The sequence below is a fragment of the Pelodiscus sinensis genome, chromosome 3 (genome assembly GCF_049634645.1).
Source record: "Pelodiscus sinensis isolate JC-2024 chromosome 3, ASM4963464v1, whole genome shotgun sequence".
Classification (NCBI taxonomy): Eukaryota; Metazoa; Chordata; order Testudines; family Trionychidae; genus Pelodiscus; species Pelodiscus sinensis.
In genome coordinates, this window is record NC_134713.1 from 199,700,721 (window position 1) to 199,821,821 (window position 121,101).

A 121,101-nucleotide genomic window follows, 5' to 3' on the forward strand; every position below is an offset into this window, starting at 1 on the left:
GTGCACCTGACAGCATGGTACCTAGCTGGCTAAATGCGTCCAAAACCTTATGTTCTGTTCACGTCAAAAATGTGTTGATTACACAGTAGAAGACAGACTACAAGGACTATCTATCTCGCAAAGTGGAGAAGATTCAACTCCCAACACCGCATCAACCCTCAGACTGCTCCTCTCCACACTATACTGGACTACATACTAGAGCTGAAACAAACAGGATTAGCCTTAGCATCTCGTGGCGATGGCAGCTTTTTGGCAACCAATTGAGGGATTTTCTATATTCGCTCATCCCCTCACAAAGAGGTTTCTCAGAGGACTATTTGAACCCCCACCCCTTCGGGTACTTCCCCCACTATGGAGTTTGGACTTAGTCCTACGAACTCTCACGGCCCCACCGTTTGAGCTGCTAGCCACAATACTTCTCCAGGTTTTAACAAGGGAAATTAGTATTTCTTCTCGTCATTGCTTCAGCCCGTAAAGCTAGCGAGATATCGGCGCTGATGGTGGTACCCCCATGCACCGTTTTCCAGAAGGACTGTGTCATCCTTAGACTCCACCCAGCCTTCATTCCCAAGGTCTGTTCCTTATTCCATGTTAATGAGCCTATTATATTGCCCTCCTACTACCCCAAGCCACACACTTCCCCCCCAGGAAGTGACTCTTCACACTCTAGATGTTCGCATTGCTCTAGCATTCTATATAGACCGCACTAAACCTTTTAGGAAGACCGACCGACTCCTCCTTTCCCTGGCAGAGTGGTCAAGGGGGGAGCCTCTTTCCTCCTGAAGAATAGCGAATATCATTGTCTCCTGCATAACTCAGTGCTATGCCATATGCAAAATACCACTTCCAGAACGCCCTAGAGCCTGCTCCACTAGGGCCATGTCAGCTTCTACTGCCTTTCTCAGAGGTGTTCCCCTTGCAGATATTTGTAGGGCAGCCACTTGGGCCTCCTATCATACCTTTGTTAGGCACTACGCCATCCGGTGTAGCTGGTTGCCCGATAATTCTGTAGCAGTTGCAGTTCTTTCATCTGCCAATAGATAAGGGGCTCCGAATCCCACCTTCCTACATACAGGGGGATGCTGCTTTGCAGACACCTACAGTGGAGCACCCACGGGGACATCGCTCGAAGGAGAAAGTGAAGTTACTTTGGTGCAGTAACTGTCATTCTTTGAGAGATGTGTCCCCCTATGAGTGCTCCACTACCCGCCCACCTCCCCGCTTTGGAGTCTGTGTCCTTCTATTTTCCAGATCCTGAGGCGGGTTTGAGAAACTGGCTAGAACTAGATCAAGCGACGTGAAAAAGTGCAAACGCCATGAGATGTCCTCCACGCATGCGCAGTCCGGCCATCTGCTGCAAAAATCTCCATACCGCAGCGCCGGGGCAAGCCCAGCGCCGACAGTGGAGCACCCACACGGACACACATCTTGAAGAACGACAGTTACTGCACCAAGGTGAGTAACTTTGCTTTATTGGTAATTTTTTCTTTCAAAATTATCTTGAAAACTTAAGTACTTTTTTGTCAGCTTTTCACATGCACAAAAGTTTGTTTTGACATGAGTACAAAAATCTTGCACTGGCATGCCTTGCCTACCCCTTTACAACACCACATCCACCGCAGATAAGTTGCTAAGGGACACTTGATTAAAATAACACAGTTGTTGCTTTTGATACTGGGGATGCTACTTTGCCAAGAATGGTCAGCCTCATTCCCCAGACTACATTTGCTAACGTCACTTATTTGTGAATGTCTCTCTTGCTCCTGGGCAGCATGGTTTGCTTCTGAGGAGGTAAGTGGCGTTATTATCCAGCAGTGTTGTTTCCTGCAAGAGCTAGGGATCAGTGACAGAGGCCCCTTCCAACTCCCGGGAATCACCAGCCATAATGCTTTGTTGTTTGTGTGGAACTTGGGGCTGCGGGGGAGAGTTTTTAATTCTTAGATGGCTCTTGAACTAGAGCTGTAAGGGTGGGTTCAAGCCCTGCACGTGTTCTGCGAAGTCCGAATTCATCTCTGTCAGGGTTTAAAGCTTCTTTGACTCTGTGCCACAATAATTGTTTCTTCCATTTAATACAAAAGGCAGCTGCCTCTTCTTCTTCTGAGCCCGGGTCTGGCTTTCGCAAACCCTGTGTGAAGGAAGCAAAATAATTGCACACGTTACTATACTTGGATAGCCAAGGGGATTTAAAATCACCATGTTGCCCCTCTGCCATGTATATTGGCCAAACTGGACAGTCTCTATGACAAAGGACTAATGGACACAAATCAGATTTGAAATGGTAACACACAGAAACCTGTTGGGGAACATTTTAACTTGCCCAGACACTCACTAATGGAGCTCAAGGTGACTGTAGAGCAATTTCAAAAACCAGCTGGAGAGAGAAGCTGCAGAACTTGCCCTTATTTGCATATTTGACACCTTTAATCAAGGTTTGAACAAAGACATGAACTGGATGGGTTGCTACTTTCAACACCCTAATGACATGGAAAGCTAAGCACTGGGCACTTACAGCCCTCTCTCTTAGTCTCATTTAGCATGGACACTCTAATTGGCAAGATTGTATTTTCTTCTCTTTCCTGATCCCCTCTTTTTCTGCTATTTATTTATATCTCCTGATCCCTTGCTCCGTTCATCTGAAGCAGTGGGCTGTGCCCACAAAAGCTCATGATACCATCTACATTTTTTGTTAGTCTCTAAGGTGCTGCAGGACCTTTATTTATTTTGCTTCTTCCTGCATTTGGAGAAACAGGACAATGTACTTCCTGGTCAATACACAATATTGCATCAAAGAACATATACCAGTTTCCATCACAGATTTCTGCTGTCAGCTGGAACATCACCAGGGCCAAAATTTTGATTAACCACTTAAGTTGAAAAGGTGTGTGATGGGAAAATGGAAGACAATTCAGGGAGGAGCTGCAAAAATGGATTTATAGTCTGGAAAAAAGCACCTTACACCAAGAGACTAAAGGAACACAATCTATTTAACAAAGAGAGAATTTATAAGTACCTAAATGGGGTTGATTTCTGACAGTAAAGGCCCCCTTAATCTTGTAGGACAAGGACTGGAAACTGAAATTAGCAAATACATACTGGAAACGATGCGTTTTTTAAGAGTGCTGATGATAACTGGTGTCATTGAAACATTTTCCCTGGGGATGTGGTGGATTTTCCATATCCTGGAGTCCGATATAAAGACTGGATCTCCCTAGAAGATGCACTGTTGCTAAACGAGAAGTTACAAATTTCTTGTGTCATACAGGAGCTTAGGTTAGCTATTCACAATGATCCCTTCTGACTTTAGTATTTACGGGTATGTCTACACTACAGCACTAATTCGAACTAACTTAATTCGAATTAGTTAATTTGAAATAAGCTAATTCAAATTAGTGCATCTAGACCTAAAAACTAATTGGAATTAGCGTTTTGCTAATTTGAAATAGCATGTCCACATTGAGTGGACCCTGAACCGAAGTTAAGGCTGGCCAGAACCAGTGCCGGCAGGGCATCAGGTTAGGACTTAGTGTGTGGAGCTGCTGCCTCAGGCTAGCTGAGGGCTGTGCTTAAAGGGACCTGACCCTCAGCCCGGACAGACAGACAAGCAAGCGGGGAACCCGGGGAACTAACTCGATGAGGGACAGCAAAGCAGTCCTGTCTTGGAGTGCCCTGAGTGCCCTCACTCGGCACATCACAGCACTCGGCCATCAGCCCGGCTGCACTTGCCACAGGCTGCCATCCGGGGGAGGTCAGTCGGGGGGCTGTCAGAATCCAGGAGGCCCTGCAGGAGAGCTTCCACCCCGAGGAGCCCGCAGAGCCACCCAGTCCTCCCCATCGGGGGCTCGTGCCCCATCCCTCCCTCACCTCCTCCCACTTACCGCTTCCTAGCCCCCCTTCCAGATGTAAAAAATAAAGGACACATGTTCAAAAATAGAAACTCTCTTTATTTAACAAAATGGGGGGCGGGGATTAACCTCTGGGGAGACTGGGAAAAGGAGGTGGGAGAGGGAAAGAGAGAGGGTGGAAGAGGGGAGGAGGGAGCTGGAAGGGGGAAGCCAGGGGAAGAAGGAGGAGGGGAAGCATAAAACTATGGTACGCCATATCTTCAGTACTGTGTACAGATGTGGTCTCCTCACCTCAAAAAAGATATTTTGGCCTTGGAAAGGGTTCAGAAAAGGGCAACTAAAATGATTAGGGGTCTGGAACAGGTCCTATATGAAGAGAGGCTAAAGAGACTGGGACTTTTCAGCTTAGAAAAGAGGAGACTGAGGGGGGATATGATAGAGGTCTATAAAATCATGAGTGGTGTGGAGAGGGTAAATAAAGAAAAGTTCTTCATTAGTTCCCATAATATAAGGACTAGAGGACACCAAATGAAATTAATGGGTAGCAGGCTTAAAATTAATAAAAGAAAGTTCTTCACACCGTGCATCGTCAACCTGTGGAACTCCTTGCCACAGGAGGCTGTGAAGGGTAGAACTAGAACAGAGTTTAAAGAAAAGTTAGATAAATTCATGGAGGTTGGGTCCATGGAGTGCTATTAGCCAGGGGGTAGGAATGGTGTCCCTGGCCTCTGTTTGTGGAAGGCTGGAGATGGATGGCAGGAGACAAATCGCTTGATCATTGTCTTCGGTCCATCCCCTCTGGGGCACCTGGTGTTGGCCGCTGTTGGCAGACAGGCTACTGGGCTAGATGGACCTTTGGTCTGACCCAGTACAGCCGTTCTTATGTTCTAAGCTCAGGGTCGGGGGAGGTCTCACTGGACCAACTTGATTTTCATGCAAACCTGCTCCTGGGTTTGCATGTGGCCTTTGGTAGCCAGGCTGGAAGCTATCCTGCCCTAGACGGCCACTTTCCTGTGCCTAGTGCGGAGATTGTGGACGTTGGAGGCCTCCCCCCAAACCTTGATGAGGTCCACGATCTCCGCACTAGACCAGGCGGGTGCCCGCCTCTTGTGGCCCCGGGCAGGCTCCTGTGAGCCGCCAGCCTGGTCCTGGGAAGAGTCAGAGGGCTGGGTGGCAGCGGGTGGCTGGCTCATGGTGTGCCAGGTGCAAGGTCTGCTGGCTGGGTGCTGGCAGGCTTGCAACTGGCACGAACACTGTAGCCAGACTGTGCCCCTTTAAGGACTCCGGGGCTGGGGGGAGGGAGGGACAGAAGAGTTTCCCTGGTTTGGCCCAGAGTGGCCACCAGGTCAACCATTGAAGGGCTAGCCTCCCACTAGTTCGAATTAAGTGGCTGAACAGCCCTTAATTCGAACTACTTAATTCGAACTAAGCGTTTCTCTTCGTAGAATGAGATTTACCTAGTTCGAATTAAGCGCTCCACTAGTTCGATTTAAATCTGAACTAGCGGTTTGTATGTGTAGCCCCTATTAAAGTTAATTTGAACTAATGGCTGTTAGTTCAAATTAATTTTGTAGTGTAGACATACCGTACGATCTGTAATTTTTGAAAAGTTGTATCAGCAGAGCCTGGTTGAATGAATGCCCGTTTTCTGAGCGCTCTCTTTTAAAGGTTGCACTATTAAATCATTTATGATATTTAGTTATTTCTTGCTGTCCTCATTAGGAAACCTTTGGGAGTTTTAATGGAAACTTAGCTGAGCCAAGACCAACCCTAAGAGACACTTCACCTGTTTCTAAAGCCCCCACCTGAGACTCTTATCTCCATAGCAGGATGTTTCTTTTGGCCGCCTGCCTTTCTGTCCAAAACCAAAGCTGAAAGCACTGTGGTGAACTCATGAGGTTTTGCCTGTAGATGTGACCAGTACTCACTGGGCAGTCTTCAACTCAGAGGGCACATTGGAAATTGTGACAGTGAAGGTCTGTTATTTGGAGGACCATTCAATACAGTGAATACAGGGCAGGAGCAAAGGCTGCAGCTCCAGGAAGCAGCTGCCTCCATTAGGAAACTGAGCCACAAAAGTGCAAGAGACTGAAATCGCTGGTTTGCAGAACACAACGAATCCAGGCTAAGGAACATTTACGGTAGAGAGAACCCCAGCCTGCCAGGGAATGTTAGTGCTAAAGTGATGCCTAGTCACCTTTGAGAGGCAAACACAGATTCCAGGTGGGATTTTCATAGGCTCTTCAGGAAGTGAGTTAAGTGCCCAACTCCCAGTGAGATTTGGGTGCCTAATGCCCTTAAAATTCTCAGAAGGTGACAGCCTGAACCCAGAAGTGCTGGGGTAGAAACATGTAGATATTTGAACTTGCCTTCTGAAAGAATCTTGAGCTATCCCAGTGCACACTTACTTTGACACACGCGGCCTCTGCTGCCTTCAGGGACTGTAGGACCACTTGAAACAGATTCCGTGCGTTGTTCACCAGTAGTTCAGCAGAGCACTTACTTCCTGACGTTGCTGCTTTTACCCTTCACATATTTAAAAATGGAAAGAGAAAGCATTACACAATGTGCTTAGCGACTAGATACTCCATTCTAGAGCCACGGCTAGCTGAGGACTTACTGAACCTAGGAAGATCATACAACAAACTGTTCCAGATGGAGGGAAAGTGCTCCACTACGTCTGACCCTTGCTCAGGGAACAGTTTTGACTGCAAGAGAGATTTTTCAGCTTTTAAAAAAATGTTGTAGGCAGAGCAAAAGAATAAAGAGAAGAGCCGTAGTAGCCAGAATGGAGAAGTACCAAACCTAGTGTTGAAATCACACCTAAGTGCCCAATGTATCTGGTCTAGCACTGGTCCTTCCGGACAAATATTGCTGCTCTTGGGACTTAGCCGGGTGCTCAGAGTATGGAGATGGGAGAGACGTAAGCACTGATTATGGCAAGAAGAAAGTGGGGAGTCCCCCCTGAGCACAGTTTGATGATCCCAGAAAGCTATCCAGAGATACTCAGTCCCCCAGCATGGCACTGATTGGTCAGGAGGCCAAAGGACATAGGCGCGCCACTCAGACTGGGTTTAGGGACGTCAATGGAAAATTCACTGCAAAGAGCCAGAGAATCTCCCGGCAAACGCAGCATGGCTGGAACCCAGAAAGACTAATGCCTGTTAGTACCAGTAACATTAGCTCCAGAGAAAGCTCTTCAAACATGAGCTCAACGCTTATTCTAGGCTCAGCACTGGCTGCTGCCAGGGGATTGGGCTCTCAGACAGAGCTTACCAGTGCGCTATTTTAGAAGGGGAATGATAAGGGAGCGGAAATTTCCATTCTACACAGCAGTGAGTAACATTGCTTGGGGGGTTAAAATGTGCGGTACATGAGATGCTTCTCATTGTTAGCTGTAGAAGTCATTTCTGAAGACACACCCGCTCCGGCCTCATGCACATGCGCTGGTTTTAAAGGAGCACTATTGCAGTCAGGGAACCCACCATGCCACGTGCTGTAAGGTGGTAGTCTGTGAGGAATCCATGTCAATAGAATTGCGTAACTATTTTTTAAAAATATCCGTAGTTTAGAAACAAAGGATACAGAGAATAGTGATAGAGATGCAGCCGTGTTAGTCTGGTGTAGCTGAAACAAAAGACAGAACTATGTAGCACTTTAAAGACTAACAAGATGGTTTATTAGGTGATGAGCTTTCGTGCGCCAGACCCACTTCCTCAGATCAATATGTAGAAGAAAATCGGCACAACCATATATACCAAAGTGATACAATCAAAAAAAATAAACACATGTGAAATTGACAAATCAAATTTTAGAACAGAGTGGGGGTGAGGGGGAAAGGTAAGTTTCTGTGAGGTAATGACATAGGGGTGATAATAGGGGAAGTTTCTGTGAGGCCCCACAGTACGCTAATATCTTTATGGTTGACTTAAAACAACATTTCCTCAGATCCCGTCCCCTTTTACCCCTTCTCTACTTACGCTACATCGATGACATCTTTATGATCTGGACCCATGGCCAAGAAACACTGGATACATTCCACAGAGACTTTAACAACCTACACCCCACCATCAATCTCAGCCTGGACCATTCTACACGAGAGATCCAGTTCCTGGACACCACAGTACAAATCACCAATGGCAAATTAGACACCACTCTACAGAAAACCCACTGACTCCTACAGTTACCTATATGCCTCCAGCTCCCATCCAGGACATACCATACGATCCATCGTCTATAGCCAAGCCCTTCAATACAATCGTATCTGCTCTAATCCCACTGACAGAGACCAGAAACTTCAGGATCTCTACCAAGCATTTATAAACCTCAATTACCCACCCGGAGAAATAAAAAAACAAATTGAAAGAGCCAGACGAATACCCAGAAACCATCTACTTCAAGACAGACCCAAGAAAGCCAACAATAGAACACCACTTGTCATCGCCTATAGCCCCCAACTTAAACCCGTCCAACGCATTATCAATAAACTACAACCTATACTGGAACAGGATATTACACTCCGAGAAGCTCTGGGAGACAGACCCATAGTGTCCTATAGACAACCACCTAACCTCAGGATGATTCTTACCAACAGCCACAGGACATATCACACTAATACCAACCCTGGAACTTTCCCTTGCAACAAACCCCGGTGCCAGCTTTGTCCACGTATTTACTCTGCTGACACCATTATTGGACCTAACCATGCCAGTTACAAGATCAAGAACACATATTCCTGTTCATCCAGAAATATAATTTATGCTATCATGTGCCTAAAGTGTCCATCTGCTATGTACATTGGACAAACGTCTCAGACACTTCACCAAAGAATCAATGCACACAAAACAGACATAAGACTCTCTCACAGAGAGAAAGCTGTTGCCTGCCATTTTAGCCAGATTGATCATTCCCTTAACGACCTTAAAACATGCATATTGCTTCAAAGAGACTTTAACTCCAGACTTCAACTAGAAGCTTCAGAATGGTCATTCATGCTTAAATTTGACACTTTATGTATGGGTTTAAACAAAGACTTTAATTATCTCACCCATTACAAAGATAGCTTCCCCAATTATCACCCCAAATGTCATTACCTCACAGAAACTTCCCCTATTATCACTCCTATGTCATTACCTCACAGAAACTTACCTTTCCCCCTCACCCCCACTCTGTTCTAAAATTTGATTTGTCAATTTCACATGCGTTCATTTTTTTGATTGTATCACTTTGGTATATATGGTTGTGCCGATTTTCTTCCACATATTGATCTGAGGAAGTGGGTCTGGCCCATGAAAGCTCACCACCTAATAAACCATCTTGTTAGTCTTTAAAGGATACATAGGATAGCTATAGGACTTTGGTTAAAATGCTTTCACCCTGCTGACTCAGCAACAGCCGCCAGTAGCAGAGATCACACTAACCTAGGACATGGGAACAAAAACCAAGGGATATATTGTTTTTTAAGCTTGTCAGAGGGTAAAAAAGAGGAAAACTCTTCACAGCAGAGAAATCTTCAGCCATGTGACGCAACTACTGACAAGAAAGATCGTCAGCAGCGTCCTTTGCAATCCCTTCTTAAGATGGAGTGAATACACACATAGCTTTGAGAGAATAGCCTTGGAACCTGCGTCTTACCTGGAAATAATGCTGAGCTGGTTGCTGATGGTTTGGATTTGCTCGGTGACACACAGCAGTTCAGTTGCACATCTTTTGTCTAGGCAGCTCTTTGCAACCATGTGGCCAAACCTGACAAACACTTGCCCCTTGGAGGCCATTTGTCTTGCACAGGCAACGAGCTGGTCTTTGGTCTAAAATTAAATCGAAAGAAGTTGGGAAGGAGGTCGGGGCATTTGCTCTGAAAAGGATGTAAAATCTCCTTGCAGGCAGAATCTGGTTAGCAATACTGTCGCCTCATTGACTCTAGAGCATGTTCACACAACAGAGCCAACCTCACAGCCTGCATGGGGACACTCCTGGCCCAGCTGTGTTAATTTGTTGATGTCACATGCATGTATCAGCTCCCACCAGACCACGGCTGGACTCTCATAACAAACACTCACAAACTTCCCGGTGCTCCCTGTGCCCGGCATGGGATGAGGATATTGAAGGACAAACATAATAAAGACACCAAGTGTGGGTGGTGCAGAGGCTGATGGGAAAACAGGGCAGTTTTAAAGCATTTTCAACGTTGGAATTGCAGCTGCTGCAGCAGCAGGTCATGGCTCATTCCGCCACTTCTAGCCTGCTCTGTGGAAGCCACCCGGGGAGCTGTTCGATACGCCAAGCTCTGTCAAAGAACGGGAGTTGCAATAGACTCAACCCCTTGCTGCAGCAGCCAGCAGGCCTGTGGGTCATAGTTCCGAGAATCAATAAATAGGTTGAAATAGCAGGGGAAGGGGCAGAGTAACCTCTCTGCCTGCCTCATCTCCACCCTGGGGGAAAGGCTTTTCAGAGCATATCAGGCACACTCCCAGTGACGCTATTACACCTGCTTTAAATGAAACGGGCACTGATTGATTCTTCCTCAGGAGCGCGAGAGCGGACTCTTGGGCACAATCACGCCCCCTTGTGGCCTGTTGAGTCACTGTGCCGCTCTGAGGTTTATGATCGACACAAGCGGGTGCTCAGTGGATTGAGCTGGCTCTAGTTACCCAGCGAAACATTTCCTCCCATCCTATAACAGCACTGGAAATACCGTTATCGGTCCCTTCCTCTTTAGAAACTGCGCCATGTGAGACATCCCTGTGGCCATTTCCTGGGTGGCTTGGGACATTGTATTACTGTCGTCATGGCGAGCGGGTTGGGAGTCCCTTGGAGGGTCACGCAGGAGCTGTGAAGACAATGAAACAGATTCACCTCCAACAAGCACCCTTCTCTTGTGCCATATCTGCATGACTACCGCCCGTGGCAGAGTGGCTCATGGAGAGGGCTCAGCCGTCCCTTGTCAGCAGAAACACTTTTCAATATAGGGAATGGGTGTTTTGAATTTTCACCCCACATGCTCATGGTCTTGTTCCACAGGCTTCTTCCCTGAGCCATTTCCACTCATCAAAACAAACGGAATCATGGCCTAGATCCATCCCACCCAATACGCCAAGCCTCAGTCCTTGCCACTGGCCTGAGCCTGCCTACCCCAGGGGTACCATTACACCCATCGGCCCTTTTAAACTGGGGTGGGGAACCTCAGGCCCACGACTGGATGTGGCCCCCAGCTTGCCTGGATCTGGCCCACCCAGCATTGGGGAACCCGTGCTGGCACTTCAACCCCTCCTGCTGTCCCACTGCAGGGCTGGAGTGCACAAAATTTACAGGCTCTGGTGTGTGCGGGGAACATGGGGAGTGTCTTTCTCCTCAGTTGGAGCCACAGTGAGGGTTTTGGGGTTTGTTTTGCATTTCGCTTGTGTGCTGCCCCCGACTGATTTTTCTGTGGGTGAGTGGCCCCGACCCAAAAAAGGTTCCCCACCCGTTTTAAACAGTCCCCTGACCTGCACCCCAGCTGGCACCTAGTTGTAAGCTAAAACCATTCTAGGTTGTGCTTTTTGAAACATGTGAGTGCCTGCTGCAGTGGAAAGCACTCACGGTCAGAGGCCAGATACGGCCGTGGAACCTGCCACATGCAGCCTGACTATACATCATATTGGCTGCACCTAGTGTGGCTCAGCACCCAGGGGGAAGGAACCCTTCTACACAAGGGGGCAGATGGAGTCATGGGAATCCCACAGCTGTGCCAAGCCAGCAGACCCTCCTTTTGTATCCGCAAGGGCTGAAGTGTGGAAGATTTATGCCCAGGACTTGATGTGCAAATTTGCATGTTTTGCAGAAATGGCAGCAGGCACCCTGCTGACCTGAGCAAGGTTGTAGCTTGGAATGAGCTCCAGGCTGCAGGATTCTCTGGTGTGCTTGTCAGTGAAATTCAGTCAACTCTCAGAGGGGTAGCCGTGTTAGTCTGAATCTGCAAAAGCGGCGAGGAGTCCTGTGGCACCTTATAGACTAACTGAAGTGTAGGAGCATAAGCTTTCGTGGGCAAAGACCCACTTCGTCAGATGCATGCAGTGGGTCTTTGCCCACGAAAGCTTATGCTCCTACACTTCAGTTAGTCTATAAGGTGCCACAGGACTCCTCGTCGCTCAATCAACTCTGGCTCAAACCATGCCCAGCACCCAGCAGCCCTTTGTGAAAGCTAAAGGAGGTCCCGCTCAGTTCTGCACGGCCTTCCTTATGCTCCACTTTCAAACTTCAGCTGTAACTGGGCACCAGAGATGATTTGTTCCAGCACTCTGACGTTCCCCAGCCAAAGTCAGTGGAAGGCTATCCAGTGACCTGAAAGAGCACAGCCTCATCCCATAGTGCAGTGCTGATTATCTCCCTAGGGCTGCTCACATACACTGTGAATCACATGCAGAACTCCCTTGAGCCCCTTTGAAATCCCATGCCCCCCCCCCCCCCATAGTACAAGGAGGAAAACACAAGGGCAGCTTCTTTTCTGGTAAATTCCAGCCCTCTCTCTTCCCCACTTCCCACAAAGAGAAAAGTCTGATCTGTACCACTGAGGTAGCCTCCCAAATTCATCCTGCAAATCCGTATGTTGTCACTCCATGTTGTGTGCTCTGTCTCCAGTCACTAAGCATCTGCTGTGCAATCCAAAATATCTGGCTCTATCAACCGGAGATCATGTTAGACACTAATGACAGGTCAACACTACCACTTAAGTTGACCTAACTTACATTGCTCAGGCTATGTAAAAAACTCCCTGAGCAATGCAAATTACAGCAACTTAAGTAGAGCCCACACCAGTGTATGTCAGTGGGAGAACATCTTCACCAGACACACCACAGTGGCAGAGCTGCACCAATGTAGCACTTCTAGTGTAGACTTATCCTCAGTGCACTGGCCTTGGCACCTTGCAGTGAATGCTGAATTATGTGTTTTGCTAATTGCGGTGATCTCCGTTTCTCAAAAAAGATCTGCAAAATGTTTACATCATGACTAGCCTCTTGGAGCTAGCTGGCTATACTGATCTTTGACTAAGTGCCGATACCTTTTGCATTTGGTTTATTTTAAAGGTACTCGCCCACCAAAAGTGACCAATACAAAATTTGGTTTGCCATCAACACCAGCTTTCAACACAGTTTTAGGTCTGAGTGAAGTGAGGCATACGGCAATCAGCTGGCATTGTGGAGTTCTCCACCTCGGTAATATTGAGCCCTGGTACAGAGTACACTCATTGCCTGTAATTCCACTGCTTGTGGGATATGGAAGCAACACAGTGAGCAGGGGAAAGAAGATCAATCGGTGCAACCACAAATCTTAAGCCCTTCCACAATTGGATTTAAAACCACTTGCAGCAATCTGAAATAATCAAGACGTGGGCTTGTTGGAGAAACAGTGAAATGCACTTGGCACAGTTTAGAGATTATGCTCTAATTCATAAGAATATAGGAACGGCCATACTGGGTCAGACCAGAGGTCCATCTAGCCCAGCATCCTGTCTACGGACAGTGGCCAGCACCAGATGCCCCACAGGGAGGAAACACAACAGGTAATCCTCATGTGATCCCTCCCCTGTCACCCATTTCCAGACAAACGTAGGCTAAGGACACCATTCCTACCTGTCCTGGCTACTAAGTATTGATAGACCTAACCTCTATGAATCTATTTTTTTAAACCCTGTTAAAGTCCTAGTCTTCACCACATCCTCTGGCAAGGAGTTCCATAGGTTGACTCTGCGCTGAGTAAAGAAAAACTTCCTTTTATTTGTTTTAAACCTGCTGCCTATTAATTTCATTTGGTGACCCCTTGTTCTTATATTGTGGGAATAAATAAATAACTTTTCCTTATTCACTTTTTCCACACCAGTCATGGTTTTATAGACCTCTATCATATCCCCCCTTAGTCTCCTCTTTTCTAAGCTAAATCCTCACTGTCTTTTTAATTTCTCTTCATATGGGTCCTGTTCCAAACCCCTCACAATTTATGTTGCCCTTTTCTGAACCTTTTCCAAGGCCAAAATATCTTTTTTGAGATGAAGCGACCACATCTGTACACAGTATTCAAGATATGGGCGTCCCATGGTTTTATATAGAGGCAGTAAGATACTCTGTCTTATTCTCTATCCCTTTTTAATGACGCCTAACATTCTATTTGCTTTTTTGACTGCTGCTGCACACTGAGTGGATGTTTTCAGAGAACTATCCACAGTGACTCCAAGATCTTTATCTTGAGTAGCTGTAGCCAAATTAGTCCCTGTCATATTGTATTAATTCAATAACTGACTTCAGTAAATAGACTAAGATCTACTGTACCATGATTTCAGATGCATCCCTGGCAGCTGAGCCTGCCAATTCCCTCGCGGTAGGCTGGGGGTCTGCCAAATTGGCTTCACCTGTGCGATTCCGGTGTTTGGTTCTGGGTACTTTGGTGGGGGGCAGCTCTGCTGAGCCGTGACATTGGTTTGCAGCGGCATGTGACTTGCTGTTTTGTAAACACTGCTTAACGAGCTCCGGGACAGCTTTATCAATGCCTTGCACTGACTGGAGCTGTGTCACCACATAGTGAGCCTCAGCAGACCACTCCCATATGATGCAGTCTCGCTTGGCCAGCTCCTTGTCCTGCTGGCTTCCAAGCCACTCCCCATCTCTCCCTAGAGCCGCAGCCGTCAGGAGGAGAAGGTGGTCGGTCAGGGCGAGCAGGCGTTCCCGCATTTTTAAATGAGCTGTGTTCACCAAAGCGTCTTCGATGACAGTTTTGACCAGCTGGACGTTTGCTATTATCTGATCTGCCTGTTTAACCATCCCACCGTCATCACCCTGGGTAAGCACAGGAGGCCGGGCCAATCTGAGGATGTTTTGGATGACCCTCACGTACTCCTGATTGGCGCTGATGAGGAGGCGCCGGAGTGATTTTGCTCTCATTGCAAGCTCTCGCTGGAGCAGCTCAGCACGGATGGACAAGTGTGTACAAGGCACCGGGGAGACGGACAGAATATCCACCACATGTAACAGAGCTTCCGTTAGCACTTTTACCTCCTCCCGGAGCCCTAGGATGTCATGCTGCATGCTGTGTTCAGCACAGGCGAGAGAGGACAGCCGGGCTGCCTCTTGAATTCTTAAAGAGTTCTCGGATACAGCTGCCAGGACTTCCCGCAAGCGCAGCCTGTGCTTCACTGCATTCTTTAATTGACTTAAGGACAAAACATCTCTGCCGATGAGCTGATCCACAGAGCTCAGGAGCACCTGTATGCTGACAGACCAGAGAAGACAGACCCCCTCGAGGCTACACTGGGGGGGGTGGACGTGATCCGAAGACAGCGCCTTTTCAGATAAATCCTTTGCCTTGGTCTGAGCACTTGTGAATTTTGCTTGAACCCGTGCAAACCTTTCCTGAATCTTAGGAACTATCATAAGCTCCTCTTCACAGTCTGTACATGCAACATCACCCGCTAGCTGTACAACTGTTGCTAATGTCTTCATTATCTCATCCAAAGTTTGTTTGCTCTTCAGATGGTCAGATGCATCTATAGTGCAAAATAACTGCTGGACTAGACTGTGCCAAGAGCCTGCCACGGCCACCAGGCACTGGTTAGTTTCATAAATCCTCTCTGATAACATAACAGCTGTTGGAAAAAGTCTGTCTGCTCTGAAAACTGGGTTTGGGCCTATCTCCCTAGCTAAGCTAATAACACGTGGTGTTAATAGAACTATCTTTCCGTATTGGGTCAGCTTTTCCAGCAGTGGCGATTTGACAATTGATAAGGCTTCCTGGGCAGCGTCCACACAACAGTTGGAAAGTTCAAGTAAAGCAAAGCAAGCAGTGTTTACTGCTGTAATGTCACGTTTCTCTATTGCAGTGATGAGTTCATTGATCACAGGGTGTAAATCCACTCTTCCCAGGTATAAGTTACCTGCTCTTGGAAGCGTCTCAAGAGGAGAGGCGGCTGATGAAAGCCCTTTCCTTAAAAATTCTTCTGCTAATTTGGTATTGTCATTAGTGCTTCGTTTTATGACGACATCTGGTGCACTGAGCTCTACGTGGTCCTGGGCTGAAAGGCAACCCATCTCTTTCGGAATGCCAAGCCTCCGAATTTGTTCCCGAAGTGGACTAAGAATATCTGGATGGTTAGCCCCATCCAACCCCTCTCTAATGTTTTGAGTGGAGTCCATCAGATGCTTTACTTTTTTTGAAAATGCGTTTCTGGTTTGTAGACAAGATATGCCTTCTAAACCGTGGCTTGTAGCCGTTCTCACTTCCAGAATGGAGATTTCCAGCTGCTTAACTAAAACTAACAAACCATTCTTGAAAATGGGATCTCTGACTTGATCCACATACCTGTTAGTAACTTGGACCACTCGAGCAGCTTGACTGGTCATATGAGTGGCATGCCATGAGAACCCTCCAGGGTTCTGACTCTCTAATTCTTGTTCACAACACTCTCTGTCATCAGCCATTTCCTGGATAGACAGATCAAGGAATTTGGGCAAGTTGATTGTCTCATCAATACATGCCAACAAGCTTTCTGTTGTCCACGCCCATCTTTGAGAGAAGGTTTGTGCTTGTTGCAAGATGCTCATCTTATTAGGGTCTTTGGTCATTTCCACGAGGAGCAGAGGCACTGTGGCAAGGAGTCCATTTAAACAATCTAAATAATTTTCAGTTTCCTTAATGATTCTGGTGTTGGTGCACCTGGCCAGAACAAAATTTGCCACTTTGAGCATCTGATGAGCATGACTGAAGAAGGCAGTAATAAAAGGCTGCAGTTTTCTTAGAAATCCATCTTCTCCTGAGGGAGAATACTGCACAGTGGGAGGTTCCAGTGCAGCCTCCATTAACTTTTGCAGGGGCTCGTTAATGTCTGTGAAAGTGTCCAGAACCTGAGACACAACAGCAGTGAGCACGGCTTGATCAAGAGTCTCCACCTCAGCTCTCATACTCTGACATTTCTCTTCTAGGATGCACTCTTGCTGGCTTTGAGCTGGTAATACCACCGTTATGCTTCCGTGGTTGGAAATACTTTTCCTGAGCATCAGGAGACGATGGCAGTGCTTTATCAGCTGCCGCTTATTGCTTGGCCTTGATGAGTTAGCTAAAAGCATGCAGTGGAAGACCACAGCTTCCACAAGGAAGTTGAATTCACCTTCAACAAGGTGAGCAGGGTTTGGGTTGGACAGGAGGCCCAGGAGCTGGCTTAGGCGCTGGGAAAAAAGCCCATTTCTCTCCAGTAGTTCTTGACTTCTGGTGGTGTTCCTCAGCAAGGAGATCAGTTCCTTTACGGTGCTATCCATCAAGTTGAAAACATAGGTTTTGGAATCATTCACGTGTTGATCCTGGGGGTGTTTCAAGTGACTGGACTTTGCAGTATGCAACATCGGGACACACTTCCTAAGGATCTGCAGCGTCTGGGCCAAACGCTTCCGAGGAGAAGACTCTTTGAGCACTTGGAGGCGTTGCTCTGTCAGATTGCTCAGCAAGAGCAAGGACTCTGAAAAGCCACGGAAAGCAGCCAGCAGGCCTGGCATGTCTCCTGCAAACTCAAGTGCGGTCAGGCAGTCCCGAAGCCAATGAGCAGCCTGGATAATTCTCCTCACTGAGGCATCATCTTCAAGCAGGAGGATCTAGTTGATAAACCAGAACAAACAGGTCACAGTAAAGGAACCATTGAACATTTCCCTGAGACCCATGTTACTCTTTTTGCAAGGAATGTACCTGTCCTTTTCAGCTTGTTGACTTTGTTTTTAAAATGGCTGTGTGGATTGATAACAGTGGGTGAGTTCTAGCTGAGTTTGAGAATAAAAGTGCTGCTGGTGAGGGATACAGTATTGATAGTGCTGAAAGCCCATGGTACAGAACTCTTGTGCCTTTACAAAGTCTTTGTTCCCCTATGAAGTACACCAGAGAACATCTGAGCAGTGATAAGCACAGCTTCTCCATGCTCCTGGGAGCGAGGGAAGTGTTACTAACCACACTTTACGGATGAGGAAATTGGGGTACAGCGTGTTTAAGTGACTTGTCTATGGTCACGCCAGAGATCTCCCAGAGCCACAACCCCCAAACTCCGTCTCTTCCTTGGCTTTTATATCTCTTTCTAAGAGAGACGGAGCAAAGCTCTTATATTTCAATAGGTTTTGTGGGAAAAAAGTTTCAAAGCAAAGAGATGATTGAAAACTTATGACTTTTAGGAGGGTGACTCTAGACACCCAAGCAACTGGACACCATATTTTGCTCATAGTTCTAGCTGTGGGGGCAAGGAAGTACAGTGTAACTGAGCAGCTAGAGCATTGGAATAAGATCTATCCCTGACCTAGACCTTGGAAGCTTGAGCAAAACACTTCACCTCATTGCCTCAGCCATAGATGGGAGATATGGACACGGCCCCTCCTTGTAGCGTGCACTGAGATTTGCTGGTGAAAAAGGCCATGTAAGAACCGCAACATCCTCCACACACATCCCACCCCGGGAAATGCAGGCTAGGCCGCTAACCCTGGACAGAGCCCCTTGCCTGAGAAGGCGGAGCTGCTGGAAGGGGAGCAGTGTCTTAATAGCACAGAATGACACACCTGCATCGCACTCACCTTTACAGTGTCTACTAAGACTCTCTTTGCTGAATCAATCAGCTCCTCCTGATGGTTCTGAGCGTCTGGCTGAATGCGGAGTTTCTGGGCCACCAATAAGATGCTCTTTCCAGCCACGAGGAGAGTTTCTGAGGCTGGCAGCATCTCCCCAGCCAGCAGCTCATCGTTGGACTCCTCAGCCAGCCTGACGAAAGAACACTGACCTCAGGTAGGCAAGGTCACACGAATGCCATTAAGGAAAGGTATGGATGTGAGCCAGCACTGGCATGAGACTGGGATGCTGGCTCCAAGGAGAGCCACGCAACCTGAACAGGCAAGGATACAACTAGCTGCTCCTATGTGAACTGAACTCCCTGGAGAATAAGCAGGTGTAGGTCAGGGGAGGAGGGGGAAGGGTTGCACTTTCCCTTAATTAAATGCTCTGGTTATTAAACAGCAGCCACACGCAAGACAGCCTCATTAGTCTGGTTGGGGGTAGAATGGAGCCGCTGTCCAATCCCAGTAAGAGGAGAAGCCCCCACACACGTGCCTGTTCCCCATCCCATACTAATTCTTTTACCATGATCTCTACTGGGTGGTCAAACAACCATGAAGGTATCTCTACAGTTAGTAAAGCAGGGGCCAGGAATTACAGCAGGAGTTTAAAATCAGACGTTTTCCAGAAAAGCAATAGACTAAGCCACAATAGGGTTACAGACAAAAATTAAAAACAATACAGACTGTACCTAGAGGATGAGCCACTTTAAATCAAAACTCAGGGAACCAGCATGCCTGGAACAAACGGATACAAGTAGAGAAATGTATCCTGTAGGTGATCCTGCTACTCCACCCCCTGTGATACAGGTACGTGCATGAAGGGAAATTGGTTTTGCCCTCTTTGGAACTCAGTATTACCTTCTTGCAACATAAGCAAGTTCTTCAGTAGCTTTGGCTAATTCTTCAGCAGGTTTTTCTAAATCGGCCAGGCGTTCGCTGTTCACCCCTTCCCACTCCACTGCTATCATTAAATGACAAAGTTGAGCTGCCATGGGTGAGATGACTCGCTCAATGGTTTTGTTGGAGGTGATCGTGCTGATGTCATACAGATAAAACGGTTCCATTGCTGCTTGGCTACAAACGGAAGATACACAATTATTCATCCCCACAACACCATGATATTAACGAACGCCACCGTGCACTGACTTTGCACCGTCAGTCCAAAGAACCTTGGGACTATTCATGAATGTAGCCTACAGCACCTTTGCATTATTCCCAATTTTGCTGCAACCTGTTTCTTTAATCAGAAATGGGGTGTGCAAGAGGCACAGAGGCCAGAGAGTCCATTTAGCCATGGACTGCCTTGGTGGGGGCTAGGATGCAGTGAGCCTCACTCTGGTATGAAAGAGGGAAGACCAGAGGCTAGTCACAGGAGTTTGAGGAGAAACCCAGGAAAGGGGCAGTAAGGGCTAGGGGGGAGGAAAGACCAGAGGTGCTGGAGGAGGATCGCTGGTTTGGAAGCTAATGTAGAGGGCAGTTCTAGGTTCCCCTACGTGCCACTGCAGTCGTGGCCCACTGTGGTGGCCTATCTTGGAATTGCTGGGAGGTGCTTTGGAAGGAGACTGATACCACCCCAGGGTGGGGGGAACTTGATTGTGACCTAATGGGAAGGTTACGCCATGAAGAGGAAAGTGCAGTTGTTCCAGGAGTACAAGAGCAATTGATGGGATGACAGATTGATCAGCCACACCCAGGGGCGTCCGACCATGTGGAGAGGCAATTCCCAGATGGGCCACTAGGTGGTGCCAGAGGGACAAGAGCTCGCCCCCTGTTGCAGATTGAGTCTTGGGTATGTGGCATAATGAAGTATTTGGCGGGTCTGATGCACACCACTGACATAAGTACCCATTTACACAGAGAGGCTACGTCTACACTGGCCCCTTTTCCGGAAGGGGCATGTAAATTTCACTAGTCGTCGTAGGGAAATCCGCGGGGGATTTAAATATCCCCCGCGGCATTTAAATAAAAATGTCCGCCGCTTTTTTCCGGCTTTTAAAAAAGCCTCCGGAAAAGGGCGCTTTTTCCGGAGGATCGGGGCCAGTCTAGACGCTCTTTTCCGGCTTTTTTAAAAGCCGGAAAAAAGCGGCGGACATTTTTATTTAAATGCCGCGGGGGATATTTAAATCCCCCGCGGATTTCCCTACGACGACTAGTGAAATTTACATGCCCCTTCCGGAAAAGGGGCCAGTGTAGACGTAGCCAGAGTGAATTTGGCCCAGCATGTTAACATCACTCCTCATTAGTCAAAAGAACTCAGATGAAACAGGAATCAACTTAATCCACCATTCAAAATTCAAATGTAAGCCTAGCCAACCCTTGGAGGGTTGTACTGTTTCCCCTTGCTTAGCTTCCATTTTCCTGTGCTTCTGCATTTCCTACTGCCAGCCCAGTCTAGAGATGGAAAAGGTCAGATGCTTCCACATCCTCTGATCCTGCAGTCTTACCAGCTTAACCTGACACAGGTGCTCTAAAAAATCTTGTGTGAAACCCTAGCTATGCTCAGGGGGGGTTCCAGCTTATTTCTGCAGTCTCCGGCTTCCTCTCCTCCTAATTTCATCACAAGCCATCCAAACCAAGCTTCTGCATGGAGTCAAGTGCTCCAGTGACTGGCCAGAGTTAGAATTTGCACTGAGAACTTTGCAATTAGCTAAGATAATTGGGGAAAATATTCATCAGCTACCTGCCTTGTGGTTCCAGACCACCTCTCACTGACCCCCAAAAAACTATATTCATGAATTTTGCATATACTGGTTGCATATAGACAGGCATTTGCACAGGTGAATTGGATAGTTAGGTGTTCATTTACCTAATCTGTGTGTACAAAGATTAGTTTTGAATGTGGTTCTAAGTGATCATTTAAAAAAGCTCACTCTTGGAGTCTGTTTCAATAGAAATAAAATAATTGTCTATTTAAATAGAGGTTATTTGACCTTCCCCTTTCCCCAAAAATCTGCAAAAACACCACGTGCTTTAAATAACTGAATAGCAAACTGAAATTCACAGATAGATTAGAAATATAATTCTTAAAATAAACATGTTATGTGGTACAGATTGAACCTCTCTAGTCCGACACACTCTGGTCTGGCAACATCTGTGGTCCGGCAGGATTTGAGTGAGCCAGATGTCCACTTTTCATGGGTGCGGCCAAGTTTCTCACAATCCCATAAAGTTTGTTTTCAGACACCAGCCTGGCTCTTGGTGTTCTGTGCTGTTATTTAACTCTAATTTACCCCTCAGTGTCTTCTCAGAGCCCAATGAGCAGTGGAAGTGTTGGTGATGTTGCTAACCAAAATTGACCTCTCATGGTTTGGTAAATTCTCTGGTTCAGCACCAGACAGGTCCTGAGACAGGTGCCAGACAAGAGATTCAGCCTGTATGGAGAAAGTGCTTGTTGTATTGTGCACCACAGATCATCAACAACAGTGTCTGCACTGAGCCAGATACATTAAACCACATTGTGTGGCAATGAAGCTACCGTGGTAATGGCACTGTTTTTTGATAGTGCTCTCAATAATATGCCATATGCTATACAGTTAAAATGTTTTTAATGCAGCTTAATGCAATTTGCTTATCTCAGGTGATCTTACCATGTGAACACCTTTCCATTGTGAATTATAAAACCAAGAAAGCTATGACAAGGGCAAGAACCACATCAAACACAATACCCACCTGAATGCTCTCTCTCAAAAATTAAAGGTGATGAGACACCTGGGAGACCTTGCTGTTACCATCCAGCCCCACAATTCACTTCTGCACATATGATTGACAGAAAATCTTAAATGTCACTTTACCTTGGGTGAAATGTGCTTCCACCGGTTCTCCAATTGCAGTTTAATTAAGGTAGCAAGCAAAAATTCAATGCACGGTGTATACTTGTTTACAAGTAATGTGAAGCTACCACCGTGGTGTGGTCTCATAGCAACAGGCAGTCAGCTGAGGGAGATGCTGACATCAGAGGCAGTAGTGGGAACTAGCCCACCTACCTATTTTAAGACTGAGCAAGTAGAAGCTCCACAGCCCCCAGCAATGATCACAGATCAATAGCGGGAAAACAGCGACTTGTTCCTATTCAATTCCCCTCTTCTGTGTGCGAGAACCCTGCTTCTAAATGCACAGGGGACAATGTCCTAATTGATAAATGCAACCCAATTCCTATTGTGGCTGGTGTAACTACTCACTGCACTGCTCTGAGACCAGTGGTGCAGGGAGCTCTCATGAGCCCCCACCTGGGGGATGCCAGCCCATGTCAAGGGAGAGGGCCAGGAGCCCTGTGGAGTGATGGCTGCCTGTCTGCAGAGGTGTTCCTTGGCCAGTTAGATGGAAAGGTCCTGAGCTGTGCACAGCCCCACCTTGCAACAACCAGCGGAGGCTGAACTCAGATGAGACCAAGGTTTATTCTTTTCTTTTCCCCTTCTTTTCAGTTGACCCTTGACTACAGGCAGGTGAGAGGCCCACTTCCCTTGGCACTCCCCTGGTAAGTACTCAGCGCATTCACTGAGCAATGCAACATACTGGTGCCTTGAGCAATGCAACATACTGGTTTGACTGTGGCTTTGTACACCTATGTAGTAAGGAAACATTCAAATCTTTCAGCTGCTCAGTATATTTTGAAACCTGCTAACAAATTTTCAGGCTGTTCCTGAGAGAAATCTGTTTAGCTGGTGGTGAGGGTGTGTGCTAACATTAACATCTCTATCACTATTAACTGTTTAGTTCAGGATACAGGCACTGGCCTGGCTAGGGGTATGTTAATTGTTGGGAATCTGTCTGGGGAAAAGGGGGCGGAGAGCACTATCCCTGAGGGTATGTCTACACTACAGCGTTAATTCAAGTTAACTTAATTCAAAATAGTTAATTCAAATTAAGCTAATTCAAAATAATGCATCTATACACAAAAACTTTCGAAATAGCATTTTGCTGTTTTGAAATAGCGCATCCACACTGAATGGACCCTGAACTGAAGTTAAGGCTGTCCGGAACAAGTGCCGGCAGGGCATCAAGTTAGGACTTAGTGTGTGGGGCTGTTGCCTGAGGCTAACTGAACTCCGTGCTTAAAGGGACCCTATCCCAATCCGGACAGACAGTTCTCAGGGTTCCCCGCTTGCTTGTCTACCTTGTTGAGGGACAACAAAGCAGTCCTGTCTTAGAGTGCCCGCACTTGGGACACCACAGCACTCTGCCACATGGAACCAGAGCTGCCCCTGGACACGCTGGTGTGTCTTGTGGGGTCATTGCCATCAGCCCGGCTGCACTTGCTGCAGGCTGCCATCTGGGAGGTCTATCAGGGGGCTGTCAGGATCCAGGAGGCCCTGCAGGACAACATCCATGCCAGGAGCCCTCAGAGCCACCCTTGTCCTCCCCACCGGGGGCTCGTGCCCCATTCCTCCCTCACATCCTTCCACTTACCCCTCCCTAGCCCCCCTTCCTGATGTCAAACAAAAAACATGTACAGTAAACTTCCGATAATCCGGCACCTTTAGGACCCAGGGGGTGCCGGATTATCAAATATGCTGAACTATTGGAGGGGGGCGGGGCTATGAGGAGTCTGGGGTGGAGTGGGGGGAATGTGCCCCTCGGTGCTGTGGGAACCAACCGGGCAGCACCCTAGCTGTTCTGCCCCAGGCATCCCCAAGTCAGATGCTGCTGAAACTGATTAGCAGCTGACTCCAGGAAGCCCAGGGGCTTCCCGGAGTCAGCTGCTGGTCAGTTTCAGCAGCGGCTGAACTGGGGAAGCCAGGGGCAGAGCAGCTCCAATTGTCCAGCACTTCCGGGTTCCAGATGGTGCCGGACCATCAGGAGTGCCGGACCATTGGATGCTGGACCACTGAAGTTTTACTGTATGTTCAAAATTAGAAACTGGGTTTATTGAACAAAACTGGGGGTATGAACCTCTGGTGAGTCTGGGAAAAGGTAGGAGAGGAGAAGAGGGTGGGAGCGGGCGGGAGGGGGGCGGGGAACCTAGGAGGAGGGAGCTGGAAGGGAGAAGCAAGGGGAAGAAGGGGGAGGGGAAGCTCAGGGCTCTGGGTTGGGGGGTGTCGCCGGACCAATTTGATTTCATGCAAACCTGCTCCTGGGTTCGCATGTGGCCTTTGGTAGCCAGGCTGGCAGCTATCCTGCCATAGACGGTTGTATTCCTCCGTCTAGTGTGGAGATCATGGATGTTGGTGCCATCCTCCCCCCCCCCCACCTTAATAAGGTCCATTATCTCCACCCTGGACCAGGAAGGCACCTGCCTTCTCCAACCCGTCAGGCTCCTGGGAGCTAGCAGACTGCTCCTGAGGAGCAGTGGAGTGCTGGCTGCCAGTGGCTTGCTGGCTCATGTTTTGGGGCCACTGGATCAGGAGGCCCAGTGGCCACTGCTGGCTCTGGGCTGGCAGGCTTGGAGCTGGCACAGGCACTGTGGCCAGAGTCTACCCCTTTAATGGCTCCTCCTCTTTCCCCCCCTCCGGGGTTGGGGGAGAGGAGAGTAAATTTTACTGGCTGTGCCCAGAGTGGCCACCAGGGCTCCCTGGGAAGGGCTGGAGGCCCCCTATTTTGAATTCAGTGTGTACACAGCACTTAATTCGAAATAGCTATTTTGAATTTGGCATTACTCCTCGCAGAATGAGGTTTACCAAATTCGAATTAAGTGCTCCGCTATTTTGAATTAATTTTGAAATAGCTGTTTGCACGAATAGACACTATTAAAGTTAATTTGAAGTAACGGCTGTTATTTCAAATTAACTTTGCAGTGTAGACATACCCTGAGAGATTTGATTTGGGAAGAGGAGAAACTGGGGAAGAGGTACTGAGACAAGAGGACCTGATGATTTGGATGCTCCTTTACTGTAGTCTCCAAGTGAATCCTACCAGGTGTATTCTGGGTACCTGCAGTATCCCATGCTCTTCTTTCCCTCGTCCTCTGAAAAAGCACTGCTGGTAGAGTCCAGCACGAGTGTGGAAAACTCACCTATCAGGTATTTGCCCAGACCTTCCCGCTTCTCCCAGTACCTGTTGCTAATAGGAATATCAGCTGAGCCATTAGTCCTTAAGCCGAGCCTGTCGCAGTGCACTCCTAGACCCGCCCCGCAGCGGGGTTTTGTTTGCAGGTGGCGGAGCGGGAGCGCCTGATGCAGCTTTGCGAGAGCTTAGCGGGCGGCTCCGTGCACATCCCTCGCGGCGCCGGTCTCTGCCGCACCAGCTACCAGCCCTGCCTGCGGGGCAGGAGAGCAGACGCGGAACGCCCAGTGGGCGGGGTCCCAGCGCCCCGCCCCCCGCCGCTGCGTGCCCGATGGAGGCGCGTGCCCGAGGAATGCTCCGCGCAGGCGCAGAAACGGAGCAACGGCCCTAGGGCGCGAGCGGCCCCGGGGGGGGGTTAACCCGTCAGGGCCCAGCCCCCCCCGCATCGCGGATCAGTCACGGCTCGGGGCGCGGCCTTAGGCGAGGTGCCTGGGGGGGGGGGCAAGCCCGGCACAGCCCCCCCCCCCCGGCCAGACAGGGCCCGGGACGCCTCGGCCTGTAGCTAGAAGCGGAAGCTCCCGCTCCCCCCGGGGCGCGCGCCGCGCGTCCTCACTTCCGGCCGAGCGGCAGGCGGCCTTCCGGATCCGGGTGGCGCGGCTCGCGGCCGAGCGCGCGCGGGAGAGGGCTGGTCGGGTGGCGCCCCCCCCCCAGCGCGCGCTCCTAGCCGGCGCGCTGGCCCCGCCCCCTTCCCTGAGGGAGCGAGCGGGCCCCGCGGCATGAGGCGGCGCCGGGAGCGGGGGCAGCGCAGGGCCCGGGCGGGCCGCTTGTCCGCGCGCTGAGCCGCTGCCGCGCGCCGGCCCATGGCGCCATGTTCACCTTCGTGGTGCGCGACGAGAACAGCAGCGTCTACGCCGAGGTGTCCCGCCTGCTGCTGGCCACCGGCCACTGGCGCCGCCTGCGCCGCGACCACCCCCGCTTCAACCTCATGCTGGGCGAGAGGAACCGCCTGCCCTTCGGGAGGCTGGGTAAGGCGGCGCGGCCAGGCAGCCTGCGGGGCGACATGCAGGGCCAGGCCGCGTGCAATGCAACATGCAGGGCCAGGCCGCGTGCAATGCGACATGCAGGGCCAGGCAGCGTGCAATGCAACATGCAGGGCCAGGCCGCGTGCAATGCAACATGCAGGGCCAGGCAGCGTGCAGTGCGACATGCAGGGCCAGGCCGCGTGCAATGCAACATGCAGGGCCAGGCCGCGTGCAATGCGACATGCAGGGCCAGGCCGCGTGCAATGCAACATGCAGGGCCAGGCAGCGTGCAGTGCGACATGCAGGGCCAGGCAGCGTGCAGTGCAACATGCAGGGCCAGGCCGCGTGCAATGCGACATGCAGGGCCAGGCCGCGTGCAATGCGACATGCAGGGCCAGGCAGCGTGCAGTGCAACATGCAGGGCCAGGCAGCGTGCAGTGCGACATGCAGGGCCAGGCAGCGTGCAGTGCGACATGCAGGGCCAGGCAGCCTGCGGGGCGACATGCAGGGCCAGGCAGCGTGCAGTGCGACATGCAGGGCCAGGCAGCGTGCAATGCAACATGCAGGGCCAGGCAGCGTGCAATGCGACATGCAGGGCCAGGCAGCGTGCAATGCGACATGCAGGGCCAGGCAGCGTGCAATGCGACATGCAGGGCCAGGCAGCGTGCAATGCGACATGCAGGGCCAGGCAGCGTGCAATGCGACATGCAGGGCCAGGCAGCGTGCAATGCGACATGCAGGGCCAGGCAGCGTGCAATGCGACATGCAGGGCCAGGCAGCGTGCAATGCGACATGCAGGGCCAGGCAGCGTGCAATGCGACATGCAGGGCCAGGCAGCGTGCAATGCGACATGCAGGGCCAGGCAGCGTGCAATGCGACATGCAGGGCCAGGCAGCGTGCAATGCGACATGCAGGGCCAGGCAGCGTGCAATGCGACATGCAGGGCCAGGCAGCGTGCAATGCGACATGCAGGGCCAGGCAGCGTGCAATGCGACATGCAGGGCCAGGCAGCGTGCAATGCGACATGCAGGGCCAGGCAGCGTGCAATGCGACATGCAGGGCCAGGCAGCGTGCAATGCGACATGCAGGGCCAGGCAGCGTGCAATGCGACATGCAGGGCCAGGCAGCGTGCAGTGCGACATGCAGGGCCAGGCAGCGTGCAGTGCGACATGCAGGGCCAGGCAGCGTGCAGTGCGACATGCAGGGCCAGGCAGCGTGCAGTGCGACATGCAGGGCCAGGCCGCGTGCAGTGCGACATGCAGGGCCAGGCCGCGTGCAGTGCGACATGCAGGGCCAGGCCGCGTGCAGTGCGACATGCAGGGCCAGGCCGCGTGCAGTGCGACATGCAGGGCCAGGCAGCCTGCGGGGCGACATGCAGGGCCAGGCAGCCTGCGGGGCGACATGCAGGGCCAGGCAGCCTGCGGGGCGACATGCAGGGCCAGGCAGCCTGCGGGGCGACATGCAGGGCCAGGCAGCCTGCGGGGCGACATGCAGGGCCAGGCAGCCTGCGGGGCGACATGCAGGGCCAGGCAGCCTGCGGGGCGACATGCAGGGCCAGGCAGCCTGCGGGGCGACATGCAGGGCCAGGCAGCCTGCGGGGCGACATGCAGGGCCAGGCAGCCTGCGGGGCGACATGCAGGGCCAGGCAGCCTGCGGGGCGACATGCAGGGCCAGGCAGCCTGCGGGGCGACATGCAGGGCCAGGCAGCCTGCGGGGCGACATGCAGGGCCAGGCAGCCTGCGGGGCGACATGCAGGGCCAGGCAGCCTGCGGGGCGACATGCAGGGCCAGGCAGCCTGCGGGGCGACATGCAGGGCCAGGCAGCCTGCGGGGCGACATGCAGGGCCAGGCAGCCTGCGGGGCGACATGCAGGGCCAGGCAGCCTGCGGGGCGACATGCAGGGCCAGGCAGCCTGCGGGGCGACATGCAGGGCCAGGCAGCCTGCGGGGCGACATGCAGGGCCAGGCAGCCTGCGGGGCGACATGCAGGGCCAGGCAGCCTGCGGGGCGACATGCAGGGCCAGGCAGCCTGCGGGGCGACATGCAGGGCCAGGCAGCCTGCGGGGCGACATGCAGGGCCAGGCAGCCTGCGGGGCGACATGCAGGGCCAGGCAGCCTGCGGGGCGACATGCAGGGCCAGGCAGCCTGCGGGGCGACATGCAGGGCCAGGCAGCCTGCGGGGCGACATGCAGGGCCAGGCAGCGTGCAGTGCGACATGCAGGGCCAGGCAGCGTGCAGTGCGACATGCAGGGCCAGGCCGGGGCACAACAGGGCCAGGCAGCGTGCAATGCGACATGCAGGGCCTGGCCGGGGCACAACAGGGCCAGGCGGCGTGCAATGCGACATGCAGGGCGAGGCCGGGGCACAACACGGCCAGGCGGCGTGCAATGCGACATGCAGGGCGAGGACGGGACACAACACGGCCAGGCGGCGTGCAGTACAACACGCAGCGCTTGCAGGGCGAGGACGGGACACAACACGGCCAGGCAACGTGCAATGCAACATTCAGGGCGAGGCCGGGGCACAACACGGCCAGGCAACGTGCAATGCAACATGCAGGGCGAGGCCGGGGCACAACACGGCCAGGCAGCGTGCAATGCGACATGCAGGGCGAGGCCGGGGCACAACAGGACCAGGCAGCGTGCAATGCGACATGCAGGGCGAGGCCGGGGCACAACAGGACCAGGCAGCGTGCAATGCGACATGCAGGGCGAGGCCGGGACACAACAGGGCCAGGCAGCGTGCAATGCGACATGCAGGGCGAGGCCGGGACAAAACAGGGCCAGGCAGCGTGCAATGCGACATGCAGGGCGAGGCCGGGACACAGCACGGCCAGGCAGCGTGCAATGCAGGCAGGCAGGGCGAGGCCGGGGCACAACAGGACCAGGCAGCATGCAATGCGACATGCACGCCGAGGCCGGGGCACAACTGGGCCAGGCAGCGTGCAATGCGACATGCAGGGCGAGGCCGGGGCACAACACGGCCAGGCAGCGTGCAGTGCAACACGCAGCGCTTGCAGGGCGAGGACGGGACACAACAGGGCCAGGCAACGTGGAATGCGACATGCAGGGCAAGGCCGGGGCACAACACGGCCAGGCAGCATGCAATGCAACATGCAGCGCGAGGCCAGGACACAACAGGGCCAGGCAGCGTGCAATGCGACATGCAGGGCGAGGCCGGGACACAATACAGCCAGGCACCGTGCAATGCGACATGCAGGGCGAGGCCGGGACACAATACAGCCAGGCAGCGTGCAATGCGACATGCAGGGCGAGGCTGGGGCACAACACGGCCAGGCAGCGTGCAATGCAACATGCAGCGCGAGGCCAGGACACAACAGGGCCAGGCAGCGTGCAATGCGACATGCAGGGCGAGGCCGGGACACAATACAGCCAGGCAGCGTGCAATGCGACATGCAGGGCGAGGCCGGGGCACAACACGGCCAGGCAGCGTGCAATGCGACATGCAGGGCGAGGCCAGGACACAACACGGCCAGGCAGCATGCAATGCGACATGCAGGGCGAGGCCGGGGCACAACACGGCCAGGCAGCGTGCAATGCGACATGCAGGGCGAGGCCGGGACACAACACAGCCAGGCAGCGTGCAATGCGACATGCAGGACGAGGCCGGGACACAACACGGCCAGGCAGCGTGCAATGTGACATGCAGGGCGAGGCCGGGGCACAACACGGCCAGGCAGCGTGCAATGCGACATGCAGCGCTTGCAGGGCAATGACGGGACACAACACGGCCAGGCAACGTGCAATGCGACATGCAGCGCTTGCAGTGCAAGGCCGGGCCACAACACGGCCAGGCAGCGTGCAGTGCAACACGCAGCGCTTGCAGGGTAAGGCCGGGGCACAACACGGCCAGGCAGCGTGCAATGCAACGCACAGCGCTTGTGGGTGTGGATGGGCCAGACCCCGTGCATTTTATCTTAATCCATAGGATGAAGTGACTGTCTTCCACGACAGGATGTTTTCTGGTGTCTGTGGAGATGTAAATTTAGATGCTTTTGTGCACACTGGGAAATGTGACTAGTGTGTGCTGCATTGTGTAGATTTGGGTGTTGTCTGCTGCAACAAGGGGTGGCGGAGGCTTGGCAGCGGCAGTAGCAAAGGATTTGCCTTCGGGAAGTATAACAGCATATCTGGAATGTAGTAGAGTGGTGCTTATTTTTATTAAGCAGTGGCTTAAACTTAGCCTTTGTTAAAATACGGCATTTTTATTTAAAGATTAACATATCCAATTGTAGAAATTAGTCATTTGGGGCTGTGTTAACATTTCCAGTCACATCTGTATTGCATTAAGCATTTTTATGGTTCTGTTCCATTTTAATGTGGAGTCTTACAAGAATTTTAGAACTGCTCTCTACTTATAGCACAGTATCTTCTAATATTAGAAAACAGGAACAAAGGGATGCTTAGGATCCAAAACTTCACCAACATCATACTATATTATGAGCTGTCTGCAATTTTCAGCTGGAGAGAATGTTAATGAAATCAAATTACTATTGAAAATTTTGAGATAGCATATTGAAACGTTGCCTAGTTTGGTATGGAAAGCAAGGCCAGCTGGCTCCACAGAATGCACCCTCCCTTTCTTGAGTGATTTCCCCAAGCCGCAGAAGTGCTGAGGGGTGGAGATGCCCACTCTGCTTTTCCTTTCTCTAGGAAGCTCTCTGACCCTTAAAGAAATAATTAATACATTTCTTTATCGTGTAGTGTTTTTCACCTTTTTGGACTTCCACTGTTGGAATCATTTGTTGAAAAAAGTTCCTTGCCCTTTTTTGAAATCTTGAGAGTGAGTTTGGGATCAGTATTGATTAAAATTTAACATATAACTCTGCTTGTATGACAAATGCATGCCTGTGGTTTATCATTCATCTCTCCATATGGTCACAACTTTTCTCATAGGAGAAAATGAGTTCTGCTTTGTTGAGAGAAAAGTAATTTAGTAATTCAGTTGTGTAAAATGTGATTTGCAATGTATTTTCTTGCTACAGATTTTTTTTTTATGTATCTTAATGCAAAAAGATGAGTCATTTGTAAATGGGGACAGAGAAATTATCTCTAGCTGGTGTTAAGATGTGATTTGTTCAGTTTTTAGATCCTCTTATAAAACAGCTTTGCCCGGATTTTTTATGAAAGCGTGTCCCTTTTGTCGTTGTTGTTTGAGTTAATGTATCATTTTGAATTTGGCCCAATGAACAGAGAAATGACTCATAAAAGTTCTGAATAGAATTTGGCATGGTGGCCTGTTTCTCTTCAGGAGATGGTGGGTACTGGATTAAGCAGTCATGATGTATTCAGATGCAAGTATCTTGCTCTCAGAAGGTGTGGTTCATTCAGGGCTGTCCTTTGTGTTGTCTAACAGCACTGGAAGAATGCTGCTTTGCTACCGAAAACCCTGCCTGGGGTCACATAGAACTAAGGTTTTCTCTTCTGCTAGAAAGCAGGGATTGACACAGTGAATGGGCTGTGTAAGCACTGGGAGGTGGGAAGGAATCAGAGTTCTCACTTTGGTGTGAACCAAAGGAATAGAAGGCCTTAAAACACTCTTCTTATTCAGAACTGGCTGTGAAGAGTCTAGTGTGGAACTCAGCCGTACTGCAGTGAAAAACTTTCAGTGCTACTACTTGAGCAAAAGCCATATCTGTGCTTGCTTTGTGCAGTGCCCAGGCGCACGCCATCCATTACTCAGAGGGGTCGCTGTGTTAGTCTGTAACTTTAGAAATAAGTGGCCCTGTGGCACCTTAGACACTAACCAAAATATATAGAATCATGAACTTTCATGGGTAAAACCCACTTCCTCAGATGAATCCATTACTGAGAGAGGCAGGAAAATAAACATCATGGAAACTGGCTTGGGGACGTAGCTCTGTGACAGGCTTCCCTTAGCCCTCTAAGTCCATGTGGTTTGGCTCTGCAAGTCTAGCAATGGACATGCTAGAGGAGAGAAGTGGTGTGTCCTGTGGAAAGACTGATCCCACTCCCTGAACCTCACATCCCATTAGGCGGTTTTGTTTTTTTATTTATTGAAAGCAGATTGTTTGATTTTATTTAATCCCTCCTTAGCAGTGACGCAAACAGAAGTAAGCTGAACTGTCACTCTTTAAGCTGGTCCAGCACATCTACTGTAGGTGCAAATAGGTAAGCTTTGAGGCCATCTTACAAAATTGTCATAAGAAATTTACCAACCTGGGCACAAAACGTAGGTACCCACTCTTTACCCTGACAGCTTGTGGCAAGGTCACAGCTAGTTATAGTTACTGGCCTAGTGTAGTCTTAACTCCCCTTGAGCAGGGTGGCAATTAAACTTTTGCTGATCTGATCTGCAAGGTTATTGGTAACCCAAATTTAAAAAAATATTTTACTGAACTAGAAACTATAGCGGTGTCTCATTTTTAAAAAATGGTGACTAATTTATGGTGTTTGATAGTGGGAATTGTACACCTGGTAGGACATACTACCATGATTCACTAATATGTAGCCACCAACACAAGTCCCCAAAATGAAAATTTTAGATAAAAATTTGAAGAAAATGTTGAAATTGCCAGAATTGTTTGTCAACTTTGCATAGCAGTAGAATTATGAGCTAGGAACATGCAACAAAACTGAGGCAGTGTGTTAGGCTACTAACAAACTGGTAGATAATTTATTTTTAACTAGTTTCTTACTAGCTGTGTTTTTCCTCTGAAAGTTCAGTTGTTAAAGCAGTGCTCATAATAAGTCATTTTTGCCAGCCATGTTTCTATAGGAGATATTTGTTTTCCAATCATATAACCGGGCCTCTCCTTGTGCCACCACTCCCATCTCGCCCCTCCCGAAAACTTACGTGGAAGCACACTCTACAGGCCTCTCACAGATTTTCCATAGACGGGGTTCACTGTCAACACAAACACCCTGTTAGATCCCAGGGGGCCTGTTAAAAGTAACAGGAACATCATCATGCAAATCCTTTGCATCTGCACCACCCAAGGCATCCCTTCCCTTCTCTTACAGCCTTGTATTTCTGCCAGGGATTTGTGCTACTGCTCCTAGAACCTTTTTCCCCTCCAGAAGAGGGGCATTTCTTAGCACAGAGGGGTGTTTTACTGAAAAGTCATCATTACCTACATGGAGAGAAGATGGCTGATAGTAGATGGCTCTTCAATACAGCAGGCAAAGGCTGAAGCACACCTTAGTAAGTGGCAGTAATTAACCATGACACAATTTATCAAGGCAGCTGGTAGATTCTCAGTTATCTGGAGTCTTGAAATTAAGATTGGCCTGTCTACAAATGTGCTGTGGCTCAACTGCAAGTCATTGGGCTGGATGCAGGAATCAGTGGGTGGAATTCTAGTCTTGGTTAAGCAGGCAGCCAGACTAAATAATCTCAGAGGTCCTTTCTGGCCTTAAAACTTTCAGGGGAGAGAAATGAAGGCAAACCTAGGCTGCATTTGCTGTTGTGCAGGATTCCAGAGGGGAACAGAGTTTGAAGAATGATGAGAACAGATGCAGAGTCATTGCTGATCCTATGGGAGGCTGTGTTCAGACTCAGGGTTTTTTTCGAAAAAAGTAGCCTTTTTTCTAAAAAACTTCACCTGCGTCTAGACTGCAGCCGTGTTCTTTCAAGATTAAATCGAAAGAACGCAGCTTTTCTTTCGACGGCGGTAAACCTCATTTCACGAGGAAGAATGCCTTTTTTCGAAAGTGCTCTTATGAAAAAAGGCGTTCTTGAATGCCAACAGGGCTTTTTAGAAAGAGAGCATCCAGACTCACTCGCTGCTTTCTTTTGAAAAAGCGGCTTGCTTTTTCGAAAGCACTGCTTGCAGTCTAGACGCTCTTTTTCAAAAGAGGCTTTCGAAAGAGGCTTGCAGTCTAGACATAGCCGGAGTGCCTTCTTCCAGGGAGTGCAGTGTGTGGAAGTTGAGAGATCTGCATGTGTCTGGGGAGAAGAATCTGCCCCCTTGCAATGAAATATGTTTCATGGCTGCTGTCAGGATTGTTCTGAACAGCTCTCTCCTTTTTTCAGTAAATTGGGACAGTTGTCTAATCCCATAAAAAATATGTGGGACTATATTCCTGAAATAGCGCCTGCATTTGCTTCCTAACATTAGGAATGGTTCCCCTTGGCTTGACATTCCCTCCAGCATCTTGCTGTGCATCTTTTTTGCCTATAGCTGTTCTTTTAATGTAAAATCTTAAAGTGCCTATGTATAAATATAAAGGCAGAAAAGGACAGTAGAGCAACCTCTTCTAGCAGTAACACAATAAAATGTGCTTAATGGATTCCTCTTTATTTTAAAGACAATTCAGTACAGGTTGAACCCCTCTAGTCTAGAAGCTTCAGGGGGTAGCTGATTTAGTCTGTACAGGATAAACTTAAAAAACAACAAATGGTCTGGTAGCACTTTATAGACTAACAAAACATATAGCTTTTGTGGGCACAGCCCACTTCTTCAGATGACCGGAGTTTTGAGTTTAGGATGTGCACAGACCCAAAATAAATAGGGGAGAAGGGGGAAGGAAAAAAAAGGAAGGGGGCAGGAAACACGGAACAGAGAGTATGAAAATATCAAAGGGAAAAACAGGAAGGCAGAACTAGCAGTCAGTAAGCACCTGAAGATTGGATAGTTAAAATGAAGCAGATAAGGATCAAAGGCGATAGATAGGAAGGGTACTAAGGCAAGAATCTACACACAGGTTCTTCCTAGTCTCACCTAGCCCATCCATCTGGTTTAGCTGCCATTTCTGTTCAGAAGCTTCAGAGGTTTAGCTGAGTTAGTCTGTAACTGGAAAAACTAAAACCAGTAGCCTAGCAGCACCTTAAAGACTAACAATATCATTTACATGTTTTATGAGCTTGCATAGGCACAACCAAATGGCAGACTTTTTTTCTAGCTGGTGAACCTCAGGGAACTAAGGATATTTGAGGTGCTCTGAGCAAATGACACATGGCCACTATCTGTTGTAGGGGCAAGGTTGGGACATTTTGGAAGGAGGTTTGGTTCATTCCAGATATCTAGGAAATATACTTATTTGTGGAATACCAAGTAGGCACAAGTGACAACTAGCACCAGACTAAGGAAGCATATAAGGCGCATATAACTGACTACTGGAAATAGTTAAACCTAACTTAGAATTGTCTTCGCTAAGCTACACTTTATGGTGTAACCTGGTCCCAATGGCAGCATCACATGTTTATCTGGAATACTGTATAACAGAAAGGTATACTTTTTTCTCTTTTTCCTAGGGTTCCTCAACAATCAATGTCCCCCCCCCCCCTTTTTTTTTTTAACTGAAGAGTTTTTCTTAACTCTGTATTTCCTCTTATAGGTCATGAACCTGGACTTGTGCAGCTGGTAAATTACTACAGGGGAGCGGACAAGCTTTGTCGCAAAGCTTCCTTAGTAAAGTAAGTATTCCACTGAAACCTTTTAGTGTATTCTAATACAACTAAATATTAAATAAGTTCTGTATGATGATTGAGTAAAAGCACCAAATTTTTCGTTAAAAAGCCTACTGTTCAGAGGTTATTCAGCAATCTTCAGAAGCTGCATCTGGTTTTTTTTTTTCCCCCATGTAGTCATTTGTGGGCACAAACAGCATTTCAGTTTGCAGATACTGGACTTGATTTTCATGAGCAAGCAGGTCTTTTTTATGTAGATTTGATGTAAACAATCCCCAATACCAGAGAATAGACTAGTCCTTGAGATTCACAAAATTATTTCTATATGGCTTGTGTTTTGTGATCAGTGTCTCTTTTCTAAAGTGTAAGCTGGCTTCCCTCTTAATCCAAGGGGGAGCCAGTGCTTTTGGTTGCTTAAAAATCCCCAGTGACTGATCAAAAACATTTTGGCAAAGGATTTCAAAACAATTTACCATAGTCCAAAAACAAACACAAAACATATAGAAAATGCCATAAAGCAAATCGCTTGGTTCTAGCTTTAAGTAAAACCAATAGCATGTGTCCAAGGAGACACCAAAGCTGCTTCTTGTGTCAGCATGTAAAACTAGCTTTACTACTGAGGTCAATGGGAAATTTTCCACTGATAACAGAGTGTTTGGACTGGATCCATGGCTCCCATTTAGAGAAAATTGTTTTTCCAAATATCCTAGTTCAGTGGTTCCCAACCTATGGTCTGCAGACCTCTGGTTGTCCACGACGGTACTGCAGGGAGCCCGTGGAAAGTTTAAAAATAAGGATTGGGCTCACCACTGTGGGCCTGATCCTTACTTTTCTTTTTCTTTTTTTTATTTTTACTTTCCCTTTTCTTTTTTTTTCTCTGCCCCCAATGAGGGGGGTTTGTGAAACTTTAATAGATTGAAAAGGGGTCCATATGCTTGAAAAGGTTGAGAACCACTGTCCTAGTTCGCCATTCTGATTACCTCATCTTTCCCAATCAAGTTCCATCACACAGCAATTTTTGCAGGGGCTTGTGAGTTAGGACTCAAGATTTCCAGGGAAAAATCTTTGTTGGTTTCTCAAAAAGATTTGTCCAAATAACATAGCAGTATCTATCTGGAGTAACCATTTTATTATTATTTTTGCCTTTTATCAAAATGGTGTCAAATATTCTGAAATATTAAAAATAAAATAGAAAGCTCTAGATTAATAATTTATAACAACATTTATTTAGAAAAATGAGTGCTTAGAAACATCTTTAGAAGAGAGGAACTTACAACAAATCTACTGTATTACAATATTTACCGATTTCTAAAAAATATTTTGTTCTACTAATTTTTCCCTATTTTGTTCTTTACTAATTTTAAAGCAATGGTCCCCAACGCGGTGCACCCGCGGAGCAATCTGGGCTGGCCCCGCCCCCGGGCGTGCGGCAGGTGCCAGCCCCGGGCGCATGGGCAGCCTCTGCCCCGGGGTCGTGGTGCATGCCGGTGCCGGCCCCGTGCAGGCGGCGGCTGGGCGGCCCCTACCTGGGGTTGCAGCACATGCCGGTGCCGGCCCCAGGGCGCATAGTGCCTGGGCGGCCCCTGCCCGGGGTCGCAGCACATGCCGGTGCCGGGCGTGAGGCGCCTGGGCGTCCCCGCCCCTAGGCGCTCAGCAGCCCCAAAACGTTGGGGACCACTGCTTTAAAGAGAAGACTATTTCAGCAAGTTAATAGAAATATATATAGTACACTATTATTAGTATTGAATATGGATTAATCATTTTCACTAGCAGGAGAGAGGCCTGTGTTAACCTACATTTAACAAGTATAAATTATCATTATCTTGGCAGCAGGTATGTTCTAGGATTACCAAGACTAATGAGCTGATTATCTTTTCCAACTAGGCTAATCAAGACAAGCCCCGAGTTATCAGAATCCTGCACATGGTTCCCAGAATCATATATGATTTATCCAACTAATCTAAAGACTCCAGTGGCTCCAGCACAGAATGGAATTCACCATCTTATAAACAACTCCAGAACAGATGAAAGGGAAGTGTTCCTGGCTTCCTACAACAAGAGGAAGGAGAGTGGGGAGGGGAACGTCTGGATAGCCAAATCCTCTGCTGGTGCCAAAGGTTTGTTTCCCACTGAGATGCACCAGTTCTTTTCTGTTCTTGTTGTTTGATTTGTGGAATTTAAAAAAAACAGTGAAATGATTATTTTCCCCGGATCATATCTAGCCACAGTTGAAACATACCATTTTGATAGACGCATGGCTCTGCACTTTGGGCCTTTACATAAAGGCCGCATAGAACTATGTTCTCTGCTCCGAGGGAACTGATTAAAAGTACAAACTGTCATACTCTGTCTGATATTGGGGGGAGAGGATGAATACATGACCTCAAATGACCTACCCTACCTGATGCTGTAAACACGCAGTACTGCTCCCTAGCAGAGCTCTTTGTGTGGGGAATTCCACAATGAGAGACATGACATCTGTTACAAAGCCACGTGTTGGAAGATGTCATTGTGCTGTTTGTGTGCCATCTTTCAGCTGAGACACAAACCAAGAGGAAAGAGAATGTCTTTCTCAACATTCAGCTGGGACTAAGATCTGGGTTTCAGTTCCAGGATCTTCCATAGACTCTGCTTGGGCAAACCATTCCTTCCTTCATTCAGTTTCCTACCCATAAAAAAGAGATGATCATCTACTCACAGTGTTAGGAGGGTAAATTCATTAATGTTTTACCCAAGGCACCCAATGGTATAGTCAGGACTGCTAAAGGGGCGGGGGAGCTGCAAAGGGGGAAGTTGTCTTGGGGCCCAGCAGTGTAAAAGGGCTGGAGTCCTGGCCCCTTTAAATCACCACTGGAGTTCCACATGGTGCAGTCCAGGCAATGCTGAGGGCTTGCTAGGGGAAGCTAGCCCCTAGCCCTGCCTCTTCTGCCTGAGGGGCACCCCTCCCCCAAGCCCCACGTTGCCCAGGGCCCCACAAAGTCTATCGCCAGTCCTGAGTACAGTGTACGGTACCTTTATAAGTATAGTGCTAGACAGAGTCATGATATTTTACTGGAGGCAAATACTGAGCCAAAATAGAATATAGGAGAAAATCATGCAGCAGCAATGTGGAAAGAGATTTGACAGTGATACAGTAAACATAGGTTTATGGGCTGAATTGGGAGGAGATAAAGACAGAGTAGTAGGTAAGATCCACGGGGGCTGGGGTGGGGGGGTGATTCCTCTTAGTTCAGTGTTAGATCACGGTTTGCTCCAAGAATTGATGTAGATCAAGCAGCAGAGTACTATATGTAAAAGGAACTGCCAAAATTATTTAAAGTGTTAGAGGGCATGCTGTATAAGAGGAGACTGGATAAGACAAAAAGGAGGCCTATATAACTATTTAAAAAAAAACAAAACACCAGAGGATTTAATTTTAGGGTGATAGGGTTACATAAGATGAGAAGTAATTTTTTAGAGATGGGGGGACCCTGTTCTGCAAACATATACATGCAGGTAGCACCCCTGCACTCAGTATTACACCCAAGTAATGTCTTGGTGTGCAGAATAGAGCCTCCTGAAATAGGAAAAAATAGACATCTCTGGGTACCTAGAGCAGGAGTTGACAACCTTTCAGAAAGTATTGCGTCCAGTTCTGCGCCGCCCCCCCCCCCCCCCCACTATAGAAAGGATGTGGACGCATTGGAGAGGGTCCAGCGGAGGGCGACCAAAATGGTTAGGGGGCTTGAGCACATGACCTATGAGGAGAGACTGAGGGATTTGGATTTGCTGAAGGGAAGAGTGAGAAGATTTGCACAAGAGAAAAGTGAGGGGGGATTTGAGAGCAGCCTTCAACTTCCTGAAGGGAGGTTCCAAAAAGGATGGAGAGAGGCTGTTCACAGTAGTGATGGATGGCAGAACAAGGAGCAATGGGCTCAAATTACAGTGGGGGAGGTCTAGGTTGGATATTAGGAAAACTGTTTCACTAGGAAGGTGGTGAAGCACTGGAACGGGTTCCCTAGAGAGGTGTTGGAGTCTCCCTCCCAAGAGGGTTTTAAGTCTTGACTTGACAAAGCCCTGGCTGGATTGATTTAGTTGGGATTGGCCCTGCCTTGGGCAGGGGGCTGGACTTGATGACCTTCTGAGGTTGCTTCCAGCACTATGATTCTGTGAGAAGTAGTGTGCCAAGATTTAAATTCTTCACTTCTATTTATGGATCTGTGTGCTGGAGGGAGCGGGGGGGGGGGGGGCGGTGGAGGGGGGCAGGCTGGATACAGTGATCATATTTTCTGAACCAGCTGCAGCTAGGGAGAACGGTTTAACTTAAATTATTAAACAGATTGAGAGTTTTAACTTTCTCATGTTAGTTTATAAAGTAAAATATTAATTAATATCTAACACAAAAGGTTTCAATGTTTTCTTTATGGACGGGGTGAGGAACCTTTTTTGGGTCGTAGGCCACTGACTCAGAAAAAATCAGTTGGGGACCACACAAGTGAGAAGCAAAAAAACTCCAAAACCCACCAACGCTCACTGATGTGGCCCCCAACTGAGACACCTCGCTCCTCTTGTGCTCCAGCCTCACTGGGTGAAGGGAAGAGACTGGGAGGATTGAGGTTCAGGGTTCCCCATAGGTCATATTTACTTTTCTAGGGTTCCAGAATTAGTGGATTTTATGGGCCCCCTTAGGCTCTGGGGTAGGGACAAAAATGAGGGGTTCAGTGTGAGACAGGGCTGCCAGCAAGTGCGATAGTTGCAGGATCTGGGAGGAGAGGGTGGGGTGCAGAAGGGGAAGAGGTTGCGAGCGCTAGGTGAGAGGTAAGGTGCCAGAAGCTGGCTGGGGGTAGGGTGTCTGACCACAGGAAGGGAGCAGAAACAAAGGGAGGGTGTAGTGTGTAGCCAGGAGGGAGAGTGCAGGCTGGGGTAGGGTGTCTGGCCAGGAAGGAAGGTGCAGGAGTAAGGGAGGGTGTTGAAGCAAGCTGGGGGTGCGGGGACTTGGTGGGGGGAGGAGGGGGGGATTGGAGTGGGGGCGGTCTGAGCATGAGCGGGGATGCTTACCTGGCTTCACACCTCTTGTAGCAACTGCTGCGGCCATGCAGTCCTGGGCTGGCCCCAGAGGCACCGCTGAGGAGTATCAGCCACCTCAGCCCCAGTGTTGCCTCCTCCCACCATAGCCTCATCTGCTGCCAGGGAAGAGGGAAGGCTCCAGTGGAAGTACAGGCTCCCCACTGCATGGGAGAGGAGGGGCGGGGCTGAGCTCCTGCTGCACATGCCTCTGAAAATCGGCTCATGCGCCACTTTGGGCATGCATGCCATAGGCTGCTGACCCCTGACCCAGAGGAACAATCTTTATTAGCAAGATTGATTTTACCTCCGTGTTCTTAAACATGTTCATCATTCCAAATCTGCTGCAGAGAGACACACAGTAACATAGTCTCTATATATGTATGCACACGTCAGAATCCATTTGAAAAGTAATTATTTTCAATGATCATATCTAAGTGAAACTTCCTTTGCTTTACCTTTGTTTTTTGCATGTTAGGTGAAGGCATTCTTATTTCTTCAGAGGCTACTGAACTTCTGAACTTTATAGATGACCAAGGACAAGTGCATGTGATTCAGAAATATCTCGAAGAGCCTTTGCTGTTAGAGCCAGGCCATCGCAAGTTTGATATTAGGTAATGTTTTCTATTGATGCTTAGATTGCTTTTCAGTTCTTACTAAAAGAAGAGAAAATGCTTTTTCGCGAGTGAAAAGTGGCTGTTAAATCTAATTACATGCATTTGATCTCATATGCTGTCTTAAAAAAAGCCCCAAACTTTAATTAGTTTTCTTCTAATTTTCAGAAGCTGGGTTCTAGTGGATCACCAATATAATATCTACCTCTACAGAGAAGGCGTTCTGCGGACCTCTTCAGAACCATACAATAGTGCTAATTTCCAAGACAAAACCTGCCATTTGACCAATCACTGCATACAGAAGGAGTATTCTAAAAACTATGGGAAGTATGAAGAAGGAAACGAAATGTTCTTTGAGGAGTTCAATCAGTATCTGATGAGTTCTTTGAACGTTACACTGGAAAATAGCTTGTTATTGCAGATCAAACAAATAATAAGGTAACTTGATGATTGTTTTGTTAGAGTAACACCCAAAGGCACCCCACTGCAATGGGTCCCTGATCGTGTTTAGACTGTGTACAGAGTAAGAGGCAGACCTTGACTCAAAAAGCTCACAGTCTAAGTAGACAAAACACACATGCATGATATTCCTATTTTACAGACAAGGAACTGATGTGCAGAGCGGTTAAGTGACTTGCCCAAGGTCACGTAGGAAGAGGGAGGAAAAGCAGGAAAATGACACTCTAGGCTTGTCTAGTCTAGGATATTTCCACAGGATGAATGGAGCTCTTTTAGTTTCCTGTTCTATGTGTGTGTAAATTTACAGAGAGATGTAAGCAAAAACTGTCCAAAGTATCCACTAATTTCAAGCCTGCATGGGACAGTGGGGGCCTAATTTTCAGAGGTGCTGAGCATTGACAGCTCAAACAGATGTCATCGGGAGCTACTAGTGCTTAGCACCCCGTTAGAGTTGGGATGATATAATATTAGTGATGAGTTGCTTCATTCAATCAGTGTGCTATCCGGTGTCCTGAATGAAGTAGCATCCTGTGAGAAATAATGTGAGTATGTTAATTACAGACCGTATTGTAATGCATACACACAGGAGGGCTGAAAGAAGGTTGCATGGGTTGAGCCTGCATAGATACAAATTTATACTCTCTGCTGTGGATATCTGCAGGTATAAATCAGCTGCTGAACCTTGTGGCTCTTCCAAGAATCAGTGGCAAAAAGTGCAGAATGTGGGGCTACTGATCGCAGGAGTCAATGCCCACACCAGCAGCTGCTCCTGACATTGCTGTACTGCTCCAGTCCAGGCCCTGTCCCTTCCATGTATTTGCCTGCATCTCCTGTTTTGAGGCATTCATGCCACTGAACACAGGAGCGCTACCCAAGACAGCTGCCAGTGAGCCTGTTGCTCGCCCCAGTGGGCAGGGCTGGCAGCCACACTAAGGAAGCTGCCACTGGCCCCGGGAGCAGCAGCCTCCCATACTGCTTCTTTTGTCACTGCAGTTCTGAGGGAAGCCTTGCAGCTCCACGGATACAGATTTATATCCACAGATATCTGTTTCTGTGGGTATAGAACTGTATTTGCACAGGGCTCTAAGCATGGGTGACCTTAATGTTGGGGGTTCCCCACCTTTGAGGGTTTCACATTGTAAACTGAGGTTTCTTTAGACCAGTGTTTTAAATAGTTGAAACACTGCTGCCTCGGTGGATTTCCCTGGCTATATGTGGATTCACTGCTGCTCCCAGCTTATTCCATCACTTTCTCAATGCGTGGTTTCTTCCCCCTTTTTCTGGAGAAGCTGGTGCTGGGCTGGATGGACCTGCAATTCTGTAGCCTGTGTGTTCCCAGAGGAACAAAGATACAGCAGGCAGGTCAAGGTGTCGTCGTCGCTGGGAAGGAAATCCATTCCAACTGGAAGCAGAAGAGTGTACTATAATCTCAGGCTTTTATAGTAATTTTGTAATCTAAAATATTTCAGTTTGGAGCACTCCAGTAACTTGCCTGGCAATAATGATGCAGGCTCTGCATTCCACCCTGTTGAAACCCGCTCTCACAGAATGATAGGAGCCCCCTGCAAGACATTCCCAGTGTGGTTTTCTCTTACAGCAAGTTGTTCCTGTCCCATAGCTGCTGAACCATGGCTTGACATTCTGTCATGAGCTGACACTTCTGGACACCTGCTCAAGCATGTAATCAGTGAGGCTTGTCCAGACTGCTGCATTTCTGCGGGCTGGTTTGCCTTTCACTCTGTTTCCCTGCTCGCAGACTGATTTGTGCAACCATGTGTTACACAACTGGGTTGGATTCATTATTGCTTGGCACTGAGGGGCGAGTCTGTTGCCCCCCTCCCACAGCGGACAAGGTCTAGTCTGGCCTGTTGGAGCAGCCCCTGCCTGTGGCGGAGGGGCCAGGTCAGTCCCGCCACTGGATAAGGACTACTCTGGCTGCCTGGTTGGAGCAGTCCCTGCCTGTGGCATGCCTCCCTGGCCAGGCCTACCTTGGACAGGGGCTACTCCAGTCAGAGCAGACCCTGCATGCAGTGTACCCATACCAGGTAACTGGAACTGGTAAATCTCTCCCACTAAGGAGTGAGGCTTACCAGTTAACCATTCCTCCCGTGGGGAGAGAGGAGAAGCGCAGAGCTGGATCTCCCCACCTGTCTACACAGTGTCTTTGAACACTGCTGCACGTGGGAATCCTCGGGGGCAGAAATCTTGGTAGGAGCTGTGTATTCTTCCTGCACAGCCCCCTGTAAACACCCCCCTTTTCATACACCAGATCCACCCTGTGAGGGGCCCTCTCACCACCAGCTGTACTCTTCCAGGCACTGCCCTCCAGCAGTGCCCACACCACTGTCCGAGCCCCCTTCCGGGGAAGGTGGTTGTTCCCTCTGCTCACATCCCAAGGTCCTCTCTTTCTCAGAGCACCCTGATCGCCTTCTTAGGAGCTAAAGCCTGGGAGCTTGTCTGGCCAGAGCTCCCCTAGCCCTGCCTTGCGTCCTCAGCCCTGCTCTAGCTCCAGGGAGCCTCCTGCTTCCCTAGCAGTCAGGCCTTCACTGCTCTCTCCCTAGAGCAGCTGTCAGTTCTCCCTTTTATAGCTCCCAGCTGGGCTCTCATCTACTAGAACTGCCTCAGCTGGGGCTTTGCTCCTAGCCCCTGCTCTGGGCTGGGGGTTTTCCCTTAAAGGGCCAGTGCAGTGCACACACCCCAATCCATGTCTTGAGATTCTCCACTGATGCTAGGTACTAGCTGCCAAGAACTGGCTCTGCTACAGTGAGGTACAGTAGAGAGGAATGAGGTTAGATAACAGGCATCTTCCCTCTATCCTAACCCCTTCGTGCTGCTCAGCTGGCACACAGCTGTCATAGGCCTCTCCTGTGCCAAAACCCCTCCCTCCAGCATTGGGATGGGCAGAGTGTAGCTGTGTTGCCCTGGTTCTCAGTTGGCATGTGAATCCTTGTGGCTCTAGGTAGCTCTAACATCTGGGCTGGAGGACTTGTACATGAGGGAGCTAAAACTGGTTCCCTCAGCTTCTTTCTTTCTTCAACTGCGGGCATTGTTCTACAGGAGCACTTAAGTCAGCGTGTGACATTGCATCAAACATGATAAAACTTGCTTCTCTCTCAGCTGATGCAACTAGACCTGGTCCTACAAATCCTTACTCAAAGGAGCAGCCTTGGAGATCATTTGCTTTTCCCACTGTGCTGTGTCTGCTCCTCAAATCTAGAATTACTCATCTGAAGTGTTTATGGCTGCTTAATCAGATTCTGCTTTTTTTTTTCGCTTCGCAGAAGCTGCCTTACATGTATAGAGCCTGCAATCAGCACCAAACACCTTCACTACCAGAGTTTCCAGCTCTTCGGCTTTGACTTCATGGTAGATAAGGAACTGAAGGTCTGGCTAATCGAAGTCAATGGGGCCCCTGCCTGTGCCCAGTGAGCATCTTATTCCTGTAATAAAATGGTAGCTCCCAAGTGCGGACAGTATGGAACACCTGGTTTCTTGTTGCTGTAGTTCTGAAAAAGGTGTTGGTTTTCCTCTCTGGTAGAAAGCTATTGTTCCTGAAACCGAGACCATATATTATGCTTCAGCATGTGGCCTGATGCTCCCTAAGCTGGATGGTTTAGGTGAAACTGCCTCGAATACGCTGTGGAAGCGCACTGCTGTGTGGGGCTGGGAAAGTTTCTCCTGCCACAGTGCTGTAGCAGCTACAGTGACTCAGCACTCCTGAGTGCTGGCTCAGTGCCAGAAGGCACATTTCTTCTCCACTGAGTTTCTGTAACTTACAGAGTTTCTCTGCCAAAATTTTGTAATTATCTCTCCTCCAAGTCCAGCAGCACCCCTGTCAGAGGAGGGACTTACTGGGAGAGGCCTTGGTACCAGTGGCTTTTCCCTGGCCACAGTGTGGGCCAGTCCAAAGGCTACAATGCCCACTGCTTCACTTGAGCAACAGAACTTCTTGTCACGAGAGAAGCATCAGACTGTGAGTGAAAACTCTTATTTGTAAATGGAACTGAGAACAATTTGGTTCTTTTCATACTTATTGGAAACAGGCAGAAATCATGGAATTGACTAGTGGAGAAGGAATGGGCAGAGTCATTGGTGATTAAAAGGGCTGTGGACAGTGGGTGATACTGTCACTGGGTGAGGGAGTGTGTAGTGGAAGAGATGTAAACTGCTCAGGGACATAGTAAAGAATGGTGTCCCTAGCCTCTGTTTGTCAGAGGGTGGAGATGGATGGCAGGAGAGAGATCGCTTGATCATTACCTGTTCAATTCGCGCCGTTTGGGACACCTGGCATTGGCCGCTGTCGGCAGACAGGCTACTGGGTTGGATGGACCTTTGGTCTGACCCAGTATGGCCATTCTTATGTTCTTATAGTTCGTAAAAATTGGTCTTGACTTACAAGTTAGGTCAGCACAGCTACCTGATCACTGTAGTTGTGCATACCTAGCCCCAGGTGCAGAAGGAGCTAGGTCAATGGCAGAATTCCTCTGTCAACCCAGCTACCACTGCTTGTGGAGGTGAAATTCCTCCAGCAATGAAAAAACCTGTCATTGTAGGAACCACATGTACCATGGCACTACAGAAGCACAACTTTGACACTATAGTTGTGCCACTGTAGCACTCATAGTGTAGATGAGGCCTAAATCTAGGAACTTCTGGAAGGTTCACAGAGCATCTGATAGCCTCACTTTATGTAAAGCTGGATAGCTCATCTCATTTTTTGGCTTTCCCAGCCTTGTGTGCAATGTTCAGTAGGTAGTTGTTTCTCATTTCAGTTATTGCAGGGGTGAAAGCTGTTGGTCAGTACTACAAATACAGTGATAAGTATTTACTCATTTCATGCCCTGATATTTGGTATTTATCCGACTTAAGATGTATAATGTTGAAAGAGGTAGCAGGAAACAAGCAACTAAATAACCTGAAATAGTGAGAACAGATTACTCTTCCAAAGCAAAATATTTGCACTTTAAAGAAATGATCAACATCATTCACTCTAGTTATACACTTCCAAGCAGGTTGAAACTTGCAGGACACCTACTCCGTGCTGCAGATGAAGAAACAAAATTAAAATCAAATAGATAATTAGAAGAGTGAACAGTGACACCACAGCTGGTTGGAAGAACATGAGAAATGCCCAGAAGATAGCTACAATTAGAGGGAATGATTTCCTGTTTTAATGCTATTGACTGAGATTTTCAAGAGAGTTTGAGGGTGCTAATGTTCCACTCCTGTTAAAAATCCAGGGAGTGGGGCCCCTAATTCTTTCTTTCTTCGGGTAGTGTCCCTGAGGGTGCTCTATTTCAGGGGTGTTCATGTTCTATGCCTTTGAGCAGAGATACTGTGTTGGTGACATCTGGATCCCATACATCCAAATGCCTTGTGTCAAAGCCATATGGGGCTCCATGAGTGAACAGTTCTCATTTCCTCCTTAGCCATCTTTGGCTTGAGTATACTTCATTACTTTGCTCGGGAATACTGGGCTCCCTGGGATTCGAGAGGTACCTCTCCTGTCATGAGGCTATTCTGATCAGTGATGGAAATGCCCAGTGCCTACACTGTTTGGGTGATAATCATGTTCCCAATATGTGCAAGAGCTGCATATCCTTCAACAGTAGCTTCCAGAAGAAAAGGGAGATCAAATGTAAACTCTTAATGATGCCGCAAGCTTTATGCCTAGCTTCAAATCCACGGAGAACCCCCATAAACCTCCCAGTACTGCTAATGCATTGTCCACATCAAAATCTCGGGTGACCAGAGAGGTAGGCAGCATCATGGCACTCAGTACATCTGCCTCAAAACAGGAGATGAGGGTAAAACCAAGAAGATCTTGGTCACTGGCTCACAAGACATCAGATCCCAAAGGGAGTTCCATGCAGGCTCTGAGGCAGATTGGAATGGCAAAGGCAAAGAAGAAAAGTCAGTCCAAGACACTGTAGTAAGACCCAGATTTCTACCCCCACATCTGTGTGTGGGAAGTAAGATTTGCTCCATGTTTAATTGTTGCATCAAAATAGTGGGGAAAAAAATAGAAGCAAAATTGCAGATGACAGATCAACCATCTTTTAAATGACCTGATTCAAATCAGCACCAACTAAATGGTTGTGTAGTCTTCTTGAACTGGTTTGGTCACAACATGTAATAGGCTAAGTGCTACAAAAGTAAACAATTTGGGGGAAAATATATTAGCTTCTGCAGCGAGCTACAAAAGAGTTGTGGACTTACCCAGGTAGGAGACTAGGCACAAACTTAGTGATTCTTTGCTTTGCTTCATGGAGGGGTGGGGGGCTGTCTGTAGATAAGGACTACTGGCCTGTTTCCCAAGGTCTAAGAAGGAGAGATTGTTTTCCAGGATAGATTGTCAATGATCCCCTGGAGGGGTTTTAGCTGGGGGCTGTAGGTAATAGCCAGTGGTATTCCTTTTTTCCTATGTGGGTCTATCCTGAAGTAGATGATCTGAGGTAAATACTCACCATGAGCCACACAACATACCGCAGAAACACTTTCTCAGGAACCTATCCCTGTAACAAACCTGTTGTCAACTCTATTCACACATCTATACAAGCAACACCATCACAGGACCTAACCACATATGCCACACCAGCAGGGGCTCAACCACCTGCACATCCACTAGTGTGATATGCCATCAAGTGCCAGCAATGCCCCTCTGCCATGTATGTTGGCCAAACTGGACAGTCTCTACACCAAAGGATAAAATGGACACAAGTCAGACCTCAGGAATGGTAACACACAACCTGTAGGAGAAACATTTTAACCTTCCTGGATATTTAGTAATGGATTTGAAAGTAGCCATCCTTCTAAAAAGAATTCAAAACCAGATTACAAAGGGAGACAGCTGAACTGGAGTTTATTTGCAAACTCAGTACAATCAATTTAAGATTAAATAAGGATTTTAAACTGGCTAAAATACTACAAAGGCAATTTCTCCTCTTTTGATATTCACATCTCCATATCAGATGCTGTGAATGAGCCACTTACACCCTGACTGGATTAGTCTCAACACACTGTATATAGCCCTGCCTCTATAACTTCAATTCATCTGATGAAGTGGGTTTTTACCCATGAAAGCTTATGCCCTAATAAATCTGTTTAGTCTCTAAGGGTGGGTCTAGACTACAGGGTTTTGTTGACAAAAGTGGACTTTTGTTGACAAAACTATACCCGCATCTACAATACCACCGAGTTCTGTCGACATAACGTTGACAGAACTCGGCAGTTTTGTCAATGGCGGTAAATCTCATTGTATGAGGAATAACGCCTTTTGTCAACAGAGTTCTGTCGACAGAAGGCATTATTGCATCTACACTGTCCTTTGCGTCTACACTCTCATGTTGACTGGATGTAGTCTAGAAGCTCTTTGTCAACAAACTTTGACAGTATATGTCGACACAGCCTCTGTTGACAAAAGCCTGTAGTCTAGACATACCCTAAGGTACCAGTGGAATCCTCGTTTTTTTTAGGGAACCCAGTGTTTATATTTAAAAAAAAAAAAACCCTGCTTTGAGTGATTTGGGTAAAAGGCTCTTTTGGGTGTGTGACGGCGCGTTGGGGGTCCCCCGTCTCCTGCACCCCGAAATGGCACAAACAGACTGCACCAGCCGGTGGAATAGAGGAAGTTTATTGCCTCTCCAGGATACAGCACAGCACAGATGTAATCTGGTCACAGAGCTGGGCTAGGATGCCTCAGGCCCCCTTGAGATGGGGGAGACTGGGCCCCTAAACTCCAGCCCCTCTCCCTAGGCTGTCTCCTCCATGCTCCCAGACACCAACTAACTAACTCTCTTCCAGCTCTGCCCCCCAGCCAGGGCAGCATTCCACCTTCCTTTGTTCCTCTCCATGGGGGGTGTCTGGCCATACTGGTTTGCATAGTGACTCATCCTGTTTTGCTGGGTCGTACCACGACAGCCAGTGGGGGTTACCCCAGAGCCAGCAGCATAGAAACCAGCCAGGTACCCCCACTACGTCACAGGGTGACATTCTGTTTTCCAAGTAACATAACTACCCAAATATTAAGCAGTATGGTTTCATGGGCAAATCGATGGAGTAGTGGAGAGGACAGGCTTAATTTAACGTTGCACAGAGAACTACACCATCTCGCTCTGCTCCCACTGATAGCTCTATAGTACCTGCCTATTCCCTGTTGGTGCGCTGTATGCTTTTGAGCACTGGGAGCAAAAAAGTCCCAAAAGTGCTACATGCCAAGATGAGGAAAATCCAGTGATAATCCCTCAAAAGAAAGTGTTGCTGATGCAATAGGCCTGCAGACTTGAGCAGTTGCTCTGTAGCAATGTGATTTTGAAGAGCAGTCTAAAGAATATGTGCTCCTATTTGAAACAAGGCAGTTGTATTTCATCACTACCCTGCCATACTATGAAAGAGATATGAGGGCTTAAATCCATGTAAATGTGGGATTGGTTTCTCACTGGCTATAATATCTATCTCAAATAGACATGAAAGGAAGTCATTTGTGCAAAGCTGCATCTCAGATGATGTTGAAGGCAGATTCATGTTGCATCAGAATCTTTGCAAAGGGGTTGAAGAACCATTCACTGTAGGAAAAAGATGTCCCTGTAATGACACCAACTAGATCTGCTGGGCTAGGTCAACGTGCACATAGGAGTTTCTAGGAATAGGTGTAAATATTTTGCTTGAGAGAGGAGTGTTGCCGGGCGTAGTAGAGGAGCAGATGTGTCTGGTTCCTGACCCTAGGACTATCTGTCAGAAACTGCCTATGACAGGCTACTGGGCTCTTTGGGTTGCCCTGGGGCTATGGTGATGACCATGGCAGAAAGTTCACTGAACTAGCCTATGATTTTGGGAGTTAATTTCCTGCTGTAGTTCAGGGGCAGCTCAGGAAAACACACTCCCGTGGGAGCTAGATGCAGCTGAACTTATTTACTCAACACTATTAGACAGGAGTGTTACTCCTAGCGTAGGGGGAGAGAGGAGGAAGTAGGGCTGGCCAGAGCCAGGGCAGGGAGCTCTGGGGAAACGAGTTTAGTTTATTCCATGCGTTCCCTCTGGGCAGTATGAGCCTCTGGCAAATTCGTGTCAAACTGGCTTAAATTGGAATCCCCATAAAACCCTAATGGAAAGATGATCTGGGTTCACACGAGCCTCTGGAGAATCTTTGTCATGACATCCAACTGCAGAACTCTTTCCAAGGGTGTTCATCTTTCCTCTGAGACACTACTAGCCATTCTGCATTAACAGAGAACTTATATTAATGCTGCAGCACTAACCTACGTTAATCAGAAAAGAACATATGATACAGAATTGACAAAGAAGCCAAAAGAGAGAGAGAATGTACACGTGTATGGACCCTTTAGTTAAAAACTGAAATACTTACCGTAGGCCTGGGTTTTGTTTTTAATTTACAGCTATCAAGATGACTTTGAAGTGTGGAAGCTTCTAGCATTCTTTAAAAAGTGCTATTCACTTTAAGGACCAATGTTCCCTGTAAGCTGTGCACTTGTGCAGCCACTTGGGTGGCATTGTAATCTCTCTCAACTGACTAGCAGAGTGCTCACAGCTAGGGTTTTTGTTTCTACTGTTGGTGTGCCTCAGTGCGCACACAGAAAATCTTTCACCCATGGATGGAAACATTTCCCACATGGTTGGAAAAGATTAGAGGGAACATTGCTAAGGACCCATTAGAAATGAAAAAGAACACAGAATGCTTGCCAGTAATCCATCTAAAACCACGATTGAGAGAGATTCAGTTTCATAAATTGTCGCATTTGATACAGAGATCATCTTCTGAAAGCGGCGCAGGGGAAACCTATAGGTAACTGCCCTTGTACCTAGAAATTGCGGGGTGTGCCAATTGAACCATAGCAGCATTTCGATTGGATGCAGAGGGAGCGCATGGTTCTCTGTCAACATTGGGTGCAGTCAGTATGCACCTCACTTCAAGAGCCCTTGCTTTACGTATGTGTCACTTTAATAATGCTGGTAGGAAAAACACTGCACAGATGAAAACCAGTGGGATCTGGGAACCTGATTATGGGCAATGGTAAATTGTCTCATGGGCTACACTTAGAACCCTGATGCGCCAAAGGTTGCTCAGCACTGATCTGAAAGCTTGAAGGTATGCTGAGCCAGTTGCACACGTGTAAAGACTTTGTTAGTCTTGGTAAAGAAGGCCTTGGTAGGAAAAACATGCCAGCATCTGTTTTATCCAGCCCAGTTACATGTCTATCCTCAACAGAAATTGCCTCATTTGTTTTAGGACAGTGAGATGAAATAAACAATCTGCATAATTGAAACAGATGAAAATTCTGTCAACTTTGCACTAGTCTGTCAAAGTCTTTGCAATCTATAAGATTCAGGAATGTCAGTTTGAAACACAGCTATAAGCATGGCTGAGAGCTCTTTTTGTTCAGAATATCACTAGGCTCAAATGTCACTGGATTTTGCCGACTTTTACTGTCCAGTGTTCATGTTCTTAGACACTTTCTGCTTCTTTACACATGCAGTTTTACAAACTACATCTGTCAAGCAGCCCAGGCTTTGGCTACTAGTATTGTGACTAACTGAATCTATATGTATCAGTAGTGCCACAGCTTCCTGTTAGTAAATATCAGAGAGTCTAAGAACTGTAATATTGATGCTATTCATTAGACTACAGTTTGTCTGGTGGTTCCATCTCTTGCCGCCTTACAATAAGGCTTATCCTCTCATCACGAGATAGGCATTGAACATTGTTGTTAAGCCAGAGATATATTTGTCCTCTCTATTTTTGTGTGTAAACAGTAAAACGCTGTTCAGAAATAATGATTTTAAATGTAAAGCTTGGAGAAATTGTCATAGTCTGTATATGTTGGGTTTGGGGGAGGAGAGAGAATAGTTATACTAGATTGATCTCAGGTTGATTTGTTTTTCCATTATTCTCTACTCCCCTTGGAATGTGCCTACCTTGACTTCTGATGACAGTGCCCCATGGCTGGTGCTGATGTGTATTGATAAATACCAGCTTCATGAAGCTTACTGTGAGAGAGCAAAACTAACTCTGCAAGATATGAGAAATCCCTGTGCCAGTGCCACACAAACAAACCCCATTTGCTCTTGCATCCTGCTGCAGTATTTCATTGCAGTGCTTCACAATCAAAGGACATGTCTTCACTCAGCGCACCAGAGATTGACATTCTGGCATTTGATTTAGCGGGTCTAGCATAGACCCATAAATCAAATGCTGAGGGCAGCCTTGACGGCATTTGTACTCCTTGAATTCGCAAGAAGTAAGGGAAGCCAAAGGGAGCATTTGCTCCCGCTGACCTCCTGCTGTGGAGACACCACCAAGCTTGGCTTAAGGTAAGGTGACTCCAGTTACGTGTTTTATGTAGCTGGAGTTGTGTATCTTAAGCCGACCTTCCAGATCTAGTGTAGACCTGGCCAAAGTTTCACAACTGGGACATAAGAGGGTGTACCTACTATGGACTCGTTGACAAATGTGACAGATATCTTCTGCAGCACTAATGTGGTCCCTGAATTGGCAGCAAACCAAGATTTCTGTCATGTTGGCTTTACTTTTCTCTGAAGAGGAGGAAATCTGAATGCACATGACATGGAGGTGGATGGTTGGTTGGCTGGTTTGTTTGGGTGGTTTGGTTTGGTTTTGGTTTTTTGGGTAGGTTTTCTTATTAGTGTGGTCTATATGTCTCATGATTTAGGGTGAAATTCTGCCATCAAATAAACACAAGAGATACCCACTGGCTTCAGCTTGAGCTGCACATCTGTAACTAAGAGTAGGATTAATAGCTTCCTTTGGAATGATTTGAAAAGAACACTAATTCAGTGTAGTACACAGTAATTTGAATCTCATGTAATTATGAAGATGAAAAGTTTTCTTTTTCCAAAATGTCTTGTGCTTTAGTTTAATGTTTCAAGTCCACATCACAATCAAAGGACATGTCTTCACTAGACGCACCAGAGATTGACATTCTGGCATTTGATTTAGCGGGTCTAGTATAGACCCGCTAAATCAAATGCTGAGGGCAGCCTTGACGGCATTTGTAGATATTGGGATAGAGAGTACACTTATTAAGTTTGCAGATGATACCAAACTGGGTGGGGTTGCAACTTCTTTGGAGGATAGGGACATAATTCAAAATGACCTTAGCAAGTTAGAGAAATGGTCAGAGGTAAACAGGATGAAGTTTAATAAAGAGAAATGCAAAGTGCTCCACTTAGGAAGGAACAATCAGTTCCATACATACAAGATGGGAAGCGACTGTCTAGGAAGGAGCATGGCGGAAAGGGATCTAGGGGTCCTAGTGGACCACAAGTTGAATATGAGTCAACAGTGTGATGCTGTTGCAAAAAAAAGCAAATATGATTCTAGGTTGTATCAACAGGTGTGTTGTAAGCAAAACTCGTGAAGTCATTCTGCCGCTCTACTCTGCACTAGTTAGGCCTCAGCTGGAGTACTGTGTCCAGTTCTGGGCGCCACATTTCAAGAAAGATGTGGAGAAATTGGAAAGGGTACAGAGAAGAGCGACAAGAATGATTAAAGGTCTAGAGAACATGACCTATGAAGCCAGGCTTCATGAACTGGGCTTGTTTAGTTTGGAAGAAAGAAGATTAAGGGGGGACATGATAGCGGTTTTCAAATATCTAAAAGGGTGTCACAAGGAGGAAGGAGAAAATTTGTTCCTCTTGGTTACTGAGGACAGGACAAGGAGTAATGGGCTTAAAGTGCAGCAGGGGAGGTTTAGATTGGACATTAGGAAAAAATTCCTAACTGTCAGGGTGATCAAATATTGGAATAAATTGCCAAGGGAGGTGGTGGAATCTCCCTCTCTGGAGATATTTAAGAACAGGTTAGATAGACATCTGTCAGGGATGGTGTAGACGGAGCTTGGTCCTGCCTTGAGGGCGGGGGCCTGGACTCGATGACCTCTCGAGGTCCCTTCCAGTCCTATGATTCTATCTACAAAAGTTTCTACTACTTTTGTTCTGTAATCTGTACTGACAGTAAATATATGTAGAACTACCCTGTAATCCACTGCAATAGCTACTAGGAGGCATGGATTTACTATTCCATCTTTGTTTAGGTGGAGGGAATATAGTAAAAGGCATAAGCAGCCTCCAGGGTGGTAAGAGGAGAAGTTACAAGAGAAAGGGGTATTTATACTAATGGCAAGACTGTGTAACTACTGGTGGGAAAATCTGATGTTCAGTGTGTTACTCTTTTCCTCTTAAAATTCATTCTGATTGTTGTCTCTTTTCTTCTAGGAAACTTTATGCAGAACTTTGCCAAGGTATAGTAGATGTAGCCATCTCTAGCGTCTTTCCCCTCAGTGACACAGTGCAAAAGCAGAGCCAGCCATCAATATTTATCAAGCTATGATGGCAAGGAGACCATCTTATCGACATACTTGGGAGAACTGCCATCTGTTGATTCTGAGGGAAGGCTGTTGGATCATGTGCTTTAGTATCACACCAAAAAGGAGGAAAGACACAACTTTTTGGACATTCACGAGGAAAATAGAAATAAAAGAAGGCTTCTGAGGAGAGTCCATGATGAGCCAAAGTTGTTCAGACAACTCTGCTTGTGTTTCACCAAACTTTGCTCTAGAAACAGCTCATGTAACTTTAATAACTGAAGCAAATCTCTCTGGGAGAACAGCAAAATAATGTTTAAAAACCAGGGATAAATTAATCTTGTATCTTCTCATCCTTTTTTAAAAAGAAGCCTTTCCCCCTTTTTTTCTTAAATAAGACCATTTAATGAAGAGTACCATCTCTTGATGTGGATTTCTTGTTTCATCACCTGCTGCAGTTTTAGTGCCTTAGCTCAGTCCCCTGTAGGTAACTCCTTTTCGTTCCTGCTCCGTTTGTGTAGAGATGAAAATCTGTCTTGTTTTGTAGGTTGTATAAAAGAAGAAAAAACAAAATTTAAGTCTGTTTTAAAATCAGCTAGCTAAACACCCAATAACCATACGGCAAAGGTACCGTCACTGAGTGTACCATATCTAGTGCGATAAAGTAGCCTAAGGGTTAAAGGACATTTTATTTACTTGTATCCCTTGTGTGATGAGATTTGAATTGGTGGTGGTTCAAAGTCTGGTGCAGTTGGAATCCCTAGAATACAGACATGGAGCCCCTCTCCTGCTGATCTGCAGTTTTTAGGGAGTTTAGGATGACTTTTGTTTAGAGCACTGCTCAACCGCATCAGACTTGCTTGGAAGGCTTGTTCGAAGGGCACTCAGTGCTTCTTTCAGCTTTTATGCTGTTAGTGTTCTTTTGGTTAACAAAACAAAGGTTAAGGGCCCCTCTTTAAGAGCTGAATGTGTGTCCATTTTTTAAAACTCTTCACCTTATTTTAATCTGATGCTTGAAAATAAAAGCCTTTCAACCCAACCAATTATATTCCTTTCAAGCCAACCAATTGGTATCTTTTTCCATTGGAGAAGCATTGCATTTTTTTAGCACTCACAAGTTTGCACCACCAAAACATGGCAGGTCCTTTGTATCCCAAGCATAGAAATAGGCTCACCTTGTGGGGAAAGCATTTGATGGTTACGTAAACTTGATGCATCATATGGCATTGTTATAGTATGGTGATTTAAAAAAAAAATCAGTGAATGTAAAAACACAATTCTTAAGTGTAACCTAAATGTGTTGGAAGCCTGGAATATTCCCCACATCACAAATTGTCCCTGTAAGTTACAATTTTTAACCTAAACAGGTTGACTGTGTCTCTTTGTAGAACACAGTGGGGTCCCTAACAGCAAACTAGGTACTATAGATAGAAAGTGTGTTCCCCAATGCACTGCCATCTGTTGGGAATTTTCAGTAGGAACAGAGAGGTGGAATTTTAAATCGGCGTTCGAGAAGTAATAGTTTGTGTCTGCAAAGACAGACTAACAGGAGAGAGCCCCTTTAAAAAAAAAAAAAAAAAAAAAGTACGGCTTCTATAAGCTATTGTGCATTTTCAGTACTGCTATGCTGCAGTTCTCCTACATGCACTGCATGTTGCATGCTAGCATATTTTAGTTCTATAATTAGATTTTTTTTCTACGTTTTAATAGGTCAGTGAAATGAGGCAACTTCCAAACAAACAAGTGTGCATGACTAACTGAGAAGCAGTCTGATATGGAAAGGTATGAGAGGATTGTTTAGAAGAAGGATCTCTTTTGTGTGGAGCACATTCAATACAGGATATTGTTGTGGAATACTTGTCTGCACGTGAATCAAATCTAGCAAGAGTTCTGGCTCTGCTGGTTGGATCTGAACTATGTTCTGTGTATTTTGACAGTTGTTTTGGGGTATGAATCGAACATAAATGAAGGTGTCCCAAGCAAACAAAAAATGGCTCCTGCTACAAAACCCCATTTAGGAGGTTCCAAGCTTCTGACTGGCCAAGTTTAATAAGCATTGGACTATTGTAATGTTTCCCTCCTGTGAAATGTCTGGGCACTCTTACACACTTACCTCAAGTTGGGCAGAGATGTCCCATCTTGGAAGCATTACTAAGCTAGAGTTCTGTGAATGAATGAACTGTCACACTTTGCCAAGTCACTGGTGTTCATGTATCTTGGCTGTGTAGCACAGTGAGAGAGAAGCATCTCCGTGAGATGTACAGAACTTGAAATCTCCTTGCTGGGGCGCACTGGGGAAGTTTCTGTTCCATATTTTGATCCAGAACAGCTAGATTTGGGGATGGACTCAACCACTCATCTTAAAAATGTATTTGATAACATTGGCCAGGTGATTGTCAGATTGTCCCTCATGTTCCTTCTGTTGAAGGGCTTCATACCCTTGCTGGCTTTATTTTCAGCAAGTAAATAACTTCAGAATTCTTCACACCATTGCTGCTATGATGCAGATCCCTGTAATCTAACCTTGAAAGTGCAGAAGTTATTCCATTGGTCTGAGTTTTCTGGTGTAACGTCAGTTGAACATCATCTGTACATCAAGCCAGACTGCAGGTGAGAGGGGAAACCTCAGTGAAGCCATTAAGATTCCTTGGCTGACTAGTATTCTTTCCTTATCAGTGGTAAAGAATAAGCCTTACTCTAGGATTTGTATGGGGCTGCCTGAGCTCACTGTCAAGAGACCAATTACCTTGCTTGGCAGAGGTCAGTGTAAGGCCCAGAATTTTGTTTTGCAAAGTGAGTAGCCAGGGTGATTTGAGTTGGGTTTTCACAGCTGCAGGAAACTTGATTTAAATATTAACTTGATGAAATTTCCATCACTGTGGAGGCCAGGAAGTCTATGGGTGGGATGGACAGGGTATGTACTAAAGTGAACATACAGACAGCCTTAGCCTAGAAGGCTGGATAATCTTAACTCATGACTACAAGCCTAATAAGGACATGGACTCTATCATTAAAAATATCAATCAGTATTTGACGTGTATGCCTCCTTTAGTGTAATATGTCATGGATTCCCAGGTTCTGAGGTTATATTTAGGCCTGTCAAAATCCTGGCTAGCAGATTGCCACTATCACATAAATGTGTTGCTGCTGTGCAAACTACTCTTGCGCAATAAGTTTGAAATGAGCTCGTGTTGTATATATCTGTGATAATGCTATGGCAGGTGAAATGTGCACTAGAACTATGAAGTGGTTTAAATACTGAATTCCAGAAATTGACAAGGAAGCCTGCTACAACTGTGTATAGTGAGCTCACGTGTGTCTGTGGGGAGGGGGGTAAAAGTTCCAGAAATGGATGTCTAAGGGCTTGTCTTCACTACATGTTGGATATATGCTGCAGCAGTTGATCCACCAGTGGTGGATATCAGTCTCGGAGTGCTCTCCCATAGATTGCAGTTCTCCACAAGCACAAGGAGAGGCACCATAGTCTATGTGAGAGCAGCCTCTGCCGACTTTACCTATGTGTTAGCTAACTGGTTTCAACACACACTTTTCCTAGTGAAATAAGGGCTAACAAACGTCCTTTATCCAGTATGTTAATCAGACATAGAAATAAGAGGTGTGACCCAAAAGAGAGTTTAAACAGGGATTAAAATTCTCTCCCCAGCTGTTTTTCAATCTTGGCTCATGCAATACCAGCATTTTTCTTGCTGTTCAACCAGCTAAGGCTGGGCTTGAACATCTACAAGGTAAAATAAGGGGGAGGCCTTAAAGCAGGGGTGGGGAACTTAAGGCCTGCCCCCAGCTTGCCTGGATCTGGCCCCTGAGGCTCAGGGTTCCACCCCCAGCAGTGGAGAACCCATCCTGGTGCTCCAGCACCCCCCACTGCCGCACCCTGGGGCTGAAGTGCACAAAGTCTACTAGACTGGACCCCCCTAGGCTCTGGTGTGCAAGGGGAATGTGGGGAGTGTCTCCTTAGTCGGGGGGGCATGTCAGTGAGGGTTTGATTTTTGCTTATCACTTGTGTGCAGCCCCTGACTTTATTTTTTTTTCCCCCCCATGGGTCAGTGGTTCCTGACCCAAAAAAGTTCTCCAACCCTGCCTTAAAGCTCTCAGGCCTTTTTCACATCATAAAGAAGTGAAGAGAGGGCGCAAGCCCTGAGTCTTTTGACCACTTCCTTTGAAGGCTGCCTTTAAGAATTAGTAATGGGGTCAGCAGCTGTGTTCCACTGGGAACTTGTGAGTGTAATAGGATGTGTATACACAGAGAAGAATGGCTGCTTACTGCGGGTACAGCTGGCTGAGCACTAGAGCCTGTCTCCAAACATGCTCTTGTAAGCATCTTGTTTGTGAGCTGTGCTCCTAAAGGAGACTAATGGAGCTGGAGCAAAGCTGCTGGTAGAGTGCAAGAGATGGCTCATGCTGCACTGACTTGAAGCAGCCTCCTCACTAGGTTGATGAACAGTCCTGTAACAGTAATCATGGTATTGTTTTCATTCAGGTGTGGGAAAGGCAGAGAGAGAAAAAACCTGGAGCTTCTTGCTCTGAGTGACGCTTCATTGGGGTGACCTGCTGAGCAGCTTGGAAGGGTCCCACAGGCAGGCCCCTTTTTTTATGGTGGGAGGAAACCACCACAGATATTCCCTGTTGTCAAGTTTACATGACAGCCATCCCAGTGCAGTTAGCTGGGGATGAGATGGGAATAATCTTAATCCTTGATGGCCCCAGTGTCGATGGGAACGGTGAACTGAACGAACATAAGCCCCCCCCACACAAATGAAGGACCACTTCCCGCTGTAATACAGAAATGGCTCAGTACTGTATGAACAATGGCACTATTGTGTCCTGGGCCATTTCTGTATCAGTCTGCAGTTCTGTCATTGATGGGTGGTTAGCTCCCTATTTTACTTTTTCATCACACAGATGACCTGTTATTTGCTGGTATTGCCAAACTTCTGTCAACCCATCTCACCTTGAACATTACCATTGGTCTTGTCCCGTTTTCAAGTTTTGGCTCCTTAGATTTCTTGGGTCTAGGAGAAAATAAAAGTTGGAGTGTGTGTGTATAGCCCTGCCACCCTAGAGCAGCACCTGTTTGCTGCCTTTGGGACAAATTCTGCTATTGTAGAGACACAATTAATGCTGGACATCAGAATGGGGAGCCCCACATTTACCATAAAATCTGCACTAATCAGCTTCCTTTTGTTTTAAGCCACCCATTTAAGGAATTCACCTGTACAGTGTCAGGTACATACGTGTTTGACCTGGAGGTTGGTTATGACCTCCAGTTGATGATTTCCTGCCTCATCAATCAAAAGACATTTCACTGTATTCCAATCTAATTTAATCCTAATTATTGATAATTTGATTATTCACATAATACATGTTTAACTTTTCTCACCATATTTAAAGCAGCTTATCAGGTTGTCAAATTACTGGCTTGTTTGCCATATTCTTCAAAAGGCCTTTTTTCAGAATTCCACAAGGTTCATTAATTAACAAGGGGGAGGGATAGCTCAGTGGTTGGAGCATTGGCCTGCTAAACCCAGGGTTGTGAGTTCAGTCCTTGCAGAGGCCATTTAAGGATTTGGGGCAAAAATTTGTCAGGGGTGGTACTTGGTCCTGCTGTGAAGGCAGGGGACTGGACTTGATGACCTTTCAAGTTCCCTTCCAGTTCTAGGAGATAGGCAATCTCCATTATATTTTTAATTTGACAATAATACTTGTGGGGAGGGGTATTTGTTGTAGCAGAAGAGCAGTGTGGAACCCATTTCCTTACCCTTCATGCCCTACTTGCATTTGAAATATAAAATATTTAACTATCTTCCAAAAAGTGGTACAAGTTGCACCCCTAAAATTCAGGATTCTCTGGTCTGGCAACATCCATGGTCCAGCATGACCATGGATGTTCCAGGACCAGAGTGTCCTGGTGTGCTTGCAGGAGGGTGGGGGCCTGGGAGCCAGCACGCAGCTCAGTTGGGCTGTGAGGAGGGACTCAGCTGGGCTTTGGGGGGTAGGCAGGAAGCCAGTGCACGGCTTAGCAGGGCTGCAGGGGAGTGCTACATGCACGGCTCAGCTGGGCTTCAAGGAGAGACAGGAAGTGGACAGAGGGGTAGCAGGGGCCCCTGAAATGACCTCCCCTTGTCTGGAAAAATCCCTAATCAGGGACCAGTCAGGTCCTGAGGTGCTGGACTAGGGAGGTTCAACCTGTAGTCACTGCCAAAAGAAAACAGCTAAAGGGCAATTGGTTTCTGACATTGGGGCTACGTCTACATTGGCAAGATTTTGCGCAAATATTTTTAACGCAAGAGTTTTTGCGTTAAAGTATTTGCACAAGAGAGCGTCTACACTGGCATGTGCTTTTGTGCAAGAGATGTGCTTTTGCGCAAAAGCATCCGTGCCAGTGTAGACGCTCTCTTGCACAAGAATGCTCCGATGGCCATTTTAGCCATTGGGCTTTCTTGCGCAAGAAATTCATGTTGCCTGTCTACACTGGCCTCTTGCGCAAGAAGCACTGATTTCTTACATTAGAACGTCAGTGTTCTTGCGCAAGAACTCCCTGCCAGTGTAGACAGGCAGCATGTTTTTGTGCAAAAGCCTGAGTGCTTGCACAAGAAAAAAGTATCTTGTCCAGATTATCAACTTGCCTTTATCTGTACTGGACTTGATTTTGATTAAAGTGTTAGATCATTTGTGTGTGTGTAATTTTAAGTTGGGATTGTGAACTTTTTTTAAAGAAATTGCAAAAATAACATTTTTAACTTGAACTGACCAGGCTTTACTGTTTAATGAGTTCTTGAAAGGGATAGGTGCTGCTTTTCAGGAAGATGGATACTATACTATAGAATGTGATGGGTTTCTAGTCTGAGACATTGTATCCTTTTGCATGGTAGTCATTGAGATGGATACAGACATAGTCTCATGAAATAGGAATCCTGGAAATTTTCAGTTTCTGTGGCTTATCTCATGTAGGATTCATTGTGATTATTGTACTACAACTGTAATGTGCTCCCAATCAACTTCAGAGGCACAATTAAGACTTGAAACCAATTCTGTTAAGATCAGGCTTCTCTATCACATTGTAATCAAGATCCTTCTGGACTGCATGCTCGTATACAGTCAATGCATTTCTTGTTCTCTAAGCACTGTTCTCTGTTAAGAAGAAAACACTGTGCAATAAATACGAGATAATAACAATGTATCATCAATGTCAGCTAAAGTAGTCTGTGGAAACAATAACCTTGAAAGGATCTGAAACAATCACTGTAGCATTCATACAGAGCTCCTGAGGTTACATCATATTGACCTTTAGTTTGTGTTTTCAAATTACTATCATGTGAGTGTGTATGTGTCTGACAGGATTTGTGAGCAGTGCATGGTTCTTTGACATTTGTAGTCAACTCTGTCTGAATAACAATTAAAGAGAAAATCGTATTACCTACTGTCTTTTTTTTCCTTGTGAATAACAATTCAAAGAGGCAAGCAGAGAGGGATGGAGAATCTAGCTAAGTAAGCAACTCTCCATTACATTCATGAAGACATTTTTAAAGTTTTCCAAGTGAATACTGTGTATCTCACTTGACACCTGGTTCCTAAGTGGTTGGTAGAGGGAAACAGAGACGCAGCTGGACAGTCAACTAGCTAGGGCACAAAGCCTCTCAGGATATTTTGATTGGGGTAAGGGGTCTCAGGCTATGTCTAGACTAAAGAAAGTCAGAAAAAGATACACAAATTGCGTTACTCAATTTGCATATCTTTTGCTGTTTTTCTTTCAGAAGAGGCTTTTCCGAAATTTGGTGCATCTACACGGTTCCAAATTTTGGAAAAACCTGCTTTTTCGAGCCAACGAGGTTTACAGGGATGGTGAAAGAATGCCTCCTCTTTTCTGATTTCCCCCCCCCCCCCCCTGCAGAAAAGCAGACGCATTGCTCCGGTATCCCGGAAAAGCGCTGCAGTCTAGACCAGTGGTCTCCAACCTTTTTACACCCAAGATCACTTTTTAAGTCTCAGAACAGGCGAAGATCTACTGCCCCGCCCCTTCCTTGAAGCCCCGCCTACATTACATGAGGAAATCTAATGTAAATGTACTGCGCAGGTGCACAGTTCAGAGAGGGCTCAAGAGCTACTCTTAGAGCCCCTGAGATCTACCGGTAGATCGCGATCTAGTGGTTGGTGACCACGGGTCTAGACTGAGGATGTTAAAGATTGGTCGACTATCTGATAAGTATTTGCTTACCGCAGTGGTGGGCAAAAGGGCCTCCACAGACTGGCTTCAGCCCACCAATCTGGTGGATCCGGCCTGCGGAGACCCTGCTGCTCCCCCGCCCCCAAGCCAATTAGGGTCTGGGGGTGGAAGAGCACCCGAAGCCTTTTCCACTCTGCCTCTGCCCTGCGAGCAGCACAGGGAAGGGAAGAGAGTGGAGGAGGCTTTGTGTACTCCTCTGACCCAGGCCAATTGAGGCCTGGGGGTGGGGGAGCTGCATGAAGCCTCTGCTCTCCCCCTCTGCCCTGTGAGTAGCCCACAGCACTTCAAAGTGCCACAGGCTCCTTGCAGGGCGGGAGGAGGCTTCCCGCGCTCCCCAGGCCCTGACTAGCCTTGGGGTGGGAGAGTGTGCCAAGCCTCTTCTAGGAGATAGGTGCCTAGTGGGAGGGGGGGGCAAGGAGCTACCCCACTCCCAGACCAATCATGGTCTGGGGGTGTGAGAACCCCACTCTTTCCAGGGTGGCCTGGGGCAACTTCAAAAAATTTTGAAGTGGCCCCTGGGCAAAAATTATTGCCCACCCCTGGCTTATTGGATAGTTTTTTGACTAGTTGACTAGTCTATAGGCACTTTCACATTCCTCCTTTGAAATGTACAAAAGCTCTGGCTGGGGCTCTTGTACATTTCAAAGAAGGAATGCTGAACTCCATGTACAGCCCAGAGCAAGCAGGAAGTCCCGCTGACTGTGGGTGCATGTGGATGCCTTCTTTGAAATGCACAAGAGTCCCCAGCATGCTCTGACTTGTGCATTTCAAAGCCATGGAGCCCGGGATCAGCTGGGGACTCCCCCAGTTGATCCTGGGCTCCCTACAACATTTCCCCAGAACCTGGGAATCAGCTGTTCGGTGGTTGTCCCTTTAAACCATGCATCCACACGAATCAAAGGAGCAACTGTGGGGAGCCCCGGAGTTCTGGGGAAATGCCACGGGAGCCCGAGATCAACTGGGGAGTCCCCCGCTGATCCCAGGCTCCATGGCTTTGAAATGTGCAAGAGCCCCTGGTGGGGACTCTTGTGCATTTCAAAGCAGGCACCCACCTGCAGCCCAGAGTCAGTGGGACTTCTCGCTGGCCCTGGCCTGTATGCAGAGTTCCACATTCCTCCTTTGAAATGCTCATTGACTAGTGGAAGGAAATTCTATCGACTAGTCAATTAACTGCATTTTCAACTAGCAGGCCTGGGCACCTTATAGACTAACAGATGTATTGGAGCATAAGCTTCTGTGGGCAAAAAACCCCGTTTGCACTCGCATGCACCTGACGAAGTCAGGGCGAAGGGCGGCCTGTGGCAGTTGGCGGGGGGGGGGAGGGGAGGTGCTCTGAGGCGGTTGGGCGGGGGCGGCCTGTGGCGGTTGGTCCGCGGGGGGGCGCTCTGAGGCGGTGCGCGAGGCGGCCTGTGGCGGTTGGTCCGCGGGGGGGGGCGCTCTGAGGCGGTGCGCGAGGCGGCCTGTGGCGGTTGGTCCGCGGGGGGGCGCTCTGAGGCGGTGCGCGAGGCAGCCTGTGGCGGTTGTTCGAGGGGGGGCGCTCTGAGGCGGTTGGGCGGGGGCGGCCTGTGGCAGTTGGTCCGCGGGGGGGGCGCTCTGAGGCGGTGCGCGAGGCGGCCTGTGGCGGTTGTTCGAGGGGGGGCGCTCTGAGGCGGTGCGCGAGGCGGCCTGTGGCGGTTGTTCGAGGGGGGGCGCTCTGAGGCGGTGCGCGAGGCGGCCTGTGGCGGTTGTTCGAGGGGGGGGGCGCTCTGAGGCGGTGCGCGAGGAGGCCTGTGGCGGTTGTTCGAGGGGGGGGCGCTCTGAGGCGGTGCGCGAGGAGGCCTGTGGCGGTTGTTCGAGGGGGGGCGCTCTGAGGCGGTGCGCGAGGCGGCCTGTGGCGGTTGTTCGAGGGGGGGCGCTCTGAGGCGGTGCGCGAGGCGGCCTGTGGCGGTTGTTCGAGGGGGGGGCGCTCTGAGGCGGTGCGCGAGGCGGCCTGTGGCGGTTGTTCAAGGGGGGGCGCTCTGAGGCGGTGCGCGAGGCGGCCTGTGGCGGTTGGTCCGCGGGGGGGCGCTCTGAGGCGGTGCGCGAGGCAGCCTGTGGCGGTTGTTCGAGGGGGGGCGCTCTGAGGCGGTTGGGCGGGGGCGGCCTGTGGCAGTTGGTCCGCGGGGGGGCGCTCTGAGGCGGTGCGCGAGGCGGCCTGTGGCGGTTGGTCCGCGGGGGGGCGCTCTGAGGCGGTGCGCGAGGCGGCCTGTGGCGGTTGTTCGAGGGGGGGCGCTCTGAGCCGGTGCGCGAGGCGGCCTGTGGCGGTTGGTCCGCGCGAGGGCGCTCTGAGGCGGTGCGCGAGGCGGCCTGTGGCGGTTGGTCCGCGGGGGGGGCGCTCTGAGGCGGTGCGCGAGGCGGCCTGTGGCGGTTGGATGGGGGCGCTCGCGCGGCGGACGGGGCCGGAAGTCGGAAGCGGCGCGCGCGGAAGTGGTGCCGGCGAGGCCGTGCGGGGCAGGCCGGGAGCGGAGGCGATGCAGCATGGCGGCGGGGGCAGGGGCGAAGTGGCAGCACCTGCCCGAGCGGCCCAGCCTCGCTCCGCTGACGGCGCCGGGCTACGGGCGGCCTCGCGAGCAGCAGCGCCCGGCCCTGCAGGATCTGACCCGGGCCCACGTCGAGTCCTTCAACCAGGCCGTGGGCGAGGGGCTGCACCGCGCCGTGCAGGTGGGGCGGGGGGGGGCGTTTTAGCATCTCGTTGAGACCCGGCGCCCTTATTCGGCTGCTCGCCTTCCTTTACCGCCTGAGCGTCCTGGCGCGATCGCTTCCCCCTTCGGATTCCCAACCCGGCTCCCTGCTTCGCCTCTCTGGGCTGGCCCCGCACGTGTGGAAATGGGGATTGTCACGTTACTTTCCCTGCTGAGCGCTGACTAGCCGGTGGCCTCTTGCTGCTGTCCCTGTGTCTAACACTGACTCTCTGTTTCAGGCTATTCCTGCTCTGGAGTTTGCCTTCAAAAACGAACGCATCACTCTGGCGATTGTGGGTGCTGCCGTCGCGCCTCCGATGGTGCCAAAAGGGAGCGTCTGTAAAGAGCTGAAAGTGTACCCCGCAGAGTGTAGGGGGCGGCGAAGCACCTATCGGGGGAAACTGACCGTAAGTAGTAATAGTTACCAGAGTACTTCTAGGGCATGAAAGCTACACGCTGCCACAGGCTGGTATGTGCTATATTTGTTCATAAGCCATTAGCATGTAAATAAATACGTTTCTCACATGTACTCTGGCTGTTCTGTGGATCACCATTAGTACATGGAATGACAAATGTTGGAACCATACTGTGGGGAACGGGGATGTTAGATGAGGCGGTACCTCCATGGGAAGATCTTTCTTTTGCAAAGTGGCCTATAGAATGGAAAAACTTGGAGAACCATTGCCTTATGCCACCAGAGAATCATGAGCCTCAGCTTTGCAGTGATGTCTCATGTTTGTTTCTACACCTGAAAACACCACAGATATTTTATAGGCATTAAAAAAAAATTCTGTGTGTCTCAGTTCAGGGCAACTGTGTCTCTATTGCCCTCTCATTGTCCCTTGAGGCACCCACCCTAGACTTTTGACTCCTCACCCATCACCTTTCTTTGGCAGAGACCCACATCACTCTCCCTCTTGACCCAGATTTTTTCAAGCTACACAGATACCTATCCACCCTGATAGCTCAGAAAGCCAAATAGGCCAGTGTTTGAACTAGGAATGTAAAATCCCAGTTAATCAGTTAACCAGTTAAACATAAGGTTGACCTAACATTTAACCAGTTAATTTACGAAGTGGGATCTGGACTAGAGCAACACACTCTGGGGCTGGCTGCTACTGTTGCCTCTGTATGAGAAGCAGGGGACAGATGGCTCTGTGGGAGCCAGTGCTTGGAGTAGGAGGGGGAAGAGCCAGCTTTTAAACCAGCTCCTAGTGGGCATCGGCTCTCACCCCTCCCTGCTTCCTCAGTGGGAGGGAGAGGCAGCTTAAAAGACTCCCTGCATGCACCAGCTCCCCACCTCCCTCCACCAGTGCCTCTGATACAGTGGCAGTGGGGAGGGGGGGCTGTGTGCTTAACTGATGAGCTCGGGCTTATCAGTTAAACATATTCTCAACTACATGGTCACATCCCCAGTAAGAGACTTGAATAGGCAATCTGATTTTGCTTGGAGAGGGAGCCATAGAATTAATACAAATTAATTCTTGAGTTTTCTTTTTGAAACTACTGGGAAGTTTCACATAACTAATGTAGCATAACATTAAACATAATAGTACACGGATGCTATGAAGTTTATTCTGCCTCTTGCCAGGCTGCAAACATAAGCACTAATACCTAATTTGGGGCTTTGAGAGGGGTTTGTAAATAACAGTAGGACCTAGTTCTCATTGACATCTCAAACTACCTGGGTTGTTAAAAAAGAATTGTAATTCCACCATTATAAGAGTTTTGCTCTTTTAATAGGTTTGGTAATTTGTTTAATTTTGGAAAGTTTGAATAAATGCCAAAATCATAATCCTCACTCTTATGCAGAGACAAAACATGGGAAAACTTTACTCTCAATATTATGAATGAACAAAAATGGAAGTAAAATAAATGTCCCAACATAACCTGAACTATGGTAGAAGTGACCAGGCATCCACTATAACGGGTAGGGAACCTAAGGCCCGGGGGCTGAATGCAGTCTCGGCTTGCCTGAATCTGGTCCCTGAGGCTTGGGGCTCCCCCCAACATTGGGAAGCCCACGCTAATGAGGAGTGGGTTTTTTTTATTTCTCACTTGTGTGCAGCCCCCGACTGATTTTTCTGGAGGTAAGTGGCCCTAACCCAAAAAAGGTTCCCCACCCATGCACTATAATATATCATTTGTATACATTCGTATTCTTATAGTTTATATAATGATGCATAACTAATGTTTTCTCTGTAAACAGTATATTTTTGTTGTTGTTTATGGTTTTGTATTAAGCATACAATGTTGTAATGTATCTCATTCATTAAAGAGAGCTATATTTTATCATTATTTGTGTTGTTTTAACTTTTCCCTAATAAACCGATGTATTGTTTCCTTATAGGCTGACATCAGCTGGTCAGTCAATGGCGTTCCTAAAGGGATTATTAAACAGTCCCTGGGATATGTTCCAATCATGGTCAAATCTAAACTTTGCAATCTGCATAATCTTCCTCCCAGAGCTCTGATTGAACACCATGAGGAAGAAGAGGTAACTAACAGTGGATTTTGGTGTGGCAAGAGAAGTTGGTTTTACAGTAGCTTACAGGATTTTGGCGCATCTATTTAGAAGCACAATCTGCCATATTTTCTGATCTTACACCATTCGTAAAGATTCTGTGTGGTTTCTCTGGGGTCTCAAGTCTCAGCCCTCAAGGTGTCTTTAGGTCGTTTGCCATTCAGGATACCTACAGTTCTTCTTGAGAATATAAAAGCTCAGGGAGTACCTCAGATTCATGCAGCCAGTGACCATTACTGGTACTAAATGTTACTTTCCAGGTGTGCAGCTGCCTCTGGAAAACTATCCTTCCCCCTTCTCTGTGGGCACGCAAGGCAGCTTATGTCTCTGTGTTAGTGTTACGGCTTGAGTGCACTCCGCTAGTTACTTCTTAGTGATGGCACTGGGGCTCCTGGATGATGGCGGCACTCTTACAGTAGGGTCCATTGGAGGCAAAAATGTAGAGGTCTGACGTTAGTGAAAATACATATCCCTTTTATAGCCATAGATTGTACTTCTCCATTACTTCTGGGTTCCCTTTTGCTGTTGGTGGCTTTGTAATCTGCTCTGTCTGATAAATTGAATATGTGGATACAAAATCATATGCTGCTGTCATTGTTCATTATAAGTAATAATTCGTTTTCAGTTTACAATCAAAGTAAATACACAAATGGATGATTGATTATATTGTTTTAGTCAGTGAAAGTCTACAGCAGGAGTGGGCAATAATTTTTGATGGGGGGACTCCAACATTTTGGAAAGTGGTCAAGGGCCACGTACTTTCACAATGTTAATGGAGGAGATGCAGGGTCTGGGATGGAGGTTGGGTGCAGAAAGGAGCTTGGAGTAAGGGATTGGGGTGCAGGAGGGAGAGTGGGGTCTGGGAGGGAGTTTGGGTGAAGGAGGTGGTTGTGACCTAGGGCAGGGGTCTGTAGTGCAGAGGTTTGGGATGTGACCTAGGGTAGGAGGGGATTGTGATCTAAGGAGGGAGACTGAAGTGCCAGTTCTGGGAGGAGTTATGGGCATAAGAGGGGGGGCAGAGGGTTTGGGTATGTTGATTGGGGGGGCAGAGGATTGCGGAAGGGAGGGGCTGGATTGCCAGAGGCAGGCTCTGGCCCAGGAGACTTAGCAGCCAGCAGCCAAACCAGCCTGTCTGCCTGCAGAGCTAAGGCTTGCAGAGCTTAAAACATTTCTCAGACTGCCTGCCTGCACAGGCTGCACAGCCATGTGCTGGTGTGAATAGTTCAGCCAAGGAGAGGGGGTGTGATTCTTCAAACATGCAGCTCCCATTGGCCAGTTTCTGACCAGAAACCGGCCAATGAGATTGTGCTAGAGGGGCAGCTCCAGAGCTTTCCCCCCTCCCCTCCAGTTTTGAAACAGAAATGGGGCCCAGCATCCGCGTTTTCTGAATTGCCTGCTGGACAAGCAGGGGAGTCTGCCTGGGGCTCCCCGGTGGCTTGGTGGGCCTCATTTTGCCAAGGCCTGATCTACAGTGATGCCCTGATATTGCCAGGCCCATAGCCATGGATCATGCATCTTTATATTTCCCTTCGGTCACATGCTCATTGTAATTCGAACAAATATATACAACTGAAAAGCGTTTGATCTGGAATTAATCTTTATATTGGGTGTTAGCGTCATGGACGTGCTAAATTGCAAAGCCATTCGATAAATGTGCGTGTATCCTACTGGTATGGTCAGTTCACCTGGACTGTGCATATTAGTGCATCTCACCTGAGGTTTTGTCTAATATTTCAGATGGCTTCAAAGAACTGCCATTTTACAAAAAATCAACTGACCACACAATCATATTCTTTTCTCCAAACCTGAAATAGAGCTTTTCTTCCTATCTGCTACCCAGAGACCTCATGTGGTGAGGGAGGGAGTATTCAGATGAGTGAAAACTTTTAAATCCAGTATTTTATCTCTCTCCGAACAGGAACTTTCCTGTTGGAAAGGGTCCTTCTTAGTAGATACAGTACTTGTTTGTAGCTCTAAAGGGGTGCGAAGTAAGGTGTGTTAAAGTTGTGATATTTCTGTGTATACTGAAGTTGCTATAGGCCGGGGTGGGGAACCTTTTTGGTTTGGAGGTCACTGACCCACAGAAAAATCAGTTGGGGGCTGCACACAAGTGAGAAACGGGGGGGACCTCACTGTGGCCCCCAAATGAGGATAAAGACACTCCCCACATTCCCCTTGCACAACAGAGCCTGGGCGGGGGGTTCCAGCCTAGTAGATTTTGTGCATTACAACCCCCAGGGGGATATTTGGGGGTGCTGAAGCACCAGTGCGGGCTCACCAATTGGGGGGGTGGGGCTGAGCCTCGGGGGCTGGATCTGGGCAAGCCACAGGCTGCATCTGGGCCTGAGGTTTCCCCAGCCCTGCTATAGGCCATTTGAGAGGGTTACTTTAATTTACTGGCTCATCTTCTCATTTTCTCTGCATTCTCTACAGTTGTATTTGGTGTCACTAGTGCATCTGGCTTCACTGGTATATGGGTACAAGAGAGCGCCCTGATAACTCTCTTAAACACCACTGAAACGTTTCTGAAAGTTGTTTTTGTAAAATACATGGACCGAATAGAGCTTATAGTAGTGCCTTGCACTATAACAGATTTATTGGCACTCATCTGAAATGGCCTCCATAATGCACGCTTACCTTTTATGTGTGAGTAATGCATGCACCCCAAGCTTAGATCAATAAAACTTGCCATGCACTCCATACGTATAAAAAGTTGGTGTGTATTTTACTGTCCAATAAGGGCTAATTTTTTCTGACTTCCATTTTGTTTCTTGTAGAGTAGGTTCTCTGTACTCCTCTCTTTCAATTTTGGCGTGCTGAGTTTGAAAGCTTTTCTTCTTTTGGCAGGAAATGGGAGGCTATTTTATAGTTAATGGAATAGAAAAAGTTATCAGACTGCTGATTATGCCTAGACGAAACTTTCCCATTGCAATGATAAGACCCAAATGGAAAAGCCGAGGCCCTGGCTACACAGAATATGGTAAGTGTTGTGATTTGTTAAGTGCATCACCTTTGTAAGACAGCTGCTTGAAAATAAACAAAAGTAAAGAGTTTACTGTAAGTCGTTCTTGCTTTCTGTTTTGTCAATGCAATTATGCTATGCCATAAACACAGTCTACTGAGATGAAGGGAAATTCCTCTCATTGGAAAGGGTAAAGCCCGTGGCAGGAAAAAGCAATTCTTCTAACATTTGGATGAATTTTAGGACTTGTGAAAATAAAAGGCTTATAGCATTATATAGACCCAGGCATATATCAGGTGTTATCAGACTGTATTCTGTCTAATTCCGGGAGATGCAAACAAGTACCAAGCCTTTGAGCCATACAGCGCCCCCACCCTAGAAACCTGAACTTTACCTGGAGCAATTAAGACAATGCTTACAAAGATAATTGTATGTTAATTGTCTTATTCGCTTGTTTTGTAATGCTGATAGAATCCAGTCAATAGTTACTATATTGTTTAAATGACTCCTTGCTTATGTTCCTTTTGGCAGGTATATCAATGCACTGTGTCAGGGATGAGCACACTGCTATAAATATGAACCTTCACTACCTGGAAAATGGTACCGTGATGCTGAACTTCATTTTTCAGAAAGAGTTGTTCTTCCTTCCCCTGGGATTTGCTCTGAAGGTAATCCATAGTCTAGTCTTGGGTTTTGTGGTAAATGAAAGATTGATTGAAGAATTGTTGTGTAAAGTGTAGCAGCCTTTTTCTTGCCTGGAAAAATGAAGAATGGTACTTGTCATCTTGAATATCAGGAAACCAGACCTGCCTGAGTAAGTAGTATAACATTTAAGGCTGAAGTATGAGAACGTGTACACAGCTGAAGATGGGGAAATGAGGCGGTGTCTAAACGTTTTTTGGCTTTTTGCTCTAAGACCACCTCAGATAAGGTGGGTGCATAATTGGCTGGATAACCGTAGTCAGAGAGTTGTTCTTAACGGTTCTAAATCCTGCTGGAAAGGGATAACAAGTGGAGTTCCTCAAGGGTCTGTTTTGGGACCCTACTGTTCAATATCTTCATCAATGATGTAGATATTGGGATAGAGAGTACGCTTATTAAGTTTGCAGATGATACCAAACTGGGTGGGGTTGCGACTTCTTTGGAGGATAGGGACATAATTCAAAATGACCTTAGCAAGTTAGAGAAATGATCAGAGGTAAACAGGATGAGGTTTAATAAAGAGAAATGCAAAGTGCTCCACTTAGGAAGGAACAATCAGTTCCATACATACAAGATGGGAAGCGACTGTCTAGGAAGGAGCATGGCGGAAAGGGATCTAGGGGTCATAGTGGACCACAAGTTGAATGAGTCAACAGTGTGATGCTGTTGCAAAAAAAGCAAATATGATTCTAGGTTGTATCAACAGGTGTGTTGTAAGCAAAACTCGTGAAGTCATTCTGCCGCTCTACTCTGCACTAGTTAGGCCTCTGCTGGAGTACTGTGTCCAGTTCTGGGCGCCACATTTCAAGAAAGATGTGGAGAAATTGGAAAGGGTGCAGAGAAGAGCGACAAGAATGATTAAAGGTTTAGAGAACATGACCTATGAAGCCAGGCTTCATGAACTGGGCTTGTTTAGTTTGGAAAAAAGAAGATTAAGGGGGGACATGATAGCGGTTTTCAAATATCTAAAAGGGTGTCACAAGGAGGAAGGAGAAAAATTGTTCCTCTTGGTTTCTGAGGGCAGAACAAGGAGTAATGGGCTTAAAGTGCAGCAGGGGAGGTTTAGATTGGACATTAGGAAAAAATTCCTAACTGTCAGGGTGGTCAAATATTGGAATAAATTGCCAAGGGAGGTGGTGGAATCTCCCTCTCTGGAGATATTTAAGAACAGGTTAGATAGACATCTGTCAGGGATGGTGTAGACGGAGCTTGGTCCTGCCTTGAGGGCGGGGGGCTGGACTCGATGACCTCTTGAGGTCCCTTCCAGTCCTATTATTCTATGATTCTATGATTCTAAGACCGTACCAGTGAGGAGTTAAGGGAAAAGCTGTTTTAAAATAAAAACAGTTGTGCAGAATAAATCCTCAAGCACAATATTAGCAGAATGTTTTTAGTCCCTATCATCCAGTGAAAGACTTTGGGAGCACATTAATATTCTAATGAGATAAGTTACATCATCCCAATTGAAAATCAAGCAAAACAGTATAAAACAAAATGCTGCTTCTGTTCAGAACTTTCCTGGACAGAGTGTTAGAAATGGGTGCAAAAACACCTTTTTTCCCCAAAGTGATTGTGAATGCACCAACGTGTTCAGTGTTGTATGGGACACAAAGGAAGTCATCCTCTGCCCCATCGGGCTTAAACTCTAAATGTCAATCCTGTATACCTCAGTAGTTGTAAATAGTTATTACCATAACCTGTCCTGTTGCTCATCAGTCCTACAGAAGGAGCCTTTGGGATTTTGCTGTCTTTCAAGTCTTCCTTCCTGGTGGTTGCTTTTGCTGCCAGGAGGATCTGAGATCCAGACATGAATGCAGTGTCTTCCATGAGAAATGTCTGCCCATTTTCCACCCTAGGTCACAGTCACTTGGGAAAGAGGCTACTCATGGTGAATGTTGAGAACTGCTCATTGGTATTTAGACAGGATGAGATTCTTCAGCAGATCTTGTGGTGGCGAAGTTTGGGCAAAAAGTCCAAAGGCCCGGTCATCCTGCCTTGAAGGCATTTTGAATGAATGTGACTGCAAACCTGACTTCACATACAGTGCCTTATGGCCCTGTTCCACAGTGTCTTAGTGCCCATTCTCTCGAGGTGGGTGGCCAGAGCCAGGGTGTCCAAATGCCACAGCTGCAGGAGACAGCGGAGGTGCTGTTAGCTTGAGCTCAGCCCACGCCCTTAGATATTGAGTTCACAAGGACGATGTTTCAGCCTTTTCAGCCTGCTTGCTGTTCTACAGTGGGCTGGGAGGTGACAGACTCATGAGGAAAATGGGGGGGGGGGGAGGTTTACCTTTGTAACTCCACTTCTTGTTATGTTGCTCACAGAACCATGCTGCACCGTCTCCTTCCTTCTGCTTCTGGGACTTTTCAGTTTAGAAAAGAGGAGACTGAGGGGGGATATGATAGAGGTCTATAAAATCATGAGTGGTGTGGAGAGGGCCGATAAAGAAAAGTTATTTATTAGTTCCCTAAATAGAAGAACTAGAGGACACCAAATGAAGTTAATGGGGAGCAGGTTTAAAACTAATAAAAGAAAGTTCTTCACAAAGCGTGTAGTCAACCTGTGGAACTCCTTGCCAGAGGAGGCTGTGAAGGCTAGGACTATAATAGAGTTTAAAGAGAAGCTGGATAAATTCATGGAGGTTAGGTCCATAAAAGGCTATTAGCCAGGGGATAAAATGGTGTCCTTGGCCTCTGTCTGTCAGAGGCTAGAGAGGGATGGCAGGAGACAAATTGCTTGATCATTGTCTTTGGTCCACCCTCTCTGGGGCACCTGGTGCTGGCCACTGTTGGTAGACAGGATACTGGGCTAGATGGACCTTTGCTCTGACCCAGTACGGCCGTTCTTATGTTCTTCCGATCCCAGCTCATTTTCCCATTTCCTGGGGTAGAGAGGAGGCCGTTAGAGGGTCCCAGGTTGGTTATGCCCTCAGCCCAAAGGTGAATATCTGCAAAGACTCCCAACTGATGCTGATCTCTGAGCACTACCTCAGGCATCCTATTCCTAGTGTGCACGCTTCTTCACCACGCAGTTAACTTGTTATAATGTGAGCACTGCTGCAGCCGGAGCCACCTCCACACCCACAGCTTGAGTTAAATGGCACTTTAAACTCCAGCTAGCTGGGGACAGATGGGGAGAAGTGGCATTGTTTGAAGGACCGGGATGCTGATGCTGAGCTAGTAATGCTGAGTATTCCCACAGTACAAGTTAGCAGCTAATCCAGTCTATACGGCTAATCAGGTAACTGTAACTCTAGTGTTCTGAAGTGTGGCTGCTCTCGCTGGACCTGGACTGGCTGCAGGGCTAACGTGAGCTAACCAGGGCAGTGAAGACAAGCCCACTAGTGTCTGTGTGGAGACAATGAGTGCATTTAGAGAGCACAGCTTGTGGAGGGCAAGCAACTGCTGAATGAAGAACCTTCAAAGGCGCTCATAACCATAACATACAATTAAGCAGGCACAATGCATGGATTTTGCTAAGCAAGGCAATGAAAGCAAGTTTTCAAAATGGAGTAGAACAGATTTAAATTGTGCTTTAAATAGGTAATATTGCAAGGAATTCACTTCAATTAACTCTTTTCATCTTTGTTTTCCTGCAAAGAAAGCATGTGCTCTCTGGTAGTAATGTCAGACTACTGTTTTTTGTTGCATCAGCCCACGGGGCCTTTGCGCATGCTTTGAAATGGCAGCTTACTTTGACAAAGTACCTTTCTTCTGAGGCTGTGTTTGTTTTGGTAAGCAAGTGAGTTATTTCTGACTTTCTTATTTCTAACCCCAGGGTATTTGCACTGTGCTGTTGCAATACAATTGCTGCAGGGTTTAGACTGATGGGTTTAAATCTAGGGTTTGCAGATCTGATCATTGCATCTAGCCTCAGGGTGGGTCCATGCGAAGCTCCAGCAGCCCAGAACTACAGCACTGCAATGTGCACTGTAGCACCATGTAGGTGCTTCCTACAGCGACAGAAGGGTTTTTTCCATCAAGTAGTTAAAGCCCCTCTCTGCATGAATTCTGCTGTTGAGCTAGCTGCATTTTTTCAAGGATTAGGTCAATCTAACCACATCACACAGGTGTGACATTTTTCACAGCCCTGAGCAGCATAGCTAAGTTGATCTTATCTTTAATCCATCCATTGCATTATAAAAACCACTTGTTTTCAGTTTACTTAAATGTCAATTAATTGAGACAAATTGTGAATTAGATGTATACTGTAAGATCACGTATAAAAAGATAAAAAATTCTTATTTAAATGAAAAACTAAATTAGCTTTTATTCATCATTGTCTATATTGACTCAGTATTTGCTTTTCTAGGGGTTTTATTGGGTATTTGTGGTGACAGTCAGATTGTGTACACCCAGGATCTTTCTCCACAACCAATTGAACCTCCAGAAAACTGTTTACACCTTGGGGAAAGATATTAGAAGGACAGATGAGCATAAACATGCATAAGTGATTGGAGTGACCTGTCCCGTTCTATTCTTTAATTGAGACATGGTGATTTCTTACTCCTGGTTTTTCTTTGTTCGCTGATCTGGTGCCTCTCTCTCCTCCAGGCATTAGTTGGTTTCTCAGACTACCAGATTTTTCAGGAGTTGATCAGAGGAAGAGAAGACAACTCCTTCTACAAGAACTGCATTTCTCAGATGTTGAGACTGGTGATGGAGGAGGGCTGTGCCACGCAGAAGCAGGTCCTTGACTACCTTGGGAAATGCTTCCGGGTGAAACTCAACCTTCCTGAGTGGTACCCGAATGAACAAGCTGCAGAATTCCTTTTGGAGTACGTATTCATGTAGCAGTGTGTCACTCAACGCTTGTATGATGGGTGTAGTCCCGCTTCACTGTCTGACCTTCGTGTATCATGACAGGTACAGTACTGCCAGCAGTAGGGCAGGCTCACCTGCTCACGGCCCTGAGTCATGGTCTGGAAGGTTACAACTCTAAGGATGACGAGAGGGGAGTTTTGAAATCCTTTTGGTCCATGAGAGTTTCTGAAAAAACCTGAATGTGTGTACGGAAAACTGTTAGGCAGCTTAACTGGGAGTTCATGAATAAGAGTTTGGTCAAGGGCTGTTCAGGCCGGATCTTAGAACAGAGAGAGAGAGTTAATTGGCCCCTTTTCTTCCTGTGCCTCCAGTCAGTGCATCTGTATACACTTGAAAACCAAGAGTGAGAAGTTCTACTTGCTTTGTCTGATGACCCGGAAGTTGTTTGCTTTTGCCAAAGAAGAGTGCATGGAGGACAACCCAGACAGCCTTATAAACCAGGAAGTGCTTACCCCAGGGCAGCTTTACCTCATGTTCTTAAAGGTAATGCCTGAAAGTGCTTAAAGCTGTGAGTGGGAGGAGAACCTCTAGACGTGTGGAAGAAAGAGCAACCCTGGATCCGGCATGTGGGGTATTGCAGTGACTCGTATAACATGAGCTTGCGAGGAGGCAGTTGGGCTCCAGTGTTTGATGCTGAGGGCTGGGGAGCCAGATCCAGACCTTGTTTTCAGCTGTGCCCCTGGTTTGCTGTGTGACCCTGGGCATGTCCCTGTCCCTTATCCTTTCTGTCCCTGTTAGCCTGCCTGTGAACTACATCTGGTAATGCTCTGTCAGTGTTCCCTGTAAGATTTCCCAGCTGTGAGCAGTGAGTTTTTTGTCTTGTGCACCAACATTGACAACACGTTCCTGTGTGAAACTGTGGTACCTCTCTCTCACTCACTCACCCACCCACCCACCCACCCCTCCCCAAAGGATAATTAAAAAGGTGCATGACTCTGCGGCACAGGAATCAGTGGTGGGAGGTATGGGTAGAGGGTGCAGGATTCAGGGCAAGAGGGTACTCAGGACAGGGGGCAGAGAGGTCAGGGATGTGAGAACTCCTTGCTGGGGGGAGATTGGAGCTAGGCTGCCCATTCTTGTGGGGCGGTGGGCCCAGGACTGGGCTACCTGGCCCCCAGGAAGCTGCTCACTGAGGGGAAAGTGGGGCTGAGCTGCCCAGCTCCCTCAACCAGCGGGCAAGGGGCGAGCTGGGACTGCACTGCCCAGTATTCCCAGCCAGCTGGCCAGCAGCTTCTGGCGTAAGGATGCCAGGGCTGCTGGGTGGTGACTGCCCACGTGGCTGGTGCTGCAGCTAAGAGCCAGGGGAATAGGTTTCGGGAGCCATGTGGCACCTCTGGTCCCAGCTGCAGCCACTCAACCAGCCACCAGTTGACACGTGGCTCTGGTCCTGGCCAGGCTGCGGTGTGCTGCCTGCCGTAGCTGGAAGTGGGTCTGGTGAGGCTGCCCAAGCAGGGACAGCCTCACCGTGCCCCAGCGCCAGCCAGAGCAAATGGGGGCAGGACAGCCACTTGCGCCACGCAGCCCAGCCAGAACTCACCAGGCCGCTGCCGCCACTCACCAGCAGGAAAGTGAGTGGCTGTGAGGCTCTGCAAGCGAGTTGGGCGGGCCTAAACTTTTTTGTGCAGGTGCACAGCTTAGAGGGAACCCTGCTCTTTGCTCGTTTTCATTTGTTAGAGCACGATAGCATCTGCAGCTAGAGCGAAGTAGTATCTGCGAAATACACCGCACAGGCCTCACACTCCTGAATTAGCATAAAGCTGGCACCATTCCCTCTGTCAACACCTGTGCGAGTGCAGCTGGCAGACTCCAGGCTCACCAGCTCAGGCCTGCACTCTGAGGCTTTCATTTTTGGTCCATCCAAAGTCACAGTTGCCCTTCTACTTAATTTTTTTTCTCCCTGTCTTGGTGTTCCTCAGAGTTCTGCCTTCAGCCCCCTGCTCTCTTCCTCCTGCGTTCTCTTGGCAGGCTCCTCCATTCCCTGCTTCAGATGTTCTCCTTGTCTTAGGCTTGCAGTTTCAGGGTGATCTTCTGAGTCTTATCTCCCCACCCACTAGCTCTTGTGCTGACTGACTTTGGAATGTTACCAAAATCTTACTTTCTCCTGCTTTAGCCACCTCTCAGACCTTCAGTTGTGCTGCTTCTCCGCCGCTTCTCACCTCTCCTCCAACAGCTATCCAAAGTGATCTCCGCAAAGCTCCTCTTTGAATCACTTCATTGGCTGTATTAACACTGGTTCCAACCTACCAGCCCCAACTGAATCTCCACAATTGTGTCTGCTTTAATTTCCTCCTCCTCCCGTTTGCTGCCTGTAGTACTAACAGTCTCTTATACTCTTCCATCCGTCTGTTTTGTTGTCTGTTCCTCAGGAATACTTAGCTCCTTTTTTGGCAACACGGCCTTCTGCTGCCTTTTCACCAGTAATTGTGGTTTTATTCCTCTTTTGGTCCTTTCTGTTTTAGACTGTAAGCTCTTTGGAACAGATTTGTCTTACCATGTGAAGTACCACATGCCTTTATGGAGCCAGGGGAGTGATTTATTAGCAATAATTATGTCCTACCAATTTCTGGGCCTTTCGTTGTTGCAGTATGGAAGTATTCCTGTTCTGAAAATGCTTGTAGATCTAAGAAATGTCACTGCAAAGCATTTATAGTTTACAGTGAAAACACACAAGCCCAAAATATCCCCATCTGTGCTTCAAACTCAGTGGTGCATAACAAATTCTTTAGAGCACTTCCATTTGCCATGTCTTGAAAATCTGCTTTTGACATCATTTTGGAATAGGAGTTTGTATTTGGAAGAACAAAACTCCCCTGCCACTTCAGTGGCTTGTGACTGTGGAAAATATCTAAATCCAAGGTGTTTAATACAGGTTTCTGAGGGGTTCCATTGAAGAAAGCCCTGCCTTCCCTCCAGGGAGTGGAAACACTCGACTGAGGTGAGCTGCCTGTGGGCAGACTGAATAGCTAGCTCGGACCCCATAAGCAGTGCTTTACTAACTGGCCGCAGGTCCGCTCTGACACTTTTGGAGGAATCCTCCTCCCCTTCCCGTATTTAAAATAGGGAAAAGCTTAAATATGTTTGATAGCAGATAATGTCTGTACTTTCGGTTAGTTTGGCTGTCTGCAGTGGATTTCTTTTAATAAGGAGTTATAATTCAAATACCAAAATTTACTGCCCAAACAAAGCTCCAGAGGCAGTCATCTGAAATGTTTATCATGTTGTTTGGTCATCAGAAAATTATCTTGTCCATCCTTCTGCCCATGCGGGGAGGGTCCATGCAGTGTACTACTCTGTAACATCACTTGCTGCAGGCGTGGAGAACCAGTTCGTTTTTACTTGCCTACTTGAATTTAACAGCTCTCATTTTTCAACCCTAGGAGAGGATGGAAGCTTGGTTGCTTTCTCTGAAAGTTGCCTTAGAGAAGAGAGCTCAGAAGACCAATGTAACTATCAATTCAGAAAATATGATGAAGCTATTCAGCATGGGAATTGATGTTACAAGGCCATTTGAATATCTGCTTGCTACGGGCAACCTGCGCTCTAAAACAGGTACATTTTAACTAAGGTGTGGCTGATCTTCTCCTGCACTTCATTCTAGTCCTGGGGTACAGTGTGTGTTCTCCAGAGAGGTGCTGACATTTTTTTCAAGCCTCTTGTCTTAAAGTTTTGGCTACTGAATATTTGCTCAGGTTGAAGTTCATTATGAAAAGGAAGCTTCAAGAAGTTCATTATTCTCAAAGGAATCCTTGAGAAAAGGATTATATTTTTCCTCAGATTTTGGATCATATATATATATATATATATATATATATATATATATATATATATATATATATGAATTGTTTATATACAGATATATCGTAAAATCGCTAGTATAATACACACTTCCCCCCCCCCCCCCGTTTTTTTTTAGGGTCATAGCCGGGGTGCACATTATACATAGGGGGTTCTTTTCAAGTTTTAAACTCACCCTCGGCAGGCGCGAGCTCGGCGCGCAGACGGCTGCATGGAGGAGGTCCCCCGGCAGGCACGAGCTTGGTGGTTGAAGCTGGGCAGGGGAGGCCCCCCAGAAAACGTGAGCTCGGCACATGGACAGCTGGGTGGAGGAGGCCCCCCGGCAGGTGCAAGCTCGGCATGCAGGGACCTGGGCAGGGGAGGTCCCCCAGCAACTGCGAGCTCAGTGTGTGGGCAGCTGCGAGCTCAGTGTGTGGACCAAGAGAGAGGTCCCCCAGCAAGCACGATCTCGGCACGCGGACAAATGGGCAGCGGCCGGCTTCCTTCCCGTTCCTTCCCTCCTATTCTCCTGTATAATGGATGCACAATATACATAGGGGTTCATTTTTTTTCATGATTTTAAGAGTCTAAAGTCAGGGTGCGCAATATGCACAGGTGCACATTATACTCGCGATTTTATGGTAGATTTTTTAAAGTATCTTTAGAGTTAGCATTTCGAAAAGAAGCAGCATTGATTGATTACCATTCTGCATAGAAAAGGTAGAACATGGTGTGTGGAAGTGCTAACTATGTACTGCCTCCTCTCTGAGTTCAAAACTACTGCACTCGGATAGTTCACCATCAAAGCCCATTTGATCCCTGGCTGTGCACTGAGGCTACAAATATGATGTGGACATAAAACAGTATAGTAGACTAGACACTGGGCCAAGACTACAAGAAACCAGTCATTTCTAGTGAAGCAAAACTTCAATGAAAAATAGGGAAACAAATAGATACAATTTTCCTGGAAAAAGCATTATCTTGCAGTCAGCTTTGAGGCTCTTAACTCATTTCACATAGAGCACTGAACAGATGAGTGACTTTTGGTTGCTAGCAGTTTGAGCTGAATTTGAGCCAGTGATCTAAAGTGTAAAAGGCTGCATAGCCCATTGCCACTGAACGACTCAAATGTAGATGCAGATTAATGAGTGGTGAATCTCTCATTTGAGATCAGGTCAGTCTTTTCGAATTCGAGGGGTGGGTCTAATGAAGATGATTTATAGAATTATATTTTGCAGATGTCCTTCATTAATATCAGCTCACACATTAAATCTGGCTTTTTTTTTTTTTTTTTTTTTTTTTAAAGGTCTGGGTATGCTACAAGATTCTGGTCTGTGTGTGGTGGCAGACAAGCTGAATTTTGTTCGTTATCTGTCCCATTTTCGGTGCGTACACAGAGGCGCTGCATTTGCCAAGATGAGAACTACCACAGTGCGCAAACTGCTGCCTGAATCCTGGGGCTTCCTGTGCCCGGTGCACACGCCTGATGGAGAGCCCTGTGGGCTCATGAACCATATTACAGCTGTCTGTGAAATAGTGACACACTCAGCCTACACCTTATCTCTGCCACCTTTGCTCTGCTCCTTAGGTATGTTCCACTGAAGAAAACTTACAGAGAAAGCAGTGGCTGATGTTCTCTGCAGGACCCCACAAACCCATGTCTTCACTGTATCTCGTTAAACCAAAAACATTTCAACATGGGTCAACCTGCATTTTGGTTAATGACAAATTAATGTATTGCTTACACAGGACTGCCACTTCAAAAATGTTGTTTGAGTAGTAATATATTTACTACTAGTGAACTAATAAAAGCTGTATTCTGTCGAATGAGCAAGTTAATGTATACAGAAAGATAAATGCATAGAAATGTCTCCATAGAGTTTTGTCATTTGCATCTGTATAAGGTTACCAATGGCTGTTTAGTCAAAGAACAGTTCATGTAAGAATTTTATTTTCTCGTGCTCATCAAAACACTTTTTATTGTTTTAAATCTGGATATAAGTCATGCAGCATATGGAGAAATATGAGATACCTGATATTTAGATTCTTAATATATAGTGGTCAAAGCAAAATGTGAGGCATTTCCTGTATGCTAATCTAGAATGTTTCTAAGATCCTGTGGGGTGTTTGGTGTGAATTGCTACGTTTAGCATTAATGACTTTCTCCTTTTTTCCCAGGTGTCACCCCAGTTGACGGGACTCCAAGCCAACCCTATGCAGAGTGTTACCCAGTTACCCTGGATGGATCCTTGGTGGGCTGGGTGGAAAAAGATATGGCTCCTACCATAGCAGATACTCTACGGCACTTTAAGGTTGTCTACTTTGATGTGACTTGACGTAAAAGAAGCGGTCTGACGCTAATGTGCTAGACAGTAGGCAATGCGGTATACCTTGAGTCTTGCCTCAGATTCTAAAATAATTTTTCCTCTTTTCACTTGTGTCTGAGCCACTCAGATGGTTTTATTTGAATTTTAATAATTAAATGATTATTGTATACCTGTTTAAGGCATTGCCACCAAAACATTGCAGCATCAAGCTACTTGTTGGTTGTAGCAAGTTAAAATTCAATTGTTTTTCTCCAGCTTTGTAGAGTTTGATGCAAATATTTTCTTAAAAATATACAAAACGATGAATTTATGTAGCTACTTGTGAGATTTTCATTTAGGTGGGAAAATAGGCTATGGGATCCAAAAAAAATCTAACTAGCTTTTTTCTGTGTATGTGAGAACAGGTAATGAAAGAAAAGAAAATTACAGCCTGGACAGAGGTCGTCCTTATTCCAATGACAGGAAAACCTAGTCTGTATCCAGGGTTGTTCATTTTTACTACCCCTTGTCGGATGATTCGACCGGTGAGAAACTTGGCCTTGGGAAAGGAAGAATTGATTGGCACTCTGGAACAGGTACTGTGCACGAGCGTGTCTAATGTCTGTGTGTTTATTACAGAGCAGTGGCCATTGGAGAAAAGTCTTTAATCTGGATATAACACACACCTTACAAAAAGTCTGTGAAAGGAACAATGAAGGGGAGGTGGGAAGCTGATCTTGTCAACAGAGCAATTAAGTTTGCTTTGATCACCTTCGTTTTCTGGCTTCTTACTGCTGTGTACTTTGATAACCACTTTGTGCTTGTAAAGGGTTTCACCCTGTGTGTGCTCTCAGTGTTAACTGTGCCTGAATTGTGTGGATTACGTCCTTGTGTTCACCCACCCTGTCTTCTGGCTTTGTGCTTGCCTTTCCCAAGGAATACACTGACACATGCTAAGACCACTAGCCTAGTTCTTGTGGCTGCGCTGGTACTGTACTACTACGCACTACTGCGTCCCAGCTACTGCCCTCTCACCTAAACCTGGGGGAAGGGGGGGACATATTAGTGGTGCTACTATTTTCTGTGGCTGCTTGTGGTACTGCAGCTACATTCCTGGTTTCAGTGCACTAGCGCAGATAGAGAGCTAGTGTGATTGTCTACACTTGCTGAGAATAACATCCCTAGCTCAGTGTAGAAGGAGCCATAGTTGTCTGTTTGCATAGCCCTATTTACACACTAATACTCTTAAGGGCGCGTCTACACAGCAGGGCTAAAGTTGAATTAAGCAATGCAACTTGAGATACGTCAGTTGCATAGCTTAATTCGAAATAGCTTATTTTGGCTTTTGGCGCTGTCTACACAGCCGGAAGGGAGAACACTCTTCCTTCAACTTCCCTTACTCCTTGTGAAACGAGGGTTACAGGAGTCAGAGTAAGAAGTCCTCCAGCTCAACATTATTTTGAAATAAAGATCTGTGTAGATGCTCACTATGTTATTTCGGAATAACATCTGTAATTCCAAAATAATGCTGCTATGTAGATGTACTGTAAATTACCAACTGCAGCAGCTATGTAAGTGAATGAAATTGATTGGACATAGCATTATTTGCTCTTAAAAATCAACTTGATAATTAAATTGGACTTTGCTTATCTCAGGTCTTCATGAACATTGCTGTCCTGGAGGATGAAATTGTGCCAGGTGTGACCACTCACCAAGAGCTCTTTCCTCATAGCATGCTGAGCGTGGTAGCCAACCTCATTCCATTCTCTGATCACAATCAGAGTCCTAGGAACATGTACCAATGCCAGATGGGTAAGTACTGTACTAAATATTGCCATCCAACTCTGCAACAATGCCCCAGGTTTGCACTGGCAGGAGAGAGGGGAAAAATCAGATCCTTAACTGCTTCATTCCTCTTTCCTTTGTATCCCCCTTGGCTTTGCCGGCACAGAGAACTGCCAACAAACCCTAGCTGGATTGTCCCTCTCATACCCCATTGGACTTGGGCAGCTCATCAGCATCTCTTGGGCCTTTCAAAGGAAAAGTTCCTCCCTCTCCCAGTGACCACACTACTACTCTAAGAGCAGTCGGGCTCAATTACTGCAGAATGCTGATAACAGACAGATCCACCAGGCTAGAGTGGTCCATTGTGGTGCTGACAGGCACACTCTGGGTTAACTGGCTGAGGCACCATCCAAGCAAGATGGAGGGGTTGTAGGCTGGTTGGAGGAAGCGACTGGAAGACAGAGCCAATATTATTCCGGTTGTCTTGTGGTGTACGTCTGCCATGTGTGCATCCAGTTTGCAGGCTGGGCTTGGTAACGCTCAGGTGGTGTTAGAAGAGCAAGTAGCTGCCACTGCAAGATCAACTCCTTTTGCCATCCCCCCACTTCACATGGATAAGAGACTGAGTCCGCTTCCTTTGGCTACAGACCATGCAACTGGTTCTGTGCCTGGCACGTTTCAGGAGATACTGCAGGGTGCTCCCTGTGAGGTTATAGCTTAAATCTATCCAGACACTGCGGATGGCACAGAATTTGCAGCCTCTGCTAAGCAGTATGCATTTCATGGTCACATTAAACTGGATCTCCGTGATCTTCACTGATTGCCTGTTTCTGGCTTGACCTTGTGTTGATTTTGACTTTATCAAGCCCTAAAATAGCTTGGCTCTTCTTCAAGACCCGTTCTCTCCCCATGGCCATGACACAGCACCACAGTGTGGTTAGTAAAGGCACTTCAGCGGTGTAGAAGAGAGCACAGCTGGCAGGGTGTTGGGAGAAGAGTGAAGCTGGGGATTTTGAGATGGCTTTTGTTGATGGGGTTTATGGAGTGTTTGTTAAATCCCTTTTGCTGCTGGCAAAGTTCTGCTGATGGGTTATTGCCAGAGTCTGCATGGATGGTATTTTAAGAGTTTACCAAGAGCACCTTCCTTGAGATGGGTGCTCTTTTCTGTACCACTCTACATGAACTAATACAGCCTTATGTGAAAAGGTGATTAAAGAGCTCAGAGTTCCACCAGGAGGCAGAGACCAAGAATTGGGGAATCATGTTGGAAAGGTTTTGTAGAAGCGGATTTGTAGCTCAGTCATTTCCCCCCAGTTTTCTGAAAATCGTAAACTTAATAAAATGCCAACTCTTTGCTCAGAAGTTGCATCGCTCAGAAATATTAATTTTAGGAGGAAAACAATATTTTGTAGCATGATAATGTAGAACAGACGAGAGACACGTGAAATGTCACATGCAGAAAAATTTGTTTTATGGTAAGTGTGAAAGTGATGTTCCATCTGGATATTTCAGAATTGCTGTCAGAGGGAGAATATTGAAGATAACCCTTGTTAAATGAGAGGGATGGAACCGAGTTACGATAGGAGTGTAAGGAGTAGGGATGCGATGAACCTGTGTCAGAGGCAGCCGGGGACAGGACAGGCAGGCTTAAAAGCTGGCTCCCTGTAAGCACTGGTTCCCACAGAGCCATCTCCTTCCTGCCCCCTGCATGTGACCACTGAAAATTTCAGCAGTAACATGTTTACCAGAATAAACCCATTTTAACATCCCTAGGAAGGAGTAGCTGAAGCAAAATGCAGGACAATGTAGCACTTTAAAGACTAACAAGATGGTTTATTAGATGATGAGCTTTTGTGGGCCAGACCCACTTCCTCAGATCAAATAGTGGAAGAAAGTAGTCACAACCATATATACCAAAGGATACAATTAAAAAAAATGAACAAATATGAAAAGGACAAATCACATTGCAGAACAGGAGGGGGATGCGGGGGGGGAGGGGGAGGAAGGAAGGTAAGTGTCTGTGAATTGATGATATTAGAGGTAGGGAGAGTGGGATGTTTGTGAGGAAGGAGTAGTGTGCCATTTGTGAATTAGGAGCAGGAAGGGAAGTCCTTATCCCCTGCAGTACTGTCTTAAAGTGAAAGCTTAGGAGAACTTTTTAGATTTGGGGAAAACATCAACTTGTTCTCAGTACACAGCAAGAGATTCTGGAGGCTGGCTCACTTTTATTCCCACCAAAGCTCTGACAGAACAGTGTGATTTTTGACACTTGATTAATCTGGCCCTTTTTTTTTATTCTAGGCAAGCAAACTATGGGCTTTCCACTTCTGACTTACCAGGAACGCTCAGATAATAAACTGTACCGACTTCAGACGCCGCAAAGCCCCTTGGTGCGGCCATACATGTATGATTACTATGACATGGACAGCTATCCCATTGGTACCAATGCAGTCGTTGCTGTCATCTCCTACACTGGCTATGACATGGAAGATGCAATGGTAAGTCATTGAAAAGGAAATAACTGTGTCACTTGGGGAACTGGCGTTGGAAGGTAAATTCTAAAACCCACTGACTATGCTGAGTCTCCAGATGTCGGTTAATCACAAATCAGACCTCTGCTTCAGAGTAATCAAACATCTTAGCTTGTCACACAGTAGGTGTGTGCACACAAGCAAGGGAGGGGAAAGCCTGTGAACGGGATGTGCCTTCTGCTTCTCCACCTACACGTGGCAACCTTAGCTCTTCTCCAGGCTACACCTGCAACTTAGACTCACTGTGGAGTGTCTGGGTGCAGGCCTTCCCCGTACTGTGCTCTACTCTGGCATTCCCTCCCTGGCTCTGCTGCCCAGATGCTTCCCTACTGACCTGGGGAATGCTGGGAGAGGCTGTGCAGCAGGGCCAGAGGCAGCGTCGGAGGCTGGAAGGTGCAGTTGGTAAGAGGTTGCATGCCTGCGTTTGCTAGTGCCCAAACTGCCCCATCTGCTATATAAGGGGAAAATGAATGTTTTTTTTTCACATTTATTGTATGTCTGGCAGCAGCACAGAGAGCACCAATGGGCTGTTAGGGCCCCATAGTGCTAGTTGCTGGACTCGTCATTTGACAAGTGGCTCATGTCTGTGCAGTCCTGGGACTGTTGGTGTTTGGGAGCTGTGGGTGTTTACGGGAGAGTGGTGATTATTTAGCTAGAGGGGTGCTTTTAAAAAAAAATGGGTCACAGCAGTGTACAAATGCTTTCCCTGCTGAGGTTCAGAAAGCATGTATAGACAGAGGAAGGAGACTGTGGAAAATAAGGGCCTACGGGGGGAGAGTGTGGAAAATGGCAAGGCTGAAATCAAACGTGAAGTGTGTTCATCTTGTTTTAGAAAGTATCGTTGAAGGGACTCTCCTAAGGCTCTGGTTTTATTGGGGATGTTTTGTGTAGATTGTGAGTAAGGCTTCGTGGGAGCGAGGATTTGCACACGGCAGTGTTTACAAGACGGAGAGCATAGATCTTGCTGAAAAAATCAAACAAGGAGATGACTGTCTGGTGTTTGGAGTCAAGCCTGGAGATCCCAGGGTTACGCAGAATCTCGACGCAGATGGACTGCCGCACATTGGATCCATACTGCAGTATGGGGACCCTTTCTACGGCTACCTGAACCTCAGTACAGGGGAGAGCTTCGTCACCTATTACAAGTGAGTGCAGAGCTCAGCTCTTCTGGCAGTAGTCTCACGTCAGGCATTCTGGGAACTGCTGTAAAGTGCAGACAGCCCAGTCGGGTTTAGGGGTCTTTTATTTGTTCCCTGACGATTCCAGGGAATGAGAGCAGCTGTATCTCTTTCTGATCATCCATCTCTTACTGGATGCTTGCTCTGCAGGGAGGAGTAGCTAATATTCCAGATGGATTTCCCACCAGTATATTAGCTTTCCTCTCTGCCCTGCAAGGAATGAAAAGCTGCAGATGCTGCTTCACAAAGTGGGGGAAAGTTATTGGCTTATCACAGCATGAAAGTGGAGACCGCTCTGGTGAAGAGAGTGTTTGCATGTGTGATCCCTCCCCTCCCACTCTCCACTAGTGAACTTCGGTTCATCCTCATTCTGCTCTCCTGCTGCTGCAGCCGTTCCCTGTGTGTAGTAGGGATGTAACAGTGTCCTCGATTAACTGATACACAAATGCTTATAGGTTAATGCTATAGACCGGGGGGGGGGGGGCAAAATGAACCCGAGACGGAGCCAGAATTGACCAGTGCACATGGCCAAAGAGCAACAGTTCTATGTCCCCAGCCCTGCTCATCTCCCCACCACCATCCTCAGCACATCCTGCCACGGGCAGCCCCGCCTCTTCCTTTTCCTCCTGCCCACTGGGATCAGCTCTTTCTCAGCGGGAGACACTGGAGCGGGGAAGCAAGGGTGTGACAGGCTCAATGGAGAGGGTAGGAAGTGGCAGGATCCTAGGGGGAAAGGGCGGAGGGGGACAGCACCTAGGGCAGAACTGGGGGTTGAACAGTGAGCACCCTCCGGCCCAGTTGAAAGTTGGCACCTGTGGCGCCTGCCCTGGATTTGGTACCTCTGTAAGGAGCCACATATTAACTCTGGAGCCACAAGTTAGCCACCCCTGCTCTAGGTTACATGCATTTCTCCCCCCCCACCCACCACCACCACCCCAGTAAATTTTTAAGCAGGCTGGCCAGCAGCCTGTCTCAGTCCTGGCATGTGACAGGTCCAGGACCTGCCCCCACTGCAGCTCTGCATTTAAAATGTATTAGGAGGCAGGCAGGCAGGCAGGCAGCCCCGCTCAGTTCCAGCTCATGCTGGGTCCAAGAGCTCAGATGCCCAGCCTCCCCTCCCCCCCCCCCCCCCCCCCCCCCCCCACACACACAGCCTGCTGCCACCCCTGCATCCAAGGCAGCAGCGTGGGCAACAGGCAGCCATTCCACAAGAGGAGCTGGTTTTTAAACTGGCTCCCCTCGCGAACCAGCTCCCCTGGCACCCCGCGCTGGTGTGGAGTGGCAGGGGCTCCTTGGGAGTGGGGCTGGACTCATGCCGATAAGAATTCATGAGGTTACTCGACGATTCCGTTAACCGATATTTAACATCCCTCGTGTGTAGCACTACGCTGCTTCCACACTCCGACTTCTTCCACCAGAACTTCAGAAAGCATTCTGGGTAAGATTTTCACAGGTGCGTAAGCAACTGCTGCACCTACTTTCTGATGACTTCAATGAGAGAGGGGTGTAGGACGTAAGTCCCTTCTGAAAGTGGGAACTAGGCTGCTGGATCGCTCAGGCAGTTTGAAAATTGTATCATTTTATAAACAAATTCAAATTGGTTGCATTGCTGGGAGGTACCTGGTGCCCTGTCTTCCTGCCAGAGAAACAAAGGCCCAGGGTCTGTGGCTGATCTAGGAACAGAACCCTTCTCAGTCAGTGCAATAGCTAGACAAGCACCCTCCTCTCCAGGTAGGATCAATGGGTGTGTCTAGACTACAGAGTTTTGTCGACAAAACTATACCTGCGTCTACACTACCGCTGAGTTCTGTCGACATAACGTCGAAAGAACTCAGCAGTATTGTCGACGCTGGTAAACCTCATTTTACGAGGCATAACGCCTTCTGTCGACAGAGTTTCTGTCGACAGAAGGTGTTATTGCATGTAAACTGTCCTTTGCGTCTACACTACCATGTCGACAAAGCAGCTTGCTTTGTCGACAGAACTCAATGTAGTGTAGACGCTCTTTGTCGACAGAAGTTTTGTCGACAGTATCTGTCGACAAAAGCCTGTAGTCTAGACGTACCCAATCGGTGATCTTTGTTTTTGTGGGTGAGGGGTGGCCGCCTCCATCTGCCGAGCTTCAGGCTCAGAATATTAAAGGTGATGTGAAAAGGGTATTTTAAAAATTGGGCTTAGAAAGAAAGGCCTAAAACAGGGTTTTAAATGGGGGGTCCAGAGGTTATTACAAGGGGGGGTTGAGAGCTGTCAACCTCTGCTTCAACCCCCACTTCACCTCCACATTTATAATAGTATGTTAAAAATATTGTTTTAATATTTATAAGGGTTCTCACACATAGCCTGGCTGTGTGAAAAGGGTCACCAGTACAAAGGTTTGAGAACCACTGGTAAAAGATGGTCGTTTTGGGAGGAATGAGGTGGTTCTGCTGCTTTTATTCTACGTTAGAAATAGCAGGAATCTTATAGGTTTATCCTCCCATTTTTTTCCTGGAGGATTCCCGAGGTATTTGTAAGATTTAACACTTAAACTTGAGGGGACAAAATATTAGTCACTGACATAAAACATTTTTGAATATTCCGACTAAAAATGCCTACACCTTTCAGATCAATTAGATTGCTCCATAGGCACATGTGATGTCACCGTATCACTAATTCGCTAGTCCTCTGAGTCTACAGTCGACACTAGACGTGAATTTCTAATGGGAAGGGGCAGAAAGGGCAAAAAGAAAAGTCTTTTTTATACCAACTTTCAGTTTGTCGTCATGCTTCATGATGTAAAACTAAAAAAGGGGCAAAATTCCTCTTTTTCTTATTTGTAGGTCACAGTTGCCATGTAAAGGAATTTTACCAGGCATTGAAACTTAGCTTGACCATCAATTCCCACAGTACAAAGATGAATCCGCTTTAATTGCTTCTTATTCTACTTCATTCATGGAGCATAAATCAAAAATCTTTTCAAAATTTTAGTTTTCATTCCTGTATCCGAATGAGTCAAGCAGCCTTTGAGGAAGCTGTTTTTCATGTGTAATGTTTTCTCAAACCAACACTAATGTAGTTTTGATCTCCATGCGTACAAAATGGCTTCTTCTTTGAGGCAGTGTTGAGTCTCACAAGACAACCATCTTATTTCACATAGCTTGGTTGTAATACTTAGAGTTTCTTTCTAAAGACAGTTTGAAATTATCTCTCTTTCCAGACAGAAATTCCTGGCACAGAAATGCTGAGTTAACAACTTTGAAACTTTCATGGACTTTCTTTATTTTCCTCTTCCCAGGAGTAAGGAAAGTTGCATTGTGGATAATATCAAAGTGTGCAGCAATGACAGTGGAAATGGGAAGTTTAAAAGTGTGTGCATCACCATGAGAATCCCTCGCAATCCAACTATTGGAGACAAATTTGCCAGCCGACATGGACAGAAGGGCATTTTGAGCAGACTCTGGCCTGTGGAGGATATGCCATTTACAGAGAGTGGAATGGTTCCAGATATTCTCTTCAATCCGCACGGCTTTCCTTCCCGAATGACCATCGGAATGCTGATTGAGAGTATGGCAGGGAAGTCTGCAGCATTGCATGGCCTCTGTCATGATGCCACCCCCTTCACCTTTTCTGAGGAGAGCTCTGCCTTAGAATACTTCGGCAAGATGCTGAAGGCCGCTGGGTATAACTACTATGGAACGGAGCGGATGTACAGTGGAATCAGTGGGGTGGAACTGGAGGCAGACATTTTCATTGGAGTTGTATACTATCAGCGCCTGCGCCACATGGTCTCAGACAAGTTCCAAGTGAGGACGACAGGAGCCAGAGATAAAGTCACCAACCAGCCCATCGGTGGGAGGAACGTCCAGGGTGGGATTCGCTTCGGGGAGATGGAACGCGACGCCTTGTTGGCTCACGGAACTTCGTTCTTGCTGCATGACCGTCTCTTCAACTGCTCCGATCGTTCGGTGGCCCACGTCTGTGTCAAGTGTGGTAGTTTGCTTTCTCCTTTGTTGGAGAAACCTCCTCCTTCCTGGTCCGCCATGCGCAACAGGAAATACTACTGTACCCTGTGCAATCAGAGTGACACAATTGACACTGTGGCTGTGCCTTATGTCTTCAGGTATTTTGTGGCTGAGTTGGCCGCCATGAACATAAAAGTGAGACTCAATGTGAACTAACTGTGGACATGAATAGCAATTCAACTGCTCTAGAAAAAAGTAACCTATTTTTAAATATACAGGTTTTTCTGTTGAAGAGTTTAAAAGGACTATCAACTCCTTTCTTGAAATCCTGCAAGAGCTGTGGGATTAGTTTGATTTGTGTACCCAAACTGGGGAGAGAATCTGCTAAATTACTTAGCAATCAAATGGAGAAGAGCATCAGACCTTGTTAGTGACTGGTAGCTCTGTCCTCATTGTTTGTGTTTCATAGTAGCCAAAAATCTGTCAGGTCTGAAAACAGCCGTGCTCCCACTTTATCGGATAGTGGGCTAGGAATTAGTTACTCCTTTCCCCAGATACTGCCTCCTGTAAGTGTGCACTGGCTGCTGCAGGTGGCGAATGCACTGTCATGCTAAAGAGGTTAAATAAAATGCAATGTAGGTGAAGGCTGGACGACTACCAAAAGTGAGTTGGTAAAAGAAACAAACATCTTCACGTAGTTTAATGGCTAGTGGAGTGTCCGTCCTGTGCAGGCAGCCAGGAAAATTCATTGTTTTGCCTTCGAGAAACACACCTGAGATGATTAAAAGGGGAAAAGGCTCGTGGTGACAGTCAGGACATGTTATCAGAGGGGGAGGGGAGCAGGAGGCAGTGCTGGGGGGAGCTGGCTTAAGTCACCCACTGTCCCCGTGGTACATGGGGAAGGGGAGGCAGAGCCGCAGTGGGGGACAGTCCCGGCGCGCGTCAGTCTGCTTTTTAAATGTAGTAAGAGCTGCCACGTCGTGGACCACTGCAGCTCTGCTTTTTAAATATAGTTCCCCGCTGCAGCTCTGCCATTGAGACGTAGTAAGAGCCTGGAGGCCCTAACTATATTTAAAAAAGCAGAGCCGCAGCAGTCCGTCACGGACTGGCCACCGCTGCGGCTCTGCCGTTTAAATGTTGTAGGAGCCAGGCTGCCTGCACGCCCAGCTCCTCCTACGCTTGAACTGCAGAGCTGCAGCTTCTCAGCTATTTATGTGCTCAATGCAAATTGTATCGAGTACATGATTAATCAGTTACCCACCTCTTCACATCCTGAAGTTTCACTTCCTGGTTCTCACTGCTGGCAGCATTTGGGCTGCAAACACCACAGCAGCAGCATTTCAGTCTTATTACTTGTTTAATTTTATTTTTTATTTTGTCTGCTGAAACATGACTGGTTTTGTAAAAGTTTATTTTCAACTAACCTAAGCTTATGGCAAAATCTATCTTTTTATATTAAGGATGAGAGAAATTGTGATTTATTCGTATTTTGAAAAAATAGTAAAATGCCTCGAAGTCACTCTGTCGCCCCACAGGAAATTTTTGTTTATATATGTAGAGAGATAATATTTCATCATGTCACTCTGCGTCCCTCAGCCGCCAGCCTCCTCCCTCCCCAGTGCTTGGGGAGGGGAAGCTGAAAGGTCTTCCCCCTGCACCCCAGACTCCTCGCCCACAGCTCCTGGGAGGCAGGAGCCGTGAAGCCTCCCCCATACCCGGTGCTCCAGGGCGGTAGGAGCCGTACAGTCACCCCTCAGCCCCCTCACACACTCCCTCCACTGAGACCCCACACCCCCAGCCTGCTCCTGGCTAGACACCCTGCACCCACCCCCAGAGAGAGATTGAGTTATAACCAAGTGTTTGGAATGTGACTCGTTCGTAAGTCGGGGACGACCTGTAGTTGCAAGTTCATGGTATGTTTCTAGCAATCACTGAAAAACTAAAGATGGAAAAATCATTAACTGTAGTTGCCATGTGACCTATTTAAAGCTGAAGTTTGCGTCTGCTCTAAAAGCTGAAACTGGTATGCCAATTCAGGTCCCAGAGTAGTGTGTGCTGCATACGGGAGGAAGTTTGATCAAAGGGTTCCCACAACACTAGGGTTTTAATGGGGTCAGGCTACAGACGTGCCAGCCTTCCCTAATTTTTTCACAATCCTGCCAGTGTTTCAGAGTAATCGGGATACTGCTCAAATCTACACATTTTGCAAAAGCGTTTAAAAACCTGGAGAATTGTGTGTTGTCGCTCACCTCTCAGGACTGGCAAACCTAACACTGTTCTCCATCCCCGGTGTGGTCATTGTCGCTTGCAGCCCAGCCCTATACTCAGTGTGTACTATTTTGTCAGCTACTTGAATCTCCTCGATCATGCTGGTGGGACCATGCTGGGAACTCTGGGGGGAGGGGGAACTGAAGACATGGCTGGTTGCCCTGACAAAATGAGCCAACTCCCCCAAAAAAACCCCATGTGGAGTGGTTTCAGAAGTGTGCGCAAACGTGTGAGGATGTGGCTAGTCAGACCTGGTCATGGTTACTGATGTTACTCAATGTTACTTCTGCTTGTTCCCACTGTTCTCAGGGTAACGCACAGTTGTGAGTCGGCAGTGCACCACAAGCATTCAAGATGCTACCCCAGACCCTCTCTCTCTCTTTGGCTTTGCTCGTTTGCCACTTGTCACTGCTCCAAGCAGCCACCCTTAAGTCTCAGAGCAAGGTCAGCATCTCTGGCGCTGAAGTTGACAGGACCCCTCAGCAATCTAGTGGCTGGCACCAGGAACAACCTCCGAAACCTGATGATTACAAAGGAATTCAAATCTGGTAATCTCCGACAGCAGGCCAGCACTGCACAGTCTCCAGACACAGCACGAGCAAGCTTCCCTAATAATGGCCTGGCACCATGTAGGGTGCTCAGTGCTATAGGCCAGGAGACCAGGAGCTCAAGTTCCCTCTTAAACTGATACTTTGTCAATGGCCGAGGCCTCCTAACCCTACCCAGCAGGGAGGCAGCGCAGCCTAGTATGACACAGGCCTAGAACGCAGGGAACTTCATAGTCCTGTTGTCTCTTCTAACAGAGCTACCTTGTGCCACTTACCCTCTTCCCTTCTGAGGTGGATCAGGACAAATCCACATAGGCGGCGGTGCTGTTTGTACAATGGGCTTCCTCCTGCCCCTCACCACTTCACAGCTCTGCACCACTCTGCTGAATTGCCCCAGCAAACAGTGGCACCTGACGTTGCCACAGAGTGAATGAGGAAGGGAGCTGCTGGCAGGGAAGGTGCGCGGGAGTTAGACAGAGCCAGAAGAAGTCAAACAGTGTGGGGCGGTGCAACCAGGAACTGCCATCTGCAAATACCACCACATCACAGCTGTTTCTAGTGTGTCCCAATGTCCACACACAACCCAGGGAGACTGCCCCTGGAAAGGTAGCACTACTGTCACTTACCTGTGTCCACGGTTGCACTGTTATGTGGCTACAGTGTTATACCCACATCCAGCACAGTATAATGTAGACACTCTGTACGGGCATGGGGAATTACACACAAGCACATGTACAGTTCTGTCCTTGTGTATGCACCCTCTACAAACATAACCGAAAGCTCTAAGCCCTCTCTTCCTGGAGACACAATCCGACCTGGGTCCCAGCACTCCCCTCTCTGGCCCTGGATCCCATGTATTGCGCCCCAGTCTCTCTATCGCCGTGTCCTGGCCATTGGGAGGGGCTAGGGATGGTGAAAGTGGTGCCCAGTGCTAGTCTTGGACTGTCGTTTTGTTGCTGTGGTAAAAGGACTGGTGGAGAATTCAAGGCTTTCTTTGCTGGGAATGATGGTGCACTGCACTGAGCCTTTCCCTCACACCACTAGGCCATGTCTACACTAGGAAACGATTCTGAAATTACTAACTTAACTCCTTATTTAATAAATTTGAACTAGCGCATCCTCACTATGCGGAAGCATCAAAGCTAGTCCAAGGCAGGCTCTGCTAATGTTGCCGCGCTATCTCGGACTTAGAGCCCCAGCAAGCCCTGGGGAGTAATTAGTTCAAATTATTTTGAGAGTAGTTATTTCAAAATTGCAGCAGTGGAGTGTCCACACCAGCACTATTTTGAAATAACTATTTTGGAATTATTTTGGAATAGCGAGCTTGGGAGTGTGGATGCTCCACTTATTCATTTGACCTATTTTGAAATACAGCCGCTCCCCGAGGTACGAACAAGTTACGAACCAACACTTGGTCCATAACTCGAAGTGTTCATAACTCAGATCCCATAGAGTTACATGGCGATCGCGCTGTTTGTAAGCGTGGATCCACCGTTCGTAACTCGGATCCGCATTTACAACCACGATGGTCGTCAGTGGAGGTGGTCGTAACTTGGGGAGTGGCTGTAAAGCCCTAGTGTAGACCAGGGCCTAGTAAATAAGGAAAAGTGGCATCAGTTTGTACTCAGCGTATGTAGAACCGCTCCTGTATGGAAGTTAGCTCCAGTAACCAGATCAGCCTTAGATCCCATCCCCTTACAAATGAACAATCCAAGAGAAGTTCTATCAGGTCATGAGGCCCCACGCTTTCTCCCCATGGGATGGGGGTTCATCAGAGGCCCCTCTCTGAGCGGTGAGCCATACCTGCTCCCCAGCCTGCTACTGTCTCCTGAAAGAGCCAGAGCCTTTTAAATTCCTGTATCGTGTGTCTGGTTCGCTCATCAGAAAAATCTGACAGCCAGTAGATGGCACTATTGGGATGAAGATTTCACCCAAAACCAAACCAAATTTCTCTAAGCAGAGGTTTGGGCAAGTGCCACCTAGAGCTGAAGAACTGAAAAGTAGGTCAGTGACCATCTGTCATGCTCCTGACTGCTCAAGGAGGAACTAACAGGCTATCGACGGTTAGCTCGCTGTTTGCTACTATGTGACTGACTCAGATCAAAGTTAAACTCTGCTAGGAGGTGGCTGGCTTTACCTGCCAAAGTCTGTTTAGTCAGCTCGTATGCCACACGCAAAGTTACAGGGAGATGTGGCTGCTCACGGAGATGAATATTTTATTCAGCAACAGGAAATTAATTTACCAGGAAGAGAGACAAACTAGTAGATTCTAAATAACTGACGTTGTTTTGCCTTGTAATGTCTTGTCACAGGAAAATTCCACATCAGTAAACCCTGCTGAGCGATCTGTGGCTGAGTATTGACTCTGAGGACTGACTGAGCTCTGGGCTCCAGACAGCTCCCACTGAAGTCAGTGAGTCTTGCTGGCAGCGGGAGCAGGCTGCCTTCTACCAACGTTGAGAGGCTAAGGGCTAAACACCTATTTGCGTGTCAGCATGGACGGTGCCCAACCCCTCTCAAAATCTACTCTGTAGTGTTTCTAAACATACGTGCTGTGCAGACAGGGTACAGAGAAGGGCAGCAACCAGTCCTGGTAGCAGGCATGGCCAATGGTTAACTGATCAGTCTCAAAACTGGAGCCAAGGGGGGTGAGGGAATAGCTTTTATTGGACAAGCTGTTGATGAAAGAGCCAAGCTGCATAGAGCTCTTCCCTACAGACGTTAGTCCAGTTGTAGATATCCCACCTCGTCAGAGGCTGGGCCCAACAGGGCAACAGCCATACTGCAAACAACAATGAAAGAGATCCACCCTCGGTGCTTACCTGGGCCCTATTACTGTAATAGCTGAGCACCTCACAGTTTCTAAGGCTGCTGCTCTTGAGCAGAGCCCCTTGATGGGCCACGAGCAGGTTTTGGAGGGGTCTGCCAAAATAAACTAGCAAGCAGGGCCAGCATTGAAAGCCACAGCTGTGCTGCAGCAGGGAAGGTGGGTTGGGGCTGTGCAGGTCGGCCAGGACAAACACTCAGCCTGACGTGTTGTGTGCCTGTCGAGATACCCCGTATTGAGACAGAATTGACAATCAGCAAAAAGTTTCACAGCGTTAAGTAAACCCAAACCAAGCTGTTTATTCTGTATCTGTTACCCTTTTCTTTTGTACATTACAGGTGTGTGTGTCGCTGTGTAACACAACTCATCTACTGTGGCACAGCTGGGCTGTGGTGGTTTATAGCCTCTTTTGGGGGCTCAGAAAAAAAGGTTAAGAACTCCAGACCCCAGTCTGCTCTGAATCCTCGGAGAGGCAGGGCAGGGCTGTTTTATTCCCATTGGACGGCTGGGGCACTGAGGGGGGCAGGGATATCCCAGAAGCCTCTCTGAATCACTGTCACTGGGGTTTGGTGGGGGGAGGAGTCTAGCTTTCAAGTGACTGGGGGAACCAGAGGTCGCAGACACCATCCCTATCCCCCTGCTGCTCCCTGCAGGTCTACGGGAGAGTCTGGCGAGGGAGAAGCCTGGTTAGCTTGTGGGGCTTTCACCAAGACTCCTCTGCAGATGCTGCCCCCGGTCACTGACATTTCCTCTCTGCCTACGTGCTGCAAGAGGCGGCTGCGTCAGGTGCTGTGTATCATTTCGGGCAGTGAGCAGAATGTGCCTCGTCCTCTCTGCTCTAGCTGCCGCCTCCTTCCCCAGGCACAACCGGCTTTGCCTGCCCCAGCCTGAGACCCACCTTACCAGGCACCTTCTGCCCCAACAAAGGGGTGTTGCTGTGAGGGGCAGGAGGTGACCAGGAGCCAGTGAAGATCTTCCCCCTGAACACAAACCCATAAGGCCCTAGGTGACTAGCAGCGGCTGGGCCAGGTGCAGCTACAGTGCTGAACAGCTGCTCCTTGCTGCGGTTGGAACCAAAGCACATGCAGCACCCACCCTCAGCGTGGACACTGCAAGCTGTGGGGTACCCCTGGCTTGAGTGTAAATGCCATGGCTGGGTAGAGGTGTGATTCTGGAGCCATTTATCCACTGCTGAGGAGGGCAGGGGCACTGGCCTTAGAGCGGTTTCCAGGCTACATCGAGTTGCCACTGCCACACTCCACTGTCACAGATTTTTCTTGGACTCGCTTGTGATTGTTGTAATTTCTTCCAAACACCCTCCCACGCAGGGCACTGTAATACCAGCGCGCCAGGCGGGCTCTGTTCTTTGGGGTGTCGGCATGTTCCCAATGCCATCAGTGTGAATCCATGTTTTTTAAAACATAATATGCCCCACTTGGCGGTAGGCCACAGACTTGACTCCTCCACACCACAAGATCTCTCAACAAAGAGCAGCCATGCACCACGTCACGGGCTGGACCACACAGAAGTCACCCTGGCTGTCAGGCCTGAGCGCACCTGGAGGAGGGACCTGATCTCGGGGCTGAGCACTGCAGGTATCCCACAGCGGGGCTGGTCTCTGGGTGTGTCCCACGGAGGGGCCGGTCTCGGGGCCGGGCGCTGCAGGTATCCGACGGAGGGGCCAGTCTCGGGGCCGGGCGCTGCAGGTATCCGACGGGGGGGCCGGTCTCGGGGCCGGGCGCTGCAGGTATCCGACGGAGGGGCGGGTCTCGGGGCCGGGCGCTGCAGGTATCCGACGGAGGGGCCAGTCTCGGGGCCGGGCGCTGCAGGTATCCGACGGAGGGGCCGGTCTCGGGGCCGGGCGCTGCAGGTATCCGACGGGGGGGCGGGTCTCGGGGCCGGGCGCTGCAGGTATCCGACGGGGGGGCGGGTCTCGGGGCCGGGCGCTGCAGGTATCCGACGGAGGGGCCGGTCTCGGGGCCGGGCGCTGCAGGTATCCGACGGAGGGGCCGGTCTCGGGGCCGGGCGCTGCAGGTATCCGACGGAGGGGCGGGTCTCGGGGCCGGGCGCTGCAGGTATCCGACGGAGGGGCGGGTCTCGGGGCCGGGCGCTGCAGGTATCCGACGGAGGGGCCGGTCTCGGGGCCGGGCGCTGCAGGTATCCGACGGAGGGGCCGGTCTCGGGGCCGGGCGCTGCAGGTATCCGACGGAGGGGCCGGTCTCGGGGCCGGGCGCTGCAGGTATCCGACGGAGGGGCCGGTCTCGGGGCCGGGCGCTGCAGGTATCCGACGGAGGGGCCGGTCTCGGGGCCGGGCGCTGCAGGTATCCGACGGAGGGGCCGGTCTCGGGGCCGGGCGCTGCAGGTATCCGACGGAGGGGCCGGTCTCGGGGCCGGGCGCTGCAGGTATCCGACGGAGGGGCCGGTCTCGGGGCCGGGCGCTGCAGGTATCCGACGGAGGGGCGGGTCTCGGGGCCGGGCGCTGCAGGTATCCGACGGAGGGGCCGGTCTCGGGGCCGGGCGCTGCAGGTATCCGACGGAGGGGCCGGTCTCGGGGCCGGGCGCTGCAGGTATCCGACGGAGGGGCGGGTCTCGGGGCCGGGCGCTGCAGGTATCCGACGGAGGGGCCGGTCTCGGGGCCGGGCGCTGCAGGTATCCGACGGGGGGGCGGGTCTCGGGGCCGGGCGCTGCAGGTATCCGACGGAGGGGCCGGTCTCGGGGCCGGGCGCTGCAGGTATCCGACGGGGGGGGCCGGTCTCGGGGCCGGGCGCTGCAGGTATCCGACGGAGGGGCCGGTCTCGGGGCCGGGCGCTGCAGGTATCCGACGGAGGGGGTCTTGCGGCTGGGCACTGCATGTATCCGACGGAGGGGCGGGTCTCGGGGCCGGGCGCTGCAGGTATCCGACGGAGGGGGTCTTGCGGCTGGGCACTGCATGTATCCGACGGAGGGGCCGGTCTCAGGGCCGGGCGCTGCAGGTATCCGACGGAGGGGCCGGTCTCGGGGCCGGGCGCTGCAGGTATCCGACGGAGGGGCCGGTCTCGGGGCCAGGCGCTGCAGGTATCCGACGGAGGGGCGGGTCTCGGGGCCGGGCGCTGCAGGTATCCGACGGAGGGGCCGGTCTCGGGGCCGGGCGCTGCAGGTATCCGACGGAGGGGCCGGTCTCGGGGCCGGGCGCTGCAGGTATCCGACGGAGGGGCCGGTCTCGGGGCCGGGCGCTGCAGGTATCCGACGGAGGGGCCGGTCTCGGGGCCGGGCGCTGCAGGTATCCGACGGAGGGGGTCTTGCGGCTGGGCACTGCATGTATCCGACGGAGGGGCGGGTCTCGGGGCCGGGCGCTGCAGGTATCCGACGGAGGGGGTCTTGCGGCCGGGCACTGCATGTATCCGACGGAGGGGCGGGTCTCGGGGCCGGGCGCTGCAGGTATCCGACGGAGGGGGTCTTGCGGCCGGGCACTGCATGTATCCGACGGAGGGGCGGGTCTCGGGGCCGGGCGCTGCAGGTATCCGACGGAGGGGGTCTTGCGGCCGGGCGCTGCAGGTATCCGACGGAGGGGCCGGTCTCGGGGCCGGGCGCTGCAGGTATCCGACGGAGGGGGTCTTGCGGCTGGGCACTGCATGTATCCGACGGAGGGGCGGGTCTCGGGGCCGGGCGCTGCAGGTATCCGACGGAGGGGGTCTTGCGGCTGGGCACTGCATGTATCCGACGGAGGGGCGGGTCTCGGGGCCGGGCGCTGCAGGTATCCGACGGAGGGGCCGGTCTCGGGGCCGGGCGCTGCATGTATCCGACGGGGGGGCTGGTCTCGGGGCCGGGCGCTGCAGGTATCCGACGGGGGGGGCCGGTCTCGGGGCCGGGCGCTGCACGTGTCCGACGGGGCGGGTCTCGGGCCGGTCTCTGCCCGGGCCCCGCTGTGCGCAGCCGGGGGGGGCTCGCGTCAGGCCCGCGGGGGCTCGGGCGGGCCCCGCTCCCAGGGCTTGGGCCGGCGGGGCAGGCGCGAGGGGGTGGGGCTCGCCAGGCTCGCGGCGACGCGGGGCCGGTGCAGGCCGGGCGGGTCGCGGCCGCTGCGCACCAGGCGGAGGATCGCGGAGAAGGAGGCGGCGGGCGGGGGCGGGGCCGGGTCTGGGCTCGCCGGGCTCGGAGCCTCCGCGCCGGGCTCCATGGGCGGCCGCTCCCACTCCAGCCGCGCGGGGAGGGACAACGGGACGTACCACGTCAGCGGGGGGGGGGTGATGGGGGAGCTGCGCTGCGCTCCGGCTCCATGCAGCGCCCGGCTGCAGTGTCCTACCAGTGCACCGCCCCCAGCACCGCCCCGCCCCCTGCACTGCACCGGCCCCGCCCCTAGCACCGCCCCCTACACTGCACCGCCCCCAGCACCGCCCCGCCCCCTGCACTGCACCGGCCCCGCCCCTAGCACCGCCCCCTACACTGCACCGCCCCCAGCACCGCCCCGCCCCCTGCACTGCACCGGCCCCGCCCCTAGCACCGCCCCCTGCACTGCACTGCCCCCAGCACCGCCCCGCCCCCTGCACTGCACCAGCCCCGCCCCTAGCACCACCCCGCCCCCTGCACTGCACCGGCCCCGCCCCTAGCACCACCCCGCCCCCTGCACTGCACCGGCCCCGCCCCTAGCACCGCCCCCTGCACTGCACCGGCCCCGCCCCTAGCACCGCCCCGCCCCTAGCACCGCCCCCTGCACTGCACCGGCCCCGCCCCTAGTACCACCCCGCCCCCTGCACTGCACCGGCCCTGCCACTGCCCCTAGCACCGTCCCCTACACTGCACCGGCCCTGCCACTGCCCCTAGCACCGTCCCCTACACTGCACCGGCCCTGCCACTGCCCCCCCGCGCCTCCCCTGCACTGCACCGGCCCTGCCACTGCCCCCCCCCCCCGCACTGCCCCTTGTATTGCACCGGCCCTGCCACTGCCCCACCCGCAATGCCCCCTACACTGCCCCCCCCCCGCACTACCCCCTGCATGGCACTGCCCCCCCCCCCCGCACTGTCCCCTGCACGGCACCGACCCTGCCACTGCCACTCACACCATCACCTGCACTGGCATTGGCCCTATCACTGCCCCCCCACACACACACACACACGCACTGCACTGGCACTGCCCCAGCTCTGCACTGCTGCTGGCACTGGTATTACCCCTGGCACAACAAGGGCCCTGGCACTGTCCCCTGCACACACAGGCAGTGGAACTGGGGGTGCTGTCATGTTCCCTGGTTTCAAGTGTTTTCCATCAGCTACAGAGTTTTTATTTGGCACAAAGGCTCTCAGCACCCCTGACTGCACTGCCCCCGCCTTGCTATGTCCTGTACGGGCGGTGGCACTGTGTCCAGCTGCGCCCTGCACTGCCCCCGCCTTGCTATGTCCTGTACGGGCGGTGGCACTGTGTCCAGCTGCGCCCTGCACTGCCCCCGCCTTGCTATGTCCTGTACGGGCGGTGGCACTGTGTCCAGCTGCGCCCTGCACTGCCCCCGCCTTGCTATGTCCTGTACGGGCGGTGGCACTGTGTCCAGCTGCGCCCTGCACTGCCCCCGCCTTGCTATGTCCTGTACGGGCGGTGGCACTGTGTCCAGCTGCGCCCTGCACTGCCCCCGCCTTGCTATGTCCTGTACGGGCGGTGGCACTGTGTCCAGCTGCGCCCTGCACTGCCCCCGCCTTGCTATGTCCTGTACGGGCGGTGGCACTGTGTCCAGCTGCGCCCTGCACTGCCCCCGCCTTGCTATGTCCTGTACGGGCGGTGGCACTGTGTCCAGCTGCGCCCTGCACTGCCCCCGCCTTGCTATGTCCTGTACGGGCGGTGGCACTGTGTCCAGCTGCGCCCTGCACTGCCCCCGCCTTGCTATGTCCTGTACGGGCGGTGGCACTGTGTCCAGCTGCGCCCTGCACTGCCCCCGCCTTGCTATGTCCTGTACGGGCGGTGGCACTGTGTCCAGCTGCGCCCTGCACTGCCCCCGCCTTGCTATGTCCTGTACGGGCGGTGGCACTGTGTCCAGCTGCGCCCTGCACTGCCCCCGCCTTGCTATGTCCTGTACGGGCGGTGGCACTGTGTCCAGCTGCGCCCTGCACTGCCCCCGCCTTGCTATGTCCTGTACGGGCGGTGGCACTGTGTCCAGCTGCGCCCTGCACTGCCCCCGCCTTGCTATGTCCTGTACGGGCGGTGGCACTGTGTCCAGCTGCGCCCTGCACTGCCCCCGCCTTGCTATGTCCTGTACGGGCGGTGGCACTGTGTCCAGCTGCGCCCTGCACTGCCCCCGCCTTGCTATGTCCTGTACGGGCGGTGGCACTGTGTCCAGCTGCGCCCTGCACTGCCCCCGCCTTGCTATGTCCTGTACGGGCGGTGGCACTGTGTCCAGCTGCGCCCTGCACTGCCCCCGCCTTGCTATGTCCTGTACGGGCGGTGGCACTGTGTCCAGCTGCGCCCTGCACTGCCCCCGCCTTGCTATGTCCTGTACGGGCGGTGGCACTGTGTCCAGCTGCGCCCAGCACTGCCCCCGCCTTGCTATGTCCTGTACGGGCGGTGGCACTGTGTCCAGCTGCGCCCAGCACTGCCCCCGCCTTGCTATGTCCTGTACGGGCGGTGGCACTGTGTCCAGCTGCGCCCTGCACTGCCCCCGCCTTGCTATGTCCTGTACGGGCGGTGGCACTGTGACCAGCTGCGCCCTGCACTGCCCCCGCCTTGCTATGTCCTGTACGGGCGGTGGCACTGTGTCCAGCTGCGCCCTGCACTGCCCCCGCCTTGCTATGTCCTGTACGGGCGGTGGCACTGTGTCCAGCTGCGCCCTGCACTGCCCCCGCCTTGCTATGTCCTGTACGGGCGGTGGCACTGTGTCCAGCTGCGCCCTGCACTGCCCCCGCCTTGCTATGTCCTGTACGGGCGGTGGCACTGTGTCCAGCTGCGCCCTGCACTGCCCCCGCCTTGCTATGTCCTGTACGGGCGGTGGCACTGTGACCAGCTGCGCCCTGCACTGCCCCCGCCTTGCTATGTCCTGTACGGGCGGTGGCACTGTGTCCAGCTGCGCCCAGCACTGCCCCCGCCTTGCTATGTCCTGTACGGGCGGTGGCACTGTGTCCAGCTGCGCCCAGCACTGCCCCCGCCTTGCTATGTCCTGTACGGGCGGTGGCACTGTGTCCAGCTGCGCCCTGCACTGCCCCCGCCTTGCTATGTCCTGTACGGGCGGTGGCACTGTGTCCAGCTGCGCCCTGCACTGCCCCCGCCTTGCTATGTCCTGTACGGGCGGTGGCACTGTGTCCAGCTGCGCCCAGCACTGCCCCCGCCTTGCTATGTCCTGTACGGGCGGTGGCACTGTGTCCAGCTGCGCCCTGCACTGCCCCCGCCTTGCTATGTCCTGTACGGGCGGTGGCACTGTGTCCAGCTGCGCCCAGCACTGCCCCCGCCTTGCTATGTCCTGTACGGGCTGTGGCACTGTGTCCAGCTGTGCCCTGCACTGCACGGAGCATCACTCTGCACTCAGCTACCACGTACGAGCCCGGAGCCCAGGGGTTCCTGCCCACACATCCCTCACCATGAGCTCTGGACTTCACAGGCAACCCTGTGGGAGGGGGGTGTCCCAGTGACTGCCCCATGCACACACACACCAGGGCAGCAACTCCCCACACACGGACGCCATTAGCTGCACAGGAACATCACCACAATTCCCCTTACACCCCTGGAACCCCGGAGAGAGCCTCACGGGGATCTCCACCCACACACGCCCTGGCAGGGACGCCCCATCCACGCATGACCTCAGTCTACACCCTGGATCTGCAGCCACTAAGAGGCAAGTAGTGATGGGGCCAGGCAGTAGCTGCAGCAAGACCCCACCCAAGCACAAGCTGTGCAAAACCTGCACCCTCCGAGGGACCATGTGGCAACCTGCATTGCCATGTGTCACGTTCCTCTCCCCTCAGCCCAGCACTGGGGAAGAACAGGGCCTGGGTCTCCTCTCCTGTTCTTGCCAGCCTCCCTGCACCAGCCCCACCCCAGCCCCGAGTCTTGTTCAGGACTGAGGTCAGTAGGGGGCGCTCCGGCGGCAGCAGCTGGCTGCTCGGAGAGGCAGGCAGGGGCAAAGACTGGAAGCTGCAGGCATGGCTGCCTCTGCACACCCCCTTCCCCAATGCCAGTGTCGGGGCACTCCTCCCCTCAGCACCATGCTCGCTGGGCCTGGCACACCCCTTGTACACCAGGCAAATCTAGTGCCATAGGGTGCGAGGCCCTGCCCCAGCCCCGGCTCATCCTGGCCTTGCCGTCCTCTGTGGCTGGGACACCACCACAAAATACGTCTGCTCCCCACGGAGCTGCACGCTGGGGTCTCTGCCCTCCCCTTTGCCTGTGGGGTTCTGCGGTGCGGGGGACCCAGTCCGGCCAGCTCAGGCTGCCGCAGGGCTGGGCTGAGCTCAGGGCCTTAGAGTGCATTTAGGCGTGCTCTGCCTCTACGCACGTGGGCTTGCAAAGGGTTAAAAAGCGAGGGTGTTTGTTTGCTAGGGAGCACAGCAGCTGGTTAGGCAGCTGGCAGAGACGGTTAGAAAGACGTGGGGGGAGGCCTGAGGGTGCGGAGAGGAGGGCTGGAGGTCCCTTTGCCTGCTGCATTGCTATGCCTGGCTCAGAAGCTGCAGCCTCTCGCCATGGGCCTGCCCTGGTGGCTGCTTGGGCAGCTCTTGGCCACCACAGTATTTCAGCTCCTGCTCCGTGAGTATGCCTATCCCCAGGGGCTCCTCTTGCTTCACTCAGCTCCGTGCTCTCCAGGACTGCAGGGGAAAGGACTGGCCAGCACGTACGTCTGTGAAATGATTCCCCACGCCCTGCAAAGGTGCAGCCAGGCCCTGGGGTCTTGTGCCAAGGAAGCGTAGCGAGGGTGGGGAAGCCAGGCATGGACCTAACCCCTACCTGGGCACTAACAGCTGGCGAGCAAGAATACGCACCCCACAAAGCAATCCTTCCCAAGAGTTTTGACACCAGTTTTAGCCTCGCTGCTCCCAGTCAGAAGGGTTCTAAGGTCAGGGAGGTCTTGTGGCCAATATGCGTTGCTAACGGGCTGCCTGTTCTCCCCCCAGGCAGCGCTGCAGTCCCTTTCCCCACCTTGGCGCCCCCACTTACCATGGTTGTGAATGGCGAGAGGAAGACCCTGGTGGTCTGTGTGGTGAGCGATCTCTCCCAGGACACTGCAAACGCCATTTGGTTTTCGAATGAGAATGGGAGTGTCCTGGACTCCTTCACCTACGGCGTGTCCAGGGAGGAAGACGGCACGTTCAGCACAGTCTCTCACCTCTCCGTCAACACCACAGATCTGGAGTCCTGGGAATCTCTCGCCTGTCACGTGAGGCAGAACAGAACCACCCAGGTGTGGAGTGCCAGGTCCCTGCCAATCTCTGGTAAGTCCCAAGTCGAGAGACTTTCCATCACCACAGACCACATTGCTGTCACTTCCCTGCCCCCATCTCCCTCCATCACCCGTCCCCCGGAGCCATGCATTCCTCCCCTGGGTCACACTGTGCTTTCCCTGAATGACCTGGGGGAGAAAGTGAGGGTCCAGCGGTGGCCCACTGCCCATTTACAACAATGCAAAGAGCAAACACCAGGTGGTTCATTCAAAATCAGCACCCTGGGGAAAAATAAAGCTATCCCAAAGGGTCCCCCTCCCCCATGGGGACAACTGTCACCCAAGGAGAGCTTGATTAATGGCAAATATGCTACAAAAGGGTCAAGAAATCTCTAGACTCAGCAGAGCCACAGAGGTGATGTTATTCCTGCAGCTATGGGAGAGAGATGTAGGAGAGAGGAGACTCACGTGGGAAGGAGAAACGCAGGCAGCTCGCTGCATTAGAGATCTCTACAGGGAAATGCGCCAGAGTCTGCTTGAAGCTAGCCTTCCACTACATGCCCAATTTCGACACACACACACACCTCTCATCACCAACCTTTCTGCATTTCATAAGCTTAGTCTATCAATCTTTCTGAAAAGACTGAGGAAATTGGACCAAGCACTTCATCAACAAATACTTTGAAACAACATTTGCAAAAATAAGGATGTGGCGAAAAACTGTGTTGAGCTAAGATTCTAAATATCCTTCAACAACAGGTACATCAGGAGTGAACTTGAGAACACTGCAGCTGCTTTTCCATAGGCATGTGGCTATTAATTATTTAACTCCAGTTTTCGGACGTGTTTTGCCTGGATCTAACATAGTACATACAGAGCCGTAACTCTTTCAAGCCTGGGCATGCCACTTTTCCATACAAGGATGAGATCAGGTCCCTGGGGCACCATATGTCTGGGAAATTGTTTTGATCAGTGATGTTTTAGATGGTGGCACTGCATATTCATTAGACTGAAATGTGGCTGTGGCAGAGTTAGAAATCACAAAAGCGGGAAATGAACAAATCCGTACAACAACAGCCTTAGCACCCATCTCTTACCCATTTGGTGATGGGGGGTAAGAGGACTGTCAAAAGCTGAAGGAGGAGTCAGTCACTTGACTCCCGTGGAGAAGCAATGTGGGTGGAGAAGCTACCTCCTATGTCTTGTTTGTGGCTTGAAAAATCACCTCTGTAGTCCTTAGCTCAATGTTACTCTCACCGCAAAAATCGCTTGTTGCTTTGCCCAACTTTTGGTGACACGTCTGTGAAGCAGCAGTTTTCTGCATTTAAAATCCTAGTGCAGGAAAAAAGCTAAGCCAGCGTGTGACCTTTCTAAGCTTTGTCCATTTCACCAGCAGAGCTTATGAGGTAAATGGTCCAGGGGCACTTGGTGTATCCATCCTAAGAATGTTAAAAAGCAGTAAATTAAGTAACTGTGGGCCACAGCATAAAGCTTACCCTGCAGCACAGCTGGCTCCCTGGGAGCAAAGCCAGTGCATGCCAGGACCTGGCTCCCAGCTGCCAGCCCCATTCTCGGGGAGCCAGCTGTACTGCGGAGGTTTATACTGCAGAGCCCGCAGTGTGCAGCAGCAGCTGGCTCCCCATGAGCCGGTGCATGCTAGAAGCTGGCTTTTAAGCTGGCTCCCTGCATATACTGGCTCCCCCCTGCTGGACCTGCTCCCAGGGAGCCTGCTGCTGCCCCATGATGCTGCCTCTGATACAGAGCCAACAGTGTGGGGTGGCAGCCAGCTCCCCGGGAGCAGGACCAGGAGCCAGCATGTAACCATTATGGTAACTGATAAGCTCATGCTTATCAGTTAACCCTTTAAAGTTTTATTATTACATCCCTAGTACATCCCTTCTGTCAGCTAGTTGCACATCGAAATGTATACATCCAGTGAGGTGCTTTCACGTAACTACTTAAATAATTGATTATGCCTCCTCAGCCCTACCTCTTCAAACACTCCTGTCTCATATTAAAACTTGCAAAATAGAGGATCTTCATTAAAGGGTGTTTACATATTAAACACAAAGTTTAAAAGTTGAGTTGTTTGCATTATCTGTGCAAAGAAAGAAGAGGGTGGGGGAGCAGCTTGTTTCAAAGCAAGAAGAGTGTGTATTGCATAATCAAGAAAGATCTATGTCAACCCAAAAGGTGAATGAATTAGAAAGTTCTGAGAACATGGAAGCAGGAGGTTGTGGTGGGTTAGCCCTGCAATCGGTACTGTTACAATTAGTATAGTTCCTCCTACTAACAGTTTTAACTCTGTCCTGTAGAAGACCACCTGGAAGAGCCGTGTCTGGATGAAGACCAAAGTGGTAAGTTATAACTCTTCGTTCCTCCTGGCACATTCACACTGCCCATTTGAATCCTGCCCATTCTGTGATGGAAACAGAAGGGCTGGGGAAAGAGGTGTGTAGACACCACCTCTGGCGTAAGCCTTTTCTGAAAATGAACATCTGAACGAACATCCAGGTCTGGGGTAGTTAAGTTATTCCAGATTTGCAGCAGTGTAAATGAAAGCAGGGTTTTACCTAGTACGTCCAAGAGTTTTCATCGCTGGGTGAAAGACGCAGATTGCGAAGTGACTAATCCTTGCCACCTAAACTTCTGTATGTCAGAAGTTCTCTCTGTCTCGAGGAAAGAGGTTGTCAGTAGCATTGCTCTTAGAGCCTTTCTGTAATGCAACCCCTGGATCTGCACTCACCATAGCAGATGTGCATTCAGAATCTCCATATCACCACTCAAAAGGAAACTGACCTGCTCTGGAAGAGCAGCTGATCTTCCGAGTTGAGAAGTCAGCTCTCCAATAGAGCAGGTCAGGAAATTTTCATAGAAACATTATTTTATCTCAAAATGTAGATCCCTCAAATCTAACTCACTTGTAGACCAGGGTCAGTTTTAATGAATCTCCTGATCTGAATCATTTTTGGAAAAAAAATTGAAGTTGGCAAAACAGTGTGACCTGACGGTTTCTAAACACTAAGGCTATGTCAAGACTACGTAGAATTTTCAAAAGAGGATATGCAAGTTCTGTGGGAATTTGCATATCTTATTCCAATCTCACTTTCAAAAGAAGACCTTTCAAAAGTGAAAGTAGTCTGGATGCGTTTGTTTTTTTTTTTTTCAGGAAAAACACCTTTTCGGAAAAAAAAACGCTCTTCCTTAAAGATTCTTTTGAAAGTGGGATTGGAAGAAGATATGCAAATTTTCTTTGGGAAAAAAATGTAGTTTAGACGTGCCCTAAATGTTAGTCATCTGGTTTGAAAGAGATTTACATCTGAAATGTAAGTTAACTGGGAAAAAAGCCAAAGCAAAAGTTTGAAACAGAAAGGAAATGTTTTGAAATTATTGCAACAAAATGGTTCAATTGATCTGAAAAGGTTTTGGTTTTTTGAACATTTTAGATTGACTTTTTGTCTTTATTCAAGACAGGAAAAAAAATGTGAACTTTCAGAACTATTTGTGGGATGGAAGAATCATTTGTGAAGTGGTCTCTGAGGCTATAAAGTGCCACAAAATAATAACCAGGATGCTAAATCCACATTTCACTGTGAGATGCTGTTCAGTGCAAGGGCTGGAGAGAAATCCTCCAATATTACCTGTCAACATTACAGATTTCCAGTGATGCCGTCCTGGCAGTAATGTCAAGAAAGGAACAATTTCATCAACACTTATCCCCTATACAGTGTAGCTTGCCAGGATCATCTGGAATCTCTCTCTCAATCCATTTCCTTGCCAAGGCAGGGACCTAGGGCAAGTCAGTCCCTCCTATTGTCTACCAATGGCACATAACAGTCTAGTCTTCTGTGAGCTGTAGTGTTTTGGTCTAATTTCAAGTGTTAACACGCAGGTGCTGGGTGTGATTAATGTCCTGTGATCTATAGGAGGTCAAGTTACAATGATCTAGTGATTACTTTTGGCCTTAAACTCTATCCCCTCTACCTGTTAGTTGTAAACAGGTGGGGGAAGTAGAGGGACAGGATAACACATGGAATAGGACCGTGTGATTCTTAGCAATGATCTCAGCTCACCACCTTTCCAATCATTTTCAGGATGCAGTTTTTGATGTACATCATGGCAGAAGTGAGTCTGGGGAAGGGACATGGAAGAGGATACAGTAGCGGCTTTATTGCTTTCACCTGGAAGCTGTTCTGATTAGTAGGGGGCAGTGTAGGCCAGTATGTCAGAATCCTTGTGGAGATTGGCACTGGTGGAATGAAGGGGAGAACTGACTTTGCATAAGGTAACAGGCTGGATAGGTGGAGCCTGATAGAGGGACGTTGTGGGGGGTTTGGAAGTATGGACAAGAAGTCAGTGTTTGTGATGGGAGATGAGCCAGTGGATGAATTTTAAAAGGGGCATGATGTAGCCAAAGCATGGAAGATGATTGTGGCAGCTGCATTTTGAATGCATTTGAGAAGGAGAGGGGGCAAGCACTGAGGCCAGCAAGGAGGAGGAAAGAGCAGGGTCAATGCATAAGACAATCAAGGCCCCGAGACGAATTTTGGCTATGTGGGCAGAGAGGGATATAGGCAGAGCTTGGATGTGTAGGTGAAAAGAGATGGCAAAATCCAAGAGGAAGCCATGTCTACCGTTTTACAGAAGGCGAAATGGAGTCACAGAGTCAATTATTTAATTATCAAAATAATTTATGTCAGTAAATGGTATAGAGGGTACACTTACTAAGTTACCCTTTGGAGGGGAAGATTAAAATTCAATCTGGATAAACTATAAAAATTATCTGGAGTAAATAGGATGACAATCAATAAGGACAAATTCAAAGTGCTCTGCTTGGAAAGGTACAATCAATTGCACATAGAAAATGGGAAATGACTGCGTAGGAAGGAATACCATAGAAATACCATAGGAATACCACTGGGAATATCAGTGGATCAGGAGCTAAATAACACAGTGAAACACGGTTGCAAAAAAAGCAAATAATTCTGGGCTGTATCAGCAGGAGTGTTATATGCCAGACAAGTAATTCTATTCTAGTCCATGCAGATTTAGGCCTCAGCTGGAGTACTGTGTCCAATTTTGAGTGCCATATTTCAGGAAAGATGTGGACAAACTGGAGAAAGTTGAGGAGAGCAACAAAAACGATGGAAGATCTAGAAAACATGACTTATCAGGGAAGTCTGAAAAAACTGGGGTTGTTTAGTCTGGAAAAAAAGACTGGGGGTAAAAACGGAACATTATTCTCCTATACATAAAAGGTTGTTACAAGGAGGAAGGTGATGAATTGTTCTTCTTAACGTCTGCAGACAGGACAAGAAGCAATGGGCTTAAATTGCAGCAAGGGTTTGCAATTTAGATTGGACATTAGGAAAAACTTCCTAACTGTCAGGGTAGTTAATCACTGGAACAAAATTGCCCAGGGACGTTGTGGAATCGCCAGCATTGGAGGTTTTTAACAACAGGTTAGACACGTGCCTGTAAGGAATGGTCAGTTATTACATAGCCCTGCACTGAGTGCAGGGGACTGGACTAAGGGACCTCAGTAAGTCACCTCCAGTCCTACACTTTTAGGAATCTGTGGTCACTCAGTGAGTGGGTGGCAAATCTGCTAAGTCACTAGAGTTCCCAGCGCCCAGGCCAGAGCTGCTTGGTTCTCATAATGTTGGCTGCAAGTGAGACAGAAATAAAACAGCCGTAAGATTTCTTTATAATCACTCTGATGAAACCAATGAATGTGCTACACTAAGTACCTGAGTTCTGAAGGAGGTGCATTAGGCCTTTCAGACTGACTCCTATTGCTTAAACCAGGGGTCTCCAACCTACAGCCCCGCCAGAGCATTGCACATGGCACAGCCTGCTTCAACACAATATAGTAAAAGCTGATTTATTAGTGTGTTGGCATCATGCTTGCATCATTTTAGTTTACACAAGAGTGTAAACAGACAATACTTTACAGAGAAACAACCTACCTAAATGCATACAAACAAGTGAACCTAAAATATAAATCAGTAAAGGTGACTTTGTCTAAGTGAGAGCTGTTTGGCTCTCACAAGGTTGTGCTTAGGTTTATGTGGTTCTCTTGTACAATCAGGTTGGGCACTCTGGTCACACACAGTCCCAATAGCGATCATTGGTAATACTTGTGTGTGGCACTTCAGGGCCTGATGAGGTACATTATTTCTATCTGTTGCAGCTCAGCCTGACTATTCACAAACCCTGCTGCTCTTGGCCATCCGTGTGCTATTGCTGAAGTTTCTTCTGTTTGACGTATTGATCACCTGCAGCTTCCTCTTCAAAGGGTAAGACTCCATAACACAGGAAAACTGTAGAGTACAAGGGGACTCTAGTCGTGGCATCCAGTTGCTAGGAAGCTGCAAGAACTTCAGAAGTTATTAAATTGTTGGCAGCAATTAACAAAATAATGAGGTGACTTGAGAGGCCACCATTCTGCAGAAAACAATTCTGCAAATGCAGCTTTCAGCTGAACGTAGGAGACTTTCAGTGATGTAAAGTGGTGCTTAGGGTTCATTTAGAAACAGGTTGGATCACAGCTAGGTCCTAGTTCCTATCCTGACTGTGCTTCAGTCTTGGAATGTCTCCATCCCCTGTGCTGGAGTAGGAATTGCATTCCTCAGTCTTAGCCACCATTAGCAGCCTGAGTTTTCAGCTGGGAAGTAACAGTTAAGTGGACAAGACACTAGAGGGAGAAAAACAGAGGCAGAGCTAGTCAAGCTGTGACTTGCCTCAGGAAGGCTAGTCCCTCCCCCAATCCCCACAAGATCTTCAGCACCTTCAATCACTGCCCCAACCCAGCTCTCCTCCTCTCCCCATTTCTCTCTCTTCTTTATCTGCTCCTCCTCCTTGTAGGCAGAGTAGACGTAGCTGTGTAGGCAGGGCCTAGGACATTAGAGGAACAAGGTGTAGCAGGCAATATCGATCTCCTTGTGCTGCTTGGTGGAACTTAGCACAGCACGGGATGGAAGTGATTGTCCCCTAGATGCCAGAGGAGGCAGCCATTTCTCTCAGGAGGAAGCGGGGATGCTGTTGTCAGAGCTGCTCCCAGCTCACTAGTGGAGTCAGGGGCTGCCACATATTAGGGATGTTAAATTTAAATGAATTAACTAATTGAATAGTCCATGGGACTTCCATCAACTATTCAAGTAGTCAATAAGGGCACCTCCTCCTTTGAACTGTAGCAAGAGCCCTGCCAGGCTCCTGCGCACCTGAGCCTTTGAAACGTACAGGAGCCCCAGTGGGGCTCTTGTACATTACAAAAGCAGAAGCCCAAGGGGCCAGCAGGGAGTCCCTCGCTGGCCCCATGCTCCCTGCTCGGCTTCTGCTTTTGAACCGTAGCAAGAGCCCTGCTAGGGCTCTAGTACATTTCAAAAGCAGAATCCCAGCAGAAGCGGCATGAGCAGAGACTGCTTTCAGTCCCCACTGGCACCATTTCCTGCTGTGCCTCTACCTCCCCTGCTTTGCACAGAGACGGTGCTGGGGGGAACCGGCTTTTAAGTTGGCTCTCACCAGCTCCTGCTCCCCCCTTGCTGCCTCTCTCTGATCGAGGCAGCAAGAGGGGGAAGCAACTAGTCACATCACTAGCCGACTATCTGATAAGCATAAGCTTATCAGATAGGGATGTAAGCAACTGGTCAACTACCACATATATGCTGGCAGAGTTGTCTGCACTGCAGTTTGCAAACTCCAGCACTGGCTCTGCACCCAGAGGTTATGAACACTCTGCCAGTTGTTAGCCAGCCCCACAAAAGGAATAATTTGCAGAGGTGCTGAACACCTGCAGCACCTACTGACTTAAGCAGAGTTTGGGGTGCCCCACCCATCTAAAAGCCAAGTTATCCTGTGCATTGTCCTCTTGCTGGAATGAGAGCAAGAGGACAATACTTGTTTGCGGAACGTTGTAGCTTGGCAAAACATCATCCATCTCTGCAGCACATTCCTAGGTCAGCCTTGTAGAGCAGCAAGCATGTGAAGAGCAAGTAAAGACTGGAAAGCAGAGGCACGATAGAAAATATTCCTTGCCCTCTGCTATCCTCACCTTATTACAACGTTTCATCTCCTTTCAGGGGACGCCAAGCTCTGCCACTGAACTCTACAAATAGTTCATCTGCTCTGGATTGGTTGGGCTATGGAGAACCAGGCTCGCCTGTCAGCATGGAGAGAGGACCAAGGCAAAGAATGAGTCGGACAGAGCTAGTGACAGGAGCTAGCCATCCCATGGGTGGCAGAGAGAGAGCTTCTCACACCATTTCCTTAAACCTTTCACCCTTCTGAGCTAGAGCAAATCAACTGACCCACCAGAAGCTGTCCTCGCAGGAGGACTTGTGCAGTTTACAAGGTGTTGTGCTTGATTTGCTCACCTCTCTACCTGCTACACTGATGTCAGCCAAGACAGGAGCAGTGATGAGCACGTACCATGTGCAGAATAGATGGTTGCAAGCTGGACCGAAGCGTAGGACAGAAGACAACAAACCTAGGCTAATGGTGTACCAAGGCGAGTGGGCTCAGTTTTCCCTCTTGGTCAGAAGTTTTCCTTTTTATATTTGTTTTTTATTGATGTCTTAACGGGATAAACGGCACAGTTTACAGAGGAACATGGCGCTCATAAGCTGCAGCAATGTACTAGTAATACTGATACAGGGCTCATCTCCAGAGCTCCACTTGCAAACGCCAGGAAACACCTTGCTGGTAAAGAAAACCCTTTTTGGGGCAAAGAGAGCAGTTTGTTCTCAGAGTCAGCATGTAGGAAAACTCGCTGGAAAAGTCCTTTGGCTTTTTGGATATAAACAAAAAAACAAAAACACTGACTTTTGAATTTTTTTTAAACAGACAAAACTATTGGTTTCATTCAGCAAACAGTTCTAGACCCTCCCAAACATGCATTTTGTGGAGAAACAATACATTGGGGAAAAAAGTCCCCAGTTCTACTGTTCACACAAATAAAATCCAATCATTGCAAAAATCATGTACAGTCTGAAACGCTCTCAATCCATGTGTAGTTGTTTCTCTCTAGATTAATAACCTCTTCCTGCACAGCTTATTTTTTTGTATCCAAATGCATCTGCTCCAGTTGCAACAGGTGAGAGAGAAGCTCAAAGGCTCCCTCTTCTCAGGTTTTTATAAGGGAAATCAGAAGTAGGGAAAACCCTTTGGAGGCCCAAGGAATCTATCCTGCCTTTTGCACAGGAATCTGCTTCTTTTGCGAATGAGGAGAAGGAAAAGCCCAACCTATTTCATAAACAATTATAATACAGGCAGTCCTCAGGTTACATGGATCCGACTTACATCAGATCCCTACTTACAAACGGGGTGAGGCAACCCCACACTAGCTGCTTCCCCCCAGCAGACCAGGGAGACGCGGAGTGGCTTTTCTCAGCAGACATCTCAGCTTGAGAATAAAGAACTGAGGGAAGTGAGGTGTGGGAGAATAAAACTGAGCTCTGGAGAAATGTTTGGCTAGAGTTTCCCCTACAATATGTACCAGTTCCGACTTACATACAAATTCAACTTGAGAACAAACCTACAGTCCCTATCTTGTACGTAACCCAGGGACTGCCTGTAAAGTCAAACCTGTACAGAACATCCTCATGTGTCCACATTTTTCTGTAACGTGTGTACAGAATACAGTGATGGCAAATGGCTATCCCAGACCTCTTTGTCCATAGCTCTCGCAGCCAACATTTCTGGCTCTTGGGTACTGAAAAAAGAATAATACATTCACCGGTTCTGGCAGCCACAGCAAAGGGTAACTTGGGCATGAAATGAGGGTGGGTGCAAAAAGTGTGGAGAGGGAACTGAATGAAACAAGGTGGGGTGGGGGAGAGGAGCAGATGGTTCAAGCACTCAGAAGCCTATACAAACTATTCAGGCTGAATGGATAGAAAGCAGGGTTTTATGCAAATGAAATAATTTGGGTATTTAACTGGTATAATTTGTATACACAGCACCATGCACCACGCTTGCAAATAAAAGAACCACACAGACTGACCCCCGACTTGCTTTATGCCCACTGTTTCCAAGATCATTCTAGGGGAGCAGGGGCTAGCTGGATAAGAGGATAGGGTAGGCTGTCTGGGAGCAGGGCAGATAAGCACAGGCCAGGTAGGGGTGTCTGTGCCCTCTGTATGTTCTCATCTCCCTGCATCAGGACCTGCTTTGGGTTCCGAGTCCCAAACTAGCTAGTCTGTGAATCCCCTAAAGCAAGGCTACTCAACACATGGCCCATTTGTTTGCGGCTCGTGGTGTAGTTTGGGTTTATGTGGGGCTCAACACATGGCCTGCGGGTGGGAGCCAAAACAAAAAAGGTAGTCAATATAATGATCTTCTGTTGACATGTGTTTTAGGAGTTAAATTCCTGAACTGTCATTGCTCATCAAAAGTGCTGGCATAAGGGTGAAAATCGGGTAAATATTGCATTTTATTAATATCAGCAGAACTGTCTTAAATGGGGCCTGTGTTTTGCATAATCTTGCCTTAAATTTTAATTCATGCCCATCAGAGTGAAAGAAGCTACAGCCGGTCCCCGAGTTGCGAATGGTCTACTTACGACTGTTTGCATTTACAACCGAAGCTATCGTAAATGGCGGACCCCGAGTTACGAACGCGATCCACGCTTACGAACAGCACGGTCGCGTGTAACTCTATGGGGTCCAACTTATGAACAAACCGAGTTACAACCAATTGCTTGGTCCGTAACCAGTTCATAAGTCAGGAAGAGGCTGTATTTGCATGTATATGCAACCACACTTACGTTGCAGCCCTTATCATTGTGGCCCCCAGGGCTTCCAAAGTTAAGTAGCCCTGCCCTAGAGCAATGGTTTTCAAACTTTTTAGACTTGTGTACCCATTTTCAAATAGGGTACATGGTAGACTACCTTATCTTAGATAGGATCATAATATACCTATGAAAGCAGAACAAAAACCTCTAAGGAATAACATGATTCAACAACATACAGGTCTTGGAGAGTGTCATCCTAGATACAATTATTGTTGTTAATGAACTTTATTATATATACTTTCACTTTGGATAAAAGTAGTCCCTCAAACAAGTTACTAATTGTTCCAAACGTTGAAATGACAATGAAAACTTCCCATTTATTGTAATTAAATAAATTAAGGGTCCATGCTGATCTCAATCACTCAGACATAATCCACGGTAGCCTGTTCATGACTAAGCATTTAAAAATGTCAAATCAGGTATTCTTGTTCATAATAGATACAGAAAAGGAGGCAAAGAAAAGTTCACTATCAATGCATTTTTACAGCTGACCTGGGTAATACAAAAAATATATTGGCATTTTTAAATTCTTGGTGACTCATGTATAGTATTTACAGATGCTAATTAAAAATAATATAAATGCTTACCTATCAGTATGATGGATGTCTTTGCTTTACAAATTGCAGATAGCAGGGAAAATTGGATAGAGTTTCAATTGCACAAGTTGTTTTCAGCATTTAATCTTGGATGGTATACAGTCTCAAACAATCACCATGAGGGCAGAGAATCCAATCTCGCAAAGGTATGATGTAGAGAAGGGCATCAGAAATTTGAAAGTTTGTTTTGATAGGTCTGGGTAATCTTCCATTCTTTACACCCAAAAGTCTGCCAAACATTTGCATACACACTCTAATTTAAGCCCGCCATTACAAGAGAGATCTAAAAGTTTTTCCTGCTCACATACTGGCAGAGATATTCAGGCACTGAAATAGATTGCATATCCAGGCATTTGCATTGTCCATTTTGGGGAAATATTTTCTAAGTTGTTGGCTAAGTTGTTGCAAGTGCTCCATAATGTCAGCATTCACACTCTTACATAATGGCATGTGGTAATTTGTTGCAAGAAATTCTAGCAAAGTTAAAAAGTAGCTACACCAAAATAGTCGGTTCTTAATCATGGATTGGATTTTGTCTTGTTTCAAAAATAGTAGTGCTAAGGCCATGAAGGCCTAAACTGAGCTCACTATGTAAAGAAAAATGTGGGCCAAGCTGAAGCCAGGCAGCATCTTCCCATATAGGTGACTCATGGTAGCACTCAGGAGGCGCACCACCACTGATGTCCCTACCATTTAACATTAAAATTTTAATTACTAAATGGGGTGCCCCCTCTCTGCACCCTCTCCAGCTGCAGGTACCAGTCACCACTGTCTGTCTTCCAAGCAAGTAGGGGAGGTGGTCAGTAAAATAATAATAATAATAATAATAATAATAATAATTGATGCTCACTGCACAGCTCAAAGAATCGTGACAGCACTTTGCCATACAACAGCCAAAGAGCCTTGGTGTTCATTAGGAGCATCAAACGTTCACTTCCCATTTTGTGTCTCAGAATTTTCTTGACTGTAGATACTGACCCTTAATGAAGTTAACCATTTTGACAGCATCAGACAACACTGACAATAAGTCTTCAGTATTCTGGGAGAAGAAAGGACTTCTTTGTGGATGCAGCACTGCACCCACGTGGCTTGTGTGGCTTTGTCCTTGATTCAAAACATGACCCCACCGTGCTTTCCTATAGTCAATTTTGCCTCACCAGTAGAAACCCCTACACAGTGCAACCAGTCAATTCTATTCTCACTCATGAAGTTACCAAGAGGTGAAAAAATCTCTTCTGTTTGGGTAGGCAGGGGACAACAAGAGAAATTTTTTATGATGTATGGTACTTTCATACATATAATAAACATGAACCAACAGATCAGCTCTGCTAGGTAAATCTGTAGACTTGTTGAATTGCATAGAATAATCATCACTATTTCTAATGTGTTTCACAAGCTGAAAGAGAATGTTTTCAGCCATATCAGCAATGCAGCGTGATCCAGTGTTATTGGAGAGGGATAAAGAATCATGGTTTTTTTCCTGCTTTTTCACTACTGCTTTCACAGCAGGTATAAGAAAACCACCTGTGGTTTTCATGTTTTAGTCACTCATACTCAAAGTATGAAGTGTGAAGTGCATTTACATTTCCAATGTAAGAATTTGCAGAATTTTTTTTTACTGCTTTTTAGCTCTTTGTCTTTAAATTGTGTTCAGTCTCTAAAACTGGTGAAGAAGGGCACGCCAGACCAAGTTCAATGTAACTTTCATCATACTTGTGGATTTTTACACCCTTTCTTTGTTCTGCTCAGTCGCATGCTTCCCAGGTTGCACTCCTAACTTCCTCTGCGTTGGCATAGCTACAGCCAGCAGTAATAGTTGAATCAGCTGAAACTGCAGTTGTTGCAGGAGGCTCCTGTTTACCGCTGTGTGTTCCACCCTTTACTAATGTCCCAGGCGTAAGTCAACGAGCCATATTTTTTCAGTGAACTGAAGATTTAAAAACTCTTAACTCTGAAACCGGGTATCAATAATAGCATCACTTAGACTGTCTGAGTTAGCCTGTCACGCATGTACCAAGGTAGCTGCAGTTTTA

The 121,101-nt window shown here is 48.7% G+C and overlaps 4 protein-coding genes across 13 annotated transcripts; 3 read left to right on the plus strand and 1 right to left on the minus strand.

Annotated features, from left to right (window-relative positions):
- Window positions 1–1,454: 1,454 nt before the first annotated feature.
- LOC102459754 (uncharacterized) lies at window positions 1,455–26,022 on the minus strand. 7 transcript variants are annotated; one of them, XM_025177913.2, is made up of 8 exons: window positions 25,433–26,018; window positions 19,301–19,516; window positions 18,407–18,590; window positions 14,144–17,449; window positions 10,537–10,671; window positions 9,477–9,649; window positions 6,251–6,368; window positions 1,455–2,125 (listed from the first exon to the last, which is right to left on the minus strand). In XM_025177913.2, exons 2-8 carry the CDS (start codon window positions 19,504–19,506, stop codon window positions 1,931–1,933), a joined length of 4,317 nt encoding a protein of 1,438 aa, XP_025033698.2. In that variant the 5' UTR covers window positions 19,507–19,516; window positions 25,433–26,018; the 3' UTR covers window positions 1,455–1,930. The 7 variants fall into 7 exon arrangements, with proteins under 7 accessions (XP_025033698.2, XP_025033697.2, XP_006136015.2 ...); XM_025177912.2 differs by having other exon boundaries at window positions 25,392–26,018; XM_006135953.4 differs by having other exon boundaries at window positions 25,310–26,018.
- A 54-nt stretch (window positions 26,023–26,076) lies between these two features.
- TTL (tubulin tyrosine ligase) lies at window positions 26,077–62,684 on the plus strand. Of its 4 annotated transcripts, none has more exons than XM_075925897.1 (7): window positions 26,077–26,406; window positions 35,722–35,800; window positions 37,679–37,911; window positions 41,316–41,451; window positions 41,620–41,889; window positions 45,192–45,294; window positions 55,162–62,684. In XM_075925897.1, the coding sequence occupies exons 1-7, from the start codon at window positions 26,250–26,252 to the stop codon at window positions 55,210–55,212; spliced, it is 1,029 nt and encodes a 342-aa protein (XP_075782012.1). In that variant the 5' UTR covers window positions 26,077–26,249; the 3' UTR covers window positions 55,213–62,684. The 4 variants fall into 4 exon arrangements, with proteins under 4 accessions (XP_075782012.1, XP_075782014.1, XP_075782013.1 ...); XM_075925898.1 differs by having other exon boundaries at window positions 26,078–26,406; window positions 45,192–45,363; XM_075925896.1 differs by having other exon boundaries at window positions 26,081–26,406; window positions 45,192–45,335.
- A 3,218-nt stretch (window positions 62,685–65,902) lies between these two features.
- Window positions 65,903–94,236, plus strand: POLR1B (RNA polymerase I subunit B). The gene is made up of 15 exons (XM_006135950.2): window positions 65,903–66,171; window positions 66,431–66,598; window positions 68,542–68,688; window positions 71,563–71,695; window positions 72,209–72,345; window positions 76,933–77,156; window positions 77,514–77,685; window positions 80,580–80,751; window positions 82,283–82,564; window positions 83,155–83,288; window positions 83,708–83,878; window positions 84,938–85,094; window positions 87,369–87,565; window positions 88,490–88,743; window positions 92,051–94,236. The coding sequence occupies exons 1-15, from the start codon at window positions 65,989–65,991 to the stop codon at window positions 92,931–92,933; spliced, it is 3,414 nt and encodes a 1,137-aa protein (XP_006136012.2). The 5' UTR covers window positions 65,903–65,988; the 3' UTR covers window positions 92,934–94,236.
- A 12,624-nt stretch (window positions 94,237–106,860) lies between these two features.
- PTCRA (pre T cell antigen receptor alpha) lies at window positions 106,861–116,521 on the plus strand. The gene is made up of 5 exons (XM_006135949.4): window positions 106,861–107,049; window positions 107,415–107,732; window positions 109,996–110,037; window positions 113,874–113,979; window positions 115,762–116,521. The coding sequence occupies exons 1-5, from the start codon at window positions 106,986–106,988 to the stop codon at window positions 115,967–115,969; spliced, it is 738 nt and encodes a 245-aa protein (XP_006136011.1). The 5' UTR covers window positions 106,861–106,985; the 3' UTR covers window positions 115,970–116,521.
- The last annotated feature ends 4,580 nt before the right edge of the window (window positions 116,522–121,101 follow it).

Excerpts from the sequence above, each read along its gene's own strand:
- LOC102459754 (XM_006135953.4), bottom strand. Across the intron at positions 18,591-19,300 it reads CTTGCTTATGTTGCAAGAAG|GCTGGCTGAGGAGTCCAACG; the intron begins GTAATACTGAGT and ends TTCTTTCGTCAG. Across the intron at positions 10,672-14,143 it reads GGGATGCATCTGAAATCATG|CTCCTGCGTGACCCTCCAAG; the intron begins GTACAGTAGATC and ends TTGTCTTCACAG.
- TTL (XM_075925896.1), top strand. The coding sequence starts at position 26,250 with ATGTTCACCTTCGTGGTGCGCGACGAGAACAGCAGCGTCTACGCCGAG. Across the intron at positions 35,801-37,678 it reads CGCAAAGCTTCCTTAGTAAA|GCTAATCAAGACAAGCCCCG; the intron begins GTAAGTATTCCA and ends TTTTCCAACTAG. Across the intron at positions 41,890-45,191 it reads CAGATCAAACAAATAATAAG|AAGCTGCCTTACATGTATAG; the intron begins GTAACTTGATGA and ends TTCGCTTCGCAG.
- POLR1B (XM_006135950.2), top strand. The coding sequence starts at position 65,989 with ATGGCGGCGGGGGCAGGGGCGAAGTGGCAGCACCTGCCCGAGCGGCCC. Across the intron at positions 80,752-82,282 it reads CAACCTGCGCTCTAAAACAG|GTCTGGGTATGCTACAAGAT; the intron begins GTACATTTTAAC and ends TTTTTTTTAAAG. Across the intron at positions 87,566-88,489 it reads ATGACATGGAAGATGCAATG|ATTGTGAGTAAGGCTTCGTG; the intron begins GTAAGTCATTGA and ends TGTTTTGTGTAG.
- PTCRA (XM_006135949.4), top strand. The coding sequence starts at position 106,986 with ATGGGCCTGCCCTGGTGGCTGCTTGGGCAGCTCTTGGCCACCACAGTA. Across the intron at positions 107,050-107,414 it reads AGTATTTCAGCTCCTGCTCC|GCAGCGCTGCAGTCCCTTTC; the intron begins GTGAGTATGCCT and ends TTCTCCCCCCAG. Across the intron at positions 107,733-109,995 it reads CAGGTCCCTGCCAATCTCTG|AAGACCACCTGGAAGAGCCG; the intron begins GTAAGTCCCAAG and ends TCTGTCCTGTAG.